The following is a 144,179-nucleotide window of genomic DNA, read 5'->3' on the forward strand; positions in this document are numbered from 1 at the left end:
ACAAAATACGGCATTTTAGAAGCACTGACAATTGGCTATGGATTAAATACATGAGATTCCACTTTTGTGCAGGGTCATGACTTTTTTGGACTTCTCAGTTGCTACAAACCATGAATTTAAAGACCAACAAACTATGATCCTTCAATAGAATCAATCGGACAGTTCCCAATAGATGAATTTAAATGCCAAAGAAAATACAAGATTTCTCCAAACCTCATAAATGGGTACCAACAGAAATAAATGAATTCACAGCACTACATTTATTCATTTCAAAGAACTCGCATCTCCTGAATGCAAATTAACATTCCAATGCTTGTTAAACATGGGCACAAACATAATGAAATAAAACATGAATAGTTATAAAACTTTTTATTTCAAAACATTTTTATACATAAAAGATATTTTTCTATAAATTTTTTATCTTCGTCACTTTACAAAAAAACAATCGTAAGAGTGAAAAGAACTTTACATTATGATGTGATGAATGAATGAATTTAATGGTCAAGTGTTGTTTGATACAATACATGCATACATGAACAGAATCACTTCAATGAAAACTTGAATGCCATCATACATAATGCTATCAAACATTTTGTTTTGGATACGAAAACCTCATTTGATGTTGCCATCTGAAAAAGTCTTTTAGAACACTTTCAAATTTTCCCAAAAACTTTTACACAATTATTCTCGCTTTTCAAAATGACGCAGTAAATCGTAGACTGGATATCACAGGCTCGCTTTCAATTTGTTTTAACTATTTTTTCTTACCTGCATAATTTTACACCAAATTGGTCCACTTCCAAAAACAGCAAAGTACAATTTTACTTACCAACAAGTGTGATTTATATGCAAAACCGTTGGTCTACTTAAACAGATGGTTGGCTGGAAGTGAACAAAATTGTTACTGAACAAGCATTTAGGAATGGTCATAATATCAGCATCTTTATTGGTACACCATTCAGCCAAGTAAATGAATAAATAATGATCCCATCAATTTCTATTTAACCATAGCTACAAGTATTTGTTTTATCAAATATATTCATTTTTTTATGACCTATTCAGCACATGATTTAAATTACTGAATAGTAGCACAATGGTATCCACATTGCATCACATCATCTATGGCTATGAAAAATTGGAATAGTCTAATATAAATGAAGCAAGTAAATCACAAAATTGTGCTTCTCAAAATCAGTCAATTCTGCACATTCTAAGTTAATCATTTTACTGTAGCGTACAATAGCCCGCTCATCTTAATACCTTGTTGTTCAACTGGTTTCCAATACTTGCTAAATTTCTGCAAGCAGCCTAATTAGCCCTTTCTTCGTCATGTGCTAACAAGTTCAGTCTCTTGCGTTTAGTCTTTAACATAAAGACATGTAATTGCTGACACTGAAAAATTCAGTCTGCTATTTATACAGAATAATGAACTTAATTTTAAAATGAATCCATCAAAGGGACCAATGCTCTACTGGGCAAGGTCAAGGAATTTAAGAAAACACCATTTTCTCATATTCTTCAGCAATGACAAGATTTTTCATTTAGTTTCTCTGTACGCATAATGGATTCATCTTGGCACCATTTTTTATTTAGGATAAAGCAGACATTAGGAGTCTTATCGTGAAAACCCCTAGTTAATATAGCCATCAATTTGAAGAGTATTAGAATATTTTCAAGACACAACTTCCCTTCAGGAGGAATAGTAATAAAAGATTTTCAAGATGGCTGCTGTGATGACCATATTGGTCATCATTTAAGACAAAGTGGACATCATAAATGTCTTCTGGACGAAACCACACATAAATACAACTTCTGTTCAAGTAGAGTTATGACAACAACATTTTTAAGCTGGAGGCCATTTTGGAGTCAGACTTGCATCGTTTTTATTTAGTACCAGCTAAACATCATTTGAAGTCTTTTAGTGAAAACTTTATTTTGGTATGACCATCCATTCAAGCGGAGTAGTGGTAAGATTTTCAAGATGGCCACTATGGTGGCCATACTATACATCAAATCAGCACTATTTTCTTTTAAAACCAACTAGATGTTGCAAGATCTTTTAGTGAAAACTCCATGCAGATGTGACCATACATGCAAGCAGTAGCCGTGTTAAGACTAAATAAGGCTGCTGTGGCAGACATATTGGAAACAAGATCAGCACCATTTTCATTGGAGACCAAGCAGACATCATAAGAAGTCCTATAGTGAAAACCCTCATGTCAATATGACTTTCCATTCAGGAGTAGCAATCACAAGATTGTCAAGATGGCTGCTCTGGTGGCCATATTGGATACAAGATCACCATTTTTAGTTAGCACCAACTAGACATGATAAGAAGTCCTTTGATAAAAATCCCATTTTGGTTTGAAGATTCATTCAGGCAGAGTAGCGACAAGATTTTCAATATACTGAATGTGCAACCGGCACTAGACCATGTGATGAGTGAATGTGTGAAGCTGCAAGGTAATCCTACACACAGTTACATTCCAGAGTTCTACACACTTATGAATCTCGGGGGTTTCATTGCTTTAAACCCCGAAGATTACCAAATTCCAGTTTTACACCCCCATCATTCATATGTTCCACTGTTTTACACCCCTAAGATTCCAAGTATTAATGTTTCACATTCTTGTAATTTAAGTTCTACTGTTTTACACCTTGGTGGTTCCTAAGTTCCCGTTTTACACACTATTCTTCTGGAGTTTCACTGTTTACAACCCAATGATTTCAACTTTCACTTATCAGGCCTAAATTTTACAAACACGTCTCTAGTCAGGACTTGAGATGTGTAAACAATTCAATACTAAGTCAAACTTAAATTTCTAATTTTAGTGAATCAGATGACTGGATTATAAACCTAAAGTCTAAACTTGTAAATTCAGACCATATTAGCTAATTTTGAGCTCAAGAATCTTCTTTAATCTTAGAACATGACCTATTACCTCTGTTTGCTAGGTTACATAGTGATCTGTGAATGCAAACTGATGACAGACTTTTGTAATCTTAGAACATAAAACTATTACATCTGTTTGCTAGGTCACATGGTGATCTATGAATGTATACTAATAACAGACATCCGAAACCCTTTCAGATGGTAGATAGACAAAAATGTCAGCAACATATTTCCTCTAAAAAATATATTAAAGTAAACTGGTTTGGCACAGAAACAAAAGTTTTTAATGCCAAAGGAGTCAGGCCTTGTGCCAAAGATGTGCCATGGACACTGATCTGGGATGATCTAATGGTACATGTACTATTAACACATTAACCCCTAGCGACGACTTTACGAGGCAGGAGTTAGTAGCCTACTGCCGAGCTCTGCAGCAACATGGTCATGCATGATACACTAAAGTGGGTGGTATTATAGAAAGGTAGACAGATGTAGCTCTTCAATGATACCAAATAATCTGGAATATCTAGTTGCACTACAAAATACAGATAGAAAACCCTCATTTTTTGGACCCGTTTTTTTTAAAACGCAAAATTCGTCTGTGGTTGGGATCCCATTTTGTGTCTGGATTTTATACTTTTTGGTCTCAGATCTAAGGCAAACTGGTTTGAACTGCAAGCAGACAGATAAGCCTTTGCAAAAAGTAGGATAAGATGGGCATTTGGAATAAAGAGTGGTCTCCATACAAAAATAATGGCGCTCTTTAGCAAAAAAAAAAAGTCCAACTTTTGCCCTTCTGCTCATGCGCGAGTCAAATAGCCAACGAAAAACAATGTTTCTAACTAGCCAGTATGTTACTGAAAGATGACAGGGGATTTGGTGCTTTCAAGTCCGTTCAGAAATTGCTTTCAAAATGTGTTTCCTACTCGATTTTCAGGCAAAAATGGCAAAAAGCTCCAGAGGTTGATGTGTTAAAGACTACAATCTTTTGGTTGAGAATCTGACATACTAACCAAAGAGCCACTGTAAGTAGAAAGCTATGAAAATCTACCCACACCACCAATGGTCCCATCATCAATGAGCATTCTGTACTGCAAAACTGCAAGGATTTCATGGATATCTCACTGCAAGTTGGTGCTGCGATGTAGTTTCCCTGTGCCTGGCTTGCAGAAAAATATGAACACAAGACTTGAACAGTCTTGGGACTGATGACAATAATGCAACAGCTGCCATTCAAAAAGTGATACTTATTTCTCACATTCCTACAAGTATATTGTCATATTTTTTAGTGTTGTTCAATGAGAGAAGAGCTGTCTTTCATCAAGTGACTACTATCCTATCTTTTGCAACAGATCAGCATCCTAAAAATGTAGCTGTTTGAAGTTTTATCCCATAAACAGCACATGCTGAAATGGGTGCTCTATCCTAAATACTTGTACCTTGCAATCTGGTTTCGAGTTGAAAAATTCCTTGTTGTAATTGCAATTTTTAAATGTCATCTTCTCATATATATGAAAGGAAATCAATTCTAAAATAAACTTGAATTGAAAACTGTCATAATCTTTTCTCTATCTTGTTTAATCTTCAGAATATGAGTGGGTTTTTTTGTATCATTGCAGTCTCAGACCACTGAATAGCATTATACTGACGGTCTCTAATGCTGTTCTTTTGATGCACATTTCAAAGAAATCTGAAGTCTACAATGACTTTTCAGAATAAATGTCCTCTATCTTAAAGTGAAACATTTTCAATGGATGTTCTGCCATTCTGAAATTGTACTATATGCCATCTCAACTTCAAACTCAATTTTCATTATGCATAACTGGAAGACAGAAAAATGCCACCCTCAGAAAGAAATTTCAATCCTACACTGATGCACATAAAGGATTCAATTAGTCTTATGTTGTTACTGATGAAATTATTGTTCCACCACTGTCCATAACATTCCATTCTCTTTGAAATTTTACTTTCTACAAACCGAGTCACTTGTATTTGGTTATCCTTTGAGGAACTGAATGATTTTTTGCCTTTATCAAGGTATCTTTTTAAGTTTTGCCTGATAATAATTCAACAGTAAGCACTTTGGAGAAATCAGCACATGAATATTGCTCTGTGGACTTAACAAACAAGTTCACATTTCTATTATTAGTCTGGGTAACTCAGCTGCTCTTCATGTGTGGACAACCAGTTGTGATAGACGCATATGTAAAAAAACGATAACGAACAAAATTGGTTAACTTCCAATTTAAAAACTACAAAATCAATAACTCAACTTGGGAAAATTTCACAATGTCTTGTAATTTTCAAGCTAATTCAATTTTTTGGCCAATCAGGGTCCTTTGAAAGACTTGTACTTACTGAGATGCAGTATCAGTATTCAAAAGTGGGACAATCAAATTTGATTTATGTAACTTATTACTGGAACAAAGCTTAGAGTTTCAAAATTCATGCAAGATTCATTATTTTCATGATGTCTGTCAGTAATCCAATAATTATACATGAATATCTTTGCTTTTTATTCAACTGTTTTATGAAAATTGAGAAAGTAAGACAAGTTTGTTAAGAAACAAGGAACCCAAGAACTGAAGAACACACTGAATCTGAAATAAATCTATTTACCAATCCTGTAACAGAATTTTCTGGCCTTGGCTCAGCGTCTCCAATAAAATTAATTTAGATTGCCTCACTCTGAATTAATTCTTCACTCAAACCAAATACTATTACAAAGTAAATGAATAATATTTTCAAAACATTCAAAACGCTCATTTTTCCAAAACATGGCTTCCATATCTACAGAAAATGTGTTTAATTCTCTTACTTGGAGAGAAAATATGACAAAAGATGCAATTCAGATCAAGCAATAAAAAATGGACAAATGTTAAAAGGGCACATATCAGAGACCACCCAGTACATCACTAAAACAATGAATGGCTATTATTACATTACAAAAATGCAAAACCTTGTTCACAAACAATTGTGAAATTAAATAACATATATGAAGAGAAAAAAAGCCACTGATAGGCAGAAGGTCTATTACAATAATCTATATACTTAAAGGCCTGCAATACATGAAATGTACATCTACTCGAGTTTTCAGGTTAGCATGACTCAGATTTACACCATTTCATATGTACATGTACTGTGGATTCATTTCATTTTGTGCATATCAATATCTGTGTTTTTGTAAAACATGACTGTTTCATGAACACTTGCATTTGCATGATGCCAACCCAAGAGCAGAGTCGTCAGGAATCCTAGCATCATATTTTAAAATCTGGGCAGCCCATCCAAAACAGACAACACACTCATCAAAAGAAACAAGCATCTGTATAGTCAAATTGCATCTTCCTATGGAACTATTCATACATGTACACAATCAGTAACAATTAAAATCCACTCAGAATAATTGTATTCATTCCGATTCCAGAACCCTGAATTCTGTCAACATTTGGCCAAAACAATAATAAACATTTGTTTTTCATGCAAATTATTTGTATTTTTCTTTTCTCTTGATCTCTGCCACCACTTTTCCACTTATTTATAGTCTAAGTGGTTTGTTGTTAATTACATTTCTTTGTATTTTACATTCATAAACCATCTTCTATGTACTAGTCTATCATGCTGGAGCTTAAGTACTCCCCCCCCCCCCCCCCCGAGTTTCTACACAGAAAACTCCTGTTCAGAATTGCACCAATTCAAAATGTTAAATTTTCACATAAATTTGTTAACAATTCTGCAAAATACAGCATGGCTGGCATCTCTACATTGATAATTATGTCTGGAGTGTGTTTTCTTTCAAGAATAAACGCCTTTTGTTTGATCTTCAAGGTACACAAAATGTGGTACACAACTCAATATAATGAATTCACAGTATATAAAAAAAAACACTCTCTGCCACATATGCAAATAATCTTTCACATTTTGATAACAAAATCATCAGCAGCACAAGGAACAGAACATGAATATCACATCCATCAGTTCTATGTCAGAATTAATGATTTAAGATTTGTCAACTTCCCACCCCAGCATATAAACTATGAAAATAGTGGTACTTTCCACGTGTAGTCTGAGAAGTTAACATCATGCATGACACATTTTTAAAATGGATATGACGTTGACAGTTTGGTTAGAAAGGTACATTTCCACAGCATAAACTCCCTCATTATAGTTTGAAAATGTCCCTTGTTCTCCCATGGAAATGAAAAACAAAACCGATTATCATAAAACCAAACACCTCTTAGTACAGGTGCCAGTTTACCACAGAAATTTCTTCTTATGGTATGTACCATGGTACTTTTTCACTGCATGGGTACACAAGTAGTTTCCTTAAGGAAAAAATTTACAAAAATTCCTAAGACATGTTGTTATGAATTAATGATATTAACTGCAAGTTTTCATTTTACATACAATTATTTTTCTAAAATTATTTTGTAACAAATTAATTTTAAATATTACAAATATATTTATATCCTTTCATCACATGTGGTAGCCAAATGGGATGTTGTGAAAGATATCTGGGCCACTTTGGAAAATTTTCAGATTTAGAAAAAAGTAAATTTTTACTTCAATTACTATTACATGCTAATGTCTTTGTAACATTGTGAATCATCCAAAATTTTCTGGGGAGCACTTGTTTTCTGTTCACCTTTTACAAAATTTCTTAAGTCCAAAAAATATTTAATAGTGTGTTGAGCAACTCTCTCTGGTAGGTATCTTGCCAACATGTTGGCATCCCACTCAAAGTTTCTCTATGATATCAATAAAGTTGTTAATATATATTGTAGGCTTCAGTGTCAACACTTACTATTTTTAGCCCTCTAATGTCAGTGAGAGGGTATCAGCTATAGTGTAAGTTTAATCATCCCATTCACAGGCTTTAGGTTACAACTTGTACACCTATTAACATAAACATAGCAAATTCATCTACTATTATGTAATTCAGTGAGGGGTCTGTGATTTTCTTTTCAGTAGAGATCTTTTATTTCCCTTCATCTCAAGACAATTGATTTTTCATTTAAACAATGTAATTATATATTATTTTTCTATAAATCAGTGCAAAATATTTTTCCAGCTACTGACAGACAGAATTTTTGTATTAAAGAAAGTATCAGGCCCTGCCTAAGAACATTAAATTGTTGGTCTCTAATATAACTGCAGCTTACCATGGTACATATTGTGGTATATTTAGAAATACACTGTATACCGTCGTACAAAATTTTTCAAGGTACCCAGCTCAACCTCTGAGTCTCACTTACATTCAAAATCGCTGCCTCTTAAAAAAAGGCAGTCTTCATGTTTTCATAACATCTTAAAATAAGTATCATCACATAAAACTAATAATTTTCTTTCCCTTAATAAAGATGCAAAGGTATATGGCACAAATGTTTCCAATTTTAATAGTATTTAGAAAAGTGAAACACTGCAGTGAGCACTACCTTTAAGTGATAGAGGAAATTAACTAGTTTCAAACTTCCAAAGGTCAACCTTGAAAAATGGGGAGTTTACCCTATTGCATGCCATATGAACTGAGCTCCTCTTGATTAATGAATACTCTGCACAAGATCCCTAAACAACCAGTGAAATGTTTGTCTTCTTCATCCTCTCTTCATGTTACTTAGTAATAATATTTATCAGCTTAAAACTCAAGCCTAACATGTTATGAACCTCCAAAATAATACATTCGAAAACAATTATTGGTACAGAATTTTTTCAATGGTTCTTTCATCTACGTTCGCGATGTCTGTGCCTTTCTCTCTCTTGGTCTCGCTCCCTGCTTCGGTCCCTTTCTCGTTCACGATCTCTTCTGGCTCCAGCTGTTGTCCTCCGCAAAAAGTCGTCTACATCTCTCTCATACTGTTCAAAAGAATTGTTATGGTTGTTGTTATTATTAATTATTACTTTCAGCCATCTAAAAGTTAGGAAAGTCTCCAAGAAAAGTACAAAAAAAACCAGCCCAATAATGTTCATGGACAAAGACACACTAAAAGACTGACACAATAATAGCTATATCCACCAATATACATTCATGGGTGGGAAGGGTGATAAAAATACAATTCAAACTTTTCATAATGATCATCTCCTCTAAGTCATCACCCACTTCCAGCAAATTTCTTTTCTCTACTCTTTTCCTTCTGTATTTTACCTTTTAAAAGCTTTTTCTCTTGAACAACAGCACTTATCCAATTTTTCCACATTTGTTGTTTAGAAGATATTACACTAAAATCAAATAGGAAATATTACCCAGCTGACTGATCTCTTGTCTGCTGTTCTGGATCGGGATGAGGTAGCAGCAGCTGGGTTGGGATGGCTATAATCTGGCTGTGGCATGTACTCTCGCGGACGCTCAAAGTGCCCTGGATAGGGGTTCATGGGGTCCATATGACCATAACCAGGAGGCTTTAATAATAATAATAATAATAATAATAATGATGCATCAATAACTAGTATTAATATGTATTATGGACAATTAACTCATTCGGCCCTGATCCCGTCTGTAGGCATGATACAGTTTCTACATTAATTGGCTGATCCCGCCTGTAGTCGTGGATAGTTTGATGCATTCAATGGCTGATCCCGTCTCCAAGCGTGATGAATATGTGTTAGATACAATGTCTCTGATTGGTTAGAAATGGTTTTTTTTCACAGAACTAAACAACTATTAAACCAGAAATGATTTTACTTTCATTTATGGAAATTTGAATTGTTCAGAAGCCAAGGGTTACTGTTTGAGAGCAGTTTCACTACATGTGTTCTGTTCATGAAAAATCGTAAATGATGGCAGACGTACGAGTGATTTTTAATGAGAGCAAAAATGAGGAGTTTCTCAGGTTTGATCTCGAAAATATTGAGCAAGCTGAGGAAAGATATGTTTGGCAGCTGGATATTTTGCGAGATTTAGATTTGGACAAAGAAGTTTCTGAGACTGAATCACAGAATATGAGGATGCTGACAGTGATGATGATGAGTTCTTGCAGATAAACATTGCACATAATTTTGTAAATAGTGTATAAATAATTTGTGAAAGACTTGGACAAATAGGAAGAAAAAAAATCACTGCAGACAAATTCATCTGGAATAAATGGTGAAACTTTCGTGGATTTTAATTGGATATAAGAAGAGAAATTAAGGTAAGAGTGAATGCATGTGCACGATGTTTTCAAAATTTGTCAAACAGGTAAAAACTCTGAGGCACAAGCAGCTAGACACAGCTTAGTGCTTCTGGGGCATAGCAGCAAAGATACTGATAACAGTTCTGTGGCCGAATGAGTTAAGAGGATTCTGTTAAACGTGTTCTACGGCACATCAATATCTGATGGTTACATCATGCCAATTCAAGTTAAGTGTACAGTCCTGCCCTGAAGCACAAGGTGCCTGACCCAGGATGATTCTTTAAAGTGAAACAAACTTGATAGGAGTCCAAAAGAAAGAAAGAAAGAAAAAAAGAGAGAGAGAGAGAGTTTTTATATACTGGTGGTCCATATGGAGGCATAGGTGGAGGTGGAGCTCTGCGCATGTACTCATTCATGTAGTCATTATAGGACTGAAACAAAACATAAAATTTTGTGAATAAAATATAACTATTTTCTAACAGTGAAAATTCTATTGTCTGTATGCTGATTCTCTGAAACTTGTATTTATATCACTGATTTTTCCTGAGAAAATATTACTGTGAATAAAATCTTCAATAATATCATAATCCATGGATTAGGGAAGAGGCTTAATCATTTCCAAAGGAGAATCCCTGTCCAATGGGTATTTAAATTCAGACAAACAAACCAAGAAATTTTGTACACAACAAAAATAGTGAATCCACAATGAAATAGAGCTATTAGGAATGAGTGCATTGCAAATGACCCAAATAACAATTTTGTCTATGGGGCTTGAAAGACAGGAATTTACGTTTAAATAAACCAAAATTAGGAGTATACCAGCTTTCTAGGGCCATGATTCTAAATGGTGATATGGAAGGCAGAAAGTACAACTCCTTCAAGGTTTTTTCAACAGAAGTTACATTCCATGCAGTAACAGGATCTGAAAGTTTGTCAACATGGGTTAGAACTACATCCAAACAAAGATCAGACCTAACAAAACATACAGAAACACACCTTATGTTCACAACAAAATGTATCAGAATATGCAAAATGTTTCTCGAACTATGCTGATTTGAAGCAACATCCCATGTAAGAGGTAAGTTGATTGACAAGGGACATAACTCTGAAAATAGTGGAAAGATGGAACCCATAAAGAAACATCTAGGTCTAAGACAATGTTTTCAGCGAGTTCCATTATAATATATTGAATGGTTCTTTAGCAACACTGAATGATAGCAACCCTCCAAGTTTCTACTGTAAAGACAAAAAAATTGGCTGTGAGGGGCATAATTGTGTCCAAAATGAATAAACAAAACAAAACCCAATGACAACATTCATACCAAATTGCATCACAATATGTTTAATGGGTTTTTGAACTATGCTGCTTATAAGCAACATCCCATTTGTGGATATTAAGTTTAATGTCATGGGCCAAAACTTGGTTAAAAATGGAATTAATAGAAACCATAAATGGCACATCTAGGTCTAAAAGACAAAGTACACACCAAATTGTATCAGAATATAATGAATGGTTCATGAACTTTGCTAATTACTGGATCGTCTGTAGTACCACTTTAAAATAAGTACAAAAAGGGCATTAACTAATAAAATTGGTTTTGGAAAAGGAAACCTTTAAAATATACCTACCAAGTGGCATCCAGTTATGTGTTAAGGGTTATAGAGCTTGCAAGAAGTGTTAATGCCTAGATATCGATGAATAAAAAAGCTGAGTACATTAGAGTTCCTCCATTTTGTGTTTTAGCCTATTGTTAGTCTAGTGCATCCTAATAAGTCAAAATAATGGGGGAAAAATCTGTAATGTCTACTAAATAGCCTTCATCAAGACAAATTGCCTTGATAATGAATCAGACACAGTATTATTTACTTGGCAACCTACAGGTCACCTGCATCATGCTTAGGTGTGCATAACTGAATCAACTTTCGACTATTTCAAGATTCTGAAGACAGAAGAAAATGGACTCAATTATGATTGGAATGGATTAACTTTTGATCAAATATTTACTTTTGTTTGACTGCATATCCAATTATAATCAATTAGACCAGGGTTTAAATTATGGTGGCTCTCAAAGACAATTGTCAAAATGGACAAACTTTAATAGTTTTACTTGTGATTAATTTGCTTGAATCTGCAGAATGTTTAAAACTTTGGGTGTTTTAATTAATGCATCATTTAGTATGAATTTACTGTGCATTAGTCTCAGTGATTTGTTTTCATACTTTGCAGTTACTCAAGACTAAGAACATGGAGTAATTTTGCTATATAAGATGTATTTGTAAACTGCCAAATCACAAGGTCCGACATTCAAAAACTTTGAAGCAAAGAAGGTTATTGACAAGTTTGTAAAAAGTAAAAAAAAAATAGGTGGATAGGCATGTTCTATACCCCCCGAGTTTACAAAGTCACCAATAGTGATGTCCACCATGTCACACGCAATATTCCTTGCTCATGCTGATTGATGCATTACTCTGATACATGATGATCAGCCTGAACTGGTTTGATACAGAAATGAGATTATCTAATTAATATACAGCTTATTTAACAAAAACAGAATATCTCAGGAAGATAAAAATATCACAACATATAAAATAAGTCTTTCTTTATTACCAAATATATCAAGTCACACTATCAGTCATTCATAATCAGAAAGGGAAACACTTCTATAAAAATTAGTAATGGTAATTACCTGTCTCACTGTTTTCATATCTGTTTTGTACAAATACTATAAAAGCTTCAGTCTCGGATTTGGCCAATGTTGGTATGTGAGAATGCTTGCCAGTAGTATCTCGTGTATCTGGTTCTTTCCAGGGTTTTCCTGGGTTCTTCCGCCACCATTAACACTGGCCGCCATGTATAGCCTATCGTGTGCTGAAAAATGGCATTAAACCCCACAACAACAACAACTATAAAAGTTTCTCTTTATTCAACATGAGACAAGATATCTTAAACATCAGTTTGCTTCACAAATAATGAACAATCCCAGCAATGAGGTCATGTCACAAACAAATGACTATTGAGATTTCAGGTTAAACTTGACATTTTCATTTTTGACTCCAGAGATTATGGGGTCACAGATTTCAAATCTGTTGAGAACCCGCCATGTAACATGAGATGGGTACATCTGAAAATTTGTTCAGCAAGAACCTAAACAAAGTAACTGAAAACCTAGTAACTCTGCAAAGAGATGAAATAAAATGCTGGCAATTAGGCTCAAACTTGATCTCATCAATCAGAAACTGCAAACATAATTTACCTGGTATCATATTATTACTGTTCAGTTATGGAATAAAAAGTTTGAAGGATGGATGATACCAATTACAGACAATCACACTGAAGATCTCAGTAATATAATAATGTATAAAAAATCTTGTAATAATCCAATATTCTTTGAGGTTTTTTAAATGAGATGTTCAGCAGCACTTATCTAACAGGAATGATGGGGGAGGAAACTGCAGAATTTTCATACACATTAACACCAAAACAAATCATTCTGTTTTCCTAATTTTATAAGTACATGAATTGTGCATTTTATTCATTTTCCACTATTATATGGGAGAACAATGTAAAATTTAGATAAAGGACAATGCTCTTATTGCTGCAATCTTGAACTTAAACTTGGGCTAATATACCTTAAAATGTTCAGGTTTCAAATAATAGCCATGTCATTTCACTGGAGGAACAATCTTGATAATCTTTTACTTGCTAATTAACTCATAATATAGAGCATATATCCCTGAAACCATTCAAATCATTCAGTTCTATTGCAAAAGATAGTCCTAAAAATAGATTTACTATTATAATACAGAAGAACCTTGTCTACACAACCTCTTTTATACTTTTATTAATATACCCAATTAATCAAACACTGATCTGACCATTGATACAGATGTTTAATCTGTATTTAATTATCACAAACTATAACAATTAGGGTAATAATTCTGACATATAAGAGTCAATATTCTCAGATGTACTTAATCCAACCTGAATATATCCCAATTTGTTTTGGATAACTGAAAATATTCTGAATAGGTAAAAAATGTGGTATATAATAAATAACAAAAAACATTTTTGTCCAGTGGAAGAGTGGAGAAAGAACATGTCTAATGTGGGATATGAACAAAATCTGATGACCTTAACATATCACTGCACTGTATCAAACTTGATATGTCCATGAACACTGAACAAACACATACAGTTTTGTGAATTTTTTGTTTTATTCAAATTGCATGCATGTACCCAGAGCATGCAGATTTGATAAAACTCCCATCCAAACTGAACCCCAACATTTTTCTGGTCATTTATTTTAATAAAGAGGTTCAAACTGAAAAAGTTCATACAAACAAGGTTCCACTGTATGTTTAATACAAACTGTTTCTTTTCATTTGGCATACTGATGTATTGTAATAAAATTTGAATTTGAAGGGAAAAAAAGAAACTCTTTTCCAAGAACTTGTTTTTGCTGCTTGATGGCCACACTGACAAGGAAAACAAGCAAGCCTGAAGCAGTTCTGAATCTAATTCAAATTCAAATGAAGCAAGCTAGAACCAATACCAACCCAATCCAGAAGAGGAAACAAAATGGGGTGGGAATGGGTTGAGAACATAAACCTGTACATGTATATATTGTAGTATCATTCATTTTCATGAGGTAATAATTTTCTGAGGATTTTGTTGCTGCCCCAAACCATGAATAAAGGCCCAACAAAACATTACCCACATATGAAGCCCCCTCCCCTTTATCATGTATTATTCCTAGAGATTAATTAAAAAAAAAGCTTTTTGAAAAATCAACATCTTGTATGTGATCTGGAAATAAAATATTAGCTTTTGCAGTTATATTTTTTAACCCTCTGAAAAAAGAATAATACATTTTATACTTTTTCCATGAACACACATTTATATGATATCCAGTGACTGTAAATCAAAATATTGTATGTAAGGACAGTGTGAGTGTGATTTAGATTTTTAACGTAGATGTAACAATTATCCAGCCATATCGCTATGATGTCTGCAGTGTGACAGTTTAAAGTGATGTCTAGCACTGGGGCATCATGCTGCAGACATGTAGAATGATGTCCCACCCAGTCACATTATCCTTACACCAGGCCGACCAGTGCTAACACTAACCTCTTAATGCAGAGTGCCAAGCGAAGCAGCTGTTAGTACCATTTTTATATGTCTTTGGTATGACTTGGCCAGGGTTCAAACCCATGACCTCCCACATCTGGGGCAGGTCTATGTAAGAACAGACAGAAACAAGAAAAAATACAATACTACTGAAAATGAAAGAAAAGAATAACAAACAATACTAGTATATGAAAATTGTATTACTTATTTCAAGAGATTCTTTGTTCACGCTGTTGTAGAAAAATTCAAATCCTTCTGAAAGTATGTCTCATTTTATTCATTCATGTTTAATCCTAATGAACAACACGACAGTATAATACTAGAACTACTGCTTGAAGCACAATTGCTAATTAAACACTAGGTATAAACACTAATTACAGCAGAGTACCGATGTTCACACTGCACTAATTTATATTCAGTACAAATGGATCAACCCTGTGTATATCCAGTCTGCAGGTACACACAAATGTCTGTCTGTCAGGCAAATAAACCTGAACTCTCAAAGCCACAGATAATTAGGTCTGATATTTTTCAGACATTTTTGCCTGAGGTAGTGCTCTACAGTTTCGTATTTTGCATAGGGTTAGAATTTTAAAGAAAAAGAATTTCCCTGGCTTCCCTCACTGGTTATGCTGGCTATTTAAAAAAGACCTTATATATAATTCAAAGAATCTTTAATTCCCTTTATTTTGGTGTATGATTGATGGGTGTAATATGGGTTCTAGAGTATACAGCTTGGCCTTACTCCAGATGTGCAACTTTCAAAAAAGTGCTAACTACACTTGGTCATTTTCACTTTCTGAACTTCAGAGGTAAATTGTATAAAAAAAAGAGCCAATAACTTTTTTTTACATTTTACATATTTGGTACTTCATTCATTGCACTTTCAGAAGCTGGTAGTCTTGTCTGGCAAAATTAATTTTCCCTTTTTTAATAGCTGCTATGGATAGTGTACTTTAAACTAATTCAGGCTGATTTTTTTAGCACAAGGGAGAAGTCATTTTAGTTAGCAGTGTGCTTAGATCATGTACAACTTCCAAAAGTATAATATCCAAAGAAATATCATCCACATTACATTAATGTAGCATAGAGGTATGCCAACATTCTCTCCATTGTGCATGTTTTATATACAAACAACTTCACCTTACATATGTCACTGTCTCAAAAGTACATAATAAATAGTGAGTGCCCCCTGAGCTACAACTTTCATTGAGCATGAATCTGCTTGACTGATGAGGTTTTGAAGGTCCACTAATGAAGCGAGTGCAATGATCACCAGTAATGTCTTCCTTTCCCTGATGGTCTCCATGACCTCTTTAGCATACCAGTTGTGGAAATGCCATTTAAATTCTTTGTAGATGTTAGTATTGTTTTAACCATTGATTTCCATTTGTTGTTGACACGTTTTTCTTTTGCTATTACTTTCTTCAGGTGCTTGCGGAGGTTAATCCACATATCTACAAATATATCAACTTTCATGGCAAAATCATAGATTCAAGTACCCATAAATGTCTTTTTTATTTGACAAAAACAAACACAAAAAAACACCCATGAAATTGAATGATACTTTCCAACTTCAACTCAATCCTAGATGATTACCCAAACTTTTCATGTTTTTTGTGTGGTTACATCAATGTGTGCTATTTCAAATCTCTGATAATTAAGGAAGAGTTAATTTTGGTAAAGACCTTTTAGGGCTTCTTATGCATCAAGTACATACATATACAGAAACATTGTTATGGCCCTGCACATATGAAAATTGTATTTCAAATTTACCTCAAACCCTTGTTTTCGTTGCAAGTCAAGGGTAGATTGGTTGTATGTGTATCGGATTGAGTTGGAAGACTAAAAGGAAACATGATTAAGAAATTCAATGGGATATTAACAAGTCTCTGTAACTGAAAAAAAAAACTTTTTTTTATTCCATGGAAGCTTTATCAGCCCAACTGTCTGAATTGTAATTTTACCTTGGAAACTTCCTGAATATTAGTAACATGTAAACTATCATTTGCTAACAAACTATATTCTATGAATAATGACTGCTAAAGTTCAACAAGTTACAGACTTTCTAATTTAGCCTTTCTGAACTAGTGGGAGTTATCATAAAATTGTTCATGTTTTTTAAAATGAATGTGATCAAGGATATGAACTCTTTCCCAGGTAATTACTTTCAACTCTCATTACTCATTACAACTACCATGTTAATTACCAGATTTCTTGATGAAGTATCGAATGTATAGATAAATATTTTCATTTAAAGGTGATGTCACACTAATCCAATCATGCCAAATCATTATGCACAAATGAGAATATGTTAGAAATAAAGATATGCATGTTTTTTACAGGAAGATTATTGTTTAATGTTAAAGATGAATATTCCATTTCAAAGATAGAATTTACCACTGAACAAGTTTGTTCCAATAAATATTGTATCAGAATCCAAATATTCCATTTCAATGATTGTCACTGTAATGAGAACTGACTGTGTACTAAAGCCACTTTACTCTTTTTAACTGCATGTTTTGCAAGTGTGAGAATATCTGGCTAGAGCTTTGCTTTTGGATCTGATATGAACCTAGTATAATTCTCATCAATAGTTACGAAACTTACGAATAACTTTGTTTGCCTTACCTTTAACAACTTTTAGTACATTTACGGCATATTCAATTAGGTTCATTGGTAAATCTGTGCTGTTAAAATCATAGCATCTTCAATTAGGCAAACTGAATTCAGTGATGCAACAATTATTCAATTAGATTTACTTGATATGCAAAAACTACTGCATATCCAATATAAAGCTAAGTGGAAATCACAGCATGGTCAATTAGACTAAATGAAATTCAATATGAAAATGACAGTATATTCAATTAGGCTCAATAAAATTCAGTGATGCGAAAACTAAAGCCTATTCAATTAGGATCAATGGAATTCAGTGATGTGAAAATTAGGGCCTATTCAATTAGGCTCACAGGTTTTCAGTGATATGAAAATTAGTGCATTCAGTTAGGCTCAATGGTTCAGCAACACGAAAATTACATAATGGTCAATTAGACCAACTGGAACTGAGTGATGGAAAAATGATATATATTCAGTTATGCTAACTGGAATTTAGTGATGTGAAAATGAGAACAAAGTCATCAGGCTAAACAGAATTCAGTGGTGAAAATTACGGCAAAGTCAATTAGACTAAATGGATTTTAGTGATAAGTAAATTACAGCATACAGGTGATGCTCAATTTATGCCAATACAATTTACATGATTCAATTTTAATGCTATTTATAATGAAAAAAATAACATTGAATTTGTGCCATTGTGCTCATTTTGTATGCCACTGCTTGAACCATGTGCTGTGATACAAGCACAGCTCACATACGTGCATTTGCACTACTTTTATGCCGAAACTGCAGGAATACATCCCTCATAAACTGAGCATCACCTGTAGTCAATTAGGCTAACTGGAATTCAGTACTGTGCAAATTAAAGAATAGTCCATGAGACTAAGTATAATTCAGATACGTGAAAATTACAGGATTGTCTATCAGAATTACTGGAAGTCAGTGATGTGCACAAATTACAGCAGTCAATTATGGTAACCTGAATTCAGTGATGTAAAAATTACAGCAGTCAATTAGGGTAACCTGAATTCAGTTATGTGAAAAATCACACCATAATCAATTAGGCTAAATGGAATTTAATAATGTGAAAATTACAGCATAGTTAATTATGCTAAATGAAATTCAGTGATGTGAATGTTACATGTATTCAATTAGGCTAAATATATCTAAATGACGTGAACATTACATCTGTTCAATTAGCTAACTGGAATTCAGTGATGTGAAAATGAAGTATCCTTAGCAAACTCCAAATATTTTTTGTTTAAAAAACTTACCCCATTGATGAAAGTTTCCCGGCGAACCCCTGCAAAGCGAGGAGACCTAAAAATGTTGACACAAGAATAAGTCATTAACTGAATGTCATGGCATCATTACTGGACAAAACAAAACAATAAATTAATGACATAATCTTAATTATATGGCTAAACAAGAATGGCCTGTTCATTTTATCCTTAAGTGGAATAGTTGTGATGGCACAGTTTACTTAGAAAATAAGCATTAGTGTGCAGGCTTCTTGCTTGCATGGTATGAACAAAACATTTTATACAGATCAGGATTGCACCATGCATGCATACTAGTGTTAAAAAACATTCTAGTAGAATAGATCCTGAAATTTATTCCAATGTCAGGTCAAACATACAGGTCAGTGATGTCAAGCAAAACTTCTGACTGGAAATCTACCTTTTCCAATTTTGCATCTTGGTTCTATTTGTGATGCCAAATGGCCACACTCTCATATGTTCGTTTGGGCCATACACGGAGCAACCTGTGTGGGAAAACTGAGGAGAATATGTGAATTTAGGGGCCAAGATTCCTCTAAATGATGACAAGATGAATCTGAAAACCAACTCCTTTAATATAAGCAACAACCCATGTAAATATGTAAAGTTGATTGACATAGGTCATAGTTTTGTAAACAAGACTCACTGGAAGGATGGACTCTGTACTGACTGAAAAGAATTTCCAGGAATCCAATATAAGTACCTTTCTTCTTTAATAGGTCAGTGTTGAAACCATTACTAATATTCATCAGCAACTAAAAGACTGCCATTCTGGATAAAAGATCATCACGATCTTCATTTAGAACCAATTAGACAAAAATCTTCTGGTGGAAAAATGACCATCCATACAGGAGGAGAAGCAATCCAGTACAGCTCACATTTTTTTATTTCGCCATGCATCATGGTGGTGGTGGATTTGGAGAGATTAACAAGCCCGCCTCCCATCAACTCCCTACACCTCCTGACAATGCTGCCATGGCTAATCATGGAGAATGTTTCATTGCAAGAGACAGACTGGCAGGTGGACAATGATTTATCTTAGCCATCGTCCTCATAAATGAATGGACATATTTTCATTTTTCAAAATCAAATTTTAGATATAAACTACTCCTTCAACAAGTTGTGCCCAAACAACTTGCGAACATGTTTAACATGGGGTCAGGCATGGATCACATCTTTTTTTTTCTACTGGAAAATATCAATAAACTGGCCCCTATTTATTCAGCATGAAGAAAATCATGACAAAGAATGGCAAATGAGACCTGATTGACTGCTTGTTTAATTGTCAAAAATGTTGTTTAGAATAAAGTTCACTCCTCCTTGCCGACATTAATGACAGCATAAAGTTTCGAGTGTAAAGTTCTCAAAAGAAGATTCAGCCAATGGTTCACAAAGGATCTGACCCAGCTAACAAAACATGAGAGATTCCATCTTGGCCTTAGTGTGGGTGATACAGGTCTGCAGCTCAAAATACTTGTCAAGATTGGACAGATGACAATCAGTGCCAATGGCTGGCACGTGTTTGAGAAGGCCGTCCCACCGCCCTAGTAGAGACAAACACTCTCTCTTTAAACAGAAGTGGAGTCAGTCACTGCACTGAAAGCAACAGCTAAGATTAACATGCTTCCTACAGCATCAATCACAGAAAATTCTCCACTCTAAATCATGGGCTCTTGTACGTGGACTCTCTCCTAACCTGGATGATGCACTAGGCAACTTTGCTTGAAAACATGTCCTGACAAATTGATCATTTGTGATGAGCCAAGCATGAAGGTGGAGAATCTGTGGACTGCTGAGGACAGACCCATGTGCTGCAACAGCAGGCTTCTGATCTGATGTAATGACCTGGGTAGGTCTACCAAAGGTCAATCATCATAACTGGGACCACAGAGGAGCTATCAGAACAAGTCAAGCAGTGGAAAAGTAATGATTCTGTGGAGCACTTACAGAACCATTCTGAAGAATAGGAAGGTCTAACATGGAGTTCAAGGTACCGAGAATGGATAGGTGAAGGCAAGCTGACAAATCTGTCTATCCTGTCTGATGGATCACGAACTCACCCTACTTTGGCAAGGAAGTTTGTCCCACATAAATGATATCCTCAGGAATTTTATTACTCTATGTTTGGAACCAGTCAGCATGTACCAGCTGCAGGACAAATCTTGGAAGTGGGACTGGTAATATTAGAGGACACAGAAACCTTTATGGACTCTTAAAGTCTATTGACCAATAAACAATCAAAATACTGGAAGATGGGGATCACCAGAGTTCTCAAGAGAGCACTTCCATCACCTTGGTAAAAACTGGGGGCGCAGAGACTATGCCAAATGACAGAGTTTGAAACTGGAAAACCACCTGAGCCAGGAAAAGCCAGAGGCATTTCCAGTGAGGAAATGCTGGAAGTGGATTGATGGAATCTGCACAACTGCCATATTTGATAACATTCTTGAGGTAGTGTCTTCATTTGAATGGTTTCTCCTGATGAAACCTGTTAAAGGCAGAAAAACATTTGTTAAGCCATAACTTTATGCCTTTTGGATACAATTAAAATCAAGGAGTAGAAGGCCAGAGACTGGGCATTTAAATCACTCATTACTGTGCCCTCCTGTAAAGGGAGTACATCTTTTCATTTAACTGAGCCAGTTTTTGATGCGAAAATGGATGGGTGTCCTTGAAACAGCAAGGTGCTCCCAGAAAAAAAGCTGGCTGCCCTACCTTTGAACAGAAAGGACCTATGTCTCTCATATGATGCTTGAACAAGCCACTTAAAAGATGGACAACCAATCACCCACAACAAACCTCCTTGCTGGGCCCTTCCAGTCACATAGTCTAGCTTCATATAGGCAAGAGGGTGGCTTAAATTGGGATTGCTTTCTGGAGCAATGCTGCATCCCTTGAAGGAATGATCAGAATAAACATGCTTCCTTCGCCATTTCAATGGGCTGATTTAATGAAACACTTAAGACACAGGCTGTTTATATAAGTCTTTTCCACGACTTGTATTTTTTTCAATCATTATTGATTCCAATGTACCATCTTTCATTGTTGTGTGATTTTCTTACTAAACTGTTTTTGTTCTAGCTCACAAGTTATCCTTTGCGATTTTACTGTCTGGAAAATGTGTGCAAAATTAATTGCCAGCAACACTAAAATACAAGCCACATGGGTCATGTATGTGCATTTACTCATTTTAAATTAAATATAAATTGTTCTCTTAAAATTTAACACTAATTTTATTTAACTAAAGTCTATTCAATCCTGATTCTTGAATGCTTTGAACCTTAACTGTCATCAAGAAACTTCCAGATGAAAATTATCTATCACTATGGACTTTTATAATGGTTGCCATGTACTAAACTTGGGTCAAAGTAAGAATGCGTAGAGTGGAATTGTCACAATCGAGGTTAGTACAAATTTGTTTATTAATATGTGTAGCTTTCATTGTGACATCCAGTGCACAACATTCAATCTGGAATGTACTGGATCACACATTTAAGTTCATTTTGTCCAAAGACGTCTACATATTTTAACACTGATTTTGCCATATGCACCTTTAGGGGACTCTATATAATGACCTTCCAAAAGGAATATGGATGTATATGAATCCAAATGAAGTGAATACTTGCCACTTAAAGGTATGTAGAATCTAATTCTAAAAAACATGACACCGATTAATGATATAGTCAGTGTTGAATGATTACATGACCCGTGTGACTTGTACTATAGCAAGTGAAGAAGAAGGTTCATTTCTAAAAGAAATTTAACACATTAACCCCTGGAGCTTTTTTGTCATTTTTGCCTAAAATCGAGTAGGAAACACATTTTTAAAGCTATTTCTGAATAGACTCAAAAACACCAAATCCCCGGTCATCTTTCAATAACATACTGCCTAGTTGTGTTAGAAACATCGTTTTTCATTGGCTATTTGACTTGCGCATAAGCAGAAGGGTAATAGTTGGAGTTCTTTTTTTTTTTTTTTTTCTTTTGTTAAACAGAGCCATTATTTTTGTATGGAGACCACTCTTTATTCCAAATGCCCATCTTATCCTACTTTTTGCAAAGGATCACATGTCTGTCTGCAGTTCATACTGGTTTGCCTTAGATCTGATACCAAAAAGTCTAAAATCCAGACACAAAATCAGTTTCCAACCACGGGCAAATTTTGGGTAAAAAAAAGTTGGGTCCAAAAAATGAGGTTTTTTTTATCTGTATTTTGTAGTGCAACTAGATATTCCAGATTATTTGGTATCATTGTAGAGCTACATCTGTCTACCTTTCTATAATACCACCCACTTTAGTGTATCATGCATGACCATGACGCTACAGAGTTCGGCAGTAGGCTACTACCTTCTGCCCCATTAAGTCATCGCTAGGGGTTAATGTGTAATAAACCAAATTTCTTTTGAATTACATCAAGGCTCTCTGTAGTACTTATATATGGCATAAGTTCAGATTAAGTTGTTGATGAAGAAGCTTATGTTTTTTAGCTTGTTTCGTGAACTTGTATGCCATAGGCACCACCATGCCCAATAGCGAAATCACATCACACAATTTGCAAAATGTAAAGTTTTCTCTTTTACTAGATGGTTTCACAATCTAAACTAAAGGCACAATCGTCCTTACACTTGTATTCAGGTCCAAAATACAGGATAAATACGGGAAAAACAGAATACTTGGCAGCTATGAAAATAAAAATACAAATTCTGTCTCATTCTGCTATCAATAAGAGCAATAATACAATTACAATAAAAACACAAGTACTCAAAAGAGTTTTGTTCTTATTAGGGAACGAGAGACAGACAGATGGCTGAAATGATGTCATAGTATTTAGTCAAGATCTGCATTTAAGGCATACTTTTTTGTAGCTGTTATTGTGTGTCATGTTGGCAAAATGATTAAGACGGTCTGAATGCTAAATAATACCCTGAATAACCCTCTATGAATTCCAAACATGTTTACAAAGATTTTAAGATAAAACATACCTTGAAAATCGTCTGTCTTTATAAAATCCTGAAAATGGAAGAAACAAAAATTGTGAAATTTTTTCATTAAAAAATTTAAAGTTTCAAACCTCAAGTCCAATCACAATTAAATCAACAGATTAATATTTATGTATGATCTATAAATGCCCTTCCAGTGAGCTTGAAGAAACCAGATGGATGCATACTGGACATCTACGGACCGACAAAAAGACAATACTCTATGCCTAAAATCCACGCGAGGAACTTGTAACGCTTTTATTCCTGGCACAAACATTACTAAAAAGATTTGAACTTTCCTGTCTTGTTTAGACACTTTCAAATGATTACTTTGCGTTCCTACTGGAACAACTTTAATAACATTAATCCAAAATATCAATTATAAAAGTACAGTAAAGCTGCATTTCATTTCAAAAATCAGTTTCATAATTATAACAAATATATTTCTTTATCAAATACACTGCTGATCATAAAGCATTAGAACATCCATTAACTTGCAAATCTCATCTTTTCAAGGTTTTTGTTTGTTTAAGCAATATAAATGCTAAAAGTCACGTGTTTACTGAGACGAAGCCAATGAAAGTGGTCTTCCCCTGAACACAGAGATGCTGCCAGGACTTAATCTAACAAGGAAGCTGACCTGTCGTCACCCAAATAAAGGTGGAGTAGAAAAAACAGGAAGGGGAGGAGGCAATGGCCAGTCTAATATTTATCTAACACTTCAATATCCATCTCTTTCTTCCTGCTCAACTCTTTTAGAATCCTACTGATATCAAAATCTTTAAAAGATGTCACCTCTTGCTGTATAAGCATTAAAATGTTGATTGTTTCTGAACTTTATCTGTTCCTTACCTGTGTATGGATATTGTTCTGTGCTGAAAAACCCCTTTCAGTGTGCTGTCTGAAGGGACATTTACAATGCTAGCTTAGCCAGTTGGAACAAGTTTGGGAACTATTCTTTATGGTTGTTGTGCAATTTTCCAGAGCTCATAGGCATTATCTTTTGGATACTTCTTTCCAAATTAAGATTTTTGACTAACAAAAGCTCTGCCAATTTTTCACTTTGTCAATACAAGTGCATTACTGTCTACTATGCCAGATTTCTCATCTGTTCCATAATACTGCATTAGGAATAGAAGTCCATCAAATGCATGGTCTGCTTGTTCAGACATAGGTATTCAGATAAAATAAATATGTTTACAGTAGTCCCCCTCTTATAAGGCCACCCCTAATGCAGCAGGGAAGTGGCCTTATAACGCAGGTGGCCTTTCCAGAGGGGGATGACAAATGCGAATAGTAAATACATATGAAAAAAGTCACAAGTACATTTAATTTTAGATATTTAATATTTTAATTAAAAAATCACATGCATGATGTGAAATAAATGTAAAACAAACTTTGTCATCATTTGCAAAAGAATGCTATGAATAACCATTGATACAGTTTTAAAACTGTCTTTATAATTATGTTACAGTTCACATCACATCACTTTGTTGGTAACAGTCTAAAAAACAAACCAGTCTCATCACATTAAAAATATCCTTGCTGTCATATCCCCTGCATATATCGTTTAGTCTTTTGTTCCAATCTTCGACAATTTCATTATTAACTTCAGCTGATTCGCCGCTAATGAAGAACACTTTATATTGTGTCGCACGTGAAATCTGTGCAACCATCCGTTACTTGCGGTAAAGTCGTCATATCCCAGTTCAACTGACAAAATTTTTGCTTTTCTTGTCTTTCAAATCAGGATACAAACGTCTCCTGGCTCAAACAATCTTCCTTTCTCCGTCCATTTCACTTTTCCACTTCTGCAGAATTGTTTCATTATCTTTCACGATATTGTTTATCTGAGTCTTCCCGATGTTAGTTTTCTGCAAGGAACCTCAATGACGCCCCCCTCCCATCAGTTGAATTACTTTCACGTTCTCCTCTAAACTGAGAATTTTTATTTTCCTCGATGACATGTTGATCTTTTTGCAGCAAGTGATTCATGTTGCCAACTAAAATACTGATAAAACAATTTGTATGCATCTAAACAAATTGCCGTGTGTTTTTAAAGGAAGTGATCTTGTCACGTAATTCATTAGTCGCAGTCTGCTACCCTATTGTTTTTATACATTTCTTGAAACTAGGTGAGAGAAGCCAAAACGGCTTCGATATGTACCAATAACATCACGCAGATTTGACCTCACGGCCGCTAGGATTCGTAATTTTGACAATTATTGTCAGTAGTAATAGCCACTGATTACCAAAGTGAACAAGCTCAACATCTTACTAAGGGAAGCCATAAAGGCTATTAAACCATTTTCCTGCTGACTTGGGTATTGTACATCGATACTGCCACTTCTCAGCTGTTACTACTGTTCGATAATTGTATTCTTAACAATTATCAGAGTGACTAAACCGGACATCTTATGATAACACAGCAGTAAGGCTAATTGGATTACATGTACGTACCCTTTTGTATGGATTAAAATTTGAGTCTTTCTCAGTTTTTATGGAATAAATTTGGCTTCTTGTGAGGCATAAATGATATAATATTAACCTTAGTGGTAAATGTACTTTACTCACCACTTCTTTCAGTAACGAAAACCTGACATCGAGAAACAGAAATCGGATTACTTAACACACGTTATGAATACAATACTGGTTCTGGATACATATTCAAATAAAATGCGGCCGCTTGTGAGGGGTAAATTTTATGATTTTGCACTAATATGCTGGCCGCTGGTCGCGTTAGCCGGGTGGCCTTTCGCGAGGGGTACTTTTGAACACAAACTCGTCAGTGCCAACGGATTCTGGCCGTAAGGAGGGGGTGGCCGCTGGTCAGGGGGGCCGTTCAAGAGGGGGACTACTGTACATCCTAATTTCATGTTTAGATTCTTATCTTTAAATATATCTTAACCTATCTAGGGCAATATTGTTTTGTTGCACAAGATCCTGCTGGGCTAAATTATTTTGAGAAAAGAAATGAAAATTACAATCTACTTTTAAACTGTATTTTAATTTGGCTTGTTATTCTGCCTTTTCAAAATACCGCTCAATGGAAGGGTTGACCGTTTCTGTCCATCCAGCATTTACACTGGACTTGTATTTAACACAATTTTTGGTTCAGAATCACTCAATGATATCTCCATTAACACTTACCCAGCTCCAATATTCTGATATACATCATGACTTTAAAAAATAATTTGACCAAATCACTATAATCTGCAGTATTTGTTAAACGATATAGTCACAGTAGAAGGACTCAGATGTGTAAACATTATGAAGAAAAACATGTCATGATAAGCACTATGATACCTTTCCCGTCATGATGACTTGTGAAGGTGTAAGGGTGAACAGATGAATAAATCTTGTATACTGCACAGGGTACATTTTTATACATGTGACTTGAAACTAATAAGTGGGAGTTCCCCATGTCACTTGTCTCCAAAAGTGCAAATCTGTACAAATTTTGCAAAATCCACACAATCACATACACTGGCAGCATCTCTGTGAACAGAGGTATACTTTCTTTCAATGCCCACTTGCTCTTACAAGCATCTTCACAAATACCTTGCACTGTCTACCTTTCAACAGATTAATACACCTCCAGTATTTCTTATCACTGAAAAGTATATTCCATCTATTTCTTAATGAATCTGCACTTCAACTGCCTACTTCACTGTATGATAGGCTAATTGGTACCACCTCAGCTGCCTGCCCTAAATGACAGTAGTACTCACATTTCAGGTCCTTTTGTGAGTTACATCTAGTAAATTATCATTTATTCATAGTTTTAATAAATCATTTCTGTAAGTTTCTCAAGCATGTATCTTAATTCACGGCACCCACTATGCAGTAATCAAAAGCAAGATGCATAATTAATTTCACCTGTATATGCCAGCTTTGTTTTCTCCAATGGGCAGAATTAAGTGTGAGGTCTGCAAGAAATTCAACCTGTCATATGGAAGTACTAATGATGCCTCAGTTGCCCCTCATACAGCAAAAGCTCTGCTGCTGCCCAATGTCACAGCCTGATAATGCCACAATACACAGACTACTGGTCCAGTACAACAAGGTATAGCAGCAAATACAATCCAATACTGGCTACGGAGATCAATCCCTCAATAGCTGGTACTAGACCTCTGCACAAGTCGTTACTGGCCCAAGAGCTCATCCACTCCAGCAACTACTTGTTCTGTCAGGTCAGTTGTCACTGCCATCAAGGGGGCTTTTTGTCATTTTACACAGGTGATTCTGAAGATGTACACCAACAATGGAAAACTTCTTTACTCAATCTGAATGTCCAGGAAAAACTCCATGCAATCAATGAAGATGTCTGCTGGCTTCTCTCTCAAGAATTATGTCCAAGGCCTCTTATAGAACGCATGCATCTGTTGTTAGTCTAACCAAACAAAATCTGCCTTCTTTAAAATAGTTAGAACAGTCTGGTGGAGCCATTTACATCAAACACTGCTTCAAAGGGCAAATTTAACAGGCCTTTCCTTCCTGTTATGTCAAACTCCCATCCTACTTCACCTTGTTCTTTTAGAAACAGTCATGCATGTCTTATACACCAAGTCACACTCATCAAAAGCGATACTGCAATCACTCATCAACAGCGATACTACCAATCTAATACATACCTTCAACATCATAAGAGATCTGACAGGCACCGATACAAGTTCATATTCTGCTGGTCATGTGAATTTCATATCCACTCAAACAGAGCATCCTATTTCATGTTAGGGAGATTTATTAACATAAAACCCAATTTCAAAAATGTTTTTAAAAAATACTTTATGCAGATTTTCAAATAAGTTGCTATGGTGATGTATTGGATGTCTTATTGACTGCATTTCATCTAGGACCATGTAGTCATCATCACAAGTCTTTTGGTACTATCAAAATGTCAATATGACTATCCATTCGGGAGGAATAGCTACAGCAAGATTTTCAAAACAGCCATGACAGTAATATTGGATGTATGACTGGAAACAGTTTCATTTTGGATCAACTAGGTATCATAACAAGTATATTGGTGAAAACCCCACTGGAAGGAGAAGAGATAACAGTATTTTCAAAATGGCCATTTTCATCTACAACCATTAGACATCATAAGATGTCTTTCAATTAAAACCATATGCTGAAAGAAACAGTGATAACAAACTTTCCAAGGTGGCTAATGTGGTGGCTGTATTAGATGTCTGAGTGGCATCATTTTCAAATAGGACCAACTACATGTCTTTTATTCAAAATAAGACCATTTTTTCCTTTTTACTGCTGAGTGCTGAAACCATCTTTGATGTTTTTCAGCAATAACAAGATTTTCAAATTCATTGTCGTGGTGGACACATTCAATTTTCATTTCAGACCAACAAGGCATCATACAAATCTTTCTATGAAAACCCCAAGTCGATATGACATTCCATTCAGAAGAGTAATAAGATTTTCAAGATGCCATTGTAGACGTATTCGATATCTGATTCGCACCAATTTCTAATTAGTACCAAGTAGATCATACAGTCAGGAGTAGCAACAACAAGATTTCCAAGATGGTAGCTGTGGCACCATATCGAAAATAAGATTGGAACCATTTTTATCAAAGAAATATAACAGATACTTTGGTACAAATAAAACAGGTATGCAGGACAGGTAAATTTTCTGAAACTACTTGTCCTGAACAAGTGGGTGAAAAACAAATTTGATCAGCTCTCGGTTTTGTGAATTTTAAATGTACTAAAAAGTTGTTTTGTTTTTTTTTAAATTTAACAAGTCAAATAAGGAAGTTTAAAAACTGTCACACCCTAAAAACTTAATCAGGTGAATACAAATACAAATATGACAGCAAAATTTTAATTAATTATACTGAGTGGTTTTTGTTCAATCATGCTTACGATTTCATCAGTGGGAGTGACATCTAGTAGCAGAAAACCCTGAATTTTTGCCAGGTGAAACAACCATGCATTCAGGTTTTTGATTCAAAGTCAGAAATGTGAACTTGTATGTCCGGCTCAAATGACAAGAACCGTCATAATGAAAGTTTTCTCTGAACAAGTGGTAGATAATAATGTTTGGACAAGGCCCACCTCTTCAATGCCTATAAGGAGAAATGGTGAGTTTTCTCTCAATGGTGCAAGCAGAAAAAATGTCTCTCCCTTCAAAACCTTAGTACTATTAGTAGCTACGTTCTCCCATGGCTTTTATGGCTTTTGTGGGAGAACAAGAACCACAATCAAATAATTCCACTGCATGATTTCTGATATGTTCCACCAACAAGGAAGGACAGATAGAAGAACACAGGCCTTGAGAAAGACCTCTCCAACATTCTAGCCAAATTATTGTCTCAAACCAAAGGTCTTGGACCTTTATCTGAAATACACCATACCATAACAAGGCACCTTTCAAACCACTTCATTGACTCACCTTTCATATAAAAACCATTTCTCAGGCACTTCAAACTACAGCATGCATGATCTGTTAAATTCTGATTGTTAACCTAAACTATATTAGTTCTGCCACAATGATTCTACTCCTCCAATGACAGCTCCTGCATTCATTAGTAAGAACTGTCTGCTCATGGGACATCAGTCCTTTGAAAATGACTTGTTCTTTTTATCTTTTTTCCCCAATAGCATCAGCAGGACCTCATTAGGGTTCGTAAATGGTACCATAAGTGTACTGAGCTGATATGAAGAGAAGATCATGCTTGTTCTTGCCACTCTTATAAAGGGACAATATTTCAGTTCAAGTTCTATCAGACACTGTGTTATCTGCTCAGTCTAAATGGAACTAGTCCAAGAGAAGATGAATTTCTTACACATTTCAGCTAATGTGGTTTTGGGCAGATACCTCTAGTACAGCATCCGAGTGCAACTGTTACCTGACTGACATCATTTAAGCTGTGTGGGAGCGGTCAGAGATGATGTGCTTGAGGTTTTACCTGCTACATCATTCATTTACAAGGGTTCAATTCACTCCACAGCTTCCCAAGAACATGGTTTACTCTATGTCTGCTTGATTTATAGAAGCAAACATCTTTCTCCAAGAAACTATCTGGTCACTGACCTGTGTTAACCATTGCCATAAACAATTTTGACATACATTAGGAGACTAGAGCAACATCCAACTTCAGAATAAGAGTAGGTAACTTACTTCACGTATTACTTATTCTCTTAACATTTGTCATTAGATATTTTATTTTGGAAAAATGTTTCTTTTAATAATACTTATGAAATCACAATACAGACACACCCTTTAGTCCTCCCTGTAGTTACATCCCTAGAAAAGCATGTACTTCAACACCTGTAGAAACTAAGTGATGGAGTTTGGCACATATCCCATTATCCAAAAGGAGATAACTATCATCAGGCCCCCATCTCAGCAAACATACAAAATTGCTCTTTTCTTTTTGTTGCTAAAATAATGAGGTTAACATTTTTTCTATTTCGGGAAGGCTGATTTGTGTAGTAGCAGATGTTCTCTAAATATATTACGATGGGGGCATGTATTGTCGAAGAAATGTATTTTACTCCAAAAGTTGGTTTTTTGAATCTACTAATCATAATTTTAAAAAATGTGGTACTAACAAATGCACTTCTTACCTCTCCCACCCCCAACATCACGATCAAAGACTCCTCTGCTGCGCTTTCTTCTAGGACCGCCATCAAAGCCATCTTCTCTCCGCCTTCGCCTTCTGTAACCACATCAGGTCAATTCATTGCATTGTACATTATGAACAATAGGTCAATCAATGGACAAGACACACATTCACTGAAAATTCACTCATATGAAAAGGACAATATTGATGAATTTCTCACATCCAAAGAAAACTCCTGCGATTAAAACACTGATTATTATCCAAGAGCAAAAAACTCAAAACATGAAGTTTAAAATGTTTTTGTGAAGGTGTTGTCATCTGACATTTTCAAAACTGATGGCAAATGAATTTTCACAACTTCTGTAAATGTAAAGATTTGACTATTTCCACAAACCTAACAGTGGAACTGTTTGTCTACAAAACATCATCCAAGTCTTGCAGTCATATTAAAGCTGTGGTGGTAGCTGGCATAAAGCAAGGGCTATGCAAAAGCAATCAGGAAAGATATATCACTATGTCTCCAACCTACCAAATGCATTTTCAAATGCTGAATCTAGTAATTACTGATGGAGATCTGTATTTAGAATTATGACAGACTGAATGAGAAAAAACAACAGGGGTCTTCCACTAAAATGCTGATAAATAATAATTATACCTAAAGCTGCCAGTGAGAATGCATTATTCTGGGGTACATTATAAGCAAGACTTTGTAATAATGGAAAACTGCATAATAACAAAGTATCTATTATCAGAAATTGTATATTATTTCTTCATTATAAGACAAGAACTAAAAGCAGACAAAATGAAGTTAGAATCAAATATAATCCAGCTAGTATAAAGGAATCTGACCATACCTGTGTTAGATAAGCAATTGTACCTGTACTATTTCCAAGTAGTACATAAATTACCATTGTACAATTTCCAAGTAGTGCATAAATTACCATCGTAAAATTTCCAATGCATAAATTATAATTGTACAATTTCCAAGTAGTGCATAAATTATGATCATAAAATTTCCAATGCATAAATTATGACTGTACTATATCTAAGTGGTGCATAAATTACCACTGTACTATTTCCAAGCTGTACATAAATTACCACTGTACAATTTCCAAGTAGTGCATAAAATGCAATGTTACATTTTCTATCAATCAATCAGTTAACAAAAAAGTCACTCCCACTTTTCTTGTCTCCTTCAATTAATGTTTGATTTCCTTATCAACAACCTACTCATGGCCACAAGTCTCTTTCCTGCATAGCATGAGGTTATGTCAATAAATGTGTGAGATGGACCTTTCATGGAATTTAACATGTTTTTTTTAATCCTGAATTTTTTTTCTTCTAAATTTGCTATTTCCTCGTAACGAAAGTCATATCTGAAAGAATAAGCTTGCCAATACAGGTGTTATACATACCGGTCAGTTCTTTCCATGCATATTTTATCAGATATGACTTCATGAAAAATAGTTACAACATATCTTTACATTTCGAAGAAGTTTTTCTAAGATAACAAGAGAACTAATTTAAACTTCTTCCCCTATTTGCAATAGCAATAGAACAATCTAAACTAATAAAAGAAGGTAATTTACAGGTCAGATTGCATTCTTCAAGGTTTAGAAACTAATACATATAAAGGGACAACCATTGTATTACCTGCATTTATGATCCCTCCAACACATAACCTAAAATATCTTTGCATGGTTTTATTGACACAACACTAAGCATGATAAAGAGAGTGAGACAGCCAGGTGACCATACTAATGACTGGTACTGCAAAGTGAACAATATGAGGCCCAGGTGGGCCAGTAATCATTCACCTATCTGACATCAGCCAAATAACTCATGCAAAAGCTGGAGAAGAAGAGAATGAAATCTGTCCAACAAAGATCTGATTTTGAAAATAGCAAATGTGGATTTACTTTAAATGGTGCATGATGGACAAAAAGTTTCTAGTTAGGTCAATAAATAACTGAACTAGCTGGCCCATAATTATAATTTATAGGTTCTGTTCATAGAGAGATATGACCAAAAAAAATGGTATAACAACCATCTGAAATTATAAACCTTAAAGATTTTTATATAGTATTGCTGACTATATTTAACGGTGTTATCTATCAGAAGTACAAATACGAAAGACCCTTATGCCAGCATGCTTTCTATGAAATCTTGAGACAAATGGTCTGAAAAGAAATTCAAAATGGCAATTGTGCACTTGTGATGAAGAACTCCTAAGGGGCACTAACAGTACTACAATTAGCAATTGCTGACCAATTTGATGCCAATCATTTTCTGGTCAGAACAACATATAATTTAAAGTAGCTGGTCATTATGACCACCTCAAACATTACCAACATATGAAAAACATTTACAGAAAATGTTCTAGGCATCCCAAAATATTTAATCAAGTTGCTGGTTCTTCAGGCCATAGACAACACTGTACATGGGCCATATGCAAGATTCTTGGCTACATAAGCTGAAAACATAAAGCTTTAATTGCAATTAATACAGAGCTGTTTCTGCTTGCATAATGGTGACTTATAACCTTGATCTTTGACTATTATATATCCATAACCAGGATCCACAAATTTCAAAATTAGATTGTCTGGGGCACAAGAAAACCTGAGGCCAAAGTGGGACTAATATTGTTCACCTGGGTAGTTTCTCAATGCAAAATCACATGTATTGAAACTGGAGAATTGGGAAAAAAGCTTGGAGCACACAGTTGCTACATTGTCTATTAATGCTGGTGCTTTTGTACCTTCTTGCCTACACCAAATATATAGGATAACTTTCTCTGAATAAAAAGGACCACTCAAATCTCCCTGCCCATGGGGACTAAAGCCCCGATTCATAACTCACCAAACCCTTAAAGTAAATACACTTACTTGGCATTTTACAAAGATAAACTTGTACAGTCTGCATGGATTACTGAGTCTGTCTTTAACCCCAAGGACCTGCACATGGAATCATAACTTGGAAACCACTGTAATCCCCTCACAAGGGAGCTGTGGTAGCTCAGTGGTCAACAAGTTGTACTCCTGACCAGAAGGATGTGGATTAGAATCCACCATCTAATCAGCCTAGATGCTCAGCAATATGCATGGATCCCACTCATAATGAAGCTCACCTGAGATCTCAAAAGTATAAACCTGCATACCAAATCTGATAAAAAAATTATGGTCTCTAGTGTTCAGAAGTTCAGCCTATCAGATGCAAGATCATGTCATTAATATTCATACATACTGCTTATAATCGAGCTTGTTAATGGTATAAGCTTACATAACAAATCTGATCAAAACCTGATCAGAAATATGGCATTTAAAGTGTTCACAAGCTCCATCAATCAGATGCATGATCACCTCATATATATTCATGTATGTAACATGTAATCATACTCATCCTAGATCTTGAAATGAGCTTATTTGCCAAATTTGATAAGAAATGAAACCTCCAGTGTTCACAAACAACATTTAATGGACAGTTGTTGTTATGTTGTTAACGATTTTAAACCATTTTTCAGCACATGGCTGCCAGTATACTTGGTGGAGGAAGAACTTAGGAAAAACCTAAGAAGAACCACAGAAAGCTATTCACAAGTTTTCTCACATACCCACATTGGCCAAGCTTGAGACGAACCAATGCAGTGGTATGATGTCAATGATCTATAAAGGCAAGAACCTTTGACCACTTGGTCATCAATGGCCCCATTAATGGATAGAAAAATGACAAACAGTGCTAAAGGTGAGCTACAAAAGATACCTTAATATGAATGTTTGCTCCAACAATTTCTTTCACCCTTGTTACAAGTTATCATAAATTATTATCCTTAAACGAAAACAATTTAATAATGATAATTTTATAACACATTGGAGAAAATTTTAAATTTAATAAGGTAGTCCAATGCATTAACTTAATTCTGCATGCGGTAGCCAGCATTCAACATTCATCTTGTCCTGGAGATCCAGGAACAGGATTTTCCAGACTCGTAACCATTACAGCACTCCAAGTACCTATCAAACTTCAGTACCTACTGGTCAACCTACTTAAAAATGTTAGTGGCTATTTTAAATTTTAGGGCATCAAACATAATTTGGTCACCTTTGACATTCTGAGCAGAAATCAATGGGGGGGGGATGCAAATATTTAAGATGATACAAATTGATTGGCATCAAATTCACTGATATAAGAACATAAACTTTATTTTATTTTAATGATAATTTGTATTAATAATGATCTATCCATATTTGCTTTTATGGTTGTTGGACCAACAGTGTTGCATACTGAGTGTGGGATTGTGGTTTTGCACAATTTTTGGTCCCATGTATTCCAAATTTTTACCCTGTGTTCCCCATGGTATACTTTTCACTAAAACAAAAAATGCAGCAACAACTTTTCTCTAATGGATGTGTGGATGTCTGTTGGCACTAGAAATGGCCAGAGCTGTGAAATATGATTACAAATATTGAATATCCATTTTAAAACAATGTATCAGGCAATACAACCTTTCAAGATTTGTGGCTGGCAGCTGAACTACAATGTTAAGTGTTTAATGGTCATTAATGTGACGTATGTTAGATGTTAAAGAAACTGCCATGGCAAAGAAGATCTAATTTATTTAGGGGTAAAAATTAAGGTAATTCATGATTTGTCAACTAATTAATAATTCATTAATTTGAAAAGAAAACAATTCAAAAAATGTCTATTCAAAATATATATTATAATAAATACTGGTAGATACTGAGGAACACTAAAAATAAAAGAAAATTCCATATAGCTATTTCAGGTCAAGCTTCTATTCAAGAGTTATTGAGCACATGATGAAACATTTATTGCAATAATGAGTAAGACGATGGTACAGGCAAATTAATGAATAAATGTTGATCCTGGAAGGAAGACCATATGATCAATGGATCCTGGCTTGATTTGTGAGTTTTTTCAAAATAAAAATGAAATTTCTCTGTGAAATAGGTCAAAAGTTCTGGAATTAAAACCGGTATCAGGGATAAGATATTCACCTGCCCAATACAATATGATAAATGAAATTTTCAGTGGTCAAGTTTATTTTTCGATCACTCAGGTACTGATTTACAGTTAACCAGTATCAGAGGTCTCGTTAGGATTTTAAAACTAGGAGTCCAGGACTTATATTTTGGTAAAAATAAAAGTCCCACCAGTAAACGTTGCAGTCCCATAAGAATTTTGGGCATATCTGAAGTGGCTAAAGGTCCAGATGAGAAGAACCAGTGGTTGCCATTGAGTTTGATTTTCCAAATTCTTTGCACCAGTCATATAGCCCTTATTTGTCCATAAGAGTGAGACTGAATTTTGTTCAATTCAAGGAAAGGCCTTATTCCAAACACTTATTCTACTACACTAGGAAACAAACACAATGAAAACTTAACTTGTTCATTTCTGATGTACTTTTATAATGAGAACATGTACATCTCTGAGGCTCTCTGCCTCTGGGTTCATATATTGTAAATATCACCTTTTCCCACCACTCAGCAGCTAGTCAGTCTTTGAACTTGCTGCCCAGCTATTGCGTGCATAAGGACTCCTGCGTAAGTGATTTTCTGCATCCCAGATACAAAATTTACGTCCAAATATGTGATTAAGCGTTTCCAAGAGCATTTTTAAAATAAAAAAATAATGATTTACATAGAATATTGCAGATTCTGTTGATGGGAAGTCCATATTTTCTAACAGAAGTTCATTTTCCATCTGTTTCAACCAAGCTCATAAAAGCATTCCCTTTCTTCAATACTAATACATGTAAATATATTGGTCTCAGTTTCTAATTACTTACAACTAATGTTGAAGAAGTTCTGGAAACAACCATTCACGCAATCAAATTTAGGTTCTTAACTAATGTTAAAAGGGCTACAGAATAAGTTCTGGAAACAACCATTCACGCAATCAAATTTAAGTTCTTAACATTGTCAACTTTGACGTTTCTGTAACAGCTAACTGAACAAGAGTTTATTCTGGACATTTTTAATTCTTGCTTGACTGTGCAAGTGGATTTTTTTCAACTGTTGAGGATGAAAACAACACATTTTTAATCTGGGCACAAAACCCTTTATCTCAGGCAATGCTGATGGAAAATTTGGATATCAGTGACATAGGAGAGAAATATTAACATCTTAAATGAAGGTGTACCATATGCTAAGATGTCTTTCATATATATATATATATATATATATACACACGTCTATAACATAAAAAGTACTCAAAATCTGTTTTTGTCACATAAATAAAGCAAATGAAGCACTAAATTTTGGACTGATTCACCTACTTTTGGGTTATTTAGTTATTGAGATACGTTCCTCATAATCATACCTGTCAACTTTCACGCTAAGAGAAAAAAACTCATGATTTTTTATGTCCTTTCACACCTACCTCCCAATTTCATAATATCTCCCTATTTTTGCAGAAAACTCACGCTTATTACATTATGTCGGTTGATTTTCATTTCTCCTAAAAATAATTCTATGTAGATATATCAAATGCAATCCACAGATGCCATGTTCTATTTTATCACCTGTGAATATTGTCAAAATAATTATCATAATACAAATAAGTTTTTCTTCAGTAAATAGATGTTAAGTTTAAACATTATTCACATAAATTATGACTTTCTTTTATCCCCATAACAATAATAAAATCAGAAAATAAACCGTAAAAAACTGACCACAATAAAATTATGAGCAATTAGTTTCAATCCCAACAATAATCACCATGAATTCCATTAAAGAAACTTCCACAATTAAATACCAGGCATTACTGTACCTTACACACAATGCTAATTACTATCATAAAATTAAAAGGAGGAATGAAGAAAGAAAAAACATACCATGCAGAATATATGCCCTTAAAAACTAATTCAGAATACACTGGTCAACAGTGAAATCATTACTGACTTGAAAAGGCCCTAATCTGTAGTATTTTGGTGTGCCGAACACGAATATAACCTTGAAAAATTTGTATTGGCTCTCGTTTTGAAGATATTCATATACCTCATTTTCTATGTTTCACTGTGTAAATTTCTCCAGTAGGACTGCAGCAACATCCGGAATAATGATGTAACATTGCATAATACCATCATGCTCACATCATCCACAGTTGATTGCATCATTTTCTGATGCAATGCAATACTAATGCCATGCGGCTGCTGAAGTAAGTTGACGTCAGCAGTGTACTATACATGTGTAGGCCTATTATACTAATGCCAGGCGGCTGCTGAAGCTGACGTAAGCAGTGTACTATATAAAGCCCAATCAGATAGGTTCAGCATTTAAAATATTTTAGACGTTGTGCGAGACAGTTCAAGCTACTGTTACATAAAACTTATTATTTTATCCATTTACGTACAATAAAGAACAGTAATGCCTCGAAAGTGTGTTAATACCGCGGACAATTTTTGCTATATTTGTGGGGAAGTGACATTTGCCAACCAGAAGAAAAGTATCAATTCTCAAGTGAAGAAGGCATATCATCTTTACTTCAGATGCAAGGTTGGTGACCAAGACAAGCCTTGGGCTCCGCATATATGCTGTGCTACATGTACAACACAGCTTTCACAGTGGTTGAATTGCAAAAGGTCATCAATGCCGTTTGCAGTCCCAATGGTGTGGAGAGAGCCAAGCAACCACCTAAATGACTGTTACTTCTGCTTGGTTCCTCCTCTTTCCGGCGGAATAACGAAGCGAAAGAAGTCGAGAATAGTGTACCCAAACATTCCGTCTGCATTGAGACCAGTTCCACATGGTGAGGGACTTCTTATTCCAGAACCTCCAGCAGAATATTCTCTTGATTCATCTGACGAAGACAAAGGTGAGTCGACCTGTTCTTCTCCTGGTCCATCAGCATGCAGTGATCCAGATTTTCACTGTGGTGCATCATCAACCCCACACAGAATAACACAGGAAGAACTAAATGACCTGATTCGTGATTTGGACTCATCAAAGAACAAGGCAGAATTGCTAGGATCAAGACTCCAACAATGGAATCTTCTAGAAGAAGATGTCACAATTACTGCATATCGAAAGCGCCACCAGCAATTGGAGCCTTTCTTCAGAAAGGAAAGTAATCTGATATTCTGTTCCGATATTGAGGGCCTCATGAATGCTTTAAAAATCACTCATGACCCACAAGAATGGAGACTATTTGTGGACTCTTCGAAACTGAGTCTCAAGGCTGTGCTTTTGCACAATGGAAACATTCTTCCATCTATTCCAGTAGCGTATGCTGTCCACATGAAAGAGACATACGATAACTTAAGGCAGCTACTGAATTCCATTATGTATAACAAGTACAGCTGGCACCTCTGTGGTGATTTGAAGGTAGTTGCCCTTTTAATGGGACTGCAGCAAGGATATACAAAATACATGTGTTTCTTATGCGAGTGGGATAGCCGAGCAAGGGAAATGCACTACATGAGGAAGGAATGGACTCACAGGCAGAATGTAGCCATTGGAGAGAAGAATATCCAACACCCAGCTCTGGTTGAGGCTCAGAAAATCTTGCTACCACCCCTTCACATCAAACTAGGTTTGATGAAGAACTTCGTGAAAGCCATTGACCGGACTTTGCCAGCATTCCGATACCTGCATGAAAAATTCCCTCGACTCAGCGAAGCAAAGATTAAAGAGGGAGTTTTTGTGGGTCCTCAGATTCGAGAGCTTTTCAAAGATGACCGGTTCAACAACTTGCTGGAAGGTGACGCGAAACAAGCATGGAATGCTTTTCGCCTAGTTTCTACAAACTTCCTCGGAAATGTTAGGGCAGAAAACTATAAGGAACTAGTAGAAGACATGTTGATGAAGTATAAGAAACTTGGCTGCAATATGTCTCTAAAGATTCACTTCCTTCATTCCCATTTGGATTTCTTTCCTAGCAACTGTGGTATTGTTAGTGATGAACACGGCGAACGTTTTCATCAAGATATCGCAACAATGGAACAAAGATACCAGGCAAAATGGTCCACTACAATGCTGGCTGACTACTGCTGGACACTCCTCAGAGATGCTCCCGAACAGCTGTACAAGAGACAGGCGAAGAAATCTAAGATGTAGTCAATGACTTGATTTTTTATAGGTAGGCTATTACAGTTGACCTTTTACTATTGGAATGCATTTCGTTATGTAAACATTAATTTCTTGCAGATTACAAAAAAACTAGAGCCAATTTTGCAATTTGACTGTCATATTCGTGTTCAGCACATAAAAATTGATAAGAATTGACTAATTTTATTTCAGTAACATGACTTTTGTAAAAATTTGTTGTCCAGTGATATCGGTAAATGTTATTTAGTAAAGAAATTTCAATGTCTTAAGAGTTGACAATAAGGAAATATGGTGGGATATAAAATGTGGGGAAAATAGTTGCCACATGCATTCACTTGAGACTGCATATTTAGGCACCATTCGTTACACCAACACAGGGCATCATTTATTTGCCAATCAAATGATGGTGCCTACATAACACTTCAGAATATGGTATCTCTGAAGTATGTCAGAAGGCCAGATATTTTCAAAAGCCAACTGCAATGATAAGAATTGTTGTTAATTAGTCATGCTTACTTTCTTGCTTGTTTATTTAAGACTAACCTTAAGCTATGTTGCAGTTTGACCACAGCTACAAGAAAATGAAAATGAGCATGTTGCGGGGAAAATAAGGCATGTTCCAAGAAGAAATGGCATGGTCTTTAGAGAATTTCATGCATATTGGACCCGAAATATCAGTCAATATTTAGTGAAAACAGGATTAAACAATGCAGCAAAAAAGCTCCCAAATTTAGGTCTAACTCTCTCTTTTCTTTTTATTCAATCTCCCTGCTTCACATTTGAAAAGTGGATAGGTATGTCATATGTTATTATGACCGGCACAGGACCAGAAATACTTATATGAACTAATTTAAAAGAACAGCTAACACCACTGTGAAATACAGGTCACAATGCCCTACCTTTAATGATATATGTCCTATTACCAAGTTTCACAACTGCAGCTTGATCAATAATGGAGCTGCATACACACAAACACATACACACAATTTTACCTGGGGGTAATTCCTTCAAGAAAATTGTATGCCCAGTCAATGTAGAATGATCATATTTTAATTAGAAGCCTGACCAAAATACTGTACCTGTGGGCATAAGCATGCATGCATATGAACATGTATGCAACACCTGAGTTCACTCGTTATGCCACACCTACCTTCCTGGCAAAGGCATAGAAAAGGGTAGCAATACAAAAAAAAAACAGTTGAAGCAGGATTATGAGCTTTTAAAATGTCCATTTTGGTTTTGCACATGTACACATTTTGAATGGACAAGTAACACATCTTTCAGAGTGTGATCAGTTTTTTGTTTTGTTGATTTAACGCCATTTTTAAGCACAGGTTAGGCTATGATGGCAGCCAGCGCATTTGGTGGAGGAAGAACCTAGAAAGACACCAGAAAGAGCCACCAGCTGACAGAAAGCTACAAGCAAGCTTTGTCACATACTCCTCTTGACTGAGTGGAGACAAACCCACATCGACAGAGGTGAGTTATTGGTAAAGGCCCCAGTAAGAAACTATGGTAAAAAAAAAAGAACATATTAAACTCATTAGAATATGACCCACAAATGCCCAGAAGTTTAAGTACTTGGGCTCAAATACAAAATATGTTTCAGAAATGGGAAAAACTAATGACCATGGAACAAGACATCGAAATGCCATGTCTACCAATTCCACTGATGAATGATTCAAAACTACTTAAGAACTGTGACCCACTTTTAAGGGTCTAAAAATTTGTTGTCAAAAAGAAGGCATATTTATTTAGTTTAGTGACTGCTCATGCACATGTTGAGAAAAGATTATTTAACTAAATAAAAAAAAATTTGTATGATGCTTATAACAAAGTGTATGAGAGATATTTGTATGAGTGATATTTTTCCAAGCAGCCTACTAAATTTATGCACTCGTTTTATGATTTAAAATGCAGCGGTTTCAGAAGTAAAGCTAAATTATCAATACTTCACAAGCAAGGCAAAAATCAACAAATATCAAGCTCTGCAAATGGAAAATTCAAAAGCCAGGAAGCAAACTGTATTTGTACGATAAATAATATGCCCTCTTCTCTTGAAAAAAATTCTTTGCCATTCTCTAAAATTAAACTTTCTTTGAATTATCATCCCATCAAAACATTCCTTCAAGATTTGTTCATTTATGGCAGGGGTCTCAAACATGCAGTTCATAGGCCGCATGCGGCCTGCCAAACTGTATCTTGTGGCCCACAAAATGATTGGCATCATAAGGTGTCATAAGAGATAACAAAGGTGGTGCACCCACATGCTGCCCTCAGGGTGGTTTGAGTTTGAGACCCCTGGTTTAGGGTATGTAAATACAAGGGTATTTGGATTTCATTTCAGATTTTAGAACAAATGTACAAATCAAAATCTAAAATGAAAGCTTAAGACTGCAGGAGAATCATTTCATTTAGTTCTTTGTTGGAAAGAAATCACACATGGTTCATGGGAACCACACAGATGCATTTTATTTAATGTGATTCATGGTAGACATATACACCTCACTTCAAAGTCATTCATGGGAGCCACACATAAGCACTTCAACCTAGTGTGGTTCATGGGAGTTACAAATGTGCCATGTTAGAAATCAGGTAATGTTGAAAGTGTGAAGACTGTCATGATGGGGTGTGATTGTAGACATAACAAATGGGTATTGATATCTATTTCTAATTAGTACAAATCTCAAATCCTTTTTTCTAGTGAAATGAGTCAAGTGTCCTAGTATACTGACGATCACTACAGTAATGGATGACTATCAAATTTAGTCTACACATCTCATGATCCAAGTGGATCGATACATTTACCATTGAGTTAATTTTATCATTCCTTGCACATTTGGTGGCTCACCACAAATGAATAGGTCAAATTCAAAGCTGCATTTACCAGTAATATGTAAAGTTTTGTAGCATCAATACAAGAATAAGAAGGTGCAATAACTGGAAGAGGCAGAAAATGTTTCAACAAAAACGTCTTATTAAGAAATCAAACAAAATCTGAGTACAGGGGTTGAAAATTAGAACTCCACTGGTCAAGTGAATTTTCCAATCACTCATCCAACTGATATGATGATGCATGTCTGACCAGAGTTTCTCTTTACTGAAAATGACATTCTGTTATGAATTCTGCCTACTTTGTTCATTGAAAGCCCATAGATTTTACTAGAAATTTGTTTTTGATAAAGTTCATGCAAGAAATTGGCTATTTACACAAACAAGCACTTGCCAGAGAAAGAATGAACTGGTTTCCATTTGTGATTACAGTAGTCCCCCTCTTATAAGGCCACCCCTATTGCAGCAGGGAAGTGGCCTTATAATGAGGGTGGCCTTTCTAGAGGGGGATGACAAATGCAAATAGTAAATACATATGAAGAAAGTCACAAGTACATTTAATTCTAAAACTTTTAATATTTTCATTAAAAAATCACATGCATGTTGTGAAATAAATGTAAAACTGTTTCATCATTTTCAAAAGAATGTTATGAATAACCACTGATATAGTTTTAAAACTGTCTTTATAATTATGTTACAGATCAAATCATCTGTCACTTTGTTGGTAACAATCTATATAATTAAAAAAACCAGTCTCATCACAATTAAAAATATCCTTACTATCACATCCCCTGCAAATATCATTTAGTTTTTTGTTCCAATCTTCAACAACTTTATTATTAACATTAGCTGATTCTCCACTAAGGACAGAACACTTAATATTGTGTCGAACTTGAAATCTGTGCCACCATCCGTTACTTGCGGTTGTCATATCCCAATTCAACTGACAAAATTGTTGCTTTTTCTTGTCATTCAAATCAGGATACAAACATCTCCTGGCTCAAACAAACTTCCTTTCTAAGTCCATTTTACCTTCCCACTTCTGCAGAATTGTTTCCTTATCTTTCATGATATTGTTTATCTGAGTCTTTCCGACATTAGTTTTCCATAAGGATCATCGACCCCTCCCCTCGGTAAGTTGAATTACTTTCACTTTCTCTTCTAAACTAAGAATTTTTCTTTTCCTCGATGACATGCTGATTTTTTTGCAGTAAGTTATTCATGTTGCCAACTACAATACTGATAAAACCATTTTTTATGCATCTAAATAAATTGCTGTGTGTTTTTAAAGGAAGTGATCTTGTCACGTGATTCATTAGTCGCAGTCTGCTACCCTATTTTTTTATACATTTCTTTACACTAAGTGAGAGAAGCCAAAACGGCTTCGATATGTACCATTAACATCACGCAGATTTGACCTCGCGGCAGTTAGGATTTGTAATTTTAACATTTTTTGTCAGTAGTAATAGCCACTAATTACCAAAGTGAACAAGCTCAACATCTTACTAAGGGAAGCCATAAAGTCTATCAAACCATTTTCCTGCTGACTTGGGTATTGTACATCGATACTGCCACTTCTCAGCTGTTACTAATGTTCAATAATTGTAATCTTAACAATTATCAGAGTGACTAAACCAGACAGCTTATGATAACACAGCAGTAAGGCTAATTGGATTACATGTACTTACCATTTTGTATGGATTAAAATTTGAGTCTTTCTCGGCTTTATGGAATAAATGTGGCTTCTCATCAGGGGTAAATGATATAATATTAACCTTAGTGGTACACAAGTACTTCAGTCAACACTTCTTTCAGTAATGAAAACGTTACATCGGGAAACAAAAATCAGATTACTTAACACAATTTATGAATAAAATACTGGATCTGGATACATTTTAAAATAAAATGCGGCAGCTTGTGAGGGGTAAATTTTATATTATTGTAATAATATGCTGGCCGCTGGTCACGTTAGCCAGGTGGCCTTTCATGATGGGTACTTTTGAACACAAATTCGTTGGTTCCAATGGATTCTGGCCGTAAGGAGCGGGTGGCCGCTGGTCAGGGGGGCAGTTCAAGAGGGGGACTACTGTACTAAGAACTGGTGCTAGAAGGGTTGCAGAATAAGTTACTGGAAAAGAACCTTACAAACTATCAAATTTGGATCATGCAGACTCTTAACATTGTCAACTTTCTATTTTTCAAGTGGCTGGTTATGTGAAAGGTTACTCATGCAAGTAAACATTTTTAGTACATGACTCACTGGGTGATTGGATTTTTAAGGTACTAGTCAACCCCTGTAGTGTGACAACAATTAGGTGTAACAAGTCACTGCATTTCATCCCAACAAGTATGTTTCATTTATCAGAGTAATGGGTGCAAGTTCAGTTGAGTTCATTTTTATATTGTGCAAAAAAAGAAACTTTTACAAAATCTAAATATGAAAAGAAAACCTCAGCAATACTGAAAAGGTTTTTAGCCCAGGATATAGATCAACAAGAATGTACTGTACATTTGACTTTACCATGGAATATTCATGAGGTCTAGTTTATGTTTAGTGTAATGCAGCAATGAGACGAATTACCCCGTGTACATCCAGAATGCAAAATGTAAGCATAACACTATACCTTTTCCTCCAATGAACTAGGCCTTAATTTATTCTAGCAAAAGGTTAAATGGGCAGGTAATTTCAAGTGAACTATAACCCTTCTAATTATGTATATAGCAAAAGCTTAGGGTCTGTCCTACAGCACACAATTGCAGGATTCAGGCTTATTACTAAAAAAAATTATGTTAAAAACCATCCCAATCAGAAACAAGAAGACATAATATTAGTTTGCCTACCTTTGTTTGCTTTGATAAATCCCTTCTGAATTTAGAAAATCCTGATTTTTAAAATGGAGATGGAATATCTCCTTAGGTTCTAGAAAAGAACCAGGAACCTCATGCATCTGAACACCTATGAGGACAAAATTAAACAAGTAAATGACACATAATTAGTTTGCCCATGTCTAGTAGTCCTCCAAGGATATTAATGAAATCTGAATGCAGAAACCACATTTCTTCTTTCGACCAGTGTCCCTTGAGCTCTGAAATATGGTCCCAAAATTTGAAGGGTTTCTTACAAGACATCTCCAAAGTTTGGGCATGTCTGTGATACAGAACTAATGTTACTGACCATCAAATTTGACTTTTTGACCCCAAAATCAAGTTCTTCCTTACCTCAAGTAGTATGAGCAATTCATATAAAACTAATGCAGAGACCATCTTCAAAAATTATTTCAGTCACAGCAACCTTTTCATTTAGAATCACTAGGAATCTTCCCCATACCAAGTGCAGTCTGTCAATTGTAGATAATGGAAACCATTTTATTCATAAAAACCATGACCTATGACCATTAGAGCCCAAAATTGATAAGATTCTTCCTTACCCCAAGTGTGAGCTATAAATAAAGTTTGGCAACTATAGTGGAGAACTCAAGTTACTGTGCAGATACCAGTCTGCGTTTTCTTTCAATGTGATATTTTTGACCTTGAAATTGATGGGGTTTGGTAACTACAAAGCATCTTTTTCGTTGTGACCATGGTCTGCCAATTGAATAGATGTGATCACTATGAAGTCTCTTGATTTCACTGAGGAGGGTAACAGTTTAGGTAGGTAGATGCTTGTTCAGATGAACCAGTTTGGTGATTTAAACCATGTCTGCACAGGAGTGGGAGAAAAACAAAACAATGGACAAATTCCAAAACTAGAAGATACTCCAGAGGGCTTCCAGAAAAATAGTGTCATAGCCCACTTTGAATTATGTAGATCTGAGAAAGTACTTGAATATGAGACTGTTAACTTTAGGGTTCTTGTTCTTCTTTCTGAGAGTTATTAAAACATTATTTTGATTTGCAATATGTTTTTATAGCTGCGTTTTGAAGAAATACAGACAAATCTTGACATTATGTAGGAGCCCAAAGGGCTTCCAGAGTTTAGGATATGGTATCCCAGTCCCTGCATTTTGATCAACCCCATGCCCTAGGCACATTATTTGTCAGACCCTGCAATCAACTGAAGAAAATGCTATGCAATGTCATGCCTTGCCCACTCTGCTGCTGCATATTCCAAAAACCTATAGCGTCTCTAGCGCAAAGAAAGGAGGTCAATGAGATCTAGTTGTAAAGGTATGGATACCAGTCCATAACATAAAAGCACTTCTCAAAATTGATGATGTATATAAAACTATGTCAATAAAGCTACCAGCACAATAATGACAGAATTAAAGGAAGTCAATATGATCTACATTGCACAACTGGCAAGTGGTATTCCCTACAAGGAATGTATCCAACAGCTTTCACAACTGAAAATGTACACAGCTAACAGCCCTGATGAACACAGAAACAATCTTGTTGAAAAAGTGATACAATTGTCTTGCCTATACATGGCATACAAAAGAAAGAGAAAAAAAAGGGTTGGGGGGAGAGTGCTACATTATGATAAGTTTATATAGGTCCTAAAGACTAATACTGAAAATATATTTATATACAACATGTGACAATAAAATAATGTTCAAGTACATCCCCCCAGACTGTGTACATGTTTTTAATCCAAACTAAAAATATACATATATATATAATGTGTGTGTGTGTGTGTGTGTGTGGTGTATTGTACAAGGCTCAAATATTATCAATATGTTCTTTTACCTCAACCTCTTCTGTGTAAAAATAAAGTGTTAAGTAATATTCACATACCGTGATTGGAGTTAAAATGTATGCTCCAAAGTGGTCCAGCAAATAGTCGGCTAAACACCAGACAAACGCATAGACACAGGAAGAAATGTCCAGTATGGCATAACACAGATCTTTGAAGGGCACACAATATCCACAAAGATGAACTTTACAGAATCATAGAATTTTCTTCTCATGGGTAGAAACACACTTTTTGGGACAGTTTATGTGAAACTATTTGGAAGTTCCAGAATACGGCCTCTGGAGAATGAATTTATTTATGTCCTCTCTTCACTGAGAAACACCTTTATGAAATTGGCATTAATTAATCAAGTCCTTGACCTTTTTAGGGCCTTACCACAAGTTTCTGACAGTCCAGAGGATTGTGGCATGGCTCCAATTGAGCTTATTAAGTGATGCAAAAGATTTTTCACTGCAGTACTGTCCAGAAAGATTAACTGAATGGTACTGCACTCTTGAATACTTGAGATAAGACTATGCAGTCCATATCAATTTTTAATTATACATTCCAGTCCCTAGGAATGTCGGTCCCTTTTGTAAGCATCACTAGAAAGTCCCTACTACCCCCACTTTGGTGAGGTGAACAAGAGAAAATTTGATGTTGGAATCCACACACTTGAGGAATATTATTGGACACATGATCACAAATCCACCCATGCTGACTGCAAATTTTGGTACCTGGTCACATGATCCGTCTAAATAGGATACCTTATCTGGTTATATCTAAGTCTATACCAGGTATATAATTGCTGTTAAGTCCACATATAGGTGAGCAATTAAGATGAAGATGGCAGCTTTCTTTGAATAATTCCCTGTAATAATTTAAGCAAGAAAATGAGTAAGGAATTTTGGTATCAATTTTGTCAAGGGAAAAAAAATCATGTGAAATGTTCAAGTCCTCATGCTTTTACATGATACTTACCAGTCCCCAACAGAATTTCCAAATTTTATTTCCTCCAAATTATCTGCTTTAAATCAATAATGCAAAGTAACACTTATAAAGATTGGAGGAAAATAGTCAATGCCAATGGGATAGCATTGTTGTGTTGATACTGAATAACAATTCACTGTTAAGACACACAGACCCTATGTGATCCCTCTTTCATAAAACAGAGTTCCATCAAATATCAACAGTTCAAACCTATTCAAATCTGGCCATCCTCGGAAACTATCTCTTCTTCTATCCCTGGCACCTGAACCTCTACGCGATTTGCGTGCTCGATCCACAATATCAGTCAAATCCACATTATTATCAGGAGGAAACAGTCTACACAAAGCTTCTCCAACACGAGGCTCTATCTCCTGCAACAAACAAAAAAACAATACAGAAAAAAAATCTCTTCTTTATAAGTTATATTTGACTGGTTGTGAATTTTAAAGTACTTTATATATACTTGCTTAAAAGTCACCATTTTCTCTTTGTTTTTTGTTTTACTGCCAATTTGATACTTTCAGTCCACTATTACCATTCGGATGCAGGAGGTTGTGGACTCAAACCTGGCCAAGTCATACCAAAGACTTATTAAAATGGCACCAGCAGCTGCCTCACTTGGCACTCATTGTTAAGGTTAAGAGGTTAGTGTTAGGAATGGTCAGCTTGGTGTAAGGATAATGTGAACTGATGGGACATTGTGATACATGTCTGTGGCATGATGCCCCAGTGCTAGACATCACTGTAAACTGCCACAAAGCAGATACTGTAGTGACGTAACTGATTTTTTATAAAGCTATGTTACAAATCCAAATCACACACACAAACACTACCATTCAGCAATGCATGTATATGATATATACTATGCTTATCCATATCATGACAGTATTCATTACACAATTTTGAACAGGAATCTACAGCTATAACTTGAAAATATTACCGGTAAATATTCCCCACCACAAAGTGTCCAAAGTTGTTTACCATAGGTGTTAACTAATTTGTATATTGCTTCCATTTTCATGCAAGTCCTAACAACCTTTATTTGTATTAATATTGTGTTTTGCTAGATAACCCACAAATTATCTGCCATTGTATGTGGACCAATAAGCCCTTGGCTTGTAAAGGAAGCATTCACTTTGCTTTCAAGCTGAAAATCTTTTTGATCAAGCTGTGTGTTTAATACTTGTTCATTGCCAAGAAGAGTTCAACAAATGTCTGACTACAATCCCTAAGCCAAAAAAAAAGCAACATCATCTTTGTTTTCCTACGTGACAATCCTCTGAACAAGCAAGTTTGATTCTTATTCAGTGTCAAGTAATGAAGAGTGATTATTTGACTGACAATTGCTCAGTTGTATCCTTTAATAGGTTTCATAGACTGTATGATCAAAGTGTCACTTAGAGAACTCAAAATTACTCTCCACATAAGCATCTGCATGTGACAGTAAAGACAAGGAATCTGATATTTATGATGACTAGATGATGAAGGAGGATTTCAAACTTTGTTTGGTCACCCTGACAATAATTATAGGATACTGCATTTGTATGGGAAAATATGAACGAGTTTTTCAGATGGAATACTGCACGACCTTGGGGGTGCAGTATATCCATCCGACAAAACGAGTCATATTTTCCCATACAAATGCAGTAACCTTTTAATTATATGCTCATTTTCTTATTCACCTAAGGCTTAATTATATAAACAAAATACACTACAAAAAACAACGTAAATGAATGTATGCTGTATTCCAAACTAAATACACAAGCGCAGATTCATCATTACACAACATTATTAATGCGCAAACAACTCTGCCCAGATAAATTTGAACTTAGTCGCATGCTCGATATAACTTTCGAAAGAAAATGATGTGTCTAGTTAAAATTTAAATTTGAAGTCATATTGTCAATGAATGCGCATTGCAACAACTTTTCCATTTGATCTGGAATGAATAGATTTTGGTATTTTGTTTTGATTCGACGAAAGTTTGTGATTTTGGACTGGATTCATCTGTGAAAATTGTACACAAAATACATCAGATTGAAGCAGCGTGGAAGAAGCGTGTTTACATCTTCAAGTGTGTTCTTTCATCAGCTATTAGAAATCATAATGTGGGAAAAATATGAAGAGTTTCAATTGCAATTATCAAAAAGACATTATTGAATTTAATATTTATTTCATTTTGAGTGCAGTAAGGAAGATGTAATTGCACTTGGAATATAGTTGAAATTACAGTACAATTTCATGTGTAATCAAGCTTGAGAACTCATGACATGGCTCATGTAATTCGGATTTGCAAAACTAAGAAATTACATTTTGAGGAAATTCCGGATGTAAAACTGTAAGTGTATTTTTTTGCCATTCTTATTACCAGCTAAAGGAGACAGTTTATGCCTTTATAGCTTGCATGTTACTTGTAGGTACCAAGCAATTTTATGAAATTTGATGTCTATCACAAAATCTGAACCAATGTATAAAAAAGCTAACGTGGAATGTAGCAAAGCAGTTGGTATGTTGCAGTCCATGAAACATCTGCTTTAGTTCATTCAGAAACAAATTTAATCAACCAAAACTTAGTTCGCCTACTAGGCAAATGTACATGATTTGTTTACAAAGTAGTTCCTAATACACTATTGGGCACACATGTCCTGCGTGTGGGTGCAATATGAAGGTGTGCAATATCGTAAATTATTGAACGATTCTGATAATGTAAAATGAACAGAGAAAAAATGAGCATATAATAAATAAAAATACACTAGGCAAAACAAAGTAACTGAAAGTATGCCATCTTCTGAACTAAATACACAAGCGCAGATTCATCATTACACAACAAGTATTAATTCGCAATTAAACTCCACCCAGATAAATTTGAACTTGGTCGCACGCTAAACAAAACTTTCAAAAGAAAATGTTGTTTTGGCCTACTTAAAATTGAAATTTGGAGTCATATTGTGAATGAATGCGCACGGAAACAACTCTTCCATTTGATCTGGAATGAATATATTTTGGCATTTTTTGTTGTTTCTACAAAAGTTCATGATTATGGACTGGATTTATGTGCCAATTCTACATGAAGTACATCGAATTTCAGCAGCAACTTAGCATCTACTGTTGACATCTGCAAGTGTTTTTTCCTGTTCTGCCATTGAATGTTTGAAATCATAATGTGGGGAAAATTGAAGACTTTCAATTGCAATGATCAAAAAGATGCTATGGAGTATAATGTTTATTTCATTTTAAGTGCAGTAAAGAGGATGTAATTGCACTTGGAATATAGTCAAAATTACAGTACAATTTCGAAATGCGTAATCAAGCTCTAGAACCCATGACATGGCTCATGCAAGTCAGATTTACAGAACTAAGTACATTTTGAGAAAATTCAAGGTATAAAACTGTAAGGATATATTTTGCCATTCTTATTACCAGCTAAAGACAGTTTATGCCTTGTCACTTGGATGTTATTTGTAAGGAACCTGTAATAGCTTGCCTAAATCCAAAACATTGTTATCAAAAAAGTTAACACAGAATGTGCCAAAGAAGCTGGTGTGGAGTCCACGAAACATCTGCTTTAGTTCATTCAGTTGATTTACTTCATCCACAGACAAATAAAATAAATCAAAAGTGCTGGTGTCTGCATCCATTGTTTGTTTACATTAGAAAGTAGTTATTTTATTCATGTCAGTTCAATATCAATTGCATGTGAGTTCAATATCGTAAAATACCGAATGATTCTGACAATGCAAAGTTAACGGAGAAAAAAAAATGAGCATATAATTAGATGAATTCTTGGTCTTTGAACCAGATGATATTAAATACCAACATTCATAGGATACTGTGAATCGTAAAAATGTGGACTTAAATTTCATTGTTATTAGTAAAACTTGTAGAATTAACTTGTTACAGGATTTTGTGAATTGCATCATTCTGAACTATTATTTTTATACCAGCATGTGACCTACAATTTCATTCATGGATTTATCAGATACAAGGATTTAAAATGTCAAGCATGAATTTTATTACAAAAGATAAACTGTAACTTGTTAGTTTATCTAAAACATATTCTATTCAACAAATATATTTTACCCTGGTTTAGTCTTTATTTTTCGAATCGGTCCATGTCACATTTGTCTTTTTATTTGTCCAATGTGCAAGTCTTACTCACTGATGACAAATCATCCTTTCAAATGGATCTGACTTGTAAAATATACCCAGACTAATGGAGTGGTCAAATATTAAATAGTTTTTGCAGCCCTACAACAAATTGGGGATGGGGCAAGCTAATTGTCAAGTTGACAAATAACTGAGTATTTACAGTATCAAATTATGAGAAATATGGACATGAAATTAGTACATTTAATTGTAAGTTTCACATCTGAGATCTGACCTAGATAATTGCAAATATATTTAGAAATCCAACTCATCTTTGTGGTTGTGGGATATATCTGATGCATTTGACAGTGCATGTTTTATTAAAAAGAATACTGCCATTTAAAGAAAGAAAAATCCCCAGGAATTAGTCATTTTAATTTAAGTAATGTAAGATTTCTTCCATTATTTATGATCCCATGTATAGGATATACATTTTGTATACTAATGCATGAAAACTTTACCTGTCCATCTCTTCCAATCTTGACTGGTTTGTTGTCATTCCATGGATTATGTAGATGGGTTGTTTTAGTGAAAGCAAGTTCCTTCCTGAAAGTGAAGAAAAAAAAAAACACTGTGAAAAGGCTAGGATTAACTTTCCCACCTAGCACCAATTCTGGTGAAAACTGGATAATCTCACTTTAAAGAAGATTCTGAGGAACATTGTTCAAGCTTTTGAATGGTGCTATGATAATGCAGGTAAGACACCTGGTATCCTGTCACATCATAGAACAAACTGAAGACATGGTTATATTGTACCAGCTGAATACAGAGAATGATGCTGAAAATCTGTGACATTCAGAAACACCACTTATGCCGCACTTTGCTATCTTGGTAAAATAAATATTTTAAAGTGGAAAATTCTAAGCATCAAAAGACAGCTAAAATACATGCTTGACGTGTATACAAGTTCAACTATCTTTAATGGTCTGAGAGTTATGCTATGGAAACTGTTCATGGGCAGACATACAAAGATAACAATTGCTATATCCCCCATATTACATAACTGAGGATAGGGAAATAGGCCCAAGTCCCTTGAAGTCTACTGGGAATAGAATTTCCTGGAATTCAAGATAAAACCATTTCTTCCTTTTAACTGTAGAGTGTTGAAACTATTTCTTATGTACCTATCAGCAATAACAAGCTTTTTAAATTAATTGTTGCAATACACATACTGCATGTCAGCTTGATACCACTTTCATTTAGTCCAAAGCTGACATTAGAAGTCTTCTGATGAAAACTCCATGTTATAATGATCACCATATTAAGGGAGACAAGTGACAGGATTTTCAAGACAGTCATCATGGAAACCATACTGTATGTATGACTGGCACCATTTTAATTTCGAACCAATAAAGCATCATAAAAAAATCTACTGTTAATAAAACCATGATGATTTAGCCATCCATTTGGAGAAGAAATGAGGTAACATTTTCATGGAAAGACTTCTATTTAGATGTAGAAATAAGTGTTTTCATGATGGCTGCTGTTGTGGCCCTTCTGGACCTCATAAATTGTCTTCTGGTGAAATCAACATCAATTAGAGTCTTTATAAAAAAATTCAGCTGTCAAATTGGCAAAAGTTTTAATTAAGACCAGAATGATATTGTTAGAAATCTTTTAGTGAAAAGCCCATGCTGCCATAAAATATAACAATAAACATTTTAAGATAGCTATGTTGGTGGCCATATTGAATATTAGATCAGCAATGTTTTTATTTAGCACCAACCAAACTTCACAAGAAATCTTAAGTGAAAACCCCATGTTGGAATGACCATCCATTCTGGAGTAGTGATAACAATTCTCAAGATGACTGCCCAATGAAATAAAAATTAAAACTTACATAATGTGAAAAAAGTCATCAACATCACATATCATGTGCGTGCTAAATTTGACAGATATCTGAAGCAGATTTGGACTATTGCACAGAAATGAAAGTATGGAGCATGGACTGATGAGCTGGCACACAGATCAAAATATTAACATTGAAAATGATCAATTGTGAAGAGCAAAAGGCACATTTGAATCAACAGTCAAATACAGGTACCAAGTTTCACAAAAATAAAGTGGTCCTCCTCTTGAATTACCAGTGAACAAGCAGCCACACATTCTTTACAGACAGAAACCTTTGGCACAAATACTCTATGTTCAAAAGTACCCCTCTTGGACAGCCACCCATCTAATGTGACCAGCAGAAAATATATTAAAGCAAAAACTCAAATTTATGTCTATTGATTTCGCTCAGGGCTGTTCCAGTAAAACATTTACCACCCCCACCCCTCGGGAATGCACTTTCAAATTCAAACAACCCACAACAGAAACAATTTTAAAAAATTATGATCCATTGTCAGATGTTTTAATCCAAAAACACTGCCCTACAGAAGCAGATTTTAAACATAATTTCTGGCTATGGGTTAGTGTGCGGTAGAAGCGATTTTAATATTGGGTTGGGGACAGAAGCAATTTAAATGACAGCTGGCTGGAGGTAATCTACTGAATTATTATAGATCATATAATCTACTGCATATTTTTATTTGTATTCATTTATTATAATCAATCTTTTGTCCTTTTGTTTCTCAGCCATGTACGTCTCTGATACTGTGAAATCACAAATTTTCATGGTGGTTTATTATTTGTATATGTTAGTGATCAGTCCCTTAATACCTACTAATTTAACATCCATGAATACAGATTTTATAATAGGGATTTATATTCTAATACAGAAATCATGAATTTGTATCCTTACTAATCTGTGTTTACTAAAGTGATCACTATGTTTTGCTGATTTTCTTTGTTCTCAGGCATGCTGCTTTTGATTTGAATAATAGTTAAATCTTGTATTGCATTACCTGTGTTGTCAGATACTGATTCCTTGTTATTATTTTTTCAATAAATGTTTTGGTAAACTATACATGATTTGTCAGAAAAAAACCCATTAATGCTTGAGGAAGTGATGTTGCATTATTTCTGCCTACTTTTACACTATATCATTTCTTGTAAGAACATATATTTCATTTACCGATGTCCTATTTTTATGCCAGATTTTTTCTTTCATAATGCTGTATTTGGGTTTTAAGTCCAACATTCCCATAGTCTGCATGTTCAGACATGGGTATCTTGAATAAATATAACTGGCATATTGTCCTTCCAACTTGTACATCGGACTCGCACTCAACCGATTTCCCAATGTCCAACAGACCGATATACATGAAAGTCATTGTCATCATAGCTATCACCAGCCAGTATTTGCCGACTGAAAACGTTGTCTGAAGAAAAACCCTGTTGTGATTCAGCCATTTTGGTTCCTGTGTGGTCCTTATTCGAAACATGCATTTGTAAAACTTCCATGATGAAAATAAGGTTAAAACTACCATAAAAATGCCTGTACCAGGGTCCAATGAACCATCGATTTTAGTTTAACAGCCATTCATGTTGAACCAAAGTATCGAGCTATCTGGATGTCGCATCAAGCGCTGCCAGACCGCTACTGGCAGCGTGAATTACATCGCGAAACGCACTTTTAAAGTTAAAAGTTTAATAAAAATTGCATACTGCGCACAGCACAGGTTTTATATCCATGACGTTAATGTCATTTGCTGAACACATATTACTGCTTTAAAAGTACATGAATTCATACAAATTATATGCACTCGCGTGTACTGGCATCATTTTCGGACTCAATGATTTTGTTCACGTTAGACCACCAGGAGGGGGTTAGATGTGATCTTAAATATATATTCAGCTTTTTTTCTCTGATAATCCCACCAGTGATTTCTCATTTTGGTAACACAACCCAACCCACAACAGAAGTGATTTTCCTAACCAACCTTCCACTGTCACAATGAAAATAGTTTGAAACACAACCTCCTACAGAAGTATTTTTTAAGTGCCGTCCCCAGGGGGATGTATGTTTTACTGAACAGCCCTCAGTAATAAACAGAAATCATTCAATCTGATCTAGAGCTCTTTATAACTTGACAGTAACATGGTAATGTAGAAGACAGTTTATGCCATAGTGCAATAAAAGAATTATTCCATTTTAATACTTTGCATGTACCAATGCTTCAACCAAATATAAAAATTCAGAACTTGGTAGCAAACATTATTTATCAAGGCTGCAGCTCTCTTCTCTGCCTACGCCCCACCCCCACCCCACATAATATTCCACCAGAATCAAGAGAATTTAAATGGTTCTGAAAGGCATCCAATTAATTTTTCTTTTTCTATTTCATTTACTGAAGTATATCATCAATAAAGTGGCTTGCCCTGGTTAGCACTATGCCCTCAGCTCTCATAATCAAGATCAATGGCCCCAAGTACAATGTGTTCAACTCTGGTGCTGAAATGGAGCAAGAATAAGGAGATAGGACAGAACACAGAAAGTTGAACAGAAATGAGGATACAGTCAAGAGAAGACAGAATGAAGCGGGATGACACAAGGAGAAATATTAGAATGCACCAGAGAAAACGTACACTGTACCTGGCCTCATTGCTGTGATTTCATCATTGGGCACAATATTGGTCAACTATATTTTGTGATATCATCATTCGGCATAATACATATACGCAAATATTTTTCTTTGTCCTTTTACCTTTAGGAGTCACAGTGGACTTTTTACCAAAAGGGTATAGAGTGGACTAAAACAACTGGATCAATCCAGATTTGTTACTGCGATGTGTCCTAAAGTCAGTACTTTATTATACTTGCCATGGAAAGATAGAACCACAAGTGCTGCAGTGTCATTTATATAAAAAAACCACATCTTCAATATCTACACAAACACTTAAAAAGGAATACAGTATTCAACCAAATACACATGCATGCATTAATATGTGCAAACCACCCTCTTCAAACAAAATAATAATAATAAAAGACATTAGGCATAGCTGCCAAACCCCAAATACAAAAATACTGACTGCTTGTGACAAAAATACTGATTTTCAGGAACAAATACCGATTTTTAAAATTTTAATGCATATGTAACTATTTACAACATATACAACCATCAGTAAAGTAGAACAGTGCTTTACATAATTATTTAATGTCAAAGATGCATGTGTTGTACATGTTCCATTTGGGTGCCCATTCAGAAGGTGCAAGAGTGCAACACACTCAGACACAGGCTGTTTATAGTAGCCTTTTCCACACCTTATTTTTTTCCCAATCATTATCTATTTGAATATATCAACTTTCATTGATAATCTCAATTCTGTGTGATTTTCTTATCAAACTGTTTTCCTTCTAGCATACAAATAATCCTGTGCGATTTTACTGTCTGGAAAACTTGTGCGAAATAAATCGCCAGCAACACCAGTAACTGAAAGAGGAAGGTTAATTTCCAAAAGAAATTTAATAAACCGAATTTCAATCAAATTACATCAAGGTTCTCTCTGGTATTTATATATGTCATAAGTTCAGGCTGAGTTGTGTATGATGAAGCAGCAAGCTGATGGGTTTTTTTTATAGCTTTTTCATGCTCTTTATTTCATGGGCGCATCCATGCCCAATAGCGAAATCTCCTTTACTAGATGGTTTCACAAATCTAAACAAGACGGCACAATTGTCCTTCTAGTTCTGTTTTCTTGTCTTTCCTGGATAAAATTCTGAATGTTCTGCTTTCCTATTCAACATGATTAGAAGTTGAATATTACGAAGATGAGATACAGTGACAACAGTAACTGTTTGCAAAATCCAATAAGGCGGATAAAGACAGGCAGTGTAGCCTCGATTTTGAATGAACCAATCATTTTGTAGAACTGTATTCCTATATACATGCGATACATTTCTATCATAATGAAACCGAGTGCCCGTTCTAAACTGAAAATTGCAAGACCTTTTTTAAATAAATTTTTTTGATAAAAAAAAAATGTGCAAAAAAAACGTATATCCATATTCAGGTCCAAAATACAGGATAAATACGGAGAAAAAACCGGACACTTGGCAGCTATGCATTAAGAGCACACATCTTGTTCCCTGCATGCTAACTGTGAGGGACTGCCGCAAGTATAATGATGTATTTTTTAAAACCTACTACACTCAATGCCTGCATGCTCCATATGCCTTAAGTTTGTGTGTTAAATCAATCCCTGAAACAGATCTTATAAACACTGAAAATAGGCAATTTTACCATTGAAACAAAAACAGAATGCAAACAAAATGCAGTCTGAATGCAAATGGAATGACTGCATTTGAAGAAAACATGAAATTGTAAAATAAAACAATAAATGATAAATCGTAACAAAACAAAACTGCATTTTATCAATGCATTTTAAAACCATATGTATTTAAGAAGTTTTTTTTTTAAAAATGATGGCAGAATAGCCTGCATACTGACTGCCAATGTGACATCACTCAGTTATGAAAAGAATTCAGAAGTGATGACTGTAAAATTGTGTGTGTGTGTGTGTGTGGAGAGATTTGGATTTTGTTAAGTAGCTTTTAACAATTTTCCAGTCATACCACTATGATTTCTGCAGTATGGCAGTTTATAGTGATGTCTAACACTGGGCCATCATGCTGCAGACATGTATGATGATGTATGATGTCCCATCAATTTACATTATCCTTACACCAGGCCGACCAGTCCTAACACTAACCTCTTAACAATGAGCGCCAAGTGGGGCAGCTGCTGGTACCATTTTTATGTCTTTGGTATGACTCAGCCAGGTTTGAACCCATGACCACATCTTTATTAAACTCTATCACATACCACAAATTGCAATCTACCTCCAAGATAAATGTAAATAAATGAACACTATTTTAGCCTATTCTCCACATATTAACCCTGATAAGGTCTGCCCTCAGCTCTCATAATCAAGATCAATGGCCTCTTTGTAACAATGTGAAAGCCTTTGGTGCTGAAAAGAAGCAAGAGTAAGATAGGAAACAAAACAACTAGTAAATTAAATGAGACTAGGGCTGAGAGAAGGTAATGTATAGTGGGAAGAGAACAGAAAAAAATAATTCTGAATGCACCATAGACAATACACACTGTACATAGCCTCAGTGTCATGATGTCATCACTGGGCAGCAAGATAACAATAGCTGTGCAGGATACAATCACTGCCATTTTTATACAAGGAGTTAGGATACAAACATGAAACTACCTGTTGACCCAGTCCAACTTAAAAACTCCACTGAGAGCCCTGGCACTTAGTCCTGGAGGCAAGACCCATCTAATTGGAGGATGGTCATTGGTCGACTCAGCTGAAAGGCGGGCAAAGCCTGTCAAAGAGAACAGACCATTGTAAAACTTTCCACAAAACAAGGTTCCCTTTAAGGGATTGACACTCTACTGGGCAAAATGAATTTCCAGGAATTCAAGATAAAAGCATTTCTTCCTTTAAGCGTTAAGCATTACAACATTCATCAATCATATGATTTTAAAATTAGCTGCTATGATGAACATATTGGATGTCAGATGGAAACCGTATTCATTTAGAACCAAGCAGTTACCATCAGAAGTCTTAGTGAAAAGCCCATCTCAACATGACCATCTACTCTGCAATGGCAAGATTTTAAATACAGTTATTTGTGGAGATCACACTATTATCAAGATGAACATAATGGGTCAATTTGCATCCTGACCAACAAGACATTCAAAGATGTCCTCTAATATAAAACCACATAACATGACTTTCCATTTTGGAATAGATAGCAAGATTTTCAAGATGGCTGCCATTGTGGCCATAGTGGATATTAGATCTGCACCATTTTCATTTAGGACCAACTACAAATAAGTCTTCTAGTAAAAGCACAATGTCAATAATATCAGGCATATTGGAGATCAAGTTTTAACTCCTTTCAATAAGAATCAACTAGAAACCAAAAGAAGCCTTTCTGTGAAAACCGCACGCTGATATGATCATTCATTCCGAGAATTAGGGTCAACAAGATTTTCAAGATGGTTACTGTGGTTGTTTTTCTCGATGCCTAAATGTGAGTGAACGAACTAGACCAACGGATTAATGTGAATGTAAAGTCTCAACACAATCCTGATGTAGTTGAGGAGTTGTAGTAATAATAAACATGCTAATGGATAGATGGCAATGGACAAAAGAAGAAAAGCCATCCGATAAGCTCTTTTGGTCTATAAGCAATAGAACAATTTTAAGCCATTAAACTTTCTTATAATCTAGTTTATTTCTTGTTATAAATGGTGAAACAGAAAGGCGTGAAATGATTTTTATGGATTAATGCATAACAAATTTTATATTTTTGATAGAGACGCATGGAAATAATGTCAATTACCCCTTGCATTAATCCATCAATTCTCTACATTTTTATGAAAGTATCTTTGTAGATACATTTGTATCAATGTATAAAGTATCAATGTTGAAAATATATCAGAATCAATGAGAAGTTTTAAGATGTAACAACATTAAAGTGTTTCATCATAATCTGATAGTAATGACAAATCTTTTTGCTTTAAAAAATCATTGCTAGATCATCTAACATATTAACATAATAACAAATCTAACAAGTTGACACGAATATCAAAATCATGGCACATGTTTATCTTTTACCCATATCAAGAGAATAGTACTGCATAATTCTTGGATGTGAAAATAATGTAACCAAAGAAACATACAAATATCTGAATATATAACCTACCTTGAAACTTTCCACTCTCTTTCACTGAGAATATCAGTATCACATTGTCACAGGCCTGAAAAGAATTTTCAAGGACATTTCAAGTTTGAAGTCTTTATATTAACATGCAGACAAAAAAAATAATTCCCCTCTCCGAGTTCATTAGAATTTTACCACAACTTTAAATCAAACTGGAATTTCAGACAAAAAAAAATGCTGCCTCTTTTCTTTTAAACACCAATTTTTAATTTAGTAAGCATTCTGTGCAGCTATATACATCTGATGGAATAAATCATCTATTAGACCACTTTAAATAAGTTACCTCCTCTAAATCATTAACCCCTGGAGGTTTTTGTCGTTTTTGCCTGAAATATGAGTAGGAAACACATTTTGGGGGCTATTTCTGAATATATCCTAATACATCGACTTGCAAGAGATTTCCCATTAACCTAATGCCTAGTTGCGTTACAAACATCGTTTTTCATTGGCTATTTCATTCATGCAGAGCAGAAGGGTAAAAGGTTTTTTTTTGCTTAACAGACCCATCATTTTTATATCGAGACCACTCTTTATTCCAATCGCCCATCTTATCCTACCTTTTGCAAAGGCTCACATGTCTGTGTGCAGTTGAGAATAGTCTGCCTTAGATCTGAGGCCAAAAAGTCTAATATCCGGACACAAAATCGGATTCCGACTACAGGTGAATTTTACTTGGAAAAAAATTGGGTACAAAAAATTAGGTTTTTCCCTCTGTATTTTGTAGTGCAACTAGAACTTCCAGATTATTTGCTATCATTGTAGAACTACATCTGTCTACCTTTCTATAATACCACCCACTTTTGTGTATCATACATGACCCTGACACTACTACCTCCTGCCACGTAAACATAGCGCCAGGAGTTAATGAGTTAACAGAAAGCCCAAGCATTTTTAAGCCCTAGTTCAAAATAAGTTTTTACATAAACCAAAGTGAAGGGAAAATAAAATAATTCCACTGAATATTGTCTCACTTGCTCTGCCATATATTCCACAGAGCTAATCAAAAAGTGTCATCCACTTGTCCATAACAATTAAATTTTGGACAATTCACTTGTTTGAACTGCCTTGTCCCTTGTCGGAAAATTTCAAAAATTTACACTTTTTAACAGACCCCCCCCCACAATAACTAATGTGTAACATACTTATTTCTTCAAAGGACTTCATTTTTCAGTTTTAAATTGTCATGGTATCTTATACACACTATTGATTGCTCAGATAAAGTATCATCAGTATTTCCTTCAACAAGAACAATTCAGACCTTTCCTAACTTCTCAAAACCTGAGTAATACAACAAAACTGAGCCAATTGCACAAACATAATCACTGCAAGATGATATATAGGTCATTAAGACTTACTTTCACCCACAGTGAATAGTACCCTTTAAAATAGTCATATAAAATTTCATGACTGTATATACGAAAGTTTCAGAAATGCTAAATTAAATGTTACAGAATTAAAGTTCATACCTTTGACAACAGTGGCATTAAATAAATGATCCCTATGTCATGCTTAAGCACTATAGACAATACCACCAAATAACCACAAAAAACATGCAGCTTTTTAAAGCAAAAGAAATCAGCATGAACATGTAAGACAGTAGCAGTTTCAGAGTAGATTTTAAAAGTACTCCTTTCAATCACACTTACTTTGTAAGCCTGGTTGAGCCTGGATTCATTTACTGGTGGCGTGGACCAAACTCCTTTTGCTTTGGCAAGTGCAACATTTTCATGATTGTTACTCTTAATGAGGTAGTACCTGGCACCACGGAAAAGGTACTTCAGTTTAGAATTTAGACCTGCAATAGAAGATTTTCTTGTTGATTATGTCAAAACAGCATGAAAAATTACACAAAAAATGATGGATGGGAATTGAACTGTGCAATGTTTTATGATTTTTATAAATTTAAACCTAAAACTTCAATGGAAGATCACTATGATACTACTGGTGTTGCCTCCAGCAAAGCAATATACATGCATCCATGTATCTTCCCACTTATGCATAACAAATCACTTTTATTTCAATAAATTTAACAAGCAAAAACTTTGCTGCCTATTACACTCATGAACCATCGACTACTACAACATCAAACACTGTCATGATGCTTAATAGTGTATATTATAAAAATATGAAAAAAAAATATGAAAGAAAATTTGGACCACTGCATAACAAGAGCTTACTATATGCAAAGATGTAAAGTTTCCTTTTCAGCATAGCTTTTATCCTTATGTATTTCTTCATCTATTCATAATAAAGAAATGATTATTTTCAGAGCAAACTACTACTCTCCACATCAGGCAAACTAGAAAGACTATTAGGAGACTCAAGAGTCTACAATCAAAAGATTGTGTAAAAATTCACTTTATGTGCAAAATTTCAAGCAAAATAAATGGCCATAAAACTAAATATTGAACTACGTTGAAATGCATGGTTTTTAAAAACATCACACAACTTGCGGATGAAATAATTCATACGCTGTGTTTCAGATTTATCACTCTTATCATCACTTTGATCATCGCCTTCCTCGTTTTCTTCCTCCTCTACATCTTCCTCTTCTTCACTCTGTCTATCCCACTCAATAGGAGAGATGGCACGCTTAGTGGCTTTCTTTATCCCATCTTCACCCTCACATTCACCTTCAGATTCTAAAATAAATTGTTGCAATGAGAACAGTACATAGGGAAATTATTTTATTTGTGCCTGTTTCTCCCAAATATTCTATTCCCAGAATGGTTCAAGGAAATCATCCACATGGCTTAACAGCTGACAATTCTACTATGCAAGTTTATATAATATTATAAGAACACCACAAAGGTCAATTATCTACCAAGCTATATATCATGTTGATTTACTCTTTACCACATACAAAATTTGTTGTAAGGATAATGGCATAATTAATATGCAGTCTCTTGCTCATAATCAAAGTTATCTAAAGTCATTATGTGATGTGATTTGGATTTTTAACATTGCTTTAACAATTTTTTGTCATATCGCTACAATGTCTGCAATGTGGCAGTTTATAGTGATGTCTAGCACTAGGACATCATGTAGCATGATGTCCTACCCAGTCACATTATCCTGACACCAGGCCGACCAATCCTAACAATAACCTCTTAATGCTGAGCACGAAACGAGGCAGCTGTTAGTACCATTTTTTGCACGTCTTTGGTACAACTTGGCCAGGGATCGAACCCACAACCTCCCACATCCGAGGCGGATGCTCTAACCACTAGGCCACCGAAGTGGTTCAAACTTATTTAATTGGCATTTAAATATTACCCACAAAGAATGTTGTTTGGAAAGAAAATGTAACCATTTATACGACTTATTAGAAGTTTATAACTTCAAAATATTGATTAAAATTTCTATGCATATCTACTGTAAAAAGAGCAATATATCTACGTTTCAGTTACCAATTTTGATCACAACTTTTTTTCAAGTTCAAGAAATAAGGATCAATTTTTCGGGGATATTTTCTGGTTTAAAAAACGGGATCCATGCCTGACCCCACGTTAAAGTGCATTCACAAGTTATTGAGGAAGTGGTGTACCATAATTTTAAAACCAGTGCAATAGGAAACATTAATAGGTACTAATCTTACTCATAATCAAAATCATCCAACATCTTAATAATATATGTCTTTTGAACACGTCTGACCAAATCAGAATTATAGTTGCTAGAGTGTTGACAAACAAATTATTTGGAAAGTCACATAAAATATGCATCAAATTCATTTATAATCATAATCTACCAAGATCATAATGACATAGCTTGATCAAAATCGAATCAATCTTTAGAGTAGTCAAAAAATCTCCATATCAGATACAAGACCCTCTAACAGATAAATGCATGGGTCTTGGTCATAACAAAAAGCATCTCACATCATTACAATATTACCCTATTTTCTAAGTCGATTTTTATTTGCCAACATTTACAAATTGGTAGACATTTTATTTTACAAATTATTAACCTCAGCAAAATTACCAAATAATGAAATGCATTAGAACATAAAATATGCAGACAATAAGTAGCAGGGGATTTCTTTACAAGTTTTTACATTAAATTTTACAAACACACGACCCACAACATTAATTTTCTGCACAAACCATTTGAATTTCAGGATCACATGTTCAGATAAATCGATAAATAATAAAAAATGGAACCATTTTAATTTTCAATTGATCATTAAGTGTATGGTGAAATATATTGCATTTTTAATAATTTTTTCAACTGTTTTATATTCTGCTGGTAGCACATATATGATTATTTTAGATTTTTCTTTTTGCCAAACACAACCCATTTTTATTACCTGGCTTCCTCATCCATTTTGGGCAATTATGTTTGAAAATACATTTCCAATACAGTGTACTAGACTTCATTTTTATTAGCCCATTCAATAAAGCATGCATTCTAAAATCATCCATTCAGGATGTCTTTACAATTCCAAAAAAGGCTAAGTACTAAAGCACATAAGCATCCCAACCAAGACTTAGTGAATATGTAAGCAACCCAACACATAAGTACAATGCCAGGAAGTTAGGATTCTGACTTTTTAAATACTTTTTTCTTGATAATTATAGTAATAATAAAATATTATCAAATGTAATGTGTTTCAAAATTCAAGCACTTTTCAGGACTACTGGGCATTTTAGGTACTTTTCAACCAATTTTTGGAGCTGACCTCAAATTCGAGCACTTCTCAAGGTAACCAGCAAAATTGAAGCACTTTACAAGATTGTGCAAACCCTGTGTACCCTTTCAACAGATCACTGTTATAATGAGCATAATAAGCCTGATACTTTTTCACGTCTTAAAAATAGTCACACCACTATGAATCAAAACTTGCTAACTTCCTATTTGACTAAGTTATTTAAATGCATCAGAGAATTCAAAAAGCAGATCAAATCCAAATAAATGATGCTTTAACATCTTCAGCCAACTAAATTATTCAAGAATCGATAAGTCCTACCAGCATTAATTCTTGCTAAAACAGTATATTCACATATTTGCTACCAAATATGTACAGAACAAGAGCTTATGTCCATAAACAGGTGGGTTCTTTTATAAATAGAATATATATGCAACTGAAATTCTGAAATGGGGCTAATGTACATCCCTTTAAGAGCAGGTGTCATTTATACTGCAAATGTCCATTTAGATAGGTTTCACCGAATAAGGTAGTACCATATTCAGAAGCTGCCTCTTCAGAATGTGCACTGTCACCTGCCTCACTACGAGTATCATAATCTTGGTCATCAGCAATGGGTTGCTCTCCACGCATGTCCTCGGCATCATCTGGATCAAGGCTAAGATTGAGTTTTTCATCACTTTCATCCGCTTCTTCAACAGACATCATGCTAGAGTCTTCATATACTATAGAAAAACCACAAAGATCACCTCAACTCTCGAATACCAACATTATTTTGCTAACTGCTTTCACCAACTATTTTTAACATGCCATTTGTATACAATCATAAAAACTTTATAATTTTTTCCCTCATTTTTGTTGCACACACAAAATCATATTCAATTGTGGTTTATTTTTATAGCAAAGGTATCAATGACACCACAAGATCAGTTTTCATTACATTACCATTTCAAGACCTACTTAAGGATATTCCCTTTGAATTTACTTAGGATCCATGAAAGACATTTAAAGGTAGATATTCAAGCAGAAATTCATGCAGAATTGTTTATTTCAGCACAGAATAGCTACCCATAAATTTGAAGGCATCTATCTGCAGCGATCCCAAGTTTTTCTTCAAATGGAATAGTCCTGACAAAAACAAAGTCCAGTTGCCATAGGATCCAATGCAGTTACATTTACAGCTCTGTAGCTTCAACGACTTTCTCATAACAGAAAATTTCCTTCAGGCCATGAAAAATATTAAACTTTTGATGAACAAGATCTGTTGAAAGGTTCAACTACAGGCCAACTGTCAGTAACTGCCTGTCAGGTACTTTTTGTGTGGGATCACAACAAATAAAACAACAACAAACAAAAAAAACAAAACATGCAGATATTTTGCTCAAATGAGTGATAAATAAAAAGGAACAACTGCATCATCCTAGGGCAACTGTACCTAGCTGTGTTTTCTCCAGTTCATAATCCTGAAGAATTTCTAGCAGATCCTGGTCCTTCATACTTCTTTGTACATCTTGATTCTTAACAAATTCCAGCAATTCTTTCTCTGTCAAAATAGTCTCAAGACATTAGTTATTCTGCTGAAAGTAATAATATCAGAGCTCTCTGTAATCCGAGTCCTGGACCCTTGGTATCTAGAATGGGTGTCCAGATGGGAAAATTGAGGTTCCATGTGAGAAATGAAGGAGTCCTTTTGAGGATAATAAATAATTAATTTCTTGGCAAATCAATGAATATTTAATTGAATTAACCTTACTGACTTAGTTATTATATGGTTTCATGTCATTTTTCAGCTAACATCAAATACGGACTATAAGGATGTTACTTTCTGATACTTTTTCTTCTTATCTTTCTTGACAACAAAAGATTTTTTTATAATCAAATAGCTTTTGAGGGTGCATGATGTAATGAAATGCTTACAGATAGCTCTGTATATGCAGTAACTAGCTGACAAGCTTGACTCTACAAGTATTGTGTTTTCTTGGTATCCTAGACAACTTCTGTGGATTTAAGTAAACTGAAAAATGGGTAATGAATCTGGTTTGCCTTTCTGAGCTTAATTTTTCTTACTATTTAATACATTACATTTACGACAAAGCCTTTTTCACACACTATTAAACAGGTCTATTCTACACATATGTGCAGAGATGCCTGCATTGGTATGTTAACTCCAATACACACCGTATATATTCGCTTACAAGAAGAGTCCAACTGCAAACTGCACAGACCTAGATTTGCCATCGCATAATGCGCCCGCAGTCTGGGTCTGTGAAGCTTATTAGGAGTGATCAGTAAAACTAATATAACAGACCCTATTCAGCAGGTACATTATGTTATGGCAGATCTGGATCTCTTTGCTTGCAGTTTGAATAGCCTTATATGTACTTATACATGGTACATTTTAATTTAGGTTAAGGTCATCCATTAATGTATTATTTAACAGACTGAATTGCACTGAAACAGTTTCCTATAGTGAAAGACATTATATATTCTCTTCTGACTATTAAAAAAAACTGAATAAAAAGGGACCAAACAATTTTACAAATTTAACTGTTCACTGGCACATTGTCAGTACAAATACTATGTTTTCCACAAACAAAACTGGTTACTGTGGTCCATGTAAAAAGAACAAATTGTACAAAGCCAATTCCACCCACTTGGAGAATGTTTTGTGATTGATACCTGGATCTGACTCCTTTGTTGTTGTTTTCTCATCTTCATCATAATTTTCCTCTTCTTCCTCTCCTCCTTCCTCATCCTCATTTTCTCTTGTTTCTACTAACTCAGACTTCTCCTTTTTTACTTCCTTCACAACCTTTTTAACCACCTTTCTTTCTGTTTTCTCTCTTTTCTTGACCTTGTTAGGAGTGCCTTGGTCTTTTGCTATAAGCATATTGAACAAAAAACAATAAACCCATTAAAATCCTTAAGTACTACAGAACCAAATATTTTGTTCAAATCTACTATTCTAGTAAATGCAGATGCAAACAAAACAAGGCTTTCTACAATGACTGAGCAAGACAATGAAGTGATGTATATAGTACATGTAACACATGTTTGAGCTGTCAAGATTTCAATGGATATCTTCTTGTCTGCAAGATTTTTTAAAATTCTTCTGACCTACAAGTCTGACCTAGTGGTCAGAGTAGGAAAATTCCCTCCATTGCCACTAGCCAGAAATTTTTTTTTATATGAAATTGCTGTAAAATTTGACAATATTTCCTTCATATTTTTTGGCTCGAGATCTTTAAACCACTGACCATGGCCAATTTTTTAAAATCCAGTTTATATTTTGAGGCAAATGTCTTTCAATTGTATACAGGTAATTTGATCAATAATATATTAGGAAATCAGCACATGACTAATGATCTAAACCAAGTAGCAAGGAACAAATGATAATACAAATTTACTTGATACAAGATGAAACTTACACTTTGGTTGTTCTTTTGTCTTGCCCTCCTTTATCAATGAAGCACTTTTCCTTGGACTGGACTTTTCAACGCCCTTCCTTTCTGTTGTCTCTAAAACACTATCATTCTTTGCAATCTCTGCTGTTGTAATACTTTCTGGTTTCAATTTCTCCTCACCTTTTGACTGCTCTGGTCTTGGTTTGGAGATCCGTTTTTTTACTGTTCCTTTATTTGTCTTTGTTATTTTTGCTTTACCTATATTTTTTTTGTTTCTGTCATTTGTGTTTTTTGCAGTTTTCTTGACAATCTTGACAGTCTTTGGTCTACCTGAAATGAATATGAATACAGAAGGCATTAAAAAGAACAGTTTGCGAAACCACAATTTACTAGACATTCTGTCTCTTCTTGTACACAAATTCCAATACATACAAGAAATCCTAAAATGGGGGGCCCCGAGTGGTCTAAAGCGCTCTCCGTTATGAATCACTGCCATTTCACATGTCTGTGGGGGTTTGAGTCTCAGATTCAGCCAATGTGGGTATGTGAGAAAGCCTGCCAGTAGCTTCTCGTGGGTCGGTGGTTCTTTCCGGAGGTTTTCCCGGGTTCTTCCTCCACCATTAATACTGGCCGCCATGTATAGCCTATCATGCGCAGAAAAATGGCGTTAAACCCTACAACAACAACAACAAATCCAAAAATGGCTACATTTACAGGGCATGACCAAAAAATAAGCTCCAATGACCACTGACTAATCCGATATATCCGACACTGGACACAAGGTGCCCATAACTACAGTTGTTGGGTTATTTTATTTTCCCAACTATTTCAACACTTTATACAGAGTTCATACATAAATCTAACTGGAAAGTTTGATCTGTACATAGGAGATAAAGGCAATATTATAGGAAAGATAACCACATAACAGCTTTTTTGTCAAGATGGAATCATCCAACTCCACGACTCCCTTCTGAAATCTGCCCACACTGTCTTACAACAGATTAACAAGTGAGATTTTAGCCACTGTCATAATTTTTCCATTATTTCTATGACAACATTGTCCACAGGATTTGCCATCACCACTGGAACCTTACTGACAGGCACAATGCATATGACGAAAGAGGCATGAAAGCTAATCTCAATAAATCACTGAAGTCTAAGGAATGATTGGCACTGGGTCTGCAGTACAGACATTACCTCCATTGCTCACACCATCTGATATTTAATGATAGTGGTGGCAGTGTTTAGAACAAACTATGTGTAGCCTAGGCCCTATGTAAAAAAAAAAAATATATTCGCAACAAGAGCTATTTCTTTTATCATTAGACTTCACTAGAAATGTCCACTGATTTTCAAGGCACAGTTATTTGGCAGCTTGTTGTGAATGCCGTTTTATAAACAGCCTAGAGAAAAAAGGTATTTTGGTTATGTAATACTTGCCTGCTATTACTGCACTGCTGTACCAATTCTGGCACTAGTACCCAGTACAAGGCAATTATTCCCTCCAAGTAATAATTGCAGGACTAGAATAAACAAGAACCCCATGCAATAACAAGATTTTAAAATTAGTTTCTGTAGTGGACATATTAGATGGCAGATTTGGAATCAGATTTATTTAAGAACAACTCAGATGGTGATAAAACTTTGATCCTGTGGGGATTCAGGTGCAAAGGGATCCTTGCAAGTTCTCCAGTTTGCAAGAAGCAATTGAAGGGGCTAGACATGGAGCTTCTTTCGGGTACCAAATCTGCTGTCGCATGAGAAACTGGTAGATACAAACAAATATTTCTTTTTGTCCAGTCTAACTAAGAAAGTATGTGTAACATTCGGATGAGAGGAATAAAGACTGTTCATTGACAGGTGAGAAAATGCATCTCAACATAAATAAAGTCCCATTTCTCAGGAACGAAGAATAGGACTAGTCTAATCATAGTCTCCAAGCAGACTGAATACCAGCCATTCACCAGTCATCAAAATACTGGAGGATGGAAACCCCAAAGGACCTTAATTAAGCCACTATCACAACTACCACCCTGGTGAAGACTCTGGGGATTAGCCCAGATCTGAAAGATCTCTTGTTCCATACAAAACCATAGAAATTTCCTGTGGGCTGCAAATACTAGAATGTAAATAGAAGCATTCTGGAGATCTATAAAACCAATACAATGACCTGATAACATTCCTGATTGAAGCGATTTTCTCCTTCTTGAATCACTGTTCCAGAGGGACTTTGTTCTGAAAAGAATGACTTATTATGTTTCAAAACTTTCACCCTCTCTTTGACCCAAAGAAAATCCGATAATAAAATTCCAAACTTATGGTGTTCTTCACACTCTCTACTGCATCATTCCTCAGAAGGGAGATTACCTACCAGTTGAGACTGTTGGAACAGAATGGGTTCTCTAAAGACTGTAACCCTAACTTGTTGTGGCAAGGACCCATGCATCAACCAAAAGCATAGCTGCCAACCTTCCAGGCTCACAATTAGTCAAAATAGGGATAAATGGACGTGAATTTGGACATGAATTAGTGAAAAATACCAGACAATAACTCCATCCACTCTGACCATCAATACTACACTATATCAAGATCGCAATATAAAACTAAAACACTACATATATGCAGAAATATATCTGCATTCTATTTATTATGATATACATAAACTTCACTTGTTCTTGTGGTTATTTATCAAGACATGATACTGTGGCAGACTTGAACTTCCTCAACTGCTTGATCATAAATTTGTTTTCTAAACAGACTTCTTGCCTGCTGGTTGATCTTGGTGACTAAAATTGCTGACAAATTTTCTGCAGCATAGGAGGCCCTAAAGTCTGTCTTATTTTTCCTCACTAGAGAAAGTACTCTTTTGCTGTCACTGCTGCTGTGAGGAATGCACAGGAGCTGCAGCACTTCTGGTTCTTCCACAGAAAATTTGGAAGCGATTTTCGAGTCCAGGAACATTAGTCAGAACAAATGTTTACCATGGACTCCAGCTGATAAAGGTAGATTGTGTTCAACAAGAAAACTCACAAATAATGCTCCAGTGTTGGTAGCTTGCAGGTCTTCCACTGATGTCTTAAAATATTCCAGAGGTGAAATCTTCGAATTCTTAATTTTCCCAACTGCTATGTGTTGTTTTTTGCAACCGATGTGCTTCCTCACATCGTCTCTACCACCATGCCAAATACTAAAATTTTTGACATACTGTGTGCAGAAAGCATGATGTATATCAATGTTTAATGGCAGAATGCACAGCCAATTTTTGATATATTCAAAATTAAACTTCACTTTTTGAGCAATACATTTCTTTTTCCTTGGTGGTGAAGACATTTTCAAGATCTTACATGCAATGCTGAACGGTAAAAGCAAAATTCTGGTTAGGCCCCAGTTTCTCTCAAAAGCATTTGCAAAACTACTCTTATACATATAGATTAAAACAGGCTAAAATGCTTGCAACCAGGCCTACTGTACTAATCAGATGTAGCTTTACTAATATTGCGACCAGCTGTACAGGACCATTTCGGCAACTGCGAATATCACAACTAGCGCTTAACGGGAAATCGGTTATTTTATTAAAGATTTAAAATAACTGAGAATTGGAGAATTCATGAATTTTTGGCTTGCAGTGTGAATATGTGAATCACTGAAAAAGTCGTGAAATTCACGCCAAATTCGTGAGGGTTGGCAGCTATGCGAAAGGTCCAACCAAACCTTTGAGAAAGGCTGAATCTAATACCAACTGAGACAATAAGAGGAAGACTTATTAAAAGACAGTTTGACTCCCTAGGGGTGACTGCTTCCCACCTAGTGACAAAAGGGATCCACAGACTCCCTCCACTTGCCCTTTCTTGGTCCTAAATCTAAGAATGATGAGCAGAAAGGAGTCTAAAATGGAGGAATTATTCTGAAGCAGCTTGGACAATAATATACAATATGATTAGATCTGGCTGTTAGCCATCTCCACTCTCCTACTCAGACTCTTTCTAGATAGGATTTTCTTTGCAATTTCTTCTGTTTTATAGATACAGTAGTCCCCCTCTTGAACGGACCCCCTGACCAGCGAAACCCCGCTCCTTACGGCCAGAATCCGTTGGCACCGATGAGTTTGTGTTCAAAAGTACCCGCTGCGAAAGGCCACCCGGCTAATGCGACCAGCATATTAATGCAATAATATAAAATTTACCCCTCACAAGTGGCCACATTTTATTTTAATATGTATCCTGAACCGGTATTTTATTCATAACGTGTGTTAAGTAATCCGATTTATGTTTCCCAATATCAGGTTTTCGTTATTGAAAGAAGTGTTGACTAAGGTACATGTACCACTAAGTTTAATATTATATCATTTACCCCTCACGAGAAGCCACATTTTTTCCATAAAGAAGAGAAAGACTCGAAATTTAATCCATACAAAAGGGTAAGTACATGTAATCAAATTAGCCTTACTGCTGTGTTATCATAACCTGTCCGGTTTAGTAACTCAGATAATTGTTAAGATTACAATTATTGAACAGTAGTAACAGTTGAGAAGTGGCAGTATCGATGTACAATACACAAGTCAGCAGGAAAATGGTTTAATAGACTTTATGGCTTCCCTTAGTAAGATGTTGAGCTTGTTCACTTTGATAATTAGTGGCTATTACTACTGATAATAATTGTCAAAATTACAAATCCCAACTGCTGCGAGGTCAAATCTGTGTGATGTTAATGGTACACATCAACAGTTTTCGCTTCTCTCAGTGTAAAAAAAAAATGTATAAAAACAATACGGTACCAGACTGCTACTAATGAATCACGTGACAAGATCACTTCCTTTATCAACACACATCAATTTGTTTCGATGCATTAAAAATTGTTTTATCAGTATTGTAGTTGGCAACAAGAATAACTTGCTGCAAAGAGATCAACATGTCATCGAGGAAAAGAAAAATTCTTAGTTTAGAAGAGAAAGTGAAATTAATTCAACTGACCGACAGGTGTGTGTGGGGGGGGGGGGGTCAAAGATCCTTGCATAAAACTAATGTCGGAAAGACTCCGATAACAATATTGTGAAAGATAAGGAAACAATTCTGCAGAAGTGGGGAGGTGAAATGGACGGAGAAAGGAAGATTGTCTGAGCCAGGATATGTTTGTATCCTGATTTGAATGACCAAAAAAAGCAACAATTTTGTCAGTTGAATTGGGATATACGACTTTACCGCAAGTAACGGATGGTTGCACAGATTTCAAGTGCGACACAATATTAAGTCTTCTGTCCTTAGTGTTGAATCAGCTGATGTTAATAATGAAGATTGGAACAAAAGATTAAACGATACATGCAGGGGATATGACAGCAAGGATACTTTTAATTGTGACGAGACCGGTTTGGTTTTTAGACTGTTACCAATAAAGTGACAGATGATGTGATTTGTAACATAATTATAAAGACAGTTTTAAAACTATTATTCATAACAGTCTTTTGAAACGATGAAACAGTTTGTTTTACATTTATTTCACAACATGCATGTGATTTTTTAATGAAAATATTAAATGTTTTAGAATTAAATGTTTTAGAATTAAATGTACTTGTGACTTTCTTCATATGTATTTACTATTCGCGATTGTCACCCCCCTCTAGAAAGGTCACCCTCATTATAACTTTATATAAGACCACTTCCCTACTGCAATAGGGGTGGCCTTATAAGAGGGGTACTACTGTAATGCCTTCCAAATTTAAGTGAAGACAAGATATATGACTTTTTAAAACACTCAAACAGTGCAAAAATAGGGCATGGTAACCAAAATGAGACCTAGATCTGATCAAATAGAGCAACATAGGATAGCATGAAAGGCTGAATTAAAACCACTAAAGTCTGTTTGTATGTTCTTTTTTTATATAATGTGAATAAGCATATGAACAATGACAAGTCTATGTCTCTCTGCAATATGCATATCAGAAATACAACCTATAAGTCAACACAAAAAATAGCATCACCATGCTACTGACAGACCTTCCAAATGATGAAAACCCCCTAATGTTGATATGTGTATTGATAATGTTACATAGCGTTGTAGTCTGTGCATCATTAATCATATTGCATAGCTGCCAACCTTCCAGGCTCACAATTAGTGAAAACTGGGATAAAAAGTCGTGAATTTGGACACGAATTCGTGAATAATACCATGACAATAACTCCGTCCACTCTGACTACTCCGACCGTCAATACTACACTATATCAAGTTCGCAAAATAAAAATAAAACACTACATATATGCAGAAATATTTATTTATCAAGACATGATACTGTGGCAGACTTGAACTTCCTCAACTGCTTGATCGTAAATTTGTTTTCTAAACAGTTCCGACTTCTTGCCTGCTGGTTGATCTTGGGGACTAATATTGCTGACAAATTTTCTGCAGCTACGGAGGTCTGTCTTATTTTTCCTCACTAAAGCAAATACTCTTTCACTGTCACTGTTGCTGTGAGGAATGCACAGGAGCTGCAGCATTTTTCGTTCTTCCACAGGAAAATTTGGAAGCGATTTTCGAGTCCGGGAACATATGTCAGAACAAATGTTTAGCATGGTCTCCAGCTGATAAAGGTAGATTGTGTTCAACACAAGAAAACTCACAAATAAAGCTTAAGCGTTGGTAGCCTGCGGGTCTTCCACCAATGGTTTAAAATATTCCAGAGCTGAAATCTGCGAATTCTTAATTTTCCCAACTTCCACGTGTTTTTTGCAACCGACATTCTTCCTCACATCGTCTCTGCGATGGCACACTGAGTGCAAAGAGCATGAATGAATATCAATGTTTAACGGCAGAATGCACGGCCAATTTTTGATATATTCCAAATTAAACTTCACTTTTTGAGTAATACATTTCTTTTTCCTTGGCGGGGAAGACATTTTCAAAATCTTACATGCGATGCTGAATGTTAACTCGAATCGGTGTTTTGATGCATGTGCGGAGCAAATTTCCGGTTAGGCCCCAGTTTCTCTCAAAAGCATTTGTAAAACTACTCTTATACATATAGATTAAAATAGGCTAAAATGCTTGCGACCGGGCCAACTGTACTAATCGGCTGTAGATCTACTAATATCGTGACCAGCGGTACCGGACCGTTTCGGCAACTGCGAATATCATGACTAGCGCTTAACGGAAAATCGGTTATTTTATTAAAGATTTAAAATAATTGAGGATCGGAAAATTTGTGAATTTTTGTCTTATGGCGTGAATTCATGAATCGCTGAAAAAGTCATGAAATTCACACCAAATTCGTGAGGGTTGGCAGCTATGATATTGATACGTGGCACAGGTGTTATCGTTTCACCCCTAAAACCTAGCAAGGCCACTAATAAATACCAGAAGAAATGTTACCACTGTATAGTTTGTACTGGTGAAGGCATGAAATTGACCTGCCATAGTTGGGTTTTTTAGTGTTGACTCATGGAGTAATTACAAAAGAATCAAAATGGAGTGCCATGAAGCTCACTATGCTTATTTGCAGACCAGCCAACCCTGACGAGTCTGTCTCAGTAAGGCAGTTGATTCTTTTCCGTAAGTTTGACCAGTTTTCAGTAAGGTGTAACAAAATATCATAAACTGCTCTTGTAAAGCTGGAAAACGTAATTAAATATTTGGCATTCGGAACATGCAGCAACGATAAACATTATGTTAAACTGAAACGTTTGTAAAGTACACACAGACTTTATTTACCACTAGTACAGTTGCACAAATTTTAGTTCCAAACCCTATGCAGCTCAATGACTTGTTGCTGTCTCTCAACTTGATGTTATTCCTGGAAATTCTTTTTCCATTTCACATGGCGACGGCAATCATATTTCCCACCACGAGAAATACTCAAGTTGGCATGTGATGTCCAATAAACATAACTGTGTCCCTGCCAGCTTTTATTCACAAGAATCTGAATACTCCTTTTTATTTTTCCTGTGTTAATTATTAACACTTTTCAAGAGGCTTATTTTCTATTTCATCTTAAAACATGCATCGCTTGCTGGACACCATTTTTAAAAAAGTTCTATGATCAACAGTTTGATCATGCAGATGCTTCACATGAACAAATAGGTGCAGTTTAAAGTTTGTGATATGTTGCTGTAAAGTTGGTCTGGTTCTTGACCAATTTCACTCCTCTAATATGAAACCTGGAACCAAATCAAACACAAATTTTCCGGATTTTTTTGGTAGTATCATTTTCCTGTGGTTTTTGCTTTTATGCTGTATGTCCATATTTTAAGGGTAATTTTCGTAAGACTTGCGGCAAAATTGTAAGAGTTGGCAGGTCTGTTATTTGCATTAGTGGATTAAGAATCATGCATCATAAAGAATAAATTCAAATGTATCAATAGCAAAAATTTAAAGTGCTATCACTACTGTGGCAATATCACAACTAGACCTATTTTTTATTTCCCATTTTGGAAATATGTCAACCTTATGTATTGTATATTCCATATTCTGACCCAATTTATGTTTCTTTCTCTCACTTTATTTCTCCACATCAGGTTAAGGAAATTTTTAGTGGTGCCATAAAAAAGTGCTTGAAAACAAGTATTTAAACTGTTATTAACTTCACTTACATGACCTGTTTCTAATGGATATTCAGTGTTAAATCTATACCTAATATGAAGTACAAGTAAAAAAAAAATATATTCAGTGATTTTAACTCTTGTCATGCCCATAAATGATGCGTGAGAACAACAGAGAAATTGGGGATGAACGAGTGCTCACCGAAAAAAAAGTAAATGATTGTCATTGTAATCTTCCCAGGCATCAACCAGGTCATGACAAGCTGCATCATGTGAGGCCAGTGTATGATACTGTTCAAAACAGCTGCTTAGAAAACTACAATCCTCATCAAAATAATAATAATAATGAGGACTTTGTATAGTGCCTAATCTTTAGAAGCTCTAAGGGCTTTACAACATTTGGCAACACCTATAACATAGAAAAGATATACAATGATGTGTAATTGTAGGTGTAGATGAAACCATAATAAAATTTCAAGGTGGGTTAGCTTTTTGCCAGTATCTACCAGCCAAGCCAACAAAGTATGGAATCAAGGTCTGGATTAGGGCTGACCCAATGAATGGCTACACCAACGAATCTCAGGTGTACACTGGTAAGGATGTAAGTACTACAGAAGATGGGTTAGCAACACATGTCGTTATGGACCTAACACAAAAGATCTGAAAAAGAAACCACATAGTAAATGTAGACAATTATTTCATTAGTCCAGATTTATTCAAGAGGCTTCTAAAGAAAGGTATGAATGCACACAGAACTGTAAGATCTAACAGAAGTGGATATCCTATACAGCATCTTAATAAAAGAGACGCCAGGGTTCAAGGGAAAATCAAAACAGTACAGCGAGGGGATTTAACAGCCCGTGTTTGGATGAACAAGAAGCACATCTACACTCATCAACAGCAGAAGATCCAGCAGCCATAGAAAAGATAGCACAGCGCAAATCCAGAAATGGGGAAGTCAGGGACATCAGAGCACCATCTATCATGCCAGAGTACAACAATAACATGAATGGAGTGGACACTGCAGACCAGCTGAGAACACAGTACAATACATACAGAGCAGCCAAAAAATGGTGGTTGTAACTTTTTTTGGTTTTTGTTTCAAATCATCATCACCAATGGATTCATATATCAGAGAATCTGAACATGTCAAGCAGAGCAAGAACAGACGGATAAAAGCAAATAGATTTTAAGATGAATCTGGCAAAATTGTTTATTACCATGAAAATGATATAGCAGCACTAGCTACAAACATGGGAGGCCACTATCCTAAGAATGGTGAAAAGAGGGGAAGATGTTGAAAATGCAGTAAACAAAACTGACACCAGGAAATTATGAGTATGTGTATTCAGTGTAATATTCATTTGTGTGTGGATTGTTTAAAACTATATGATGTAGATCTTTTGAAGAATCATTAAATGTTTGGGAAATAAATATTGTTAGCAAGAGTGTTCATAATTCAAGGTTTGTTAAATGTTTTATTAGTTTTTAAATTTTCAGTGAGAATTCTAAGGAAGAAAGGTAAGTAAAGAGCAAGGAAAATATGCCCATCTGTGTACAGTATTCACAGTAGTTTAAGTTCAAAAAAGAGATGACACATGGAATTTCTGTACATAAAATAGAATTATTTTATGTGTTGTTTGGCTCAATGGTTAATGAGTTAATTGTTAAAATTACACCTCATTCCCTTCCAATCATATTTCAGAAATCTGATTCCAACTTACTGTCCTGACCTTTGCTGTGCTCATCAACATCTGCTGTTAATTCATCTTCGCCAGTGTTGCCATCCAAGATATCATCAAGGACATTGACTATCCCTTCACCACCTAGGAGACAAAACATTTTAAACCAGTTTCTTTTAAAAAATTTCAATAATTGTATGTCATCATTAACAGTAATAATAATAATAATACACAGAATAATAAATACTTTAGTTACGGGGGGGGGGGGGGGGGGGGTAATATGGTAATAACTAAAATTTCTTTATCAATAGTTAAAAGAAAGATCAACAATAAACTATCAATTTTACATCAGATGTGGCTAGTATTATTCCAGTTAAATATATTGTTAATTATGAGATGATGATATGATTCAATTCTTGAACTGGAAATCAACATTGGTAATTGCAAGTCTTTTCTTACACAAAAATGCTAAAAAAGCAAACAAACACATCTGATAAACACAGAAAATTCAAAAGATAAAGATAATTTAAAGAACCCATGTTCTGTAATCTATATGTATTATCATTCATTATCATAGTGTATAAGAGTTATTTAGTTAATATTTTAACTACTAAATTTCTCATCAATTGCAAGTTTGCACTTCAAGATGAGTCAAACGTGTTGTTGTTCTTGTGGGGTTTAATGCCATTTTTCAGCACACAATAGGCTATACATGGCGGCCAGTATTAATGGTGGAGGAAGAACCTGGGAAAACCCCTGGAAGAACCACCAACCCATGAGAAGCTACTAGCAAGCTTTCTCACATACACACATTGGCTGAATCCTAGACTCAAACCCACACAGAAAGAGGTGAGATGGCAGTGACCCGTAACGGACAGCGCTTTAGAAAACTCAGACACTCAGGGTCCCCCGAGTCGATTCATTCATAAAGTTCAATGGTTGAAATAAACTATAGTTCAGGTAAACAACAATTGATCCAATAATGATATGAGTTCTTGTGAGTGGCCAAACTGACTTATTTCTTAAAACATGATCTGTTTTCAAATCAAGTGATTTCGAAATATCAAGATGATTCATTTAATTTAATCATTCTTTGGAACAACAGTGTTTAAAATATTCAAATTGGAATAATAGCAGACTATTAGTATTTATATGTCATAGATCATTGCAAATTCATTTAAAGACATTCTGGGATTTGATCAGTGATTTTTTTTGTACTGTTGATAGATCTGTACAATACTAATTTGGAATAACTTTGGAACTCATTCCGATTACATGATCTTTGGGAGTTCAATCACCATATTGTATGTTATTTTTACTATTTCACTCCATATTTTGGGGACAAATTATATTTTTCAAAAACACAAATCTTCTTGTTTCACTCTTTCTTGTTACTTATTTTAAGACTAGAGCAGTGACACTCATCAAACCTCTACATCATGATAAACTTCAGCAAAGTTTGTCAATAATGCACACTTTTATGCTTTGTTTGCTGTATAATAAAAAAAGTTTACAACATACTGGCAGCCAATGGATGTAGAAAATGAAAGATTCATAAAATAACTTTTTTCTTCTTCATTCTCTGGGTTCCAAAGTAAAGGAATCATCCATGAGCATTTTATATACAAGATTCCCCCAAAGGCTCTTATGCTTTACTGGCTGAAAAGAATTTCCAGAATCCAAGTTATGAACTTTCCTTCCTTTTAACTGGTGAATGTCAAAAACACCTCTGACATTCTTGAGCAATATATGCAACAATATTTTCATTCAGGATCCTTTTTTAGACATTGTAAGAAGTCTTTTGGTTAAAAGCATACGTCAACATAACCATCTTCTGATGAGCAATGATGAGATTTTAAAAACTGCCATTGTGACATTGGATGTATGATTGGCACCCTTTTTTGTTCAGGAACAACTAGATATCATAATGAGAATTTTATGTAGGGCAAATAAAACATGTCTTCTGGCGAAAGCCCCACATTGATGTGATGATCCATCTAAGAGAAGTAGCAATAAGATTTTCAATCTGTCTACTATGTCCAGACATATTCGACAGTAGATCTACTGCACTTTTTCTTAGACTAACTATTCATCCAAAAATGACTTCTGACTAAAACCACATGTCAATATGACTTTCCATTCAGGCAGTTTACCAATTGGAAGATTTTAAAGATGCCTAACATGGTGGCCATATTGGATGTCAGATTGGATCAATCTTCATGATGGACCAAATAGATTCTTCATGTACGAATGAAAATCCATGCTGATATGATGTTTAGTTCAGAAGGAATGTCAATTTCAAGATTTTCACAATGGATGCTGGTGGTCAAATTGGTTGTCCAAGCAAATCCAGTTTCATTAAGGACCCACTAGAATGGGTCTCAAACTCAAAATCACCATGAAGGCCACACATGGACTACTACGTTGGCCTAAGCACCACATCACTGAAACCATTTCCTACTGTGAAAACAGATAACATAAAAGGTAGCCAGTTGAAATGATGGAAACAAGACGTAAATTAACAATCAAATTTATATCCAAACTGGCAGTCTCTTCACACAAAAATGCATTTTACAATCATAAAAAACTGCTCCTGGTGCAACTTACGATCATAATATATAATAATCATTTGAAAAACTAACAAACTTACCAAACAGTTTCAACTTGACTTGAATAACTTCTCAATATTTATTGTCACATGAATTAAATCTCCAATAATATTGGTGCTCAAGTTATTTCATGTGCATGTCAGTGTTCACATCGTAATTAAGTCATACAAATTTCTCAATTTTTGCAGCAAATAGATTATACTTCTCTCTTTTCATAACAAATCTGTAAAATAAACATGCATCCATTTGCTAGTATCACATTTTCATTCCGACAGGATTAAGTCAGCACAATAAGTATAGTAATTACACATAAATTAGTGGAAGAGTGTGTGAGATGTTCCTGAAACTTTGATTACTCATTCCGATGTCAATGACGTCAGAACACACTATACAAGGCCGTTATTTGGATAGTAAGGCATAGCACTAAAAACAAAAACATGTGCCATGTCTTACATTGTAGGACTAACATTTCCCCAAAATTTCATTTTATATACCACATACATTTGTAAATTATGACTCAAGAACAGTCTGGTTATATTCTCTAGTGACTGCATCATTAAATAACCCCAAAAAAAAATCCATTACTGGATTTGTTTTCAATATATATAACTTTTTTACACCACAAAAAAAATGCTCACTTTTGGGGAAATTCTTTTTTTTTACAGGCAATAAAACAAATTGTTTGCACTTGCTATGGGCAAAAACCATGAAAAGGAGTATACTTTATTTACTAATTTGTTATTTCTGATCTTCTGACCTTCTCAAAAATACCATATTTATTAACCTGAGATTAACGTTTTAATTTGGCCTGTTATCCCCAGTACATCATGAACTCGCTACTGCAAAATGTCTTGAAGTAATTTCTAGCCTGCACATACCTTTAGATTCAACACTCTCTCCACTCATATCAAGCAGGAGGAGATATGACTCTATATTTTGCCTTTAGGTGAATGCAATACTTAACAAGCGCAAACGCAATTAAATATTGCTGTAAAAAGTCAAGGTCTCTTTGTTTAAAACATGTCCTCCGCATAAATTATAAATCTCGCATCGATAACGTTTCCTCTCGCGCAATCCGCGTCAGGAAGCCAGACTGTACCTATGGTTCTCTCTTTATTATCAGTAACATTGAAAGATAGTCTTGTACACCAGACAGATTTTCTAAGGGAAGCTACTCTTGTTCAATCCATGGAGTTTGATAAAAAGTGCAAAAAGGGCTCCTTAACGGTAAAAGGACCGGTTCTTTTCGCGAAAAAGGACTTACCGTCTGCAAAACGGACTGAGGATGCTTTTGCTCACAGTTTCAGTCAATATTTATATTTCGTAAATGAAATTATTTTGTGTAGTATCTCATTTTACATTGGTAGTTAATATACCTTTTTTTAATATAAAGTGTTAAAATCGACCCTTTTCTCGACCAGGATTAACCGTCCGCGAACATGACCCAGTTTACGTTTTTACCAAAAATATAAATCAATATTTTCATTTCATAAATGAACTTAATCTGAGTAGTAGCTCATTTTACATATTATTTAATATTTATTTTAATATAAAGTGTTTAACTGGATCCTTTTCGCGAAACAGGTCCTTTTTGCAAAGAGAACTTGCTGTGAACGAAATGGACCCATTGCGTTTTTACTAACAGTATCAATCAATAATTCTAACTGACAATTAAATTATTATGTGTAGTAACTCAATTTGACATATTATTATGTGCAGTAACTCATTTTTACATAGCATTTAATACGTCTTTTTTAATATAAGGGTTAAAATTGGTACTTCTCGCGAAAAGGCTTAAACATCTGCGAAAAGGACCCAGTACGTTTTTACTAACAATATCAATCAATTTGTTTTTCACAAATGAAACTATTCTGTGTAGTAAATCATTTTACACAGCATTAAAGGATAAAGTGTTATAAATGGGTCCTTTCCGCGAAACGGGTCGTTTTAAAAAACGAAACTTGCCATGACTGAAATAATAATAATAATAATAATAATAATAATAAGGACTTTGTATAGCGCCTTTTTTTTAGAAGCTCTAAGCGCTTTATAACATTAGACAACACATATAAGATAAAAAAGACATATATAATGATATGATTACAAAAACAAACACCATCAAATTTGAAAACATAAAAAAAAAACATGCTGAGAATATTTAAGGTAGGAAACATTATTAGGTCTTTAATGGACCCAGTACGTTTTTAATAATAGTATCAATTAATAATTCTACTTAAAAATGAAATTAATTTGCGTAGTAACTCATTTTACACAGCAGTTAATATGTCTTTTTTAATATAAAGTGTTAAAAATTGATCCTTTTTCACGAAGCGGGAATAGTGAACGGGGGCACTTTACGGTCAATGGGAATTAGCATTACAAGACCCCTTGGGCAAGATTACCGTCAAGGGAAAATTAACATGGAGAAAAATCGTGGGTAAGATTACCGTCAAGGGAAATTAACATGGAGAAAGAAAAAATCGTGGGGCACTTTAGCGTCAAATGAAATTAAACAGGGTGGGCCTTTATAGCGTCAAGGGCTTTCACTAAAGTGGGCCTTTATAGCGTCAAGGGAAATTGAACATGGGATTTTTTTTATATTTTTAAAAAAAAAAAAAAAAAAGGGGTAGGCAATGGAAAGACTATCTCTTTTCGAGAAATATGGCTGGCCCTGAAAAGGGCCTTTGGGTTTATGTTAATGTATTCATAAACATAAATGGCACCGCATTGGTCTTCTTCTTGTCCTTAGGCTGCGTCTTACTGTTGGTCCGTACATCAGCACTCTTTTCAGGCATCCTTGTCTTTCGACGTAGATCCTACGTATCCACAGGCTGGTGTTTGTCCTGTGGACAACGGTCCACTTCGATCGGACATACATGAGCAAGTCTGTCCGAAACATCATGGAAGACACAAGGGTGGATGACTCAACTGTAGTCCACATCTTGAAGCGACGAGAACAGGTGAATCAATGCAGTGAACTGCGCTTATTTATAGGTACAGGAAGGATTGAAACGGATTGAGTTCATTCACCAATCCGAACACGCGTTACAAAATTCAGTCAGCCCGCATCCAATCCGAAGAGAGCAGTCTGTGACGTCTGTTGGTCTATATAGATTCGCTAGCGCTTGTGTGCAGTCAATCTATGCGACAGTGATTCAACATGACGGAAACTCAGAAAACGATCCATTGGGCTGCACCAGCAGGGGAGACTGCCCAAGGGAACCCGGACTTACTTTCAGAAGAGGTGAATTGGGATTTTGTGGATTTTCTCTCCTCGCAAGAATTTGTTCCGGAACCTGCGTTACCTTCTTCATTACCGCAAGTGGAGAATTTTAGACAGAGACAGAAAGAAGAATTGGAGAAATTTATACAACGACAAAAGGAAGCGGAACAAGCTTTTCTCCTACAGCAACAGCAAGAAGAAGAGGTAAGAAAAAAACAACAGCAGCAACAGCAAGAAGAAGTAGCAACAAAGAAACAAGAGGGTGAAAATCAAACGGTCACGGTACTGTTGGACATTTTAGCGGAGTTAAGAAGTCTGAAACAAATGTATCAGACTTCTTTATTACGACCGAAGAGAATACGACCTTCCCGAGCTAAACACGTCAACCCTGTGACTAAGCCTACCGTACCACCCTTAGTGATTTCAACCCAATCATTATCATCATCAACATTACGCAGTCCAGAAGTAGGCCTTGGCCGTGGCAAAGGCTTAAGGCAGTTAAAGTTGATTGCTTAAACTCACCCCTTCACCATGAAGAAAAAGGCCCTTTTCAGGGCCACCCACATTTCTCGAAAAGAAATACAATTTCAATTTGCCAATAACTCAAAAAAAACCCACCCATTTTACCCTTATAGTACGTGTCTGTGTATGAGTGCGTGAGTGTACGTTCTTATTTTAAAATCAAAACTCAAAGACACTTACCTTATATCATTCATTTATTCTTTTATCCGTTTTTTTACAATCCAATTCACAACACAACACTTTAATAAAAAGTTTATTGACTTCTTCTTTCTCCTTGTTTAGTCTCTCTGTTTTTTAAATTTCTTCACCGTCTTTTCCTCATTTTCTTCCCTTCTTCTTTTCTTCTTCTCCTGTTTCTTTGCCTCTTGTAAATAGAATTGTCTTCTTTCTTCCTCTGAAGAATCCCTCTCTTCTTCCGAAGAATCCCTCTCTTCTTCTGAAGAATCCCTCTTTTCTTCTGACTCCTCTTGTTTCTTTTTTGGGCAATCTGGAGACCAATGTCCTTTTTCTTTACAATAATAACAGGTATCTTGACTTTTGTCTTTTTTATCCCCTGTTTTTGTTCTTTTTTGACGGTCTGGACACTCTGAAGACCAATGCCCTTTCTTCTGACAGATATAGCAAGTATCTTGACTTTTATCTCGAAAGAAAGGAGAGTAGTCCGTAGGCTGGTCTGAAGAGAATTTTCTAATGACCCCTCGCAAAGCTCTGACGAAACGTTCCATCTGGTTAGTCTCTTCCATCGTTGTGCTCGGCTTGAGAGTGAAATGAATAGTGAAAGGACAAGAAACACACCCTTTTATATACGCTGGTCTGCTATGACTGTAAAGTAGCTCATGGTGTTTGAACTTGAGTCATTTGACTTTTTGCTTTCAAGATGAAACGATCTAATTCATTCGAGAAGAAAGAAGAAGAAGAAAGTAAGAGGCAGAAACGTGATCTATCGCCTCGTACCAGGGCTGAAATCTTGGCACAAATTCATGCCAGTGATTTTGAAGAGGACATGAGTGAACCAGAATCCGAACCCTCTAAACCAAGTTCACCACCCTTAGTCAACCCTGAAAATTACTATTCCATTCGAGAGACGGAAAAGCGCTCCTCTAGAAAATTTAGAACCACGGCTTACAAATACACGGTGAAGTTTAAAGATTTCAAGGCTGAAGTGCCGTTAGAGAAAGCAGAAGTGTTCATCACTGGGGTGTGGGATTCTTTGCTCACTGCACTCAAGCGACAATGTCAACCCAAAGAAGACGATCGCTTGAGACTTTCCATACAACACGACGGTTTGAAATCCCCTGTTTGGATCGAGTTTAGCACCCCTGCAGAATTGACTGCTTCCAAAGTCATGGACAAGATTCAACACGTGCAACAATCTAATGACCAGTTTGACATCACCGATGGTAAAGCCACACTGGACATGACCCACGTCTCTCCTCCTCAAGGGACTGGACGCAAAAAGATGTTATTGGTGGACGACCTTCGCAACACCAAAAAGAGTCTCGTCCGAATTCGCAACCCTCATGACCAGATGTGTTTAGCCCGTGCCATCGTGGTGGGACGAACCTATGCCAACAAGAACGACACGGCAGAATGGAAAAGAACCTGGAACACTATTCAACAATCGGACCGAGCCAAACAACGAAACGAAGCAGAACTCCTGTTGCAACAAGCTGGCCTGTCCAAAGACACACCCTGTGGCATTCCTGAGATGCAAAAATTGCAAGGTGTCCTAGCTCCACGATACACCTTGAAAGTGCACCCTCAAGAAGTGCGCGGACCTCTATTGTTTCGAGGGCAAGACTTTAAGGACGGAAAATACATTCATGTCTATTATCACGATGACCATTTCGATACGATTACCACTATCACTGGATTCCTAGGATACAGTTATTACTGTGAGAAATGTGACCATGGTTATAACAATCGAGAGCAACACAAGCATTGTGGATCGAAATGCACAGGATGTTTGGCCTCTTCACCCTGTCTGAGCGAAGAACCAGTGCCTTGTTCAACTTGTCTGCGCACGTTTGTCAGCCCTACCTGTTACCAACAACATTTGAAGACGCAAGGTTCACAGAAGAAATGCGCTTGTCAACTGCTGAGATTGTGCTCTACGTGTGAACAAGTCATACGTACCAATAATACCAAGGCACACGTATGTTCAGGAAAGAAAAAATGTCACATTTGTCACCACATCGTGGACTTGGAACACCAATGTTACGTGCAAAAATACCAACCCCCACCAGAGAAAGAGGACGGTCACAAGAAGAAAGGCAATTTCATCTTTTTCGATTTCGAATGCATGCAAGAAACTGGCATTCACATTCCTAATTTCTGCGTGGCTCATCGAGCGTGCGAGAAGTGCATTCAAGAACCTATCTTCAGTCATTGCCCTCACTGCAGCAAGATTCCCGGAGGGCGTGAAAAAATCTTTCGGGGGCCGAACACGTTAGCCGATTTTGCCCTATGGGTCTTAGACCCCGTCGACAAGACGTGGAGCCAAGAGGACATCGAACGTTACGGAGATTGTCATCGTCATGCCACGGTGATGGCTCACAATTTCTCCGGATACGATGGACAGTTTCTTTTGAGGTACTATACGGAACAAGGCACCGAGCGTCCTAAAGTCACTTTGAACGGAGCCAAAATCATTTTCATGCAAGTGGGACAAGTACAGTTTAAAGATTCGATGAGCTATTTGGCCATGCCTTTGAGTCGAATGCCTAAAACGTTTGGAATGACAGAAATGGCTAAAGGGTACTTTCCAAACTTTTTCAATACGGAAGCCAATCAACACGCCGTTCTACCCCATTTACCTGAGGCTCACTATTACGACCCCGACAACATGCGTACCGAACAACGAGAAGCTTTCTACGCTTGGTACCAGGCTCACGCCTCGGACCCTTTCGACTTTCAGGAAGAAATGCTAAAGTATTGTCGTTCCGACGTGGACATTTTACGGCGTTGCTGTGGAAAATTTCGAGAACTGTTCATGGAACACGGAGGGGTCGATCCTTTGAAAGAAGCTTGCACCATTGCCAAAGCGTGTTCCTTAGTGTATCGACAACGATTCATGCCTGAAAACACCGTGGCTGTCATCAGTCCTCAAACGACCCACTATGTCAAGCGTCAATACTCGGTCAAAGCCCTACGTTGGTTACATTACTTGTGCGACAAGGAAGACAAGTGGATTCAGCATGCCCGCAACGGAGGGGGCGAAAAGACCATCGGAACGTATTCGGTCGATGGCTGGGACTTAGAAAACCCCAAGATCGTGTACGAGTTTAACGGTTGCTTATTTCACGGATGTCCCGTCTGTTACCCTGACCGTGGCACTAAAAATCAGTTTTTGCAACGAACCATGGAAGACTTGTACCAGGACACTTGTCAGCGACGCCTAAAGTTAGAACAGCAAGGATACCAAGTGGTGGAAATGTGGGAACACGAGTACGATCACCGTATGAAAACCGATCCCGAGTTTAAACGCCTCGTGGAAAGTTACCAGTTCATGGACCCGCTGAACCCGAGGGATAGTTTGTACGGAGGAAGGACCAATGCCACCTGTTTGCTGTACCAAGCCGACGAAGAGAAAGGAGAAGAAATCAAATACTTGGACGTGTGTTCGCTGTATCCCTACGTGTGCAAATATTGTCGCTTTCCTGTAGGGCACCCGCAATTGCTGACCGAATACATCGACCTGAAAAACATTCGACAATACGAAGGCTTGATCAAGTGCAAAGTTTTGCCTCCCACGAACCTAAACCATCCCGTCTTACCTCACCATTGTCAAGGCAAACTGATGTTTCCCTTGTGCCGTACTTGTGCCGAAACGTGCAACCAAGACCAACCTTGTCAGCACAGCCAGGAAGAACGGGCCTTGACGGGAACCTGGGTCAGCGTAGAATTGTTCAAAGCTCTGGACATGGGATACCAACTGTTAGAAGTGTACGAAATTTGCCACTTTCCCAAGACACAACAATACCGCAAGGGTGACCTTACTCAGAAAGGCATTTTCGCAGACTACGTGGATGCCTTTTTGAAACTGAAGCAAGAAGCCAGCGGCTATCCTTCCTGGTGTCACACTCCCGAAGACCAAATAAAATTCAAAGAGAAATACTACGAACAAGAAGGCATCACTTTAGACCACATCGAGAAAAACGAAGGCAGGTGATCGTTTGCCAAAGTGATGTTAAATTGCTTGTGGGGTAAAATGGCACAACGACCGTGTTTACCCAAGACGGAATATTTGACCGAACCTTCCCGCTACTTCCAGATGATTCACGACAAAACCAAATACATGAAACACGTGGACGCCGTTCGAGAGAATTTGATCTTGGTCAATTACGAAGAAGATCTGGACTTTGTACAAGACGACCTTTTTGGAAATGTCATCATTGCGGCTTACGTGACAGCTCATGCTCGCTTAAAATTGTACGAAGCTTTAGAACTGTTAGGGGAACGTGTCCTGTACTTTGACACGGACAGTTGCATTTACATCCATCACCCGATTCAACATCACCCTGACATCGAAGGAGACCGTTTAGGAGCCTGGACAGACGAGCATCCCGACGACAAGATTCTAAGTTTCGTCAGTGGCGGTCCCAAAAATTACGGCTACGAAATACCGGGACAAACAAGGAGAAGTGCACACAACGTGCAAAGTGAAAGGACTGACTCTGAATTATCGTACCAGTCGAGTGGTCAACTTTGGGGTATTGAAAGAAGCCTTGCAATCGGGAGAGGATGGAAACTTTAAAGTGACCACCTATCAACCGAACAAGATTGTACGTTTACCCACTCACCACATCGTCAGTCGACCCTTGGAAAAAGTCTATCAAATCGTGTACCAGAAGCAAGTGCGACTTCCCAATCATTTCACCTTACCGTATGGACACGTTGGTATAAAACATTGGTTGTAAGAGGATAGTCACCCACCAGAAAGATGACTTCGCCACAGCAAGAATCGAGTGAGAAACCCGATGAGAACTCCAAGTTCAAACCCTACCATTTTCCAGTCTTCTTACCTGACTATTGTGATTGTGCCCGTCGATTGGACACGTTTCAGAAATGGCCTACGGATAGGGAAGGATTACCTTCTTCGCATGTTTTATCTAGAACAGGATTTGTCTACTTGGGACCTGAGTCAGGATTGGGATACGAGGTACAGTGTTTCGCTTGCGGACTGAAGTTACGAATGGATCTATGTATCTATAAAGATTCAGCTACTCTGGAGCATACTCGATGGTCTCCGCATTGCCCTTACCTTTCTATGGCCTTTCCACCCATCACACTACGGTACAATGTTGACGGTACCTTAGAGACGGTACCTTCCAGAACAGGACATAAAAAACGTATAAAAGGAAAGATGTACAAGCTGGAGACTGCATTGCGACTAGTATAAAAAGGGGCTATGGTCAAGATCGATAGTTCATTGGGACTACCAAGACCGAGCGAACAAGATGAATACTTTGAAAGAGACATCGTTCCAGTTTGGGGATTGTAAAAAAGTTGTATCTTCCTCTAGTGTGACTAATACTGGATGGATAAGACCCATGCATTGCGACGGAAAATGTCCGGAAGGAAACTGCGATTGTCCATGTGGTTACCATTGTAATTGCGTAACGGAGTTTGCAGACGAGTGCGATTGTGAGCCTTGCGATGGATACGATGCTGTACCTTGTGACCTGAGCGATGCCGTAAAGCATCATGGGAACTTTGTTCTCACTGCCCCTATCATGGAAAGTGATGCTGTGCGTGTCAAACCTGAGGGATGCGAAAGCGATGCCGCTCGTCCTCTTGGACATTTTACTGGGTTTCGTTTTAAAGGGGAATGTTCACCTTCACGTCTACCCCCCTACGGATGTCATCCAGCCCTGAGCAAACTCCTACCCATGTCACTCAACCCTCATCGAAACGAACCTGTGAAAGACGAATATTCGTTTCCTGTGCGTTTGTCGGAATACTGCGACTTTGAAAATCGTCTTCAATCGTTCAAAGGAAAATGGCCTAAGTATCTGGGAGGACCGACCCCCGAAGAATTAGCCAGAGCCGGATTTTTCTACTTGGGCGAAGGAGATAAAGTCAAGTGCTTCAGTTGCGGTGTGTCACTTCACCACTGGGAACCGCAAGATTCGGCCTACGTAGAACATGCTCGATGGTCACCGAATTGTCATTACTTACCCTTAGTGGGACCGAGACATTGAAGTAACTTACCATGTCGTTGACGAAGAAGAAACCAGATTGGTTAGGAGTCAAATGTTGGACATCACCCAGACCAGTATTTAAACTTCATTTCAAAAACGATATTGAATCATTACCTAGAGAACTACAAGAGAAGATTTACAAGGAAGTTTGGCAGGGGTTTGCCAGAGTGAAATCTCAATGGGTCACTGTAGAACTTTTGTGTCGAGAAATTCATAAGAGGAAAGTGAAAAAAGTCAACCAGTGTGTTAGATTTCTTTGGGTCAAGGGTGCATTCCTCCTACTGTATCGCTTTAGACCGTTTACATCAAAAGAGTTCAGTGACATTCTTGGACGTTACCCTGAATGGCAGTGGTCAGAAATTACTCACTATGTGGATTACTTTTGTGAATTGTACGGACTGACCTATTCATGAATACTTTACAAGAGAACATTCGTGCTTTGCCTGTGGAGTTGAGAGAAAGGATTTACCGAGAGCTGGTCAAAATACAAGTGAAACGTAAAGAACAATTGCATCCGATACGTCACCAGATCTTTAACCACTGGTACCTGAATGGTATAAGAGAACTGATTCGTCAGAAATTCTTTCAATGGTCAGACATTGTTCAAAACTTTGAGGTCGCTAATGATCGACATGTTCATGATTATGGTTACTTCGAGATTCACCTAGTGCAACGCATTGAGGAAGACAAGTTAAAGGATTACCAACATTTGTTACGTGGAATCTACTTAGCGAAAGAGGAAACTTCTAAACGAACTCTGACGTTTCGGTTACAGTATGCAAGATTTAGATTCCCTACTGGAGAACGAAGATCTCTGGCTAGAAAGTACGTGTATTGCATCCGAAAAAAAGAGAATATAAAAACAGGCTGCCATGCCACGGTTTATGTCACATGTCATTCAACAGATTCCGTGGAAGGAACTCAATGACCATATTCAAACCGTGGATCATTACCATCAATTATTACAAGAACTGTATCCATTCAATTTGGGACGACAAGTGGTGTGTGTCTTAGTGACTTGTTTTCTGGGATTTCGTTTACCAGCCGATTCTTTGTGGACTCTTTACGATCAGTACTTACCACCTCAATGGCCTTAAATGGTCACGAAAAACTCCTTTTGCTCAAAGCCTTGCGGTTTCATCTGGATACTTCTCGACCTCAACAGGAAAAAAAGATTCGTCAACTTTTAGCTACCCAAGACGTGTATGACGATGTGTGTGTAGCTTGTGACTTACATCCCCATTGGACAGATGTCCGTGCCTGGAAAGAATGTGGTTTTGAGGCTTGGACCCAAGAAGTGGCCCAGTATGCACGAGAGTTGTTCAAGGAAAAAAGTTACTTTTCAACCCGTGTTAGTGACGGTGCCAGAAGAACCCGTCACCCAGGACAGGACTGTCGTGGACAGACCTGAAAGACCCTTTCGGGAGGACACTTGTGTGACCTTACCCGCTACTATAGAACTGGTTAGAACATTACCCAAAACATGTTGTACAGACACTTGTGTTTATTCCACGTTCATAGTTATCATGTGCCTTTTATCCTTGTACTTAAGCCTTTGGCTTTTATGTATTTTTGTCTTTCGTGTTCATATTTGAAACATTCAATAAACGTGTTCTGAAAAAGTATATAAACTCTTGTCTTGTTTGTTTTCGTGTCACAAGTGACATTTCTCACACCATGGCTACCTCTGCTGTCTCTACTCCCTCTTCCTCTACTGTCAAAGTCATCGACGAACACTTAGATCGTGCCAGTTGGGAGGCTTTGTATCTTCGCCATCCCTTTAACATGCTCATTGCTGGACCTAGCGGTTCAGGCAAAACCGAATTCGTCAAACGTTTGATCGAACATAAACATCATTTGATCGATCGACCACCTCAACGGATCGTGTGGTGTTACAAAGAGTGGCAATCGGCGTACAACCTCTTGCGAGAAAGTCAAGGCGATTCCATCGTGTTTGTGGAAGGCATTCCTAAAGAAGACGACGGCATCGTCTCTGACTCCCGTCAAACCCATTTGGTCATTTTTGACGACATGTTAGGAGAAGACGAAGAAGAAATTAAACTGTGGTTCACGCGCAAAGGGCATCACCGTAATGCCAGTGTCATTTACATCACCCAAAATTTGTTTCAACAAAGTAAAGCCCATGTCACCATCAGTCTCAATGCGCATTACGTGGTCTTGTTTAAAAGCCCTCGAGATAAATCGCAAGTGCAAGTCTTAGCCAAACAGTTAGGAACGCCTTGGCTGACTCAGGCGTACGACGATGCCACTCAAACGCCACACGCCTATTTACTCGTCGATTTGAAACCTACGACCCCCGAGGATTTGCGATTTCGTACCCACTTGTTTCACCACTGGTGCCAAGACGGAGGGCCTGTCCTGTACACGTCTCCGTCCTCGACTTCATTTCACTCCACATAAAAAAATCTATAAAAACCTCAGACCCTTTCTAGTTTGCCTCACACAGTGTGAACATGACGTCCCTTCAGTCGCATCTTCCCGTCAAATTGATTCGTGCCTTGTATGGCATCAGTCGAGAAAAAGATCCACAAACACGAGCTCGTGTCTTACAAGCTAGTCTCAAAGAAGTCTTACGATGGTTCACGGTGACGGCACGTCAATTACTCCAAGGAATCATTCAGATTCCTCATCAAACCAAACGCTTTTTCGATCGAAACAAAGTCGCTTTGGTCCAACTGGCTGATCCCCGCATCGCCACTCAAACCAAAAAACAAATCATTTTGAAACCTGGAGGGAGCGGTACTTTAGGAGGGGTCATCATTCGCTCACTCTTAAGATGGGATCCTAATGCCCCCAAAGTTATCCCCAAGACAAAAGTCCAACGAAGCCCCAAGAAGAAAAAGAAAAAGACCAGGTCCCCAAGAAGAATAACTTCTCCAGTGGCAGGACCCTCCTCTTACCAGACACCACCACCCCGGAAAAAGAAAAGAAGCCCCCAGAAAAAGAAACAGAGAAAAAGTCCTCAGAAAAAGAAAAGTCCACAGAAGAAAACTAGTCGCAAGAGAGGCACTTCGGCCAGGACACAACCTTACACTCGCAAACCACGATCTGCCACAGCGGTGACTGCGTCTCCGGCAGCCTCACGTTTGTCCACTTCTCCGTTGATGTCACCAGGAACTGAAGAGTACTTGGAGACGTTGATCACACCAAGAACTTCTCCGTTGATGACCCCCAAAAGAACTTCCCCAGTGGCAGGACCCTCCAATTTAGTGGCAGTGGCTGCTGCTCACAAAGTACCTTCTCCCAAAATCAAAGTCCATGAAAGATCGGGCATGTAACAAAGTTTACTGGATTTGTCCAAGCAAGAACTGGCTCGATTTAGTCCGTTACGTACCCCTGCACGACGTGTCATGCCTGTCCTCAAACTGATACGCCGTAAAGACAATCAGTGGCGACGCGTTCCAGTATAAAAAAGGCATGTGACCGAGTAGGGTATCAGTGTTTTTTAGGTGCTCCTAAAGACTCAAAGATGTCACCCTCCAGAAAACCCCAAGGAAAGAAAAGGAAAGGACTGCCACCACGTTTAGCCAAACACGGGGACCTGTTATCTGTCCTGTCCAAAGCTTCTCCACCCCTACGAAAAAAACTCATTCAAACGGCCTCCAAAGAGGTCGTCGATACCGTGTGCGAATGTTGTTTGAACGTTTTGAAAGGCACGATCCCTTTGTCCAAACACCAGAAACAATGCTTAAGCAAACATCGTCACGTTCTTCGCCAAATGGTTGGAAAGAAAATTCCCATTCGTCAAAAAAAGAAGATGTTAGTGCAACGTGGAGGCATTTTGCCTCTCTTGCTAGGCCCCATACTGAAAGGAGTCTTGGGAACCATGTTGGGAGGACTGGTGGGAGCAAGATAAAAAGGCCTTCGAAAGTCCCAAGATCTCAGAATCGACCCCTGACAACCCCATGGAAGGACGAAAACTAGCTTTAGTGCCTTACAAACGATGGATGGAATACCATCGGTGGCAAGAACAACGCACCCCGCATTTACCTCCCAATCCCAATTTGAGCGAGATGTCCCAGTTACAACACGAATTGCAGTCCTTGATGGATCACCAAGATTTGTCCGAAACAGAAAAATCGCAAAAGTACGGTCAACTCTTGCAACGACTGCAACTCTTTCACCAGAAAGCTTTAGACGAAACAGCTCTACCCACTCTGAAAGATTTTAAGACCTTGATGAAAAGTCCAGCACCATCACCAGTACCAGTACCAGTACCAGTACCACCAGTACCCGTGACCAAGACAGAAAAAGGAGAAGAAGAGGAAGGGTTTCAAACTCCACCAGAAAAAGTACGCAAGTTAACAACACCACCTACCTCCAGAATTGGATGGATTAAAAAGATGATGGCCACCCCTTCTTCCTCACAAGAGAAAAAGAAAGTGAAGACAGAAGTGAAGACAGAAGTGAAACAAGAACCGATATCCCCCGCTCAGACATCCTTCTCCTCTTCGACACCTATTGCTGGCCGCACACGCAAAGCATTGCAATCCAAGAAAATACCCCAAGAGAAAAAGAGTAGCCTCTTCCAAGAGTGGGTGCCTTATTAACACACAAACACAAAAAATGGAAAAAGTCTTAGCCAGCATTTACTATGATCCCTCGCATCCTGCAGGTTACGCAGGAGTTCAAAAATTGTATCGTGCTGCCAAAACTCGACTGAAAAGTCTCCGTTTACCTCAAGTACAACGATGGTTACAAGAACAAGCTACCTACACTTTACACAAACCCATTCGACGCAAGTTTGCCAGAAGTCGCACCCGAGTGGAAGGCATCGATCATCAATGGCAAGCCGATTTAGCCGATGTCTCTCATTTGGCCAGCTACAATCGTGGCTACAAATATTTGTTTTGTGTCATCGACGTCTTTTCCAAATTTGCTTGGGTCGTGCCCTTGACTTCCAAATCGAGCAGCGAGTTAGTGCGAGCCCTGCAACGGGTGTTGAAACAAAGCGGTCGTCACCCTCTTCGATGGCAAACGGACAAAGGCACCGAATTTCTGAACCAAGCTTTTCAAAAAGAATTAAAGAAACGTGACATTCATTTTTTTTACCACCGAGAATCCCGAAACCAAAGCCAGCATCGTGGAACGTTTTCAACGCACTTTGAAAGAACGCATGTGGAAATATTTTACGCATCACCACACTCTGAAGTACATCGACATCTTACCGCACCTGGTGCAAGCGTACAACCAATCTTACCATCGAAGCATCGGACGTGCCCCGCAAGACGTGACTCCCGACAACGAAGTGCTGGTGTTTGAGCGCCTGTTCGGTACGTCCCCGACGAGGGCTGTCCCCAAGAAAAGTGGAGAGTTGGTCGTGGGAGGTTGGGTGCGCATTGGCAAAACCAAACGCACTTTCGACAAAGGTTACTTACCTAACTGGACGACCGAATTGTTTCGCGTCACTGGACGAGTGCATGGCCGTCATCCTACCGTCTATAAATTGGAAGACATGAACGGAGAAGTGCTCAAAGGAACGTTTTATTTGCCCGAGTTACAACGTGTGACCAAAAAAGAAGACGACGTGTACGACATCGAAAGCATTCTCGAACGCAGAACCCGTAAAGTGGGCAAACGACGTGTCAAAGAAGTCAAAGTACGTTGGAAAGGATATCCACCCAGTTTCGATTCTTGGATCGACGCTTCGCAAGTCATCGACTATAAAAAGAAGTGACCATCATGCCCTTTCACACAGCAGACGCAGCTACGTCGACCACTCCTTCTTCCCCTAGTTCTTCTGTGCAAGATTTACAAAAACAACCCTTGTGGGTGTGGTGTGGAGAACGTGTGCCTAAAACGCAAATCGTCTTTTTCTGCCAAATCTTCGTGGTGTATTGTGTCATCGGGGCAGCCATTGCCAATTTGAGTTTGCAACAAGGAGACAAACAATTGTGGACCATTTTATTGAGCAGTTGCATCGGTTACCTGCTTGCCAATCCCTCCCTGAAATTCTCCTCGAACGGGAACCACGGGAACCTTGTGTCCAGTGCCAGTGTCAGTCACCACTCCAACAACCAGAACCCCATTTTGGGAGGAGACACGCCTCTGACGTCCAGTAACCCCTCGGACAGCCACAGAACTCTGGAATTATGAGTCACCAAAACCAATTTTACTTAACCTTACCCAGTGACAGTTCCATGGAGGTGTTTCCCCACAACACGTTGTGCTGTTACACGGCCAAAATACCTCAAGCCATCCCCTTAGATCACGAAGCCCATTGGGAAGTGGCTTTAGTAGAAATGATTCACCCGACCCAAGTCCTCAATGTCCTTCCCAATCAAAATAAATCTGATGTGGAAGTTTATGACGAGCGAGTGCAACAGTGGTTGGATAACCATGGCAAATATGACAAGAAAACCCGTTTACAAAATCAAAAGTACACCACCTATCACTTGTTCATTCCCCCAGGCTTTTATTTTAGTGGTCAACATTTGGTCAGCACCATAACCTCCAGGTTTAATGTCGTGTTTCTGAAGGCTTTGGAGGATGCCAAAAAAAGTGTCACCATGGAATACCACAAAGCAGCTCGTCGCTTCTTGATGAAACTTGACGGGAGTAAAATCGTGTCCATTTTATTTTGTCCTGAATTGTTTGACATGTTGGGCGGAGACATGGACCTGAGAATGACCATGATGAAGAAAAACGAATTACCCATCGTTTACGACAACGAGTCTTTTAGCAAGTTATTTCGTGCCCCAGTAGAACTGAATCAAGGACTGAATTTGATGTTCGTGTATTCCGATGTGGTGGAGTACAACGTGGTGGGACACACCTCCGTACCGTTACTGCGTGTCATACCTTTCAAAGTGGATTCTGCCACGAACGCTGACGAGGAAGGTGGAAACACTTACCACGTCCACCGCGAATTTGTCCATCCTCACTATTTGCCTGTCAGCAAGTCTTATTTGGACACGGTCAACATTGCTATAAAAGGAGATTTGGGACAAAATATTCCATTCACCAAAGGAAAAGTCACGGTGAAACTCCATTTTCGAAAACGGTTCTCTCACGACTCGTAAGTCATGTATCCAGTGTACCGAGGGGTTGCTCGACAGCGAGGACACGGTTTAGGAGATATGCTGAAATCAGCCTTTCGTTCGGTGGCCCCGGTGTTGAAACCGATGGTGACACGCGGATTGCACGCCTTGAAAGATGCGGCACTGACGCAAGGCAAAGAATTTCTCCAAAATGTCATCATCGACAAACAAAACCCTAAAGAAGCCTTCATGAGGGCAGGCAAAAATGTCTTGCTGCAAACGGGCAAAGACATTTTAGGCCGACGAGACACACCTATAAATGCCCTGCACGCTACCGAGTCAGGCATTCAGCAAGGACAAGGCAGAAAGAGACGACGAAGAAAACACCCTTTCACCAGACTTCAAGCTAGAAAGGCCAAGAAAAGAAGAACCGTTCGAGACTTAGACGTTTTCGATTATTGAGAAAGAACAGAACAAAAAAATGATGCACCGAGAGTCATGCGTCTGTTCCAAGACAGAACTGGATCTGTTTGCCATGCCCCCCACCATGATGACGATGCAAGAATCCCAGTGGGTGGAATTTCACCCCGTCTCCTCATTGACAGCCTCAGCTCCCATCGAGTTTGAAATCAAAGGACAGCCCGAAGATTACATCGATCTGAATAGCAGTTACTTGTACTTGAAAGTCAAAGTTGTCGATGAGGACAATTCGACCCTAGATGGCGATGAGGTAATAGCTCCCGTCAACAATTTCATGCATTCCTTGTTTAGCGGAGTGGACTTGTACTTGAACAACAAACTGGTCAGCAGCAGCATGGATACTTACCCTTATCGAGCGTACCTGGAAAATCTCTTGACGTACGGAATAGATGCCAAGAACACTCATCTCAATGCCTGTGTGTTATGGGAAGCTGACGAAGCAGGCCAGTTTGAAAGATTCGAAACTGATGCAAGCAAAACACCAAACAATGACGGATTTGTAGAACGAAGAGACAAAATCAAAAACGGACAAAGTTTAGAACTGATGGATCGTTTACATCTGGACATGTGGTTGCAAGAGAAATATTTGCTAAACGGGGTGAATGTTCGCCTGAGACTGAATCATAGCAGTGCCGCTTTCCATTTGATAGGTACTACTGTTTGCAAAACTGTCATCGAGGAAGCCAGGCTCTACGTACGCCGTGTGGAAGTGTTACCTAAAGTGGGAAACGACATCAGTCAGACGTTGAGCAGAACGACCGCCAAGTATCCCATACGACGCGTGGAAGTGAAAACGTTCACCATTCCCAAGGGACAGCGATCCATGATTGAAGATCATCTGTTCCAAGGACAGCTACCCAAACGTTTAATCGTTGGTATCGTCGAGAATACAGCCTTCAACGGAGCTGTCGAAAAAAATCCTTTCTACTTTCAACACTTTGGCGTGTCCAAGATCGAAGTCAGTCGCGATGGCAAGACCTTGTGTACCCGACCTTTCGAACCTGACTTTGAGAAGAAGAATTACTTGAGATCGTACTTGTCCCTGTACGAAGCCACCGGCCAGTTAGGAACCAACACCAGTCACGGCATTACGTACGAGGATTACGCAGGAGGTTATGCTTTGTGGGCTTTCGATTTCACTCCAGACCAAGGCAGCGACGAGGGACATTTCCACCCTATAAAATCCGGCCAAATTCGTGTGGAAATTCAGTTTGCAAACCGAGACCCTGATGTAACGGTGAACGTCATCCTGTATGCCGAATTTGATAATACCATAGAAATCAATAGTTTGAGAGAAGTCATTCTAGATTACTAGAAGCCATGGAAGACTGTTATCCCTCTTTACCTAGTGGAGAAACTTTGGACATGGAATGTAAGGAGACCGTGGAAAAAGAAGAAGAAGTGATCATGATGAAGTCCCGATGGCCAGAACAAGAAGCGCATTTAGTCTCCTGTTTTGCCAAACACCTGGTCGACAAAATGACGGAATTGATCAAGAAAAATTGTTATGGATGTCAAAACGATCATCCCAGTCAAATTCAACACGATAAATGCCTGATGTTAAGTCAAGAAGAAAAATTGGACGAGTATCTGGACGAAGCTTGGAGTCTCATCTCGAACAAAGACGTGTTGCACCAGTGGTATAAAGACTTGCGTGAACATTCTTGTCCACCATTAACCACTCAAGAGATCCATCGTATCGAAGCTCTCCTGAATCAGAGTGAGGAAACAGAACGAATAACCGTTTATTCGTCAGACATTTTCAAGCAAAAAGTCAGGATCGAATTGACGACTTATTATTACCTGTGAAGAAGAAGAAAAAAAACACACAAATGGATACCTGGGAACTTTATTACCTTTTGAACCACAGTTCGTATACGTCTTCTTGGAATCCTGTCGTCTGTGCTAAAGATGAACTCCCTCATCGCAAACCTAAAGACCATCAAGCTTACGTGATCAACACGGACGACAGTCATCTCCCAGGAACCCACTGGGTAGCCGTTTACTTTCCTCAAGAAGGATGTGTGGAATATTTCGATTCGTACGGATTGCCCCCTTTGGAAGACGATATCATTGACTTTATGAGAAGAAATGCTCAGACCACCCGATTCAATAATGTGAAATTGCAAGGCACAGATTCCTTGGTGTGTGGACAGTACTGTGTGTATTTTCTGCATCATCGCAGCCTGGGCTATTCCTTAGAACATTTAGTGACTCATTTTGATCCTCGTTCTTCTGCTAGAAACGATGTGAAAGTAGATCGATGGTTTTGTGACCATTATGCTTATCTTTTGTCTCAAGCTAGGAAACGTAGTGTCCATCAATGGCCTAATGATTTCCAACAGTGGAAATCACAATTTCATTCACAACGTTGTCAGCCCTGTTTAAAGTAGATTGTCTATTGAGAAAAAAATGTTTGAGATTTGAAAAAATTGTTTGATGTTATAGTGTTGGATTATTGTTAAAAAATGTTAGAGTTGTTGTTGTTTAGTGTTAAGTGATTTTTGAATAAAAAATGTTGTGTTTTGAAAAAATGCCTTTGTGGTTTGTTTAGCTATAAGAATGTTGAATTGATGCTCTTTCATTTCTTACTATCCCTCTCATGACACTCACTGAACGTTGCGGCTCGAAAACCGTGGGGGATGTTTTCCTTCACGTCCGCGCTTTGACTTTAAGAACCGGGGTTGTTTCCAGTCTGACCATCCATTGTCGACTCATCCTCCTACGAAGATGTGCTCCAAACTAGCTAAACTCAACGAAGCCTACGTGAATTTGCATAGGGTCAGACACAGTCTGATACCGAAGCCAGAAGAAATAGAGAATGTGAGAATGTTAAAAATCACTGAAGACCTGATAGAAGAGCTCTTCAGAGAAGAAATGAACAGGGAAAAAGAAGAATGGACAGAGAAGTACAGACTTCAGAGACAGCAGCAACAGCAGCAACAACAGCAACAACAGCAGCAGCAACCTGAAGCTGACAGAGGCTTTGTCGATTGCCGTATCGACACTCTTTTCGAAGAAGCAGACCTATCGCCAGAAAGTCTATCCTCAGAGGACATCGCATTCTTAGAAACTAAAAAAAGAATGCCATAGCAAACAAAAAAAAACAGCCCTTTTCAGGGCTACCCAATACTCTAGAAAAGAAATAACTATCGATTTGCCAATGTGTAGGTAGAGTAGTGTGAAAATAAACACTAACTCTTTATTAATAGTGGAAGTGTATGTGTTTGTGTGTTTGTGTTAGTAAGTGGTTAAGTAAGTTGGTATGGATAGTAGATTAAAATGATGTTTGTTTTTTTGGCTGTTAGAGGTGTATATTTTGGGTTAGATTGGATTGCTTTGCGTATGTGGATAGTCTATTGAAGTGATTTATAAAAATTTTACAATAGTGATGGGTAGCATAAAAAAGTGAGTGAGTGTTTCTTTTAGGTCCGCGCGTTGTTTTGGGTCATGATCTAGGTAAGATCAATTTTATGTTATTGGGGGATGTTTTCCATCACGTCCGCGCTTTCACTATAAATTGAAACTCGCTGGGCAGTCTAGCTACCCTTGTTGATTGATCAACACAGCCAGAAGAATGAATAGCAGAATAGTGAAACTGTTAGAACTCCAGATGCACCTGGAATATGCCAGGCGCATAGTAAACGAACTATCAGCGGAGGCTATCGTAGAAGAAGCAAGAATGAAGAAAGAAGAGGAGGAGAGAAAAGAGAGGGAAGAAGAGGAAAAGAAAAGAGAAGAGAGGATGTCGTTCAATATTCCCGAGACGGAGGATTGGGGTGTTGAAGCGAATCATCCTCCCTCTGCGCTCCCCAGAAGAAAGGTGAAAGAAGACTGGGGAAGAAGATGCGTGTGTGGCGCCAGGCCAGGACGGTGCAACCATTAGATAGGTGCATCAGGAGTTCAAAAAAAAAAAAAAAAAACCAACAGCCCTTTTCAGGGCTACCCAATACTCTAGAAAAGAAATAACGATCGATTTGCCAATGTGCGTAGGTAGAGTAGTGTGTATATAAACACTAACTCTTTTTTAAAAAATGTGAGAGTATGTGTTTGTGTGTTTGTGTTTGTAAGAGTAAAGGTATGTTTGTGAGAATAGTAGATTATGGGTTTCTTTATTGTTTCTTAGCAAATGTGGAGAGTATAGTTTGGGTTATATTATATGAAATGAAAAAGTAGGGGGATGTTTTCCTTCACGTCCGCGCGTTGTTTGGTCATGATCTAGGTAAGATCCATTTTATGTTTTAGGGGGATGTTTTCCTTCACGTCCGCGCTTTCACTATAAGAACCCACAGTGTTCGTTGTTCAAACCATTCTGCAAAGAATAAAAAAGAAGATGGCGTCAAACCAAATGGACAAAATACAAACCTTGCAAGACGTTTTAGACAACTTAGGAATAATGGAACAGATGCTAATAAGACTCGTTGAAGACCATTATTCCTATAGTCCCCATCGTGTAAAGATGGAAATTAATAACTTAAGAAAAGCAAAGGACAAGATTAGTGGTGTCATGAAAGAGATAAAGGAGGAGAAGGAGGATGAAGAGGAAAGAATAAGAATACGCAAATGGAACGAAAAAATTGAAAAAGAAGAAGAAAATGAAAAGAGGAAGAAAGATGAGGAGGAAGAGAAGAAGAAAGAAGAGGAGGAGAAGAAAAAAAAGAAAGGGAAGAAGAGTGTAGAAGATAAAATAAGAACTTGGTGGAGAAAAAGAAGAAATTAGAAGAAGAAAACCCAAAGGCCCTTTTCAGGGCCCCATATTTCTCGAAAAGAGATAGTCTTTCCATTGCCTACCCCTTTTTTATTTTTTTTTTTTTAAAAATATAAAAAAAATCCTATGTTCAATTTCCCTTGACGCTATAAAGGCCCACTTTAGTGAAAGCCCTTGACGCTATAAAGGCCCACTTTAGTGAAAGCCCTTGACGCTATAAAGGCCCACCCTGTTTAATTTCCTTTGACGCTAAAGTGCCCCACGATTTTTTCTTTCTCCATGTTAATTTCCCTTGACGGTAATCTTACCCACGATTTTTCTCCATGTTAATTTTCCCTTGACGGTAATCTTGCCCAAGGGGTCTTGTAATGCTAATTCCCACTGACCGTAAAGTGCCCCCCTTCACTACTAGCGGGTACTTTTGCGAAAAGAACTAACCGCCAGCGAAATGGACCCGTTTCATGAAAAGGATCCATTATTTCTGGTACTAACTGTATCACTCAATATTTTTATTTCACAAATTAAATTATTTGGTGTAGTAACTGATTTTATATAGCTTTTAATATTATTTTTATATCAAGTGTTTCAGTGGGGTCCTTTCACGAAACAGGTCCCGTTTCACGAAAAAGACTAACTGTCTTCGAAAAGGAACCAATATATTTTTTATTAATTTTTTCAATCTGTATCTGTATTTCACAAATGAAATTAATTTGTGTCTCAACTGAGTTTATATAGCATTAAAATTCCTTGTTAATATAAGGTGGAAAGTTAATAAAATCTCAGTGAATAAGAAAAGAACGGGTACATTTTAGTGATAATAAAAGAAGCATAGTAAAGTTCTGAATACACATCTGATAGCTGGGACAAAACGAAACCAAAAAGTAAAAAAAAGAACTAAATACAAACGTTGGCTACCACCACCCACCTCAGGTGAGAAGATTATTCTTGTTTACCATGGACTGAAAAACCATTTTATACACGATGAATTGAAGAAGAAGAACAAACAAAGAAGACGTAATTGCTTTAGTTTTGATGGTTCAGTTATAATTAGATTTACTAATATCTGCTTCTTAAAGGTCAAAGTGCAGTGATTGACTACTGACAACCTGAAAAGATATCCGTTTTGTTTCTTTTCCAAGCATATAACACATCAGTCAAAATCTTTTTTTTTTCTGCAAAAAAAAGTGGTAGTACTTTAAGAAAGCGTGTAAAACTTTGGGATCCATGCGATGACTCTGTTACCATCTAAATTCGTATTATAGCAAGGCATTATATGCATGGTTTCGCTGCACCTCTCGACCCATCGTCGATCGGTCGACATTTTACTTAATCATTAATGTGTGCATTGCAAAACAAATACACTAGATATAATACATTTATAAAGGGTTTTCATGCATGAAGAAAAAATAGTAAAGGCTAATATTACGAATGTCTATTAATGGTGAAACGTAGTCCTACAATGCCAGACATCGGCCTTGATATTTATGTTTTGAGCGTTGAGCACTATAACATAAATAACGTGATACGTCTTACACTGTAGGGTTAGGTGAAACACAGAACGTTAAAACCTTTTCGCGAAAAAGACCGACTATTTTCGTATTTTATACTTACCGGAATCACTACTCATACAAAATGGACGAAGAACGCGAAGTCCTAAAATCAATTTATTGTTTGCCTGGTGAATGCTGTATTGATGGTATGGGATATCTGTATTTAGCTAAACTTAAAAAACACATGAACATATTGGTACACAATCATGTCATAAAATAGTATTTGCCATGGTAATTTTTCAATACAACTTGTTGCCAATACCACAGGAGTCTGCCGTTTTATCAATAAAGTACGACGAAATCACTGACAACATGAAATCACCTAAGGGGCCATCCATTTAGTAGGTACGCGGGGGTGGGGTGGGGAGGATGGGTAACACAACTGCATACGCCTGCTTAAGGGGGGAGGGGGTCTACTGATAATGTACGTACGCATAGGAAACGGGGTGGGGGTGGGGGTGTAACTTAGAATCGAGGCTCGATAATAATTTGTCTAATACGTAACCTGTTCGGCTGGGTTCAGTCGGCGTTTGAATTTTAGCGGACACTAGACACACTGTTTTAAGTTACGCAGCTTATTTATTTGATGCAGCCAGACATTCAACGTCGGTGGACTATCTGTTTTATTCAACATGTTAATATTATTAATCCTTTATGGTTTCTGCGTGGATTAAATATAGGTCGTTCTATAGAATGGGGGGGGGGGGCGTCAAGCGTACGTACGCAGGTGGGGTAGTCCTACAATGTAAGACATAGCACATGTTTTTGTTTTAGTGCTTGAGGCCCAACACAGGGGGTGTATAAAAAAAAAAGTATGCATGTGTACAGGGAGGAGGGAGGGGTCAAGCTTTGCCAGAATTTTTGCGTACATACTAAATGGATGGCTCCTTATCGGTACTATAAAGTTGATTTCATGTTGTTGTTCTTTATTGATAAAACGTCAGAATCCTATGCCACTACTGAGTTGAGTATAGCAATAATAACATCTGGAGATGGGGTGGAGGTTTCTTAGGCTCCAACTGCACAGCAAGATGGCCCCATTTCCATAATAAAATGTTTAAGCAATTAGGCAGAATTTTAATTGAAACAGTTTATATTGGACGATGTCATTCCCAAAGTGGAGCAACAAAATTGTATCCATCCATTATGAGTCATAGCATGGATGACCATGATCACTATATCCGGTCCATGGTGGACAAAATCTTAGACCAATTTCCACAGTGGAAACATGGTTTTTTTAAAATCTGTGATGTATGTACTTACCTAATAAAATTTATTATTAACCTCGCCTTCAGTAATGTTGTTAGGCACATTACTAATTGCTATAAATGTACATCAATGTATATGTGTATGTGTGTATATATATATATATATATATATATATATATATATCAACATGTCATGAACATATGCAAGGCTGCATATCTTGAGCTGAGACGCATCAGCTCAGTTTGCAGATATCTTTCAGTTGATGCCACTAAAACACTTATGTGTTTATTAGTACTTTCAAGACTGGACTATTGTAACTCAATTCTGTCTGGTTCATCTCAATACCTACTCTAGAAACTTCAAAAAGTTAAAAACACAGCTGCTCGGATCATACTTAGAGTACCACAATCAGATCACACCTCCCCGCTGCTCTGTACCATACACTGGCTATCCATTCGATCCAGAATCAAACACAAAATTTGTTCTCTGTGCTACGTTTCACTGTTGGAGTCTAGTCCAACATACCTATCCAACCTCACCCATGTGTACACACCAGCAAGATACTTATGCTCCTCTTCTGACAATCATATACTCATTATTCCCACTATGAAAACAAAGTCATAAAACCAGCATTCTTTTGCATACCAGGGCCCAGCAACATGGAATGAATTGCCCACTGAACTTAGACACAAAGACACAGTGATCACATTCAAGAGGGCTCTCAAAACTCACTTATTTTGACTGCAAGAACAAACTTAAAGACCTAATAATGTTTCCTACCTTAAATATTCTCAGCATGTTTTTTACTTTTTAATGTTTTTCTAATTTCATGGTGTTTGTTTTTGTAATATTATTATTATATGTTTTTTTATCTTGTAGGTGTTGTCTAATGTTGTAAAGCGCTTAGAGCTTCTAAAGATTAGGCGCTATACAAAGTCTTCATTATTATTATTATTTTATATATATATACGTGTATATAATATGTCATGTTGCCTGCCTGCGATTACATAAGTCAAGAACAAAGGAATTAGTTAGAAGCCATGTATATATGTTAGCCCCCACGGCTATGGTGGTCCTTTTCGTAATTGTTACGAGAGCCCAGCTTTTTGGGTGTCAGACATCACATGTGGACATTGAAAGCTTTGTTCAAGAACAAAGGACCCTTATTAGCATCGTAAATCTCACCACGTTGACAGACGGCCGGAGCAATGTCTGCTAAGTTGAACAGAACAGGATAGAAGCAATATCCAATCAGAATTGAGAGAGTGTGTGGTCACCATTTCAACCCGAATTTAACTGAGTACTTTAGACTATAAACCCCAGTCATTGTGAAACATCATGCTGAAAAGTTGTAACAATAATTCTGGAAAGCCACGCGTGAATTGGCAGGAAAACTTAGGAAATTCTACGGAAAGAAAACTTTGTAAAGGTCAGTGAGTTATTTGCTCAGTTGTTGCAGAATATTAGGGCATTGTAATTGTAATTATGTGCTGTATGTATACTTCATTACTAGAATCGTTAATACATGGAAGTACCTTTGTAGTGTTTAATTTACATGTGTATTTGAGAAATGTGCTATGATTATGTAAAGAATTATGTAGATTGCTAGCTTGTAGTTAGAATTAAAATTGTAATTTGCTATTTGGTTAATTCGTAGTAAACTAGTGCATTTATTCATGTGATATTTTAGATTTTGCAACTGTTGAATTGAATTGTAACTTTGGAAAATGGTTGCAGTGTGTAAAATTAGTTAAGATGGATATTTGAATATTTGTGTACACTTGTGGGAGTGTAATGTACAGAGATGCATCTGATTGCTGTGCTATTGTTCAGTATAATGAGATTAAGAACATATATATGGATGTGACACAATTTATTGATGTCTGTATAAGTAGTTGATACAGTGCTTTTATTACGATGTTGTTTACCACACAAGAGCATATGGGTATTTTGCTGTGCACGAATGCGTGACCAAAAAATGTAATAGCCTTGATCTGATGATTGATTGTTGGTTTAGTGTGAGACGAGATGGCTAAAGAAATATGCTAATGTCCTTGTGTTTTCACAGGAAGCTTTTAGGGGACAGACTTCTGATGTGGTTTAGTCACAAGTATCTTGGAGAGATACAGAATAGAGACTAGTGGAGAAGTTGATTGTGACTCAAAGGCTAGTCGGAGAGCAGTCAAGCACGAGGAGGAGGAAAAGGAGTTGAGGAGAAATTGGAGAAGGAGCGGTCAAGGAGAAGGAGTTAGGAGGGAAGTCAGAAGGAGAGAAGGAATTGGCAGGATAGGAGAGATACAGATGAGTAGAAAACAAGGACAGGTGGAAAAGTGATCTCACACTATAAATCACAGGATGCAGTAGGCTATCACTTGGTTGAGAGGAAGAAGAGTGATTGGGAATATATTATCATTTCAGTATTGAATTGTATTAAATTGTTATTCCTTTGAATTTCACCTTTGTGTTCTGGGGGGTCGGAGCTTTACCTCTCTCTCTATCACTAATTTCACTTCCTACAACATCGAGCCTGGGTGGGACTTCCATAGTAATTTAAATAATATATTGGGAGCACCCCACCCGAACCCTACCAAACACCACGATATATATATATATATATATATATATATATATATATATATATATATATATATATATATATATATATATACACACACACAACTTTCCAAGATCTTTTTAAACTATTCTGAGATTTCTTTTGACTTGAGGGCATGGGTCTCTGACACAATGATTCAGCTGTTGGGATGCATGTGTTTCAGTTCCAAAATACAGCATGTTTTGATAGGGTTATTTATGCATATTTTTGGGGGATGATCTCAGTAGGGCTGTGTGTACAGTCTACTGTAAGACACAAGTGTTAGTTGAAAAGAGGCTGCAAAAAATATTTCAGACTTAAACTGTTCATAAATATTACTTAATATATATGTTTGTATGATACTGTGATAATAAATCAGTTTTGACATAAAATATTTGTTTGTTAATTATTAATTTTCTCTGTCATTTCCAAAAACATCACATTCCAGACAGGTCAAAATTGGACATTACTTGTCTTCAAAATAATTAAAATAGCTCCTCGTTTAATTGCAAGTATATGAAACTATTACTGTTTGTGTATTCTGATTTATAACCTGTAATAATTGTCTTGCTGGTTAGAAAAAAAATGGTAATTTTTATATTTTTATCACCCCACTATTATATGTGATGCATCTACTCGACCAGTTACATCAGTGCTGTCCAACCTTTTTGACACCATGGGCCACTGAAAAATGTTTTTCTTGAAGCGAAAGGCCGCAGCAGAAAACTGAAAAGCAACAACTATATAGATGCTCGAGACCTGGCGGGCCATTTAAAATCAGCCAGCGGGCCACGGGTTGGACAGCACTGAGTTACATGATGATCAATTTCCCTGTCATAATACTGTCAGTAAATTAAATAGTAAGATGTGCTTTGTGGAGTCATTTTATATTGTGTCTGAATAAAGAAAACTTAAATACTTCTATTTATTCAACATTTGACAGATTTAGGAGTTTATAGACAAACTATTCATGTCTAACTGCATTCACTATTACAGAGTGAAAATTTTGGTTGAAGTTTTTATAAAAACTCCAAACAGCTGTACACAACATCCAGTTTGCACATGGCATCCTATTGTCAAAAACCATCATGTAACTGATCAGAGGTTGTTTACAGTTGATCAGGATCTTGCTATGGATGTCAATAAGGATATTATGTGACTGTTACATGAACCAGTGATTTACACGACATGTGATGAAATAAGAGAATTCTTTAAATGGGTAGCAAATTGACTTGACAGAATTTTTATCTTTAATTACAAATACGTAATGACTATTAAAATGAAAGAATTCAACGATGAAACACCAGTGATTTCTCAGCACTCCCAAGATGGTCATTTATGACCGACATTGAAACCAGCCTCAAGTAATTGTATGCACTGGAAGTGTTTGTCCATTTTACATTTTTGCGCATAAACAGCTGTAGTGATAATGAACGTAACTGAAATTCTATACCAGTTTATCCTATTCACATGCCTGAAAGTAATGTTAATATTGACATTTGGTATTTTTGCAGTACAATAAAAAAATTTATTTATGACCAACCTGCATACAAATCATGTGACATTGATGGAATAGTAGTCAAAAAACTTTATTACTTTTTAGTGATTCTTGTGTACGAGGATGACACTCACATACATCTAATTAAACTGAAATAAATACTGCTTGTCCAACAAAGGATTATGTATAATTTGATTACTGGTACTTCTAATTAACATATGTGCAGCTCGCATAAAATTTATGGAGCAGAATTGTCAGTCATAGTAAGTAGACTGTTGTCTTTCTATTTGGGAAAATTACACAGTATTACATTGCTTTGCTTAAAATCAGATTTTGAAAGAATTCACATTGATTGAGTACCATCAAGAGACTTTATAGCAACATCAGATCAACCATAAGAACCCAAACGTTTCCTCTCACATCATGTGCTTAGTTCAGAAGTCACCCTAAGCAAGTTGGCATGCCACTGAGCATACACAAAAGCCAAGACGTGCATAAAAAATCTATTGTATATTGCAAATGAAAATAATGCAACAAAATATAAATATAGGACGATGTCAGTATTTTAAAGTACATGAACTGATACATTACAGACCCAACATATTCAATAATTAATACATTATAAACACTATTTCTGTTTTTAGATTATATCAGAGTTACCATTGCCAGCCAGATTTGTCAAGAAAGTTGGCAAATTAAGGGCAATGAAGAAGCCGAATACAAAATATTGTCAACAGATGTGGTGTAGCTACTTCCACAAGCAAACCTGTCAGTCACTTGCTCCCAAATATTTTATGAATTTTAAATAAGGAAATAATATTCTGCATTACATGAGTTACATTTTCTACCCTAATAAAGTTTTAGTACAAAATTAATGGAACATGAAACAATGATTTTGTTGTTTTGTGCTAATTGCAAATGATTACTAACATAGTAAAACTATTAAGTAAATGTTTTAGATGAGAATATTTGTAAATTCCTAATGTATTGTTTTAAGTTGTTACTTGATGGATTACATGATAAATGGACACAGTTTATATACATCTTAACCATACAGATGCTGTTGCTGATGCTGCTTTTATTCATTATATAGTTGTAATAGATTTCTATTAATTGTTATCCAGATAATAAAAGAAATCATCAGTTGAATATCTAATTTGTCTGTCCTGTTACATGAGTTACAAGTTAATGACAGCAATGCTCTGACAAGCAATATTTGGAAAGGAAAAATGAGTTATCTTCAAACTGTTATTTTATAGAAGATGGGATACTAGAGCACTGATCCATAACATATTTGATATGAAATTGAAGCGTCTAAAATTTGGGGTATTTGTCCAACAGGATTGGCTGAACAGCATATTGTTAGTTATATACCATATTTGCCGGCAAATAAGTTGATGTGGAGTATAGGTCGATTGAGCAAATTTGGCAAATTTTCCATCCTTCATCTATATATAAGTTGATGCCAAGTATAAGATGAGACCAGATTAATACATCGGTTTCATCATTTTCACTTTGTTCCTCACAGCATCACGAATTTTATCCTATCCATAACTCAGTAACCTTTCCAATCTGGATCAATAAATGAAACTAGGAGTGCCTAATTTGTCTCACATGAAGTATTTTAAATGTATTATGTACTTTTAGTTACATATAATGTTGCTGACCTGAAAATTTATTGAGTTACAGATAGGATACAATTTGCGATGTTATGTGGAATTAAACTATAATAACTTCTGGTTTCATTAATATTAAAAGTATCGATGCATGCTACTTAAGATTACCAGCAATAGGGAAATTGCTTCATTGATGCTAAAATGCTTTCTCCACATTGGAGGGGGGGAATACAGAGAGAGAGATGCATATTTATTCCCTTGCTTTTTTCTTCTTGCACTCATGATCAAAATAAAATATGGCCCAATATATTTGAAAGAGAGACAGGGAGAGATTCCAGGTCATTGTGGGTTTTTTCTTCACCTTATTACTCATTTAGCTGAAGCTTTTGTCAAAGAGAGAAAAAATTAATAAACTATATAGTAAATGTAAACTATGAAAATACATACCATAGACCTTCATGGTTTGAATATTCACAATATATAGACTCAGTTTACTAAGTTAAAACCCAAGAATGACCATTTCACATGATGTTTAATTTTCTTTGCAAGTATAATGACCTCTTCATTCCCAACAAATAAGATTATTTTTTTAAAGTCCTTGTACTCTTCCTGTCCTTAGGCGGCAATTGTTTTTGATCTTTGCTAATGCTATATGTTACTTTAAATTGCTGTCAGTCCTATTGACAAGTTCAAAAGATATCACTGGTTGAGAAATGTACACATGTAACACCTGGCATTTTCTTTCTTTATATGGTACCATATTCATAACACCCATGGTTTGCCTCATTTCCCTATTGGTAGCCTCAGTAATCTGATCTGGTCTGCCAAATCTTGACCTCAAACAGGTGTTAACGTTGAAGAACCGACTACAGCTGTAGCATATTTAATTAACATGTACTTAACACTACAAAGCCACATGATTTGTGAACAGTGGAAGTTATAACTAAAACTAGAAGGAATTCCTTACCTAGTGGTATTAATTAATAAGGGAATATGGTACTGTACTTTTGTAAATGAGTACGATCACAGTCATCAAGTAAGTGAACAATAAAATTTTACTGTACAGTCGTAAATACCTCTCTCTCTCTCTCTCTCATAATGGGGCATAATTTTTATTTGAACACAAGGTGCAATAAGAAAATTGTAATGCAATACCTGTCTCTTTCATCGTTGTTCATCTTCTAACTTTTCAATTCTAACACATCCGCATAAAATTTAAATACCATATTACAAACAACGTATATTACTAATGCATGCTGCTTTAGTGCAATTACATCTGATGTAAGTTAATACTGACAATCATGTAATTGTTTCAGATCCTTAATGTGGAGTCCTTTATTTTTTCGTACACAATCTCTTCCCCAAAATGAAATACAGTATGTTTTTACACATTATTTGTCATACTTTTGGAGAATTTTTTCACTACAAAAAATTATGTGACATACGATAAATCAATTTTGGATGACAAAATCCATATATAAGTTGATTCGGAGCATAAGATGAGGCTAAGATTTTCAGGTCAAAAGTATCGTCTTATAGGCCTGGCAAATACAGTACTAAATAAAAGGCCTTATACATATTGACACCTTTTTAATCAATGTCTGATCAATGTCCCACAATTAATACTCACCCAGATGTCAAAGCAGCTCTCTGATAAGACCAAAATTGCATTACTTATTTCCTCAGCAGTGCAGTGCCTAATTGTATGGTCGAGGATTATCAAGGACTATTGGAAATTGTGGCTTATGAATAGAGTCAAATTGCAAACAACAAGATCTGATCTGCCATAGCATTGTGTGCCTGCAGACAGGGTATATGTTGTTTGTTCTACTGATTGCACCAAACAAACTGCTCAGACTCAGTTCTGCTAGAATATTATGTGATGGCAAATCTGGGTCTCTGCCAAAAAATTATGGTCTCTCAAGACAGGTGGTCTCTCTTAACAGGTCACGATGCTATATAATCAATTAATTTGTACATTGAGAATATGGTCTCACAAGACAGATGGTCTCACATAGCAGTGATCTTTCAAGACAGGTTTCACTGTATGTAATTCCTCAACAAAGTGACATATAATTGTATGGCAGGAAATTATCAAGGACTTTTTGAAGTTATGTTGCTTCCTATGGATCAGATAAAAGATTTACAGCTATTTTGACTGAAGTCATTGTTTTTTTAATTCAGCTTTCAAAAAAAGTCTTTGTTTAATTAAATCATCAAGTTGTACTATGTCTTGAATATAATAATGTACATTGAGTGTTGTTTCATTCATAAATATTCAACTTGTTTGCATTCAGCTCATGCCTAGAACTTGCATCATGCATCTATGGTTTTTCAGTATTCCTGCATGATGTACCCTCAGTTAACTGTATATCGTTTGTTCAACTAGCTATTTTGAGTTGATAGGCAATTGCTCTTAGATTTTCAGCATTGCCCTTCAAACATCACCTTTCCCCAGCCATCTTGTGATTTGTATTATATTGTTATTATTCCGAACTCTTGGGTAGGTCAGGGGTCAGGGCTTTGCAGATTTTAAAAAGGTCAGATTGCTTAGGGCTAGTTGACTGGAAATTGAACTTTCCCATAGTGGATTTGAGCTGGCCCTAAAATATCAGAACACAGTATTACAAGTAAAGTAAGAAATATATGGTAAAACAACATACAGGTTAAGTAAATCACATTCTATTTATTTAACAGTATAGAGTTATTGTGGTGTTTTTTTTAAATCTTTGAAATTAAAATATGATACAGTAAAATCTGTCTTGAAAGACCACTGCTACGAGATACTGCCTGTCTTGAAAGACCATATTCTCAATGCACAAATTTGTTGATTATATAGTGGTAGGACCTGTTATGAGAGACCACTTGTCTTGAGAGACCATGCTTTTTTGGCAGGAGGGGTGGTCTTTCAAGAGAGATTCTACTGTAATTAAAGCCATCAAAATAGATGTGTCTAAAAAGTGCATGCAGATCTATGTAGAAGAGGAGGAGGAAAAAAGGATTAGAATCTAGATATAATTAGAAGAACAAAGGCTGACATGCTTGTATAAAATGGATAAATGATTAGATGGATGAGGGAAATAGATTTTTAAGGAAGAGTGTAGGTTAAAGACCATAACTAAATGATATAACAGTAATGAACAGAACTGTAAGACTTTATTTTAATCATGTTTTAATATATCAAAACATTTTTCTGTATCTATCATAGTGTATATCTATATTGTGTGTTTAATTTTTGTCCACGATTGTAGATTGTTGGGGTCATTTTGTAAAAACATATTACGTAGCTAACTTTTGTCCTTGACTATAGACTATACTTTAAGATAATGATCATTTGTAAACATGTTTATTTGGATTTGATTTCCCTTGGAATCACCATGATCAGCATGATCTTTGTCAGGTAGTTTCTTAAAATTGAAGGAAACAGTCCTGACATCGTTTACAAATTTGATAGGATAATGACCCACATCCTGGTCCTCTTATTGTATCTTAGATTTTTATAATTTGTACAAGTATAAAGGTTGTGATCAACAGAAATATTTATTCCTACCTTAACATGTTTTTTGTGGAATAAGTTTTAGTTATGTTCAGTTATAATTCGAGAGGATTTATGTGTTTAAATTATTCATTGGAATTACAATGTACCTCTTGGCTTTTGGATTAAATCGCTTTTTGGAATTATTGTGAATTCATTCAAAGACATTCTGGATTATATCATGATATACCAAGATTGTTAGCACATCAGCTATTCAAGGTTACTGGCACATCAGCACATTCAATTCTGGAATTCATTTGGAACACTATATTTTTGGACTTGTGACAGGATTATTTGGGATTTAGCTCACAATATTTTTAATTCCTTAAAAATTTGTACTTTGTATTCTTCAGGGGAAAAAGTATTTGCTGAATTTTACCAAACTTGTTGGTTTTTTTATCTTTTTTCTGTTACTTACTTTAAAACCATAGAGTCATACACATTGTTTCAGATTACCAAGTAAGACTTGAAAGTCTGCAAATCCTGTCTCCATACAAATATCAAAATTTAAATAGTTAATATGTTAAAATATAAATATTTATTTCCAGTTTGTCAAATCTTGCTTTAAATAGTAAATGGTCATATTACAAGTATCATGTCTGCATGAGAAAATGCATGACTGACCTTGCCGTTGACTACAAGATGGAAGTGACTGATGTTGACAGTACATCATGTAAAAAGTAAGGTTGTATCATTTTAATGCCATTTTTCAGAACATGATAGGCTATACATTAAGCCATTATATCTGGTGGAGGAAACCAGGGTAACCCTGGAAAAAAGGTTAATTAGCTGAATGAAATAGCTGGCAGTTATTTCATTGAAGAATATGGGATATACAAATGCAAAATAGTTACCTTTTAATATGTACTGCCACATTGGCAAGATCGCAGAATAAAATCTTGCAGAACATGAAGCATTATGAACTGGACACAGCCTCGCCAATTACCTTACAAACTGAAGCTTACCCGAGCTTTCCTGGGAGATGTCAAGTGGTTTTGTAAAGGCCTTTAATTATTTGTGCCCATTCACTACTAGAATTGTTTGTGACTTCCATTTCAGTCCTTTTTATTTAAAAGAACAATATGAGAAAGATGATCTTTCATTAAATAATTGTGTGTTGCAACCCATCCTCCCCAGTGAGGGAGGGGCAGCATCCTCTACTCAAGACACAGAAATGACAGTGCATTAGACCCCCTGAGGATCAGTACCCTCTCTGAGCACATAGCCCTGTGATGACAGAAATCAAGCCACTCTGGAAGGGGAGAGCTAAGATCTAGCACTCTTAAGACCTAATGAGGTATCATCCTACAGATCAGAGTTGCCTGACTGGTCATCATCCAATGGCCAGTCAGTGGTGGGTCACCACTAAATATATATGGTCAGTAGTCACCAGGTACAAGTCACCAGTCTGTGGGTACTGGTCACTATTCACCCAAAACCCCGCCACTACAGGGACAGGAATTGGATTAAGACCACCTTCTCACCAGGCACATCCCAATTTGTCTTCCTCACAAGAAGTACCTCCAGTTCTCTCTGGACCGGGAGGTTTTCAAATTTCGCTATCCATCTACCACCCAGATAATATGTGTGTGTATGTGTTAACTGTTACCTTTATATATGACATATGCCTTTTTATTTGCAGGAAATGAAGTAAAAGTTCTGCTACATGTAAATAGAGATTTTAACAATTCAGAAGACAGAAAAAAGTCAGGGGCCACTAAAATTGATGTACAAGTTGTGTTGCACATGACAAGCAATTACCCTGAAGAACTTCCAGTCATTTCCATGCTTAGTGACAAAATACATCGAAATATTCTGCTAGAGGTAAAAAAAAATGTTCACAAACAAGTAGAACCATATATTGGCAGTCCACTGATTTGTGAGATTTTAAATGCAATCCAGGAGCAACTTGAGGAGAGGAAAGAAGTAGTATTCCAAGCATTGGATTCTTGTAATGCAGCTGAAAACCATAACAACCTGGATGAAAACCTAATGTGGATGGCGCTTTTACACTTAGATCATATGAGGTCAAAAAACAGATACATGAAAACAATAATGAAATGGACAGATGATTTAAATTTGACAGGACGGTTAATATTTTTGGATAAGCTGATACTGATTGTACTGCAGGGTCACCATCACGACATTAAGGTAATAATTTACAAGATAATTAACATTTCAGCATACTGTCATGATGTAGCTCTCAAAAATGAGTTAACTAGTTTACACTTAACATGGTTTAATGAAAATTTGTCTTAAGTTACTTGTATTGTTGAGACATCAGATTTGCATATTTAGCAAGATAAATACCATATATACTCGCTTAAAGTCGAGTCAAACTGCAAAAAATAAAGATCTTGATCTGCCATAGCATAATGCACCTGCAGATCAGGGTCTATGTTGTTTGTTCCTCTGATTACTCCTAACAAACTGCACAGACCCAGATCTGCTGTCCTATATTGTACTGGTAGATAAAGGTCTATGTTGATTGTTCTACTGATTACTCCTAACAAACTGCACAGACCCAGTCTTTTGGTACATTATGTGACAGCTGATCTGTCTGTGCAGTTTGCAATTGGACTCATCTTACAAGCAAGTACAGATAGTATCTAGAGTAAATAGCACTTTGCTTGTTTGTTCATGGGTTTATTTGTTTATTATGACTTTCATATTTTGGACCCTATTTCACCGTCACTTACCAAAAAGGTATGTTGTTGTTTCTCAGGAATAGTAACTTGGTCATAACTAGGTCACTGAACTAAGTAACACATTTGCTGAACTTCTATGTTTTCATCTATTCATGTGTTGGACCCTCAATATCATGGACCCTATTTTACCTACACTCATGAAAATTGTTATGTAGATGCAGATCAGGAAGAAGAGATATCTCCAAGAAAATAACTCAACCATAGCAAAACTAGGTCATTATGATGCTACATGTACTTTCACACTGAAGTGAAATTTATATTTTAAGTTATTTGTTTCATACACCTTTGAACCCTATTTCAGCTAGACTCATGCAAACTGGGAGATTATTTCAACTATACAGAAACTTGGTGATTGTGACAATGTTTAGATCTGAGTTTTTATTTGAAAAGCAATAATACATTACCTGCTTCTGTTGTATTGCATTCCTTTCCCTGACTGAAAGTTCCTTTTCAGTCTCTAAAATTCCCTTCTCCAGTTAGTATTGTGTTACTAGTCTATTGCTTTTAAAATAAGTAACAGAAAAGAGTGAAAGGCATCAAGCTTTGTAAAATTCAACAAATAATGTATTTCCTTAGAATACAAAGTGAAAATGAGAAAAAAGAACTTAAGGAATTGCAGATTAAATCCCAAATAATCCAAGAATTACAGACACAAGTCCTGGTAATTTAAAGTCCTGAATAAAATTCAGTAAAAGTCCAGATTAAATCCAAAAACTGAAGGCAGTGATGTCTGTGGTAGCTTACAGTGTTGATGTGTCAACAGTCTTTTGTTGAATCACAGTAATATCATTCCAGATTTAAATTCACTATAAATTCCAATGAATGTCTTTATCCAAGAATTTTATCTGAGCACTTCTGTATTTCTAGAAAAAATAATCACTTGAATTAAATAATTTGAAGAAATAAAATTTCCAGCCCAAATATGAAATACTGGACACAACATATAACACGACTTAAAAATGATAGGTCTTAAAGCACGACTCAAAAATCCTCTCATTTACAAGATTATACAGTTCTCTACTTGACCTCAGGTCACAATTAGCATTTTCTATTTAAAAAAAACTATTACCTATTGGAAATTAACCTTCTAGAATAATCCTGATGTTTACAAAATAAAAACCATAACCTGGATTATGTAAAATACACTAAAGAAATTCCAAAACCTAGACCTAGACCCAAATAAAAATTTCTATTAATAATTATAGATTTTAATCTCATACACATAGAGAATAATTTAGCTATGTTTACACAGAATAAAAAGACAATTTGGGTCAAGCGGAAATGAACTCAGTTTTGGACAAGGTCATGTCCAACATACAATATTACATTTCATTAGCAAGTAATGAAATTTTTAAAAAATTATTTAAAAAAAACAACAAACAATGTAAATTAAATATACATATCAATTAGAACATTGAATTATTCTAGAACTGATAGAACAAGATCCAGTCTGACTCCCTCATCAAAGCCCACATTTTGACTTGCATCCCAATTTTCCTTAGATTGTACATTTCACTTTGCAAAAAAGTGCCATTTGTTGCTGTGTTCAGAATGTATTTTATAGTATTCTGATTGCCTTTTTTGACTGAGCACTCATTTCCTCAGTTATAACTATTTATTAGTGTTATTTGAGCTCTTGGTAATCTTAAGGGGTATTTCACACCATGCTTTGCATTTTGTCACTCTCACACTACCTTCTCATGCTACATTCAATGCACCAGAGCAAAGGTCACTGGGTCTGATAGTTATGCCAGCTTTCAATAGAGCTCTCATGTGGTAAGGGTAATTTCCTAAGTTTGTGTTGAGACCATCAGCCTCGCTTGTAACCGGCAAATTTGGCAATGCAGTAGTAGCAGGTAATGCTATTAAAATGGGTTGGTCAGTAAAACTTTTTTGAATTGTGTACTACAGGGTGGTCCAACATCTTCAACACCACGGTCCACTTGCAGCAAAAAATGTAAAGGTCATGGGACACACACACACACACGCATAGAACTGATTTTCTGTGTGCACACAGGCCACAGAAAATGACACACGGGCGTGTAGTTTTACCACTCTCATATAATACACCTTTGTTACAATTCCAAAACTCTGTCATACGAAAACTCTGTAACTTCTATATAATTTTTCACATTTGGCTGACTGAGTATTTTTAGCTGTTCATTTATTACATCCACAAAATATCAGCATATTTCACCTGCTGTCATGAAATTTGTTATGTGCATGCCTTAAATAAGAATAGCTCAAGCCAACCAGACTAGGTCAGTTTGACTGAATTTTAATGCTTGAGTTTTTTCTTTTCCGTTATTTGTTCATTTCACCCTCAATATCTTGGGCAAAAATGTCTCCTTCTCACCTGAAAATAGACATGTAGATGCACCTGGATAAGAGTATTAAACAGTACCAAAACCTAATGATTGTGATACATTTTTAAACACTTTGAGTGACTTTGATCTGGAACACCAATATTATATTGAATCCAATTTACCTACAGTCATTAACCTAGGTATGTGGATGCATTTTAAGGCAAGTAATTCTACCATATCAAAATTAGTTCATGGTGATCCAGTCTAATATTCAAGTGATGTTTGCATTATACATTTTCAGTCATTACACTCTAGTTTATGTAAGGATAATTTTCAATTCCTCTCATGAAAATTGCATGTGAATTGTCCCTGGGAGTTTAATTCTTCTGTACAAAAGATAGGTCGTTGTAATCTAATTTTCTTGCTCTAGTGACTGTTACGTTTTCATCATGATTCATTACAAACTTTTCATCCTGGGGCTTATTTTATTTTTACAATGAGTACATGGATGTATCAGAACAGTAGTAACTGAACCATATAAAAAGTAGGTCATTGATATCATTTTCAGGCTTTAATGATGTTTGTAACTTCAGCTATTTGTTCAGCTTTCAGTTTCTTGCTTTCACCTACACTCATGAAAATTTGAATGTGGTTGGCATCTTAAGTATAGCACTCTAACTTTTATTGCTAGGTCAGCTAAAAAGATGTAATAGAATTTTGTAAAAATGTCATGCTTAAATGCACAAAGACTGGATTTTATTAAATAAATGTTCAAATGTGATGTATATCTCTGTTTGTTAGGAGTATGTAAATCGACAGCGAAGTGTAAATGTAGATGTGGACTCCAGAGGACAGAGCTGTAAAGAAAGAATGTTATATGTGCTTTCAGAAGAGAAGATGCTAGACCCTAATATGAGGCAAGGTTAAATGTTAATTTAATTTACTTATTAGTCTGTCACAAGAATAGGAATAGAATCCTTAATCCTGAAACTATCTGTTAAATGTTCAGGTTTTTCCAGAGCTAAAACAGTCCAAGAGTGGTATTCATGGCCCTGAAGTTATAAAAACATTCTCATGCACAAATGCCAATTAAGCTCCAAAATCTGATGTCTGATTGTTCAACAGGGCTCAGACATTAAACAGCCATACTTATAATTTACAGATTAATCCAAGTTTTGAGAATGAGAATATTTTTTGTAACCTCAGGTTTGCTAGGTTCCATTGTGGGTAATGACAGAGAGTAAATCACTCTTCCTAGATAGACCCATGTTACTAAGGTTGCCAGCACACATGTTTGTCTTGAAGGAATTTAAATTTCCCCATAGCCTATGGCATAGTGTCCATTCTCTTTTAAAACATATAGTTTGCATTACTAATAAAGGTAACTTTATGGTCTTACTAAAATTAGTCACAAATTATAGATCCATGGGCCTCTGAGGTCAGTTTTAAGTCCATGGATTTGACTCAGATTTAGATTTAAAAAATTAGACCTGTATACTGGGTCACATGGCCTGAGGACAAAAATAATTGAAATGAAAATGAGGAATCACAACTTTTGTAGTGGTAGACCACTGCAAGTATTAAAAGGAAAATGAAAAAATTACAATGAAGCATGTCAAGTTGCATCTTCAGGGTAAGCAGAACTATTCTCTCTCTCTCTCTCTCTCACACACACAAACACACACACACACACTTAATGATGATTTATTTCTCCATTGGGTCTAGTCTATTGCTGCCATTATCAGTTGCTGGTGCTAATATTACAGTTGATTGACAGGAGGAAGTGTGGTTAAATGCATTGTTTAAGTGCACATTTCATTGATCAAGTTGGGACAAAGACTTTTGACCTTGAGTCTGCCATGCATACTATGAGGCCACATGGTCATTGCTTTAACAATAAAACTTGGACTCAGAAACCTGGACATTTCTTCCTACATAACAGCTACAAATTTAACCTGCTTTAACTGCTATAATTTTGTTGTACCTTTTTGAGTTGTTTCAGTAGTGACTCGTGTATTGGTTATTGACTGAGTATTAAAAAATATTGGTCCTAGAGCATATTATATACTTAATGACATGCATACTAATTGTTCTGTTATATTAATGAAACAATACAATTATTTTGTTTTGTTTCATATTTTAAATCTTGTTCAGTTTGTGAATGAAACCTGAGCACTATGCATTAATGTACACTTTTTTACTGCTATGAAAGCACATGTCAGCAGTGAACAAAACTTAGCTTGCTAAAGAGAATAGAATGTTATGTAGCCAAAGAAATATAATGAAATATTGATACAAGAAAAATATTCATAGGAAGAAAAAATTGCTCGATACATCAATGGAAACTGAAGGTACAAGGTATGAAAAGGTGTGCTAGAAAAAATTCCTTGAATGTGGTCTTAGTGGGTAACTTGATTGTTCTTAGATGATACTGTCATGGTTGTTGTTGTTGTTGTGGGGTTTAACGCCATTTTGCAGCACATGATAGGCTATACATGGCGGCCAGTATTAATGGTGGAAGAAGAACCAGAGAAAACCCCGGAAAGAACCACCGACCCACGAGAAGCTACTGGCAAGCTTTTTCACATACCCACATTGGCTGAATCTTAGACTCGAACCGCCGCAGACAGAGGTGAGATGGCAGTGATCCATAACAAAGAGCGCTTTAGACCACTCGGCCACTCGGGGCCCTGATACTGTCATGGCTGAAGAAGTACTTGTGGATGGTAGATTTGGAACAGTAGTGTGCATCATGATTGAGGAATATTCCTTCTGCTCACTTTGTTTAGAATTGTATGCCGTGATAGATGAAATAGTTTGTGTCCTGTGATCTGCAGGGTTTTATTTGGTGGCACTCCAGCTTTGGACAGTATGATAAGTGATTCATTATTCTACTCTGAAGTCTCGCCTTTTCAACAGCAACCTTTATCAACGTCCCAGATTATTGTGTCTTGGGTAATACCTTAAAATAAGGATCATTGTTGTTTATTTTGAAGTTGCTATGTTTAAAACAATTCCAAGTATGGGATAAAACAGTGTTATTCAGAGCGAATAAAAGTACACCGTTTACGTGAAATGGAACATGCTCATGAACCTGCTGATTGATACATTGTATCTAATGTTAGTATGACATGCTCCCTCCCTCCTTTGCTCTCTCTCTCTCTCTCTCTCTCTCTGCAATTTTTCTCACAATTTTAAAATCATTGGATGTAGACCTATTCATAGGTTTTTTATTTAACTTTGGTGGTGATCACAGCAGATATATTTTTAAAAATTTCATTTTGAATGAGAGCTGTATCTGTTGTATAAAGAGAATACAAAACATCATCAGTCTCAGACAGATTATTCTCTGGTACTGGTATCAGTATGTTGCTGAACATCTTTTAATCTTATGGTGGCCGAGTGGTCTAAAGTGCTCTCTGTTACGGACCACTGCCATCTCACCTCTGTCTGCATGGGTTCGAATCTAGGATTTGGCCAATGTGGGTATGTGAGAAAGCTTGCCAGTAGCTTCTCGTGGATCGGTTGTTCATCCTCCACAATTAATACTGGCCGTCATGCATAGCCTATCGTGTGCTGAAAAATGGCGTTAAAACCCCACAACAACCCTTTACATCTTGTGTCACAGCTTTGGTATTGTGCTTTATCAGATTTTTAGTGAAACTTTCCATATGACCTGGATTTATATGTAAATATCTGGCCTCCACCTTTATCTCTTCCTCAAACAGTTGAAGAAATAAATCTACCTCTTCTGGACTCATCTCAAGCAGTACATTTTTATTTCAACGTATGCAAAAGTAGTTCTTCAAACGTGGGCACATAATTACCATATAAAGAAGCAGCGACTATTTTTACTTACTGTATATACTCGTGTATAAGCTGAATAATTTAGGAAAAACTAAAGGCCTGGAAGAGGAGGGTCGGCTTATCCTCGGGCAAATGTGTAAACTCGACAGTTTTTAGCTCTTTTCGTTGACTGCTGTAATGGCTGTAAATCTTGGGACACGAAACAGTAATTTTGTTCTGTGTCCTAAGACATAGGCATGTAACAAAATGTAACTTTTGGTCACCCGACAATTATTTAACTGTGATAATGTACTATGATTGATTTTCTTATTATTTTGCATGTGCATATTTTCTGATTTCTCCAACACGAAGTTAAATAAAGGTTAATACAGACTTCATAATTCGCAGACTGGTTGAGTTTACACACAGAGACCAGGCTGAACTATAATGTACAGTACTTACACAGTGCAAAGTGTGCATAGCGTCACTTAAAGCCTTACTTATTCCCAAACATAGATGCAGATTTTGATTTATTCATTGTTTCAACCAAATTGCATTCTTCCAGATAACATTTCAGCTAGTCCTTAATAGCTGTTTCATTTATGCTGAATCACGCGCTCACAAGTTACTCATTTTCAATGATATAAGCAATCCTACAAATTGAGGTAATATTTTTGAAAAGGTGTGCACGTTTATTTGTACAAGGCACATAACCATCATAATTACATGTTCATGAAGAGAGGTAATAATAAAGGCTAAAAATCTCATAGAGATCAACTAAGATCAACATCAATTAATTTTAATTTTGTGTATTAGCTGAACAAACATAACTTTCCACATAATGAAAAGCTTGATGTTTTGGTGTCTCCTATGTTGATAGTCGGTGAATTTGTCTTTCGTTTTGCAACAGCAGTACAGGCCAGTTAATCATTAAAACCCTGAAACTGGCTTGTGATAAGCAGGAATTTTGACCAGTAACTTGACCAGTTTAACATTGCTGTATATGGTATAAAAATGCTAGGTGTTCACTCGTGTAAGTTTCTTTTGTGGGAGTGGAGCTATATCACATGAAGTTACAGCATTTGTAGTGATCATTCCTTGGGATTGAAATTAATTGTGGATGATTTTATTGGTGTGGGTTTATTTTTTTTTGTTCTGGTTTATTTATTTTTTTATTATAGTAGACGTAAAAAAAATCATTAATTTATGTGAATAATGTTTAAACTTAACATTCTATTATATTAAAATAATTATTTCGCCACAACAATAATTCACTGGTGATACAACAGAACATGTAGGACTTGTTTAGAAGAAATGAAAATCGAAGACATAATATAATAATCAAGAGTTCTCTGCAAAAATCAGAAGATATTATGAAATCGGGAGGTACCCAAAAAATCAGGAGTTTTTTCCCCTCCCAGTGTGAAAGTTGACAGATTTGGTGTAAGGTCGCTTACGTCAAAGCAAACTACAACTCAGCTTTTACGGTATTAGCATAATTTTCGAAGTTGATTGCAATGGTGCCCATGATTCGACTCCAAGGGATGTACTTAATTCAGCATGTAACCAAACCTACAATATACATGCAGTGGCGCTATTATGTAAATACGGTCAGTAGCCTAATTGCGAGCGTTGAATCGAACCGTATTGTTTGTTCGTTGTGTTGTCATACTGGGATTACATTTTAATGAGTTTATGTATTTACAATATCAAAGCAAAGTAAAAACTTAATCACCAGTGCACTGATATAAAATGTCCAATGCAATAATGCATAAACAAACAAGTCAAAAGGGAGAAGTAGTGTTACAGGAACTCGTGATTGTTCAATTCTTGTCATCGTTCGATCAAATTATACACAAATCTAAATTAGGCAGAAACATTAAAAAAGCAGAAAATTAAATAAATTACTTTTCAAACAAAAAGTTTATACCATTTCTTGTTAATAATCATGCACGCCAACCTCGAGATAAGTATACATGTAATTTTTTAAAATACAAATTTGCCTAAATAAATGCATTTAGAACTTACCTCGTGCATCTTGAGATGCCTCGGAGTTGTAAGTTTGCTTGTACGTGGGCCATGCACTTTTTAGTGTTTATACCTGTTCATTTTGGGGGTCAGCTTATACCCAAATGCGCTTGTATGTGAGTATATACGGTAATTTTGGACAGTATTGCTGGATATTCAACCTTAGCAACAATGTTGAACTAAAACATATTTTGTGGCATTTTTAGAATCCAGTCCATGAAGTGTACTTTTGACGAGTGATGCAACTTTAAACTGATACATACATGTATTCCCTAATTAAAACCCCCACTCTCAATACCCATCTGCTTCAGATCCATGATTACAACAAAATGTTGCAGCAGTCTCTTTGATGTATAAATTACTAAAGTCACAGACACACATGTAGTGTTAAACATGTTATAATAGCTAAGTAGCAAGTTCAGACTTATCAATCGTACTTCAACCAGCTGCTAATGGGAAAAATGTGTTAAGCGATTAATCTTTTAACTGTGCTGATATTTAGAATGACTGAATTCAGTGACAGAAAGACCCCATATGTAAATCTGGTAATTATAAGAGTACACCAAATGAACAACTTTAGCTTTCAATATTGTGCTTTAATAAGAGCACACACACCCTTTGGAAAATATAATGCCACCCCACCCCACACCCCCAGTATTAATTAGGGAACATATGTTAATTAACAAACATAGAAAGTACATTTTCACTCATTTTTAACCTTAATATTTTTACAACCATTCTAACCTTTTATCTTGAAGGACTGCCTTATTTTATGTTCTTTTGGAAGTTTTTTTCTTCCATTGTTTTTTTTGGAAAGTTTATGTATTTTGTAATCTGCATTTTTAATTGGCACTTATATCTATAGAATTGTGCTGGTATGCTTTAAACTGTATACATAATATACATATATTTTCTAATATGTTTTCTATTGAGGTAAAATGTGAGCAGCTTTGTCACCATTTATGATGACAAAGTTTCAAAAAGCTTTAAATACAAATCTTATATATGTGATATCGGTTATATTTCAGATTTCAAGATTTCTCTGTCATCGATTTCTATGCAGCAAAGGAACTTGAGGACTTCTTTACACATTGGAATATGAGGGACTTGTACACATCACATGTTAAACACATACATGGAGTTTTTCTTTGACAATTTAGATTACAATTTATAAAATAAACAAATGAATACTCAGTCTTTCATAATACAATTAAGGTCAATATCAATACATGAATTTTGTTTACACACTTTATGAAAAACAAATATTTAAATGGGATAAATGTGTGAATGATATTGTGAGTTTAAGTAAATTGTAATAATCAGTTCATGTCGCACATTAAAAAATGTTTATACATTCCAGTCTTAGACCACAGTGTAGTAGCACAAAACTGGAGATTTTCTGGATATTGTGATTTTTTAAGCAAAAGTTAAACTATCTTGCAGCGGAGGCAGATCTCCAGTGAATCATAAATCAATACATTATCACACAGATGACGATACATTTGCTGTTTTACAGCAATTTGGAAATCAAAGTTGTACAGGAATAGCTCCCAAAGAATTTTATATTATGAAACAAAGCCATATATTTCCAATATAATGTGTAACGTATTTTATTCTGTAAAAAGAATTCACACTTGAATTGCAATTTCTGGAAAACATACAGTCATTACTACATAGTGTAGACTCACTTTGTAAAGAAATAACTTTATTAGGCTAAACTGCAAATTTAATCTGCATTGGGAAAAATTTTCACAGTCTAGTCCAGATGAAAATTTCAAAGTGAACTTAATCAGATTAAAATCTGATAATTTAGGAGTGGCACATGATGCAAACATTACCTAATACATGTACAAAGTTCAGGCTATGAAAAAGAACATTTGACAAAGGTAAAGAATTACCATTTTGTCAAATGAATATTAGTTTTTTGGTGTTTTTTTTCTTCTTCAAATGGACATGTCCATCTGTCATCCCATTATTCCATCTGCCCAGCCTACATCAAAAACTAAGAAACCAGAATGTGCTCTCTTCAGACAATTTCAAACAGTCAGATATTGTTTTTAATTTAAATGGTAATAACTTATTGTTTAGAGTAAAAACGTTTCTACAGTACAGGTCAATCAGATACAAACATAATTAGTTAAAGCACTTTTACTCAGACTTATTATTTTCCTTTGAACTACCAAGAAATCTCAATGGGTCCAGTGTTGCTATTCATCAGAGGAAAACCATAATATCTGCTTGTAAAGATGTCATGGAAAATCTTGCATCTCACACTCTTCAGAGTTCATTATTTATGGGACTTAGGTCTGTTGGCAACTGGCCTAACAGGACTATCTAAGCAGGCAATTAATTCCATTTATTGCAAAGGTCAGAAAATTTTATTTCAGGGTTTTGTATCCCTACCGTGACAGTAATGAGGCATATATTTTTACCCTTATCTGTCCACCCACAAGTATGTCAGTCCATCCAGTCAAGTTTTTCGTTTCAGGTACTGTGGCAAAGCCTCCGTGTTCTGTGAAAATAATTCCTTTAAAATTTTTAAGTATAAGAAGTAGTTTTTTTTTTTAATTTCAACCACTCCGGTGGCCTAGTGGTTAGAGCATCTGCCTCAGATGCGGGAGGTCGAGGGTTCGATCCCTGGCCGAGACTTACAGAAACGGTACTAACAGCTGCCTCGCTTGGCATTCATCATTAAGAGGTTAGTGTTAGGACTGGTTGGCGTGGTGTCAGGATAATGTGACAGTGGGTCATCATGCTATATGTCTGCGGCTTGATGCCCCAGTGCTAGACATCACTATAAACGGCCACATTGCAGACATCACAGCGATATGACTGAAAAATTATTAAAGGTATGTTAAAAATCAAAATCACATCACACATCTTTTAATATCCATCTTGATCAATCTTTTTGGCATCTGAACTGTTGAGGTAAAACATGATAGTAATTTGACAGACTAAAACTGCCCATCATATGTTCAACTTTTTAACCAAGAGTTCTTATCAAGTTCCATCATTCCCAGTCCTTAATTTGTTAATTCCTTTATGCTTCAAAATGCTTTTATGTCATATTCACTCACATGAGAATTCACTTCTTTTTCATGAATATTGATGACCTTGTTCCCCCTGCCACTGTCCACCAGTTCATTTCCAGCACCTTCCTCAACACGCCGGTAGCCATATCTAGCCAGAAGTGACAACAGCAGCATCTCCCATGTTAGAACCTCATACTCTAGAACTGAAGAAAAATAGTTACTGTATTTCTCACATAAAAGTTGGATCCAACTGTAAAATTCACAGACCCAGACCTGCCACTGCATGATATTCCTGCAGATCAGGGACAGTGCAGCTTGTTATGAGTAATCAGTAGAACAGACAACATATACCCTGATCTGTTGGCACATTTTATGGAACAGTAGATCTGGGTTTGTATTGCCTGCAGTTGGACCCAACTTTTATACTGGTTTTTTACATATGGATATTTTTGGTGCTTGTTTTATTTCCTAAGTAAAAGAGAACTTCCTTATTGGAATGACTTTCTCACTTTCATAATGAAAGTTATACTGTAATAAGAGAATGGTTACCAGGCATGTATGATGTAAGTAGGATGGTGTGCCTGAGAATATTAGACTGTCTATTACACTCTGATGCATAGTACAGAAAGCTGTTGTAATTCATGCAGCAAAATTGGCAGTATATGTGACAAAAAGCATTTTTATCAATATCATGTTCCTTTCCGCTTTTGGTACATACCATTTGACCTATAATTGGATTGTTATTAAATAAGTCGAAAGTTGGCAGAATATTACCAATTAAAAAATATATATTACATGATCTGTTTTTAACAAGAGCAAAAAAGAGTGTACCGGTATACAGTAAATATCTTTGGACATTAAAAAAAATACCTCAGACATAAATTTAATAAACACATGTATGAAATGAACAATGATGTAAAGTGATTATTTTGAAAGAATTGTGGAGGAGCCTGATAATAATGCAAACATGATAATAATGCCAACATGATTATTTGATAAAACTGAAAACAATTAACTACACACCTGATGTAAGTTTTTAGGCAGGTAAATTTATGTGGATGACAATAAAGTATAATGATATTGCAATAATTGTCACAAATACAGACATTATGTCTGTTGATTCTGTTATATTTATTGGTGAAAATGTACATTGTGCATCATAAAGTTGATAATTGGTATTTTGGTTTACTGACGAAAGATCATTTGTCTTATTACAACCAGTCTGTATTAGAAACTGAGAAAGCAATATATAAATGATTGCAGTAATATACTGTAATAAAAACAATGGAGGAAATCCAATAATATTGCCCTGATTATATAATTTATGGTATGGATACAAATTCAGTAGAACGTTTTTAAAAATGTAAAATATTTCAGGAAACCTAACTTAATAAGGAGTAATACTAAAGAGTTAGTTGATAATGTGTTTAATTCTGACTTGCCCAAATAATTTAAGAAGTTTATTATAAAAAAAATGTAAGACAAATAGAGAAAATAAGCTGATTTAAAAAAAAAAGTTTAAGATGTTTTCAAGGATTATCAGGGAACTTTGTGATACAAAACATATGAAAAATTTTTGATTTCTGACAAACAATGGGAAGAATATTCGCAATATGATCATATATTTGAAAAATACATAGCATTGCACAAAAAATGGAAAATGACAAACTATTTATATAGTGTGTTGATTTTCCTGATTATAAATTGAAAGGATCGTTTAGCTAAATATATTAAATACAAATATTCTTTCTAGTCATGGGCTTATACTTTAAGTTGATGTCATTTTTTAACACATTACGTAGCTTCAAGATAGTGGGATGTACTTGTAATTGAAGTTAACATTTTTATGAGACGAATTCAGGTCAACAGATTTCCCCTAGGAAAATCCAGCTGACCAAATTCCAGATTGGCTAGCTTATAAAGTACTTGACTTTGTTTGCAGAGTGATTTTGAAATAATTAGTTGAGCCTAATTCTGCTTTCTTTATTGCATCTTAGTTTTTCATATGAGGGATGATTTACTGAGAATTAGTTATTCATAGCATAAGCATTAGTATTAGAGGAGTCAAATATCTGTTTTCAGTTAATTTGTGTGGACCTTATTTATTTAAATTATTCTTTAGAATTACAAAGTGCTCAGACTTTGGTATTTAGTAGCTGTTTTGGAATTAGTGTGAATTCGTCTAAAGACATTTTGGATTATATCATTGTGATACATCAAGACTATTAGCACATCAGCACAATAGAGTGAACTTCATGTTACCACTAGAACTCATTTGAAATACTTGATATGATAAGGAAATAAATTGTTCAACTTTACAAAAGTTGTTGGTTTTCACTCTTTTCTGTTGTTGCATTTAAGACCATAGAGTTGCAACACTAGATATGTTTTCTTGTATGCAAAAATGCAGATGTAATGAACTGGCATGTATCAAAGATTTACTTCATAAGATTAGAGCAGTTGAAAATAATACAAATTACAAAATGGTTGTAGGTAATGGCAATACTATCCATGGTGTTGCAACTGACAACCTGTTTGATTGGACATGGGAGAACATTAACAGGTTGCAACTGACACATGTTTGGCCACAAAAGAACATTAACAGGATGCAATTGACAGCCTGTTTGGGCTTAAGAGAATAGTAATAAGTCAAAACTGTTAATTGATTGGACATGAAAACATTAATAGAGCTACTAAACTATTTCATTTGAGTCACAAAAAGATGTTTTAAGCTTAAAATCAGTTTTTTTACACAATTCTAAAGTAGAACAACACAAGCATTTCACCAAAAACTATTATCAGATGTTACAGAACATGTGATTTTAAATGAAACACTCTCAGTTGAAAATAATACCATTCTTAGAAACCAGAATATTTTCATAAAAGGACCCTTCATTGGGGTGAGAAAAACATAGCCATAATAATTTTAATAAAACATTATTTCTTAGTCCCTATAATAACTTCTGTCAATTTTGTAAGGATGGCCATGATGCATTTAACTTAAATAGTTAACTTAATATTGGACAAACTGATGAATACATTTTTTTAAAAATTAAAAGATCTGATGTTAGTCCATACAATTATATAGCGTTTGACTAAATACAAATAACAACATTCATGGATAAAAACAATGGGAAATGAGTGATATGCACTGGTGATATTGACCACAGAAAACCATTTAATTTTGGAGTTGATAACACTGAAAAACAACTACCAATGATTTATTTTCTAAACTAAATCTTCAAGCAACATATTTGTCTGCAAGAAAAGAACAGTTTAACTAATGTGAAGTTTAAAATGACTCATGCTGAAGGAATTTTCATCCAAAATTCAATATTTAAAAGCTTTATATCGGGTGTCATTTTCATTAAAAGTACAGACTACTTCACTAACTTGATTATCATTATGATGGATCTGCGAGGAAAAGTTTCAAATTAAAGAAACCCATCTGTTTTGTTGGAAATGGGTTATATACAGTTGTTATAAATAGTACAAAAAATTGCTGACCACCCATAGTTAAATATACTGTAAATTGCCAAACCATACAAACTTCATCAGTGCAAAGTATATTCATATTGCCATTAGTAGTGATTAGTCCTTGACTGAACATGTTGTAACATAACAAAAAGTCCATTTCTACCATGGCCTTCCTGCGTAATATTAGATAAAGCCCCCCAACAAACTAAGACATAAGTATATGCAACTTGTTCCCCAAACATAGGTTGTTACATCAACAGTATTTGGCTAGTCTAGAGAAGAGCATCCCAAATGTTTTATGAACAACTATTGGCTCATCAGCAGTATGATATCCATGCTGAATTGATGGGGATTGATATGGTAATGCCAGAATTAATATGAATGTTCCATAAAACTCACCAACTTGTTGACATACCTTCCAAGCATTGCATTGTACATATTACCACAAGAACAAAAGGGCATTGCATACAATTCTAAAATATACATGTACAAACAACCTCCACCATCTACAAAAATGGTTTATTCATCATACCCATGATCCCATAATACAGCCTGTCTGAGAACTCTGTCTTTCAAAAATATTCTGGTCTCTTACAGTCAGTAAAACACAGACACTAATTTTTAATTGTGTGAGCTTTTAATCAGGTGAAGGAGGTGCCATCTGGAACTTTTTTTCTGCCAATTTGTAGCTGAAATTTTCTTGGTATTTCACCTTTACCTTAGTATAATGGGTAATTCTTTACAACACATACTGTAGTGGGAGGGAGGTAGTTGGCAACTGACCTGAAAACCTGTTCTCTTTAGCAGAATAGGAGTGCCACTATAGAACATTGACCCAGGCATCTATGTAGGGGCACCACTAAAAATACATTGCCTTGAGCTCCTTGAACCCTCGTGCTGCCACTGCTTAGAATTTACTGTAACATATGGTTTTTATCATGATGCAAGTACACACTGTACCATTTCAAGAATACTTTGTTTAAATTTATGGAGTAATGTAATGAATGAAGAAGAAAACAAACTTGGTGTACAATACTTGTGGCTCTCACTGAGGAATCCCTTGTACCAGAGCAGGGTGGTAGGCCCCGACCAGCTAGTATGTTGAATAGGAGAATCTGTATCCCCAGTAACATAATGACAAGCTGGAGGGACATGAACTTTGGTCTGATGTACCGCCCAGGGAAATGGGCTGTTGTGGCGCGTGCGATGATCCCCATACCATACACCGAAACAACAGTACTAATACCGCCCAAAATGTTCATGTACACGATCGGAGATGCAAAATCAACCTGCAACGTGTAAAGAAGATGTCTATAATAAAGATAAATGCACTGAAGGGCATGGTTATGGTGCAAATAAATGACATTAATTCGCAGAGGACATGATAAGGATACAGTTTTTAACCAGTACTTGTCTACCATCATTTTTGTGGTAGGTCTAGAACATAAACACATATGAAAATTATGTTTGATCTAAGTTTTCACTGAGAATGCTTACTAACCTGTCAACCAACCATTGACTTTGTGGTAAATCTGATTTTGAGCATTACATATATTGCATAGACTTTTACCAGACCAGCGTGTGAGAAAGGTCTCACAGGGCCATGTGCAAGGTCTGTTTAAACAAGAATTAACCTAAACAGTGTACAAGATGGCAGATACATTTAAGTCTCAGTGGCCAAGAATTAACCTAAACGGTGTACAAGATGGCAGATATATTTAAGTCTCGGTGACCAAGAATTAACCTAAACAAGATGGCAGATAAGATCAACATGACAATATGCCATTTGACGTCACAACAGAAATTCAGATTTTCAGCTGTATCAATGAAAGTATGTTTTATAATATTTTCTTGAGATCAGAGGAATTTTTTGCCATTATCACATTCCCCTACAGTCAGCAGAAAGTTTTGTGTATGTTATGATTAAATATAAATGTGGGTAACATTGATCAGAGAATAATATCTTTGAACAACAAAGTCAATCAGGTACATATAAGCAGGATTTCCTCGATAAATGACATGACAGAAACAAGATAAACAATTTTAACAAGTACAATGAAATGAATCCTAAAAATAACACCTTTCCTCCTTTTTCTGATTTCAAACCTAGAAGAAAGTTGATTGGATACAGTCACAAAACACCTGCTTTGTTGGAACTAATAATAATAATAATGAGGACTTTGTATAGCACCTAATCTTTAGAAGCTCTAAGTGCTTTACAACATTAGACAACACCTATAAGATAAGAAACATAATAATACTATTACAAAAACAACATGAAATTAGAAAAAAAATTAAAAAATAAAAAACATGCTGAGAATATTTCAGGTAGGAAACATTATTAGGTCTTTAAGTTTGTTCTTGCAGTCGAAATAAGTGAGCTTTGAGAACCCTCTTGAATGTGATCACTGTGTCTTTGTGCCTAAGTTCAGTGGGCAATTCCACGTTGCTGGGCCCTGGTATGCAAAAGAACGCTGTTCATATGACTTTGTTTTCATAGTGGGAATAATGAGTATACGATTGTCAGAAGAGGAGCGTAAGTATCTTGCTGGTGTGTACACATTGGTGAGGTCAGATAGGTATGTTGGACTATAGTCCGACAGTGAAATGTAGCACAGAGAACAAATGTTGTGTTTGATTCTGGATCGAATGGATAGCCAGTGTAGGGTACAGAGCAGCGGGGAGGTGTGCTCTGATCGTGGTACTCTAAGTATGATCCCAGCAGCTGTGTTTTGAAGTTTCTGGAGTAGATATTGAGATGAACCAGACAGAATTGAGTTACAATAGTCCAGTCTTGAAAGTACTAATGAACACAAGTGTTTTAGTGGCATCAACTGAAAGATATTTGTGAATTGAGCTGATGCGTCTCAGCTCAAGATATGCAGCCTTGCATATGTTCATGACATATTGGTGCAATGTGAGAGTACTGTCCAGAGTAACACCTAGGTTTTTTACTGATTATGTGAATTTAATGTTGGTGTTGCTGATATTTATTGTTTGAGGTAAAGGATGTGAATGAGAAAGTCTTTGTGTTGTGATCAGAATGGCCTCAGTTTTATCATCATTCATCTGCAGCTTGTTACAAGTCATCCATGATTTCACATCAGAAATGCACCTCTCTACACCTTGGATGGTAGCATCAACTTCAGTTGGGTGGCTAGATTTGTATGTTTGGGTGTCATCAGCGTACAATTGGTGAGACACTGGATGATGATCTATGACACTTAAGAGTGACTGAGTGTACATAATGAAGAGAACAGACCCCTGTGGAACAACACAACATAGATCAACTGGGCTGGAGTGTATTCCATTTGCAGATACAATTTGTGTCCTGTTGACCAAGTAGGACTTGAACCACAGTAAGGCTGTATCATGAATGCCAAATATGTGCTGGAGACGGTGAAGTAATATATCATGGTCTATTGTGTCAAATGCTGCAGACAAATCAAGGAGGGTGAGGACTGTAATCTTTCCGCTATCCAACGCAGAGAGAATGTCATTAACTACTTTTAGAAGAGTTGTTTCAGTACTGTGGCAAGGGCGATATGCAGATTGTATATTGCTAAAAAGACTATTTGAATTTAGATGAGATACAAGCTGGGATAGAACAACCTTTTCTAAGATTTTTGAAATGAATGGGAGGTTAGAAACTGGGCGGTAGTTCTTTAAATCATTATGGTCTAGTGTTGGTTTCTTCAGCAGAAGTGCCAGTTTCAGATTGAAATCGATTATAAGCTGTGCAACTTTAATGATTCGCAATAGCAAATCCACCTACACCCACCCTGAATCTGATCCCACCACCACCTACCCACAACCCCTCTTTTCTCCCCCCCCACCCAACTTTTACCCTGGCGATCAGAACCCATATTCTATATATTCATATATAAATAAGCAATGATAAAAGATAATAAAAAAATACCCACCAAAAAAAACTCTTCAAGCCATCGAAATATACCATTGTTATAAACTCTTGAAATCTAACATAATGCTTCTTTCACTTTTTAGTACTTTCAAACCTCTTGTAAGAAATGTACCAAAAGGAAAATTACATCATAATCAAACCCAATGTCTCCAAGGGAGGTGGGGGGGAGCCTGTGGTCAATATTACATTTGTAAAATTTACTGCTAACTTAATATCCAGTAGGAAAGCTAGTATATACTGAGTTTGAAAGCTACTAGTACACACTGAGTTTGAAAGCTACTAGTACATACCAGGTTTGAAAGCTACTGGTACATATTGAGTTTGAAAGCTACTAGTACATACCAAGTTTGAAAGCTACTGGTACATACTGATTTTGAAAGCTACTAGTACATACCAAGTTTGAAAGCTACTTCTACATACCAAGTCTGAAAGCTACTTCTACATCCCAAGTTTGAAAGCTACTAGTACATACCAAGTTTGAAAGCTACTTCTACATACCAAGTTTGAAAGCTACTTCTACATACCAAGTTTGAAAGCTACTTCTACATCCCAAGTTTGAAAGCTACTTCTACATACCAAGTTTGAAAGCTACTTCTACATACCAAGTTTGAAAGCTACTTCTACATACCAAGTTTGAAAGCTACTTCTACATACCAAGTTTGAAAGCTACTTCTACATCCCAAGTTTGAAAGCTACTAGTACATACCAAGTTTGAAAGCTACTTCTACATACCAAGTTTGAAAGCTACTTCTACATCCCAAGTTTGAAAGCTACTTCTACATACCAAGTTTGAAAGCTACTTCTACATACCAAGTTTGAAAGCTACTTCTACATACCAAGTTTGAAAGCTACTTCTACATACCAAGTTTGAAAGCTACTAGTACATATCAAGTTTAAAAGCTAGTACATACCAAGTTTAAAAGCTACTAATACATACTGGGTTTGAAAGCTACTGGTACATATTGAGTTTGAAACCTACGAGTACATATTGATTTTGAAAGCTCCTAGTACATACCAAGTTTGAAAGCTTCTAGTACATACCAAGTTTGAAAGCTACTAGTACATATCGAGTTTAAAAGCTACTAGTACATACCAAGTTTGAAAGCTACTAGTACATATCAAGTTTAAAAGCTAGTGCATACCGAGTTTAAAAGCTACTAGTACATATTGAGTTTGAAAGCTACTAGTACATACCAAGTTTGAAAGCTACTAGTACATACCGAGTTTAAAAGCTACTAGTACATAAAGAGTTTAAAAGCTACTAGTACAAAAGTATTGAGTCTGAAGCTACTTGTACATACTGAGTTTGAAAGCTACTAGTCCACATTGAGTTTGAAAGCTGCATCATAAGGTATTAAAATATTTGTTTCTTTGTGTGTGTGTATGTGTGTGTTTACATGGACCTCAAGTCTTAAATTTAATACCAAAGAAAACATGGATAGTGAAATTTTTTTTTACTTTCTTTCTTTCTTTTGGATTTTGGCCCTGCTTTGAGGTTCATGGGGTCAGTGAGATGATCAACATCCATTCAACACAACAGTACTTTGATTTGACCACCTGTCCCATGGCTTCTGGGGCTGATTATAAACATTTTACACCTATCATGTATTTGGAATAATCTAAAACCTGTCCCAAATTAAAACCATAAAACTAATCAACTGAAAGTGTCATTCATTTCACATTGCCACTGGGTCTGGATCATAAAGAAATTTGGGGACTTTACTGCAAATCTACATCCCACAGAGGTGCCAAGTTTGATAGCTGCATCATGAATGGTGAAAATATGTATGTGTTAACAATAAATTTGATGAACCTACGTCCGTATGCACGTACATACTGTTATTCATAGAAATGATGACAATAAACACGCTTTACCCCCAAAACGGGTGTAATAATACATTTTGGACTGAAGGTAAAGGTAGTTCTTCCTTACCCCGTAAGTGTTCATTCCGTTAGCCCACAGAACAGCTGTCGTGAATAGGATACATGGCCGGATAATAATTATTTGATGGGCGAAGACTTTAAATATTTGCAGAGATCTTCTGAAAAGGGACAAGAAAAAAATACAAAATTTACGATGTAATTACATTGCTAAATCTTGGTCTCCACTGCCGAATAAAAGAAGATAGAAACCAGAAATTTGCAGCAAAGGCACATGACCAGAAAAGGCAAAAGGAGAAACTTTCCACCTTCTTTGATGACTTTTCTTGTCATGCCTAAATAGATAAGGTAATCAGAAAATTGCCAGTCACAGTTATAATATAACTGGTATATCTGCATCGCCGGAACCAAAAACCATTACCACTCCATTCATCACACAGGGAGTGGGAGCATGGGTTTTCTGACAATTGTATATTTAACATAAAAACTATTTGACTTCAGGTGAAATCGCAGAAGATTTAATTTTTTTATTTTGTTTTGGTTGTTTTTTTTTCCCTTCTGGTTTCCTATCCTTTTCAAATTAAAGATAAATATTTATTTGCATCAGCAACTGTCTTTCAACCATGAAATATAGTCAAAAGGAGTTTTACATTGATGGATGTATAGACATGGCAGTGGAATAGGAACGGACCCTTCCCACAGGACAGTGTCATACAAATGACCCCCACCCCACCCTGTCCTCGAGTCAGTGGACTACCAATGACCCCACCACTCTAAAATTATAGTAGTGTAAATAAGTTATTGAAATCCTCCATTATAAAAAAATTTCAGCTCATCGGAACTATTGAAAATGTCAACCTAAAAGACCGAAACAAAATTTTCAATGATTATGTACGGACAAAGGCAATACTTAAGGAGCGGCGGTGTATATGGAGACTTGGTAGAGGTTGCAAGAAAGTAACTTCAATGTCGGATCAAAATCAGTTTTAATGCAACATGTACATTGTCTGAATAAATTAAACTTGTATCAATACATGTCCATCAATTCAAGAATTAGTCATAGGCAGTATTTGGAATGTGATATATAGACATATCACTTTAAACATACCACTTTAAATTTCGCCTTTCCCATCTTCTCATATCATATATTTTACATATGTTTCTTTCGTATCCTTTACTCATTTCACCTCCTTTTTGTTCCTTTTATTTTTCAATTGCACATTCTCATTAACAAACCAAGGCTAGCTTACTTTGTTATGAAAACTGTATTACTGATGATCCGTAAAACTCTTAAACTGAAAAATACAGGTATGAAATTACAAAATAATTTTGTTAGATTATGTCAATAGCATCATCTGAATTTCGTCATTACTGTTACCGTTGCTCATGTTACTCTTTTCCCTGAGATATGGATCTACAAATGTATACAGCTTAAATCTGCTAATGATGCTAATCCTTTTAATGCTGATTAATGCCTGAAGTGTGCACACTAGATGAATGACTAACACATAACATATCAATGAAATTATAGGGATATAACGCACATACATGCATACATCGGTCCATCCATACACACACACACACACACATACATACATATAAAGCAGCAGTAACTAATTCGAACTTGTTGGGTTCGATACCCATCCAGGACACCTGATTGGCTGCCTTCTTTGTGGAAGGCAAATAGTTCCTGTTCCCCTGCATTATGAATCCAATAAAGAGTATTGAAATTTTCATTCTACAGTACCTACACGATACAATGGTACAGCATGCAATGAGCACATTACCCGTTAGGGTCAAGGTTCGTTAATTACAACTTGACCTAGTGCTACGTATGATTTATTCCCCATCTGATGCTAATGCTCAACCTCTCTGCTTTAAACTGACCATGTAATGCATGTGAGGAAACTTTATTTTGCATTGTGCTTTTAGTTGCAGTATTCTTCTTCGACTGGAAGAGTGCCCAAACCTGCTTTGTAAAAGGAACTTAATAACTTAATTGCGCTTATGTTGTTCATGCAATCAATAAATCAATCAATTGATAAAAAGTCAAAAATTTCATAAATCAGTCAATACCTGTTCAACAGAGTCTCAGGTAGGCAAATGCAGCAGCAGCAAAGTGGCAGTGTATTCAAGGCAACCTTGTGCTCCGCTAGCTCTCTAATTATTTCAGTGTCACCACCAAAATAGTCCAACAGTAAGGAGAGGAAAACGAATATGCAAACACACACATAGCTGAAAAGTGAGAAAACATGAAACTGTTGCAAAATGTGTATAAAGGAATATTCTCCTACTTCACTAATACTAACGAATAATGAGAGTTTGTTGTTTATTAGTTTATTATTAGCTGCTTACCCTCCCGGAGATATTTGCTAAACACAAAGAAAATTACCCCCCCCCCCAAAAAAAAAATATCAAGTATCATTAAAAGTTTTAAGCATGATACAACAGTGAATGGATTTGTATGTTTGTAATATTTGGAGTAAAAAAAATTGAAAAGCGGTGAAATTAAATAAATTGATATGGTTGGCTATTGCAAATGCAACACTTTTCACACTGTTAAAAGCATGTTAGGTGTAGACCCTCAATTCAACCCACCCCAGGACAGGATGTACAAAAACCTAGCCTTCACACTAAGCCTGCATACTGAAACTTTTATTCTTCTATAAACATCCTTTAAATAGCACACAAATTAGCATATGTTTACAAACCTGTAGGCAATCAGATTCACAATTGATATCGATCGTGGAACTAATACTCCGAGAAAAGCCAGTACAGCCACGACCTGAAAAAGTATGATGAAGAGAAAATTTAAACCAGATTTGTGTTTGTAGAGGATATATCCCCAAGCAGACGGCGCACACCAAAGTGTCTAAATACCAAATAATTAAAACTTTATAAAAGTTTGATAAATTCTTACGATGGCATGAAAAACTGTACATAATAAAAAATGTTATCTGTCTACCTCACGTGGTTTTTTTGACTAAATTGTGCTAATAAGTTTTTTTTGTTAGAGTCTTTAGAAAATTCCACAATTGTATATTTTTTTTAAAAAAGGTGTGAGTCTGGTGCTAAATGGAGATATGTGTCTAATAGTCAATGAGCTTAATGCAATTACGATATATTTTCTTCTTATTATTCTTCTTTGTTAAATATGGATGATATTGTGACTATGACTAGATCTGCTTATCTTGATGTTTGAACATGTTTATCCTTTCTTACTTATACTGAAACGATCACAATATGTAGTAATATGTAGTAACTGGAACTTCTATTCGTTTCTCAAAATCCAAAACGAACCTAAATATATAAAGTTGATGAATGTTTCTTGCATATCGTAACTTCGCTAACAAGAAAACACGACGTTTTATTACTGTGTCGGTATAATGCAAATTAAAAGTTAAATTTACGGATGTAAAAATGGTTGATGCAATGTTACGATTCCTCCGAGCACACCAGTACAAAATAACACACAACTCTAAAATATTTGTTTTTTGAGAAGAGCATAGTTGTACTTTAGCCTTCGGGTCTAAAATGACAACTCTCTGTCCGGTGATATGACAATGTCACAGCTTAGCATGAATTTTGGTGGCAAAGCCTGCAACAACGGTGGTTGGAAAATATCACTTATGGCGAAGGTCAAATCGTTGTCATCTGTACGGTTTATTTGATAACCCACCCACCCCCGTCATTGTTATAGTCATTCGGACCACCTCGATTATTTCTGCGAGACACAAATATGCCTCTGATGTATGAACGGCTTAGGTAGCGGTCTCTTGGCATCCGTCTACGGGAGACGATGGCGTAGCTCCAAAAAAAAGCTTTTGTTTATCCTTCTTTCTAGCGCTATACAGTTTCGTATTTTGCATAGGTTAGGATTTTAAAGAAAAAGAAATTCCCCGGCTTTCCTCACTGGTTATATTGGCTATTTTAAAAAAAGACCTTGTATATCTTAGGTATAATGCAAAGAACCTTTAATTCCCTTTATTTTGGTGTATGATTGATGGGTGTACTATGGGTTATAGAGTATACAGCTTGGCCTTACTTCATATGTGCATCTTTCAAAAAAGTGCTAGCTCTACTTGGTCATTTTCACTTCCTGAACTTCAGAG

The 144,179-nt window shown here is 36.2% G+C and overlaps 3 protein-coding genes across 10 annotated transcripts in view; 1 reads left to right on the forward strand and 2 right to left on the reverse strand.

Annotated features, from left to right (window-relative positions):
• Positions 1-354: 354 nt before the first annotated feature.
• On the reverse strand, positions 355-83,874 carry LOC149807344 (YTH domain-containing protein 1-like). Of its 5 annotated transcripts, none has more exons than XM_089965606.1 (18): positions 83,668-83,874; positions 80,223-80,324; positions 69,998-70,303; positions 69,249-69,449; positions 68,005-68,112; positions 64,396-64,566; positions 63,571-63,719; positions 61,907-61,961; positions 60,400-60,517; positions 53,757-53,841; positions 49,360-49,520; positions 31,595-31,686; positions 24,006-24,033; positions 19,018-19,063; positions 16,904-16,972; positions 10,359-10,430; positions 9,131-9,286; positions 355-8,743 (listed from the first exon to the last, which is right to left on the reverse strand). In XM_089965606.1, the coding sequence occupies exons 1-18, from the start codon at positions 83,693-83,695 to the stop codon at positions 8,612-8,614; spliced, it is 2,079 nt and encodes a 692-aa protein (XP_089821732.1). In that variant the 5' UTR covers positions 83,696-83,874; the 3' UTR covers positions 355-8,611. The 5 variants fall into 5 exon arrangements, with proteins under 5 accessions (XP_089821732.1, XP_089821704.1, XP_089821713.1 ...); XM_089965578.1 differs by lacking the exon at positions 68,005-68,112 and adding an exon at positions 67,106-67,294 and having other exon boundaries at positions 80,232-80,324; positions 83,668-83,870; XM_089965587.1 differs by lacking the exon at positions 68,005-68,112 and adding an exon at positions 67,106-67,294 and having other exon boundaries at positions 64,429-64,566; positions 83,668-83,868.
• Positions 83,875-106,508: 22,634 nt separating this feature from the next.
• Positions 106,509-128,949, forward strand: LOC149807345 (RWD domain-containing protein 3-like). 2 transcript variants are annotated; one of them, XM_089965700.1, is made up of 4 exons: positions 106,509-106,622; positions 118,570-119,078; positions 122,743-122,863; positions 128,784-128,949. In XM_089965700.1, exons 1-4 carry the CDS (start codon positions 106,559-106,561, stop codon positions 128,855-128,857), a joined length of 768 nt encoding a protein of 255 aa, XP_089821826.1. In that variant the 5' UTR covers positions 106,509-106,558; the 3' UTR covers positions 128,858-128,949. The 2 variants fall into 2 exon arrangements, with proteins under 2 accessions (XP_089821826.1, XP_089821818.1); XM_089965692.1 differs by having other exon boundaries at positions 122,743-122,858.
• A 400-nt stretch (positions 128,950-129,349) lies between these two features.
• The window catches only part of LOC149807346 (organic solute transporter subunit alpha-like), a 50,684-nt gene continuing 35,854 nt past the window's right edge, over positions 129,350-144,179 (reverse strand). For 2 of the 3 annotated variants that reach the window (XM_089965668.1, XM_089965661.1), the window contains exons 3-7: positions 142,779-142,852; positions 142,144-142,302; positions 140,120-140,228; positions 135,301-135,553; positions 129,350-130,990 (exon numbers count right to left, since the gene is read on the reverse strand). In XM_089965668.1, the coding sequence (XP_089821794.1) occupies positions 130,803-130,990; positions 135,301-135,553; positions 140,120-140,228; positions 142,144-142,302; positions 142,779-142,852 (783 nt within the window). In that variant the 3' untranslated portion in view covers positions 129,350-130,802. Of the gene's footprint in view, positions 130,991-135,286; positions 135,554-140,119; positions 140,229-142,143; positions 142,303-142,778; positions 142,853-144,179 lie in introns of all 3 variants that reach the window. The other variant, XM_089965677.1, reaches the window with a different exon arrangement.

Source organism: Sinohyriopsis cumingii, chromosome 1, assembly GCF_028554795.1.
Source record: "Sinohyriopsis cumingii isolate HCF-2022 chromosome 1, ASM2855479v2, whole genome shotgun sequence".
NCBI lineage: Eukaryota > Metazoa > Mollusca > Bivalvia > Unionida > Unionidae > Sinohyriopsis > Sinohyriopsis cumingii.

Coding starts and splice junctions, on each gene's coding strand:
- LOC149807345 (XM_089965692.1), top strand. CDS start 106,559: ATGGACGAAGAACGCGAAGTCCTAAAATCAATTTATTGTTTGCCTGGT. Junction 119,079..122,742: donor GTCACCATCACGACATTAAG/GTAATAATTTAC, acceptor TCTGTTTGTTAG/GAGTATGTAAATCGACAGCG. Junction 122,859..128,783: donor ATGCTAGACCCTAATATGAG/GCAAGGTTAAAT, acceptor GTTATATTTCAG/ATTTCAAGATTTCTCTGTCA.
- LOC149807344 (XM_089965569.1), bottom strand. CDS start 83,695: ATGAGTGGAGAGAGTGTTGAATCTAAAG. Junction 67,295..69,248: donor AACAAAGGAGTCAGATCCAG/GTATCAATCACA, acceptor GTTTTTCTATAG/TATATGAAGACTCTAGCATG. Junction 8,744..9,130: donor ACAAGAGATCAGTCAGCTGG/GTAATATTTCCT, acceptor TCTTTTGAACAG/TATGAGAGAGATGTAGACGA.